Source organism: Ruditapes philippinarum, unplaced genomic scaffold, assembly GCF_026571515.1.
Source record: "Ruditapes philippinarum isolate M1 unplaced genomic scaffold, ASM2657151v2 ctg1136_1_1_1_1, whole genome shotgun sequence".
Taxonomy (NCBI): Eukaryota; Metazoa; Mollusca; class Bivalvia; order Venerida; family Veneridae; genus Ruditapes; species Ruditapes philippinarum.
The window spans coordinates 1-139,480 of record NW_026855571.1 but is presented as its reverse complement, the minus strand read 5'-3'; the positions used below and the strand labels follow the sequence as shown (position 1 = coordinate 139,480).

Sequence of the window (139,480 nt, the reverse complement as noted above, 5' to 3'; positions counted from 1 at the left end):
AATTTGTTTAATGGTTCAGTTTTCTGTATTAAGTAATGAATAAATAAATAAAAAGCTTAAAAACAAAATTATTTTTAGTTAAAAATATGTTGAGCATTAAAATGTAGGACACTTTTTACATTAAAATTGGGTATATTTCAGGTTAAAAACACACAATAGTGGCAAGTCTTTTTTAACTACATAAAATACATTAAATAATATATTCGAATTCATTTGGGGACATTCAAAATTTAAGACAAATCATGTAAAAACAGAACTGGGTGACCTAAGAACCCCCTGTATACGCAAAAAAATTATTTCTTTTGGTTACGAATATCATTTTCCTATGATCGTTATGTTATGAATGAAAGACCTAGAAAAACATGGCATCATAACTGGCTACTATTTCGGGCATTTTTTTTCAAAGGGGCTATTTAGTTGGGAGAATAAAAGGGGTTTGACAACAAAGTTTTTTTTTGTTACAATATACTAAAAATTTAAGGGGATAAATATAACAAAATGGAATAAGTTATATATAGTAAATTATGCCAAAACGTAAATTTAAAAAAACTATATTTTAAAAAATCATAAAAGCCTTTTGTATTAAAAAAAAATTTAAAACTGTTGGCAAAAAATTCTGTTCACAATACCCTTTAATGGTGTAAAAATTTAGATATCATGATACACTGTTGAATATAGTTTTGCCCTTTTTTTTTGAATGTTTTTTTAAAAGATTTTGTCCTTTTTATTAGGTTCCTCTTTACAATGACTTAAGGATTAAATACAACCTTCGTATATTATCAGATCCAAATGAACTAATTTTTTATAATTTCATGTTTTTTTTGTCAAAATGTAAAAGTATTAGAGAATTTGTATATTTTGGGTATTTTGCTACAAAAAAAAAAGAATACATTTTCTACTTAGCTAAAAATTTTAAAATTTCTTACAAACATAAAAATATTTTTAAATAATTTGGTATAATTTCTGTTTTCTTTACAACATATAAGTCATGTTATTTCCCACAGAATGTTATATATTATATGTATTGTGTTATATGTGTAGGGGTGGGGGCCCCGATTATACAATCATTTTGAATTTGAATATTTGCTGATGAAACCCAAAGTTCCAAAAAAGCTGCTTTGTACAATGTATTATGGTACAAGTTGACGTTATACAAGTGTCAAAATGTTTTATTATAATTATACGTATATGCGCTTAATTAGACGTATTGTAACAGACGGTGTGTTTTGGTTACATACACCAGGTACTTGCCAACACACTTCTTGAAGAGATTATAACAGAATTTATCATAGAGTGTTGTGTGTTATGTTGTACAACCTAAGCTAGAGAACATTGTATATAAATATAGAAAGATACCTGATGAAATACGCAACGGTTTCTTGCAGTATAAAAATGTATGATATAAAACACTTCATGAATGCATTGTGTGCTTACGCCAAAGCCAAGAGAAATGAAAAAGTAAGGAAATATTGTTTTGTGAAGATTTAAAGGAAACCATTTGCAATTAAAACTAAATGTCATTTATGGCATAATTAAAGTTCGACCAATAGCTTTGTTAATATGTGGGTTACTAAGGTGTGTGCACCAATAACATTTTAACAGGGTATATTTCTAAGTTTAACATATTTTTGCCACCTCAGTTTGTCATTTTAAGAGCAAGTAATTGACAGCTAACCTATTAATAAGTACCCCTGCATATCCATTTAAAAAGTCAAAATTTACCTGTGCGGCTGTCTCCTCTGGTCTTATTTCTGTGCTGAGTAGAGTAAGATCGAACTTTTTGTTTGACTGTTGATCTCCTGGAATACGCCTGTGACCCAATTGTTCATAGAGAGTTTCCATCTATAAAAAATGATAGATGTTATTGCAATATAACTACTGTCAATAAATAGAAATAGAAAATTTTGGTCAAGCGTTATACACCTTCTGTAGAAATGAATACATGAAACATTGAATGTTTTAGTATATCATTATCGGTATTATTCACCATCTCGTGATCAAAATTGAACCCAAAATTACCCTATTTTTTATTACATCATAAGCATGTATGTATAAAAATTAAGTGGTATACTGAACGACAGGAGTTTCTTTCATTCAAAAGCGTACTATTTTTAGTCTTGAAGTATAAATATGAAAATTATTCCGGATTCATATTTTATGGGTCACCTAATGATATAATAGCATTATTATTAAAATCAAACCCCATTTATGTTGCTTTAATATTTTTAAACATCCAGATTACACGAAACATAAATATAATGTAACTAACTGATAATGAGTGTTGAACGTTGAAATAATCAATCTTTCAATTCAATTCAATTCAATTCGTTTATTTGTATATATGGCCTCCGGCCCAAACACAATTTATACAACATCACATATATAATACATACATTGCATGTGGTTATGATCAGACTGTACAATATGATATTTAAAAAACTTATTAATTATGTGTGTACATATACACTATTCAGACATACTGATAAATTCTTCTCTCTCTTTAAAAGAATAATAAATGTACATTGATACATTTCGTATTATATCTACATTTTCACTTGACATTAAATCATAAAATTTTTGTATATTTGGATAACGAAAATAATAATCTGGCAAATATTTTGAACGAAGATTAGCATATAAAGGACATACAATCATAAAATGAAATTCGTTTTCAATAGTAGTTTCACAGTAAATGCAAACACGATATTCTTTGTCAATGTTAAAATGCCTTCCTTTTTCAATCATAAGGTTATGTGATGAACAACGGAAATTTGCTAGACATTTTCTAAATTTATCAAAATCTATAACTTTAATATATTTTTCAGCCCAAAACACTGCTTAAAATTTATATAATGACACAATTTACTTGTTTCAGCACATCTAGCAGACCAACATTGCATTGCCTGATCTTTTAATTTCTGAACATATTGAATTAAAAACATTTTGGGGTTTACAACATTTTGAGACTTCCCACACATAGCCAAAACCATTTTCATATAAATTTTGTCTTACATCACTAGCCAATTGTGGTATCCTAAATTATCAAAATATACAAGCATTCATAGCAGAGTCTAGTATATCTATGTCTAGGTAGATTTAATAATCTTATCCAAAATTTAATGCACCGTTTAGATGCATACACGCTCTGGGGAATCTCCTGTATCCAAGAAAGGGTATTCAAGCTGATTTTTTAATTTAAAAATTTTTTTAATGAATATTGCAGGTTCTTACGTTTGGTTTTTTGGCCCCCTTTTTCCGCCCCATTAAATTACGAGGGGCCTTTAAGTAAAAAATTAAAAAATTTTTTATATGGAAAATGACATGCTAAAAAAATTTAAAATATCAAAGTCCTTTTGGCTTGTTAGAAAGATTCGGCATTTTATTAAAAAGAAATTTTTTTGGAAAAATATTACCAAAAATATGAAACCCCATTAAACAATTTTAATTGAACGTTATCGTCTTTTTCTTTCTAGTATTGACCCCCAGTTTAAACAAATATTTTATTTTTTGAATTTACAGTTATTACTTTGTGTACAAAAACTGGTTTAATATATTTAATTGCTTTTGTAGCCCAACAACTGTATCTGACATTAAAGCAATATCATCAGCAAATAGCAATATAAAAAATTTCAACAATATCAGGAAATAACTGAATTCCTCTTTATATTTTCATTTTGTAAACAGTGACTGTAATCATTTATGAAATTTGCAAAATAATACCGGACTTAAACTACATCCCTGACGGAGTCCAACTGGAAAAGAAAATAGATTCAGTTACCCCCTCATTTGATCTAACACATGCTTTAACTGACGAATAAATTTGATGTACTGCCTCAAATAAGTGACCTTTTATTCCATTTATTTTTAAAAAATCTCAAACAATAAACCTCTATCTACTGAGTCAAAAGCTTTTTGGAAATCTACAAAAGCTACATATACTGATTTTCCTTTCATATTTAAATATTTATTAACAATAGAATATAAAACAAAGCATTATCAACTGTAGTGTATCCAGCTCTAAATCCAGCTTGAGCTTCTGAGAGCTTACTGTAAGCCTCAAACATAGAATGTTAATCTTTTAGTAATTATTGATATATAAACCTTACTAAACACCTCTAATAATGCTATGCCCCCTATATTATTTGGGTTATTCAAAACTTCCTTTTTTGTTTGCAAAGGTATAATGACTGATTTTGCCCAACAATCAGGGAATTCACCACGTGAATATAATCTTTGAAAAAGGTTACGAATATAAAAGGTAATAAAACATTAACGCCGTAAACTAGTTTTGGGGTATAATCTTGCCACTATGAGATTTATTAATGTCCAAAGATTTTATACCTTGTAAAATTTCCTCGTCTGTGATATTAGAATTAAAAATAAGTTCTTCAATTTCATCAAAGTTACACTTACATTACAATTATCATCCCTTATGTCATTTATATCATATTCATTCTCATTATTTGAAAATAATGAACTAAAATGTTCAAACCAAACGTCAAGTGAAATATTACATAATGGTTTCGGTTTGTTTAAAAACCTTTTTAACTTCAGACCAAAACTTTTTGGAATTATTTACAGAACTCTCTCTACTTTATGCAGATATATTTTCTATTAAACAACTGACGTTTCCGTCTACACATATTTTTTATAATTACATTTACTCTGTATATATTCAAGTTAAGTTATGATCCGATCTTTTGCATCTCAACCTTTTCAACATTTTCTAGTGGTTTGTTTTGCCTTTTTACAGTCTTTATCAACCAATTCATAATGTTAGCCTTTTTTCTTTTTACCCTTTCAAACTGTACACTACTACTACAAATAACTGATTCAAATTCTTGCATAACTAAATTTAATATCAACATCATGATCCCTTAACATTGTATCTAGAGCAGAAAAACCCCTTTAAAATATATTTTTGATAAAAAATTTAGATAAGCTTGCATTATTTTTAGTAGATAAAAAAACTTCATTTCTAACTTTAAATTTTTTTAAAATTACTGAAAAGCTTCACATCATGTTTGGGAAATGACGTTTTTCTGTATTAGTTGTATTTCAAAACTTTTTTAGCTAAAAAAATATTTTTTAAAACCAATAAAATAATCTGGTACTGCATCTTTTTGATTTAAATGTGAAGCCTCATTCAGTACATTTCCCAACCGCCTTTTAAAATAAAACCCAAAAAATATTTGAAAAAATTTAAAATTTCACCCCAAATTATTTTTTTTATATTCGAGGACTCTTTTTAAACCCCATTCTTATCAAATTTTTTAAAAATTTTTTTAGTCAGATACATTCGTATCGTTGAAAAATAAAAAGACCCCCTGTTCTCGCATTTTAAAGCCCCCTTAAACTTAGCTTAATCAAATATTTTTTTATTAAAAAATGTTCAAGTTGCTGAAAATCCTGTCAATAATGTCGTTTAGAAGGGGGAACATCTGGGGGGGGTATTTAAATGAACCATTAGTTATCTCTCTCTAACTCAAAAAATGATTTATCGATAAATTAACCAAAATTAAATTCATTCTACCGTTTAAATATTTAGAAAAAGTGTTTTTAACAAAAATGTTTTACCCCCTTGGTTTCCGCAGATATGAATTTTTAGGGGATGAAAAAACGAAAATCTAAAATTTTTTCACAAAATTTGGGTCAAGATCCAGTCTCTTTTAATAAAATAAATCATTATTTTCAAAAAAACAATAAAATATAATTGCAATTTCTTTTAAAACCCCTTTTAATTCCCCTACAAAATTTTTTAATCCCGTAAACAGTTGGGGTTTGGCCCTTTCCCTTTTTCACACCTGTCAAACAACCCCGCTTTCTTCACCCGTCGTTACAAAATCCTATTGATGCGTCTTCCTGATTTTTTTTCCCGAATCTACTGCACGCTTTAAAACCCGATGTGCATCAAAATCCGTCCTTGCTTTTACCCGGGTTTATAAGTATAAGTTTACCCTTTTAAAAGTATAAAAAGCCCCTCTGCTTCTTCTTCATTGCTTTCGTTTTAAAAAAAGGACAATATTTGTATCGAATGCCTTTTTCTGTTGTTCCCTAAAATTTAAAAATTTAAATTTTTTTTTCACAAATTTTCAATTTGGGGGTACGGGGAAATTTTTGCTCCCTTCTTTAAAATACCCCTTTTTTACTTATAAAGAATTTCATTAAAAGAAACTGGTTTCCGTAAATAAACCTTATAAAAATAACCCCACTCCCGTGAATTTTTTTCAGATCGAATTTGCCGACCAAATATTCTTAAGGATGATTTCAATCTCTCCGATTCCATAAAATTAAGTTGTAATTCTAAATTAGTAAGCGTTCCTCTTTTTGATCATCAGCTATAGATAATGAAGCAACATCATTAGCAATTACCTCTTGACCATATTCTAAACTCTCAACTTTTGACTTAATGGAAACAATTTCTTCTCTCAAACATCCTATCTCATTCTTAACACAATCAACCTGATTCTTTACATATTTAACTTCTTCTTTTGTTTTCCTCTATTGCATTAAGGATTAACCGAGTATTTTCATCAGGACGATGACCCGACTTTGTTCCAGGTCCAGGTCCAGGATTCGTTTCAATATCTGATGACAATATAAGCAGACGTTTCGGATAATATTTGAAATAACCATATGGGATACATGATGAAACATCTCCGTGCATAGATCCTTGCGTAATAGTGAATGACAAAATTGCATATATCTGCGTTTGGCGAAGAAAAATTGTTAACTATGCATGTTTTCGACGTCACAACTCCATAGAGAACTAGTACGCAAATCAAAGCGTATAAGCTACATGCAAAGGTTCTTAGGTGGATGTCTGTCCCTTTAGTGAACTTATTATATTTGCTATATTTAGGTTTTTTCTTGTGAGGTTTACAAATTAATGCAAAAGTTCCAATTCTTGCTCTGTATGTAGTTGTATCAACTCCCATTGTTTTACATATATGTATATGTTTTTCTTATTATAAGCTTATCCTATAAGCGTCTGTAATATATTTTGTTTTGTTTATGACCACTTTACGCTTCCGTAGATTTTATAAGCTATAATGTCCAGCAGGCACAGGTGACCACTGCTATTACATCATAATCCATTGACCAACAATAGAATATATACAATGTCAAGAATTAAATCAAGCGTTACGAAGACAGGTATTTACATGTATCTATCGAGAAAATTTTAAACAACTCACAGTTTTTAACATCCAAATAACTCAAATTCTGTCCAACTTACAACATGTTTTAAAGCAAATAATTATAGTTCCTTTTATACTCATTCACCACATATAAATTTTGATCCAAAAAGTGTAGTAATTCCAACAATATTAACACATTTTAACAGAGCACTAAACCTACGTCTTGACCATTACCACATACATCACATCTTTAAACACCCAATATTTCGTTATTGTATATCGACATTAATGTTGGAATACACAACAATATTTCAGATTATGTATGTTATATAGAATAAGATATCGCAGTGTTGAACAGGTCGAAACACGGTGTACAAATATCCTTAGAACTTTATGGTCATCCTTTTAAAAAATACTATAATATGCTTAGAATGAAATATTTTTAACTGACAATTCATTTTTTCTCTAATTGATCAGCAATTTGTCAAATACAACTGTTAATTTATTTTATATAATGACCAGAGAGAAACTTGAACTTTTTTCTAGATTACTAATGTTTATAGAATTAGCTAATTGAGAAAAAGAATGTTAAGAAAAAATCCGTTACTACGACAACAAGATGCTAACGGGCATTTTGCTACCAGCATCTTGAAAACATCAAAACAATGTAAGTTTAACGGAAGATTCGCGTCATCGATTACTGATCTATTGATAACGTGTTGCCTTTCATTACTGGAGTCTGATAAAACTTGAAAGCGTTAATTTCTTTAATTAAGACATTTTATGCATCTTCTAACGAAATACTTCACTTTTTAAACTTGTCAGTAGAAAACCATCTGCTATATCCAAATATATTTATAAAACATTTTTGAAAGGAAGAGGCAGGTTTAAATCGTATAGTTATAAGTTCCAAACATATTATACTCACCAAGGCCATATATTTATCGAAATCATTGCATTGAGGGCTTTGCTATCATTATTGCATTGTATAAATACATCTGCAAATAAATATATCTGCAAAGATTGTTAACATTAACCCCGCAAAATATCCTGAATGTCATTGTTAATCTTTCAATCTCGGCAAAACTAATAATAAATGTTGTAAACAATTTTAAAATAATTACTGACTGAATAGCGAACAGTGCAGTGCACTAGTCACGTTGGTATAATATGTTGCCTACAGTAGGTTATAGGTTAAAACCAATTTCAAAAACGATAGCATATCTGGAAAAAAGTGATCCCTTGGAAGCATTTAAATCAGCAGAATTACATGAAAATTGTAAATCCGGTTTGATTGAGTTTGTATACGAGGGATAATGAAAAAGTGCATCATCCCCCACGTCCCCTAGCACCGGCTTGAGCGGCAATCAATTTTTAACACTCAAAAGTGCTGGAATCAATGATCTCGAAGGACTAGAAAAATACAATAACACTGAAATGAAGTACGGAAAAGACCATTTTCCTTGGATTTCGCTAAGCAGACTTACTCATTGAAAAAAATTAATAAATTAATTTGGCATCGTAGTGTCTTTGTATCAAAAACTTCATAAATCTGTGAAGTTCGTTAAGACGTTTTATGTGAATTTGTCAGATTTGATTACATCAAGCAATTTAAACAATTTTAATTCATAAAACTCGTATTTTGAACTAAGCACTTTGCACCTTATTAGTTTCTTTTCCAAATTGATCATAGTAAGAAAGATAGTGCATTATATACATAAAATTCTACAAAACAAGATCGTGTCAGTTTATATGACTTTAAATAGGAATGAATTCATCAGTTGCTTTCTTTGTGAAGATAGAAGAAATCATTAGTGATATGTGAGGTGGTAATGGTACATTACACGAAGTGGAGACTTAAATCAGCTTCTATTATTGTGTCTTTTCTAACAAGAACGTTGGCGAAAAGCATCTAATTGTCGGAAAAACATCTTAAATATTGAACAATAGACATGAATTACGTCTAAGAGACCAGTCACTGATTGCTTGTTTCAGAGCATCGTTAAATGTTAAGTATATTGATCACCCAACGTTTGTTACAACATCCCTATCAGAAGAAGTGGCACAAATAGATCATGTTACAGGAGTGAAATAAATATCACAGGGGGATGATTGGTAATTCGGAATGACAGCGATCTATATAATCGTGGGCTATTCTTATTAGAGAGTGTTTGTTTATGTTGTAGTTAGTTTGGCATCTTGCTCGCTCTTCAAACTTTTTAAGTTTCCCCTTTATTTAAATTGTGTGGTGTAAGCGGTGCCCAACTGCATGTTTTGCGTTGTTTGGTGTTGTTGACGGCGTAAATCCGTGCATATGTATAAACGTTACTCTTTATTCTATATATTTAGTTTTCTTTATTTATTCTTTTTTTTTATTTAGGTTTCACTTTGTCTCATTTTATAACACCATTTTAATGTAGATATCCTAGTCTCTAGAAAGTATTGTAGACCAACACCGTATGTTAATTAAAACTTTAAGAACTTACGTACAATGCACTCGAAATCTTCTACCCCAATATTGCAAAATGAGTTACTTGTTATTCTAGATAAAGAACGCCCAATATAACTACAATGTTTCTTTAGAAGATAAGGGAACTAGGAACCAAGGGTGATGTTTATATCAGGTAATAATTTTTATTTCCATAATTTTATTTGTTTGGTTTTAAATAAATTAATTGCTTGGTTCGCCTAATAGCAATAATACATTTAACATTTAAAATTAATTATATTGATAATTTAATTTCATAAATAATTTAATTCATTGATATAGTCATTTAAGTCGTTCAAGCGAAATTAAGTATTAAAATTTTAAAAGCCAAACATGCCAGGAGCAACGATCGATCTCGGCAGTGAAAGATAAAATTTCCAAATACTTATAATTTTACGAATGATTTTGAAGTCAGAAGTACCGTTTTAAAACATTTACCCTCTTCTTTAAATGCATAATTAAATTTTATAACTTTTTAATGAGTTATCTGTAAAGAATGATCAAAATAATAAAATAATCGAGAGAATATTTTCAAGCTTCTGCCAATAATGTATGATTTGAGTTGGCAAACATATTAAAGGAATTAGAAGTGATTGATTATGTATATGCAAAATGTAAATATTAAGTTTACAGTAACAGTAATTAACCAAACTTAATTGCAAAAATAGTTCTGGATTTTATTTACTGTTACTTTCCACAATGACAATTACTATTTTAAACATTGTTATTATAGTGTTATTATAGTTCTCTGATACACTATATAAATATAAACCTACTAATCATAAGTGTTAATCTTATAAAAAAGGAACACCCTACATTTATTGAATGTATTTGTCAGGAATTAGCTTTTGACTGGACCATTTCTGTATAAATGATAAACAATCGTATCAGCCTAGTTAGTGCTTAGTAAGTGTAAACAAGTATACCGGCTAAATTACTTTGTGGTATGTCTTTATATAGATATCTTAATCCGATTCATTGCCCTTTGATGACGATAACAAATTAACTTAATTCAAAAGTTCAAGAAAATTGTGCCCCTTGTTGCTGAGGTGTTGCCTTTAATGGTTGAGTCATAAGAGCCGCCGTTTACCCCTGTGTGATCGTAAAAGGAAAATGGATTCGATTAATTTGAGTATATGAATTTCTTAGCTCCAGCAAGTGAGGTGGTTTTGACCCCCGGTGTTGCTTTGAAGTTTTTAACACCCGATGTTAGCAGCTAAAATCACCGTTCGTGTTTCGGCGACATATCACATTTACTGTGTTGGTGCGCCGTTAAACGAATAAAAACATTAATAAAATTGTAATCGTTTACATGAGAAAAATCACTTGAACTGGACAAAGTAATGAGAAGAACATTGTTCACGTCTAACCAATAAAAATGTAGAAAGTGAAGCTGAAAGGATTGTCCAACACAACACAAAAGACAATGTTGAATCCCAGGTACGATTGAATACTTCAAATGAACTCTTTTAGAGACGGCATCTTCATTATACATTGGTAGAAATCAATTCTGAAATTAACTAAGCTAAGCAAACTAACTTTTATTTTCTAGTATATTGAAAGTTCGTTTTAGTATTTCCTATTTATTATTAACATGTCAAAGAATCGATATCCATCGGATCATTTTAAGAATGTAACATCTGGACATAGCCGTACAATTTGGGTTATTAAACTCGGATATATGCATTATACTAGAATAAAAAAAATCTGATGTTTTATTTAAGGACTTCTGAAACATTGGTCTCTCGAATTGTTTTTATTTGACTGCATGAAAAGAGGCGAATTATAAAAATATGTTACAAAGAGCTACAACCTTGCAATGTTTAATATCAATGTTTTGACGGGTTGTTAACACTGAAATGAATTATATTCTACCGTTTATTTGGCGTTGTATTTATTGTAACAGAAAATTGTGAAGATGTGCGTTTATACGTCATACGTGCCTTGCTTTTTGCTGAGATTCGTTTTATTAGTGAATTATGAAAGGAATGTCTAGATTAGAATCCGTTACTACGACAACAAGATGCAAACAGGTATTTTGCTACTAGCATCATGAAAAGATGAAAACAATGTAACTCAAAGGTAAGCCATCATCAAAGATTATTTATCTATTGTTGCCATATGTAAGCACCTGAAAGTTTCAATACAGGAGTGTTCTTTGTTAATTAATCTTATCTATTATTAGATCATCTCTGTTTCTAAAACAATGAAATGATTAGCAATTTTTGTTTTTTAGAAAAAATTCCACAACCCCAATTTATATTAATCTGAAATTCGCTAATAATATTGTATTATGGTGACCACAAGAGCAACAAATGTAAAAGCATTAAAACATGTACATACATTATAAATAATATAGTTTCAATGAGATTATCAGTCTAATCACACTGTTTAAACTGAGTGAACTATTAACGTTGGTTTCGATTGATTCATTTAAAAGACTGCAAAATACAAAATATGAAACGTCATTAAGTGTCCTTTTAGTAATGCAAGACGAGTTTTTGATGCAAAAACTATACAAGATAAAAGATAAAATTGAAGAATGTGTATAGGATCTACACTGAAGTTATTGAACGATTTGAATAAAATTAAATTGTGCAAGCATCTAGTGAATACATTTCATAATATCCATCCAATATAAAATAGAGTGAAATAAGAATTCCTAAAGAAGGCCCAACACGACACAATTGAAAATGTTGCAGGCTCGGTACTGTCAAGTGCAAACTACCGTCCACGCCCCCTAGCACCGGCTTAAGCAGAATTCAACATTTAACATGAACTGATAAAATTTAGAATTTTGAAACATCCGCAGATGTGTTCATATGGCGGTTATCATGGAACCTTCAATGTGACACGTTAGTGCCATTCCATGAAAAGCGGCATATGGTCCCCAAGTAAAAACAATGCATAGTTGACGCGCAAATATTATGACCTAACATTAAGTGTTTACACTATATGTTTATATCACACATATTATATTATGACACAGCATAAGCACGGCCCAGTCATATCGTTGTTTTTTTCTTGCATATCAGACAGGATTGTCTTGCAAGAAAAACTGTCTTATAAGACAAGTCGCGTGCTCTAAATGACGTCATTCCCGTGCACCTTTATGAATGAATTGCGTTCTTAGGATGATGGCGTTTTGCTATTATGAAAAGAAAAAGGTGATACATGAAAATATTAGTTGTCGTAATTCCTTTCTGAGATATGATTAAGTTTATGCAAAATGCAAGAAAAAGAATCAAACACCAGCTATCGTCACAGACAGTAAAATCTATTTATATGAAACTCGGCAGAGCCACGTTACCGCGGTAAACAGTTACCCTCCAGCAGCCGGTATAAGATTCTTATAAACTTATATAGCGGCATGGGTATCTTACAATCAATAATTCGAAAATAAAAAGCATTTTTAAAAACAATTATAAAGTATTTCAATGTATAAGGTTTTTACCCTTATTAAAGGTAGCAAAATGAGCTCAGGATATCAAGAGTCATTGGTCAGCTGCCAAATGTTAGCATTTCTACCTTTTCAATGAACAAGTCTCGAAAACTATCAAACTGAATTTTCAAGCTTCAATTGTTATCTTTATAACTGTGTTATTTGATAAGAACTATAAAACTTGCTCTGCGTAGCTATCTGTGTGAATGAATGAAAAACAGGCTTACGTATAGTGCAATAGTGCAAATAGATACAACAACTTGTAAAAGAGAGAAAAAAGAAAGATCATGTAAATAAAAATATTGAATATGTCGATTCAACCAATTTACTTAAATGAAAGAAAGTTAGAAAAACGAAAGACAAATCATGACAGAAAGAATAGTATACACTATAAATAGTTTCATTAACTTGTACATAGATGGATAATCAATACTTAGATAATGTCATCTTTCTTGGAATTTCGACAATGAAAATATTGAAGTGCGTTAACGAATATAGAACATTCAATTCACGAACAAATAATTATATCGTCAAATGTCAAGGAAGCATTACAAGGTCTCAATTCATTCACAGAAGTTATATTTAGTAATGTTAATAATCAAGCAGTATGATTAAAGCCATCATAACTACTATTGGATGCACTTTTAACATTATGTTGCTTTTTGTTAATACACAGCTTAACAACTTGCATTGTTATTTTGGAGCAATAATACGTTTACTGTGTACATATCTACCGTTGAGTTGGTGTATACTTGTTATGGGTGTGGCACACATAAATGGTTCTTTATCACGTTAGGAATTACAACGATATTTGTTATGCCTTGATAGAGACACTGTGCAACCTATCTTCTGCAAATGTATTTTGCACCTTTATTTAATTGATTTAGAAGATGAATTGGAGGGGAAGGGAAGAGATGTTAAGTATTTGAAGTCTTATTATTTTTCCTTCAAAATGTTATACATAAAACATACCTGATAAATAAAGTCCTTAGTGATAATTTCTGGATTAGGAAGAACATTTCTGTCCGCCGACACTGCCATTTGTATCTGGTCCCCATAGGTAAAAAAGGATATTGCAAGCGCCATCTTTTGAACTGGAGGGAACCAGTAAAATATTGTTTTGATCTGCTTTGCGGAGATACGCAGATCTACTTCCGGTCCAGGTAAAGATGATACAACACAAGTGCACTTTTCATACAAATACATCCACAGTTTAGACCACATAGACTCTGCCAACATATGATAAGATAATTTAAATATTCTTCTTCCTATAGAGAATATAGAAGCTTCTCTCACCTCATTCATTCTATCTTTCATTTGCCATAATCTCGGGACAACGCCTTCGGTGTTCGTTGGAAGAGTAACGTTTATCAACATGACGTCATTACCTATACCGGAAACATGCTTATTAGCACCGTAGTAAACTGGAATGCTTGACTGCATATCATAAGGATTTTCAACCCCGTTTAGAATTAAATAGTTCCTAATGCTGCCAGCAGCTACCGACATGAACACTTCGTTGAGCGTGCTTCTTGTCACCTGCTTTATTTTCAGAGCAGACGACAAGCTAAATGGTTCTGACCACGTTATAACTTTCTTTCCTGAGAGATGAATATGTTCACCATGTAAGAGATTAAAATCGTTTCTTTTAGATAGAAATTTACCTACAAATTTAAATGGCCCGTCTATTATAGACTTAATGTAATCACAGCAAGTTTCCCTTCCAAAATTAGGAGGAACTGTTGTTACAGAATCTACATCAGCTAAAGATTTATAAAGTATTTTCACCATAGAAACACCATCCGTGAGGCATGGGTGCATCCGGAATAACACTACAGTATCTCGGACATCTCCAAAGTCAGTTAGGACCTGTATTTCCCAAAGAGGTCGGTCGGGTACAAATGGTCTAGACGCTAAATCCGATATATAATCCTGAAGGTCCTCGAGAGACTCTATTCCTTTTGGCATTGCAAACACGTGATTGTGAATAAAAAAGTTCCGGTCTTCTTGCCAAACATAATCTGAGCATGTGTGAACTACCTTTTGTGAAAATTTAGGATACAGTCGGCATCCATCTTCACCTTTAGCTAACACTATTCTGTTGTTAATGATATTAATCACTTGAGGGACTGATAATCCATATTCAATGATGATTAAACTCTGGACTACAAGCGGGGTGTTCAATTCAGTTCTTATCCAGAATTTCTCTGTCACTGAGAGACGCTGTCCGCAGACACAACATTCGTGACTTTGAACGCTACAACACGTGCAGCAACATTTAAACGTGGTTTTTAGGAATATACAAACCGGAAACATCACAAGTAAGAAAGCTGCTAACGGACAAAATACTATGAACGCAACAAACATGTATGCAATTAAACCTAACACTTTTATCCAAGTACTTCGTATCACAGGTGTGCTAAGCCTGAAGTAAGGCGAACTCGGGAAAGTATATTTAAGACCGTGTTTACGGTATCCTTCACCTTCAAATGTTTTATACCAGCTTTTTTCTTCGGAGTCCGAAAGATCAATAGACACACTGTCTGAATTACTTTTCTTTGCTTTCAGTTTGTGTTTTGGTTTTGGCGGTAAAATTGCAGACGTATCGTTTGGTGATATGTCAGGGGAAACAGAGTTGAGGTTAACACTATTTTTTCTTACATTTTGCCCGTTAACTGGTGGACTGGAATGTCGTTTGCTTGGAACGGGTGTTGGAAAGACGGTTTTATTATCAATTACATTGTTTGTATGCGATAATTTAAGACTGGTGGGCCTGTTACCCAGACTTCCGCTTCGTTGAGGTGGTTTTTGTGCTTCGGACTTCTTAATCGCATTTTGTACAGCACGAAGCGTCTCTTTGTCAAGTTCCTTTTGCCTCTTTTTACTCCGTTTGCTCTTTTTCTTTCTATTTAGCTCGCCGACATCAATTGAGGCACAACGGCGGATGGGAATTTTGCCCGGTTTTGCATCATTCGAGGACGAATTTTTGTTTTTGATAGATTTGTCTTCTGATTTCGTTGGTGTCGTGTTTTTAGTTTTATTTTGTTTCTCTGGCGCATGATTGCTTGCATGTTTTTGACGTGCATCATCACGGTTTGGCTGTTGCTGGATTCTTTCTTTATTTGAATCGTTAGCGTTTCTATGTCGGTAATTTGCTTGGTTCACAGTTAGCGAGGACGTGGTTGAACCAGTATTTCCGCTCCTCGGTGCAGTTTTCTGAGTCTGTGTTTTGGAGCTTGCGTCGCTTTTTACAGCAGAAATTTTGATATGCGGAACGACCTGTTTCTTGCCATTATCGTTACTTTTACTCCCTGGGTGCCGTCTGCTTTCCATTAGATTTATCTCTTATTGTTCATTCTTTGTATATCCTGTAACAGAGAAAATATAAGATAAAAATATAATGGAAAATATTACGTACATATTAGCAATTTAATATATCTCTTGAGATAGCATTATATTTAATATGAGACGGAACAGTATATTGGTAAAATCATTGCCTTTTGTCATATTTTATGGAACAAGTTATTGAATTATGACTGTTTAGCTATATAATCTCTTGGAAGTTACCAGTTGCTGCTTGATTACAGTCTTACCGTTTACCTTATACATATATATACAGGTATACACGCCGATATAAAATACCAAATGACAGTGACCATTGTGGAGAAGACAAATGAAAAGGTGACTGAGCGTTCACCAAACAATGTAGCTTAGCATTTCATATTATAACACTAGCTGCATGTATATGTTAATTTATATAAAACAAATTACACACTAAATCAGAGGTTTTTGCTTTATTCTTCTGAATTCCTAGGGGAAAAGTACAAAACAATACGCTTAAATGATTGGTATAAATTAGAACTGGTTAATAAATGTCAGTCCGATGAAGTCTATGTTGAATATTGACATTTATGTTAATGGCAACCGTATTTTCTAGATAATTATCCCTTCCATAAACATGATTTATTAATGAGCATCCAATCTTAATCATACAGAAAGCTCTTAGGCCTGATGTTGAAGGCATATAATTTAATATATAGGTGTTACACGTCAAATAAAATAGCATCAGCAAACCTTAAAGTAAAATATTAGCGTGAGAATTATAAAATATTTAATTTGTGCTGCGTTTAACGAAAATATTCGTAAAAATGTGTACGTTTGTTAACAATTGTTGCACACTCATCATTATTATCATTATAGATATGTTATAATTTGTGTAACTATTTCCTTTACATTTCTTTTTTAAAAACCAAGCGAATGCTTGTCAACAACAACAACAACAAAACATTAATTTTTTTAAGTTCGGGTGCAACGTACATGTAATCACGATATCAATGTTTCAATTAAGATTTTAGAAATATAATGCATCTAATTGCCCGCTTATAAAAAAGAAGCGCCACATGACGTCAACGATGTTTGTCAAAAAAGAGATAAAGATAAAGATGATATTTGAGCCGCGTCACGACAAAACCAACGTAATGCGTTTGCGACCAGCATGGATCCAGACCAGCCTGCGCATCCGCGCAGTCTGATCAGGATCCATGCTGTTCGCTTATAAACCCTATAACAAGTAGAGAAACGGATGCGCAGGCTGGTCTGGATTCATGCTGGTCGCAAACGCATTACGTTGGTTTTGTCGTCACGCGGCTCATTTAATTATGACATTATGTGCATTTACATAGTAAATCATTAACAATCTTTATCATATACAATCTACCGGCACCATCTTGGAGGTCAAATATTTTCCCAAGAAAAAAAAAACAGGCATCTGTCAGTTTATATTTCATTGTAGTTTGTTGTTGCCTGTTTTGCACGATTTTCACATGTTTAACGTTTGTTTTTGGCAATATTTTATACACGTTTGGAGGAATATTGTAATTATTTTAGGCAGTGGTTGGTCTTTTTACTATTATTTCGATAGTGTATATATTATTGTGCTATTTTTTTACTCAAAATTCTAACCATTAAATAGATAATTGAAAAAAAAACATATGATTAACAACATGTATTTTGATACATGTTTTTATCGTTTGCTCATTTGGTATCTTATACTATATTCATTAGCACCACGTTCGTGTTATGTCATGGAACATTTATTCAATGTATAGTCGCATACTAGTACTTCCATTCACATATATATGTGACCTTTTGCTTTTATATGATATGTACGCATTGAATTGTTTTGGTTTAAGATTAAGCAAGTGTCACTTTTCAAACACATTAACTTCATTTACAATATTTAGAAGGGCTTTGATGCAACGGGCTATTTACATAGTCTAAATTCATATACAAAACTATATAAACATTCTTTACTTTAGCATCATATTTAACAACCTTCGAACTCTCAAAACACGTGTGTAATCAATCAATTTTGTTCAACAGGTTGATAAACAGACATCTTATGTTCGTAACAGGTTTATCCAGGAAAATCTCATAGTTAAGGAAAGAAATGATGTTATTTAGGTTTGTTGTTGTTGTTGTTGCTGCTGCTGCCTCTGCTGCAGATATTGTTGTTGTTGTTGTTATTTATTCAACGGTATATGGTATATCATACAAATGCTTTTGAATTAAACTTTGATAATATACTGTTCATATAGAAACAATAAAATTTATTGCGGCAGCCATCTTGGATTTCAAAATGGCGGAAAATTTCCTATGTTTTATACACTGTATTATAATTAAAGTAAACACGCACAAGAACGTATTTTACTAGGCATGTTTTCTTTTATTAGAAGTGCAGTAATACTAATTAAGACTTCCAAAGGAAGAATTTGAAAAACATCCATTAAAACTACAAACTTAATAGTGCAATAAAGGTCACAATTTATACCCTAATACAACGTAAATGAGAGTCATATTCGCGTTCACTTTTGTCATTTAGATGTTTTTATACTTCTAAGAATACAATGCATGTTTTTTAAATTATTGCGATGTTTCTTAGAACTATCGTCCTGAGGGGGGACCTGCTCAAATATCTGTCCGTCTGTCTATCTGTCCGAGCGTCCTCCTGTGTCAGTTAGGGATATTTGCGATCACAATTTGGCTTTAAGATTAATGCCGTATACCCCCGACCTATAGGATGAATCATTGATTATGGGAGGCAAAAGGCTGCTTTTGGAGTAAGGAACTAACATGAAGATAACAGACATCTTCAGAAATCTCCCAGTAAGAGCTTGTCCCTGTCAGTCCGTTTTTAATCCCGTCCATATCTATCATTTTTGGATAGATTTTGAAATAATTGCATTAATGTGTGGCACATTGATACAATGTCATAAGAAAGACTCAGGTGTGAAGCTCAACTCCTCAAGTAAGACTTGAAAGTGCTTGAATAAAGATGTGCATTTTAGTATTCTGTCATTTAGAGATGAATTTTGAAATAGTAAAAAATTCTGGAAACAAAGTGATCCCTCGGAAGCATCAATCACAACAAAATAACATAAGAATTGCAGACTCGGTTTGATTGAGTCTGTACATGAGTGATAATGAATAAGTGCAACATCACTCACGCCCCCTAACGGGTTTGGAAATGATATACTTTATATTATTACTTAATCTTCAAACAGGGATACCATGAAAATTGTTTGTTTATTGCTTATGTCAATGTCAATTGCGCAAGAACATGTACTTGGACGTGTAATGCTTGAGAGCCAATTCAACAGTCCAAAGATCAGGGTCATGTCTATCAAGAAAGGCAATTTTGTAAAAGTTCATAAGTGGGGAACCCGGTCAACAATTTTTCATGCACGACCTGATATTTAAAAAAAGTCTTAGTATTTCCAAAAGTAATATAGGAATCGCCATCCAGGCTAGCATTAGAAAAATATTTTTTTTAATGAAATAGACTACTTTCCTGAATAATAGAGTTAAAGTTTCTTCTTGTAAGAGAAATATTCCATATGGTGTTTATCCCATAGAAGCCTCTACATACTAGTGCCGAGCTTCGTGCATGAGGATAGTATTTCATTTGCTTACATGTAACCCGACAAGAACATGGTGGTTGAGGCCCCTGTGTTAGGACTTTTTTCGTCTATTTTGTTATCATGTCATATTAAATTATCTGTTTTGATTGGCCTAGAGCAGGCGGAGTTCGGGTAAAATTATTTAAATCTTGTTAATTGTATAGGCCGCCGTCCTGGAACGACAATAACTTTGCGCAAATGTGTAATTTGAAAAAGGTCGTGTCATGCACGAGCAGCAAGCAGGGTTATGTCTACAGTTAAACTTCTATATCATGATATAAACGTAACAAGATGTTTGTGTCCGATCTATAACTTTCTCATTAATTGATGCCTTTTGAAATAATTCATAAATAATAAAAAAATGCATAAATATATGGCACATTGGGACAATGAGTCACATGTAAAACCCAGCTGATGATGTAAATCAAAGACCAAAATCATACTTTCCCTTCGAACAAAATATTTCCTTAAAGTCTCTAAAAAGTCTGGTTAACGATTTTGTCATTCATGGATGAATTAAAAATCATTTTTGGATAAATATGGCGCCTCTTTATAAGACGACATGTAGTAGACAAAAGTTCCAAGGTCACAATTGCATTTCAAAAGTCATGATATGAGAGTGCATTTGTGGCCATGTCCAGTCCATATATGTGTTATTCAGCGGGAGCTAAGAATAAATACGTGGTACTTTGAAACAATTTGTCTTGAGTGAGAAAAGAATTATCGCATAAAGTAAGATTTCAGACATTAAAGGTCATATTTCATTTCATATAAATATTTTGAAGGTCATGTCCGGTCATGAATTCTGTCATTCAATGGATGGATATTGGCGTAACTAGGCATAAATTTGTGGCAAATTAGGACTACTTGTAATGCTTAAACACTAGGTTGATAGCTAGATAGGTCAATTTAGAACATTGATGGTTGTGTCTATATCTTTGTCATTTATTCATGGATGCTTTTTAAAATAATAAGAAATACTGATGATATAAATAAAAGCTTCTTAATGTTTCTAATGTTTGTAAAACTTGTAAGACTACAGTGACCATGCCTTCAATGTAAAAAATGGAAATTAAAGAAGATTAACACAGAAAAGTGACATTTAATAAACGCAGCCCCAACACAACCCAGCAACAAAGGTAATGGATCCTTAACTGAGCCGAGCTTCGGAGACCTTTCAAGTGGCATGCCCTTGTTTATCTTTGTTTTACATAATTGTCAGGGTAGTCCAAAAATAGTTGGTACAAATTTTAGTGACTCAAATAACACTAAGAAATACCAAAGTAATTTTATGAGGTGAAAATTGAAAAAAATATGAGATAAAATGATATCAAAAATATGTTATATCATAATGAAATAAGATACTCATCAATTTCTTGAAAGATAACCAAGAACAGAATAAGTATGAAGATTTGAATATATCTTAGTCACTTGAATGATTTTAAAACATGAGATTGAATAAGGTGCAGCATCCTTGGCAAAGTGACATAATTATAATGTAGACGTTGATATAAACTAAGACAATGAATAAATACCAATGAATTAAGACAAAACGGAAAAACTCGTATTATCAGTTAAGTAAATAAAATTTAAAGACATAGGCTTCGACGGCATATATTTTACATAATTTAGTAGCAAAATAAAACAAAATGCTCTATCAAGTCATTCTGTGTTAATAAAAAAGTGTAAACAGCAGTGAATCGTCAATATATTAATTGCAGAATTGGTATCAATTAACTGTCTAATCTTTTATGCATGTACTATCATCAAATACCCGCGGTAGACCTATAATGTTTTACTCTATATTATTCATTAACCGTAAGACAGTGCAAGCTCGTAGACTGTTAATGGTTTATGTTTGCGAGACTTTTTCAAGGTGAAAGATAATAAAGATTAAAATGACTCTATTACCATTTATTTGAGTTTATTTCAATTAATAAATAGATGATCTGTTTTTAACCATGTCTAGGCATGTTGAAAGTTTGATTGATAAATACGACCCTATATAAAGTAGCTATATCAATACAACAATAAAAAGTATCGTATAAACACATCTGCGGATGTTTCTAAATTTCAAATCTCACAATTTCCCCCTTTGATATATGAATTTTGCGTAGGCCGGTGTTAGGGTGCTTGGACGGTATTTTGCAATTTCCAGTAACGTCCATGTACAGGCTCAATCAAATCGAGCCTAAATCGTTTTCAATTTTGCCGTTTTGATCGCTGTTTTGGGATTCTGTTGTTGTTGTTGTTTTTTCTATTTGAAATCGGGTCGTACAAAAGATATTGTTGCAAAGACATGCGGGCTCAAAGACATAGTCGCTGACCTGTGAAGATGACAGGCAATTTTTAAATATTTACATACTGACCTTGACTCCTTGCATTCAAATTATAAAATGATCTAGTGTACATAAAGGTTTACACAAATGCTATTCTATCAAAATACAGATTACTTAAACATGTAATGGTAAATTAAAATGTGCAGGTTTTATGTAAGACATTTTGGATCTCAGATACCTGATATAGATTAATTGTCCAAAAAGAATGACCTGTGATAGTTTGAAGTAATGATGTAAATTAAAGTGTGCAGTATATCTACACAGTGTGTACATTTCGACATGACATGTTGCTCATATCGATACTCATTCCTACAGAAGGATCCATTTGTTTAAAAGCACTTTACTTATATTTATTAAAAAGGTGTCCATTTTAAAATCAAAGATGGCCGGCATAGCAGACAATGTGTAAAGCATGTATAATTATCAGCCAATTTTTCTTTAAAGTAATTGAAACTTTATTCCATGTAGATTAACGGAAATACGATACGATATGTACCAGAAAAAAATAATTGTTTAAGTAGATTGTGAAGGACAATGGTGGCCATTTTGATTTGACCTTTTGAAGGTCAAGGACTTCAAGTACAGCCGTGGTAGAGCAAAAAATGGATTCAGCGTACCCGAATTATGTAAAAACGATTGACTACCTACTTGTACTAAAAAATGCCGTAAGACTCTTAACGGAGGGTCTTTTCTGAAAATCAAACCCGTCTATATCACTTTATAAAGAGCATTTATCCAAAATGTCTTGCAAAGTAAATGGGTTTTTATTGATAAGGAAGTTTCTGGAACACTTATATACATTACTAATCATTTACATAGATAAACGTATACTTGTTGTAAATTGATTCTTGTATAAGTTAATGAGTTCTCTGTTATCGTTATATCAAATGATGTCCCTTGTTTTTAATGTAATATAATCATAATTTACTTCAGTATATAACACACTTCAATGTATAAAATGGTCGTATTGTTTGACGGTTTCTACGAATTTATTGTTATATGCGTTTTCAGTTTTTATACTTGTAACCTGCTATATTACCTGTAATTAAACTCATTCCAGAAATGTTTAATATGCGAACTTTTAATTAATACTTAAATAGACTCGTTTAATGTAAGATTATAATTATGGCATAACAAGTGCAAGATTTTATTCAGTATACTTTATACAAAGACTCGTTAAAGTACGTTTTACATGAAATGACAACTGTTAGTTTCTATAAATGTAATACATAGACTCGTTTAAAGTACGTTTTACATAAAATGACAACTGTTAGTTTCTATACATGTAATACATAGACTCGTTTAAAGTACGTTTTACATAAAATGATAACTGTTAGTTTCTACAAATGTAATACATAGACTCATTTAAAGTGCGGTTTACATGAAATGGCAACTGTTTGGTTCTATACATGTTATACATACACTCATTTAAAGTGCATTTTATATAGAGTAATAACTGTAAGATAATGTTATACTTTATAAATAGACTTGTTTAAAGTATGATTTATAGGAAATGACAAGTGTTAGTATATTTTATACATAGACTTATGTGAAGTACGCTTTATATGAAATAACAACTGTAAGATTCTATTAATTTTATACTTTATACATATACTTGTTTTATCTGTCATAAAATAACAAATGTTTAATTTTATAAATGTTATACTTCTACATGGGTTTGTTTTAATTACCTTTAATTTGAAGTAGATTCCACACAAATTGTTCTTTATACTATTGAATAAACTATTTTCCATTTAGCCATCGAAACAAGGCATTCTATTATAAATTGTGCTTCATATAATATCAGTGTTTTTTCTGATAACATTACAATATGTTCTTTCATCTGTTATTCAATTCCTAACAATGTATCAATTATTAATGTTTTATGTGTATACATTGCAGGGTAATTACTTTATCTTTCTATTGTGATAGTGAGTTTCCACCAGCACACCTGTATCTAACAGTATAAACATTACAAAAAGAAAAAGAAGAAAAAAAGAGAAAAACAAACGAAAAATAAAAAGCAAAACAAAATAAAATGAATAATTGCGGAAGGTCTCCCACTAAACTGATTTCAAGTAGCCGAAAACATTATGACTTGATATTCGGATATTCTTTTTTGATTTAACAACAACAACAACAACAAAATGCAAAAACATTTTAAAACAAAACAAAAGTTCTTTTAAGTGATAAAATTGTATAAATTCTATATTATATATAAAATTGTAGCAGTTAGTGAAACCGCACCCTGCTGAACCCGAAAGTTTTTAGCCCTTGCCACTAGTCTGACCAGGTTTCATTCTGTTACTTTTAAAACTAAGTTTTTCATTTATAAAAGTATATATACAATCCATAATATATATAAAATGACAGCAGTTCGTTAACTCTCACCCTGCTGAACCCGAAAGTTTCTAGCCCTTGCTTCAACTCCGACCAGGCCCTATACTGATCGAAGACTAACTTTGATTTTTTTTATTTATATCTCCAAACTTGATAATTGGCAGTTTTAAAAAAGTATATTTAATGAATTCAGCAATCTGTGAGTTATTTCAATAATTATACATATATACATAGCTAGATATCTGCTCAATGGGATGATTTATGAAGATATGATACTATACATAGAATATCTGGCAAGGAGTAGCAGCTAGCAATATGAGCACCAGAAACCTACCTGTAGAATCGTGTAAACCTAATATATTCTCACATCAGAAAATAATCAGGAGGTCGGAAATGATTATCATTTTAGATAGGTTTGTAGGAACGTTTTACCTGGTTGCAACGTTTTATAATTACTTGAGTTAATAACCTCCATCTGTATATATGAGGCGGCTATAATTAGGCTAGTATTGCGAGGTATTGAGGAGAGATTGTATATAAAAATGTATGCTTATAAATAGGATAGAATGCTTCTTATGTAATGCTTACAAAAGCGGTTTACATTTAGTTTGAGTCTGTTTTGTAGTTTAAAAAATAAATGGTAAAGTATTATTGAAGTTGTTTCATCTAAAAGAACGCAGGTGTGCTATGCAACCGTCGGGTTAATGAATAAACCAGGTATATTAATCTGGTTACAAAGCTATCATATTTTTATTACTTTGACCTTTTCAGATATTTTGTTGCAATTAAAGTTTGCTATTATGAAACGCACAGAAAATATGACATTTAAAGTCATTAGATAAAACAGAAAGTGTCTATTCCATTACCTTTACGCATGCAAACCTATAAACAAATCTATGTTTGAAGGTGACTTACAAATGTAACAGCTAAGTGTTTTCACATGCACGTTATATATTACAGCTTGTTTTTATCATTAGCACATGCTACTCGTACTTACCAGTGTTTATATTTTTGTAGTCATTTAGAAATCCTGTTTTATAATTTAACTCCGAACTTTAAACCTTTATATTTTTTATCTGAATGTCATACTTGTTCACTACCACACTCGACACACTCCGGCAAAATTAGCTTTTATTTAATTTGGAATTTAGCATTGTGTAGCGATTCCCTATGCCAATTTTCAGACACTTTCGTCTCATTACATCTAATATTTCATTGAATTGTAATAAATCTTTCCAAATTATTTATCCCAGATCGATAGCACGGCACGTCTCCTAATACAAGAAAAGTATAACCATCAAAGTGACAGATCCTGCAAATCGCTCCCGCTGTATGAACAGTTATATTTCCCAATCGTATAACAAATATTTATATAATATCTCCGGCGATGATGTTAGTTGTTTCTATTGTAGAGTCGATACGAAGTTTACAACAACCGGAAAAAAAACATCTGGCGGCGCTAGAACTCTGTATAGATCTATAGACAAAAACTTCTTACTAAACAACGCCTGTTATATAAATCATGTGTTCTCGTGCGGTAGTTTTGGTCCTGTAACGGTTCCTGGTAATCGATTTTTTTTATTCAAACATTCTTTGAAAATTCACTCTAATAGACTAAATACGATGGGAATTGAACGAGACGATATACAAATGGAGCTTGTCAATAATGCTGTTATAATTTTACGGACCATTAATATTAAACTTTCATTTCAGCCAAAGTCTGCGATTTGTATGATAATAGGTTAAGTTGTTACAGTGTTATACGTATTTAGATAAGTTCTGGTGTAAATATCCTGGTTTAAAACGAATGAAATGGAAATTAACGAAACGGGGAGGGGGGGGGGGTATTTTTTGTACAAAGTTAATTCATTAATAATTGTCTGACCGTATTGTGAAAAGATATAAATGATCCAGCTCTTTACAAGTAGAAAAATAAATTTTAATGAGCAAAATTGTTTCTTAAATAGTGTTTTGCATGTGACAGATTTTTGCCTAGTTTCAATACTTTCAAAAGAATTATAAGTTATTGTTTGGTATCTCCTATTTGAATATATTCTAGCGTTGTAATTCCAACTGTCTTACTTTTTAAAGAAGTTTTTTCCCTCACATTTTACAACATTAAAAGATTTATACCATTTTTTTATTTTCACACCGCAACACGGAAAGATGCAAAGGACACCAAACAAATGCTATAGTTTTCGGTTATTGATTGATATCCTTAGCGTACGACAATTATATACCTTATAGCTGTCAGCAATTCTGTTTCACGACAATTCTAAATCATTATATAATTGTTCTATGGGTTATACCAGTTCATATGCTATCTTAACAACTTGTATATTCAAAGTATGAATGAAATATTTACACACACACGTGTATAATATCCGCTGATAGAGAAATAAACACCTGTATTATGATAAGACATTATTATCCATGCAGCAATTTTATATGAGCCATATTGTATATGAACGTGCATAATAGCTGCAGAGAAATTTAAGCCCCAGGTGGCGTTATTTTAAGCTACTCACTCGCAAAATTTCAATGAACTTTATTCTACATTTTGTTCGTTAAGCCCAACTTGGTTTTTCTTGTCATGCACCAAATCCTATAAATTCGGCGGCAAAATGGAACGTATTCTTACAACGATGAAAAATGGAGACCAATATATTTTTGTTAATAATTTTAGTATATCAAACTAAACTTTTTTTCATCTCCTTGTATGAGTCTGTTTTAACCACTCTTCACTGTGGTAGATGCATGATAGTCATAAATTGTTACAATTATTTATACCAGACGTTAAAGTATGTCAAAAATCCCTGAAAATTATACTTTATACAGAAACATGTAACTGTTAATTTACGTTTAATATAAGTAACGTCATGTTATAAACGTACATCTAAAGGTTAAAATTCTGAGTTAAACCCCGGGAACATTGTCATTTTTCACAAATGTAAGACTGTTAATTCATTTGTATACCAATTGAGTATTTTCAGCCGTACGATAAATGTCTAGATTTAGTACTAGCAAATCAGTGCAATTAATGTTGTGCATAAAAACAGACATGCCAATTAACTTATAACTTTTCCGATAGCAAGATCTACGTTGATACATCATATATGGTATTTATTTGAAATTTAAATTGTGTTACAGTGACATTTGTGTGTGCATCATTTACAGGGGTAAGCCGATATTTTAAAAGTAATTTCTCACATTTAAACAATTACGATTATTTCCCACTGTTTTACTGAAATAATTCTCTCAGCTTTTTTTTTGCGAATAACACAATGCTTCTATTCTTGTCTTATAAGTTTCCTACCAAAAAAGCCCGAACTGAATTTAATAAAAGACAATCTCATCCATGTTTCCAATATGCCCGGCTCTCTTTAGAAGTTTTAAGAATCCATTATTGATTTGCTACAGTCAGCAATAAAATATGTAAACTACAAGAATAGCTGGAAGATACAAGAGGGGAATTGGATAATTTACGGCATCTTAAGATGGTAAATTTAACTAATCTGCTTCCAAAGCCGCTATATACAAGACATGTGCAGAATTTATACCTTAAAAGATGCCGCATTTGTTCTGATGTCTTAATGCTTGAGAAAACAAATACAATGGTGTTTTAAGCAGTATAAGCGAATTGATATGCGTACATATGTGGCTAATTAAATGGACTTATAGAGGGAATGGATGGGGTACATTTTATTTACATTAATTAAGGCAAATGTTGTATTGTTTATAAAATTTTCTAATAACACATCATACTTCTTAAGTACATTTGTTGAAGAAAACCTGTACAATTTTAAGTTAAGATTCATAAAACTTACGGTTTTCATTTTACGGTACACTGCTTTTGAAGTGCCCATCTCACGACCAAACATAAGACCTCCCGCAGCCAAACGTTGACAATAAATGTATCTGATAGACCTTTATATCTTATCTTGATATACCTTCATTTCTTATCTCAGAACTTTCAAAGAATAAATAAATTAGAGGAGGAATGTAGTGGCATAAGTAACACCTTTTTTGAAGTAGACATGAAACACTTACTAACATACATTTTCTCTGAAAGATTCATCAGGAACATTTGGTATAATTTTGAAACATTGCAGGCGTTACATATTTAATTGAGACTGGCGTATTAATAATAGTTGATTACCTGGGCTTCATTAAGAGCTTGTTGTGTTTTTTTCCCCTTCTATCTATGTATCCAGGACGAATGTTTGGCGTGTGAACAAGTAACTATAGCAACCAGACGCCATTATTCGGATAACGTTAATCAAGAAATATTGCAAAGTTGTCGGTGCACAGCGGTTTAGTTACATTGTGTTTTCTTGAGTTATTACAGAGCATTTCAAAATCGGTTAATACATCAATCTATTTTTATGATATTTATGCGCTAAAAATATTACCTTGATATTTCCTTAAGAGCTTTCTAAATTCTCACAGTATCATATATTTTAATGCCAAAATACTTTAGATAAAACCAAACACTCTGTGATAAGAAACCATCCTAAAATATATGAGAATATACTCGATGCAGCCTTCAACTGATTTATACACACAAACCATTCTATGCCAAATGCACGCAACAATATTCAAGGTTGTATCATTTCAATTATTAATTTATTCATATGTTATTGTATTGTTTATATTCAGTCAAAACAAATAAAATCCTGCATCATGTATCATTTTATTTATTAGTTTATTACATGTAATTATATTGATTGATATTTCTTCAAATCTTCGTTAATTTAGATTTAGTGATTTTTATTGTTTTTCTTATTGTATTTGTTGTTGTTGTTGTTGTTCTTGTTGTAATATTCGTTAGACCTAAAACATATCACATTGAAACAAGCCCGATACATACGTTACATGAGCATACAATGCAAAAACGGACGGACTGATATTGCAACTTTTATATAATAAAAAGCAATGATTTGCTTACACATCACCTTTGACATTTTTATAAGAAAACTGCTAATAGCCAAGTCAATAAATGTGTTTTTGCCACTTTTTCGTTACTTTCCAAATCATACAGAAACTACAATGGATAAATAAATATCACCCTTATAGAGAATATACGCTAAGCCTATGTCATTTTCACCTTTGAATAAATTAATATCACCGACATCGGGAATATTCCGCCGGAGACATTTCTATTTATCCCCCATATGTATTTTTGGCGTAACAAGATATTAACACATGGTTGGCGGGCTGTCGAATATTGCCTTGACCTTCCATATATACCAGTTGCCAATGCTAATATAAACCATGCAAATCTTTTCCATGTGAAATAAATCTAAACTGTTGTGTATTTTTTATCGTACTGCAAATCTAAAGGAAAGGATTTCTATATTAAAACATCATATGGTAGTCGCCGATATTTGTTACAAGTGGCGAAGATAGATGTATTGATAAACACCAATACAAATAATTGATAAAGTATTGTTTGCCTTTGATTAAACGATAATAAAGTTTATTTTGTATTATACTAATTCTAAACATGTTGCTGCAGCACACCTGCTTCTGAATGGAAATCTCAGACCTCAAGTACTTTGAATAGCTGTTATTTCTAGCCGGAAATGCACTTAAAGTGCAAATACTAGTAAAAAGGAAGCGTACAGCTTAGACGAACATTTTCTCCTAATGATAGCGTCTTAAGTAGATCTACGTAAGGTTTCACCTCCCGTACGAAGTTGGGCCTGAAGAGTTGGCATTAGATTTCTTTCGATGAGCTTGTCTTCCCCGTAGAATATTTCTATTTTAAAAATAGAAAAACAGGTATAAGGGATATAAAGTCCTTTTAAGTTAAGTTTATGTCACTATAACGAAATACATTTAAATCTCTGTCCGAGATTAAATTATTTTCATTTGACTTGAAACATCTTACATCCTTTTTGTCACCATTGAAATATACAAGCATCTACATTACAATCTGCATTTCTTTGAAGCAAGGGACGCAAATCTTACATTATGTCGATTGAAAAAATATACACTTACTTTCCCACGGGGTCAACTAAAAACGTTATGTGCTGGACTTTTGATACAATATAGAAGTTATAAAATAATGACAATATGATAAAATGTAATATGTAATTGTCATAAAATCTTTGCGAATGAATTAGAATTATCTTTCTGCTGTACATGATAATTGGGAAAATACAGGGAAAGTACCGCTTCTCTATTTGCGCAATTCGTATAATTTATATATGGTACACGTCATATGCTTTGTTATTTATCATATTCACTGATGAAGCTAGGTAAAGGATAACATTTCTTGATAAATTGGGCTGGTTCATGATTTTTGTTTAATCATTTAATTTATAAGAATTCATAATAAATCAATTCTAATAAACAGCAATGTACATGTATGTTTTACCTTACATGAATGTGTTCTTTCTTTATTATTTTTTAAATTAATTAATTAATTTATTTATTTATTTATAAATCAAATTTTGGCGGGCCTTAAAATATTATAATTTTTGCGATGACGACAGTGGCCCAAAGAAAAAATGATAGTGACCGCATGTGCAAGCACTATTAGGTTTTTGCCGGACCCCTAATATTAAGCGACGTATAACCGCTAGAAATATTTTAAAAAACGCGCAATATGCGAGTACATGCTGACTAAAAGCAATATTCAATACATTTTACTAGAAATTTTGTAATTCAAACAATATGATTTCCTTCCTCGTTGAACCGTTACATTCTAGTAAAGCGCGGTATGATACATGTATAAGAAATAGTACACATTATTTCGGACATCATGTCATTACAGTGACTCCCAAGTCAGCTTTAAATGTTTGTGGGATAACTTTTTTTAATGTAAGCAATGAAGCCCTCAAGTTTGTGTACTATTTCTTAATTGGTAAATCTTCAGGAAGATAGATATTTTAACTCAATCAATTACATGAAAAAAGATATACTGCATATTTCTCGGCATAACTTCCAATAAATCAATTTAGTTGTGAACGTCTGCTTCATTTCACAATTTAATGTCATAAAAGTATTTCAAATATGTATTTAAAATGATTAAGAATTGTAGATAAAGATGATTAATTGGGTGATTAACGAAATGCCAAAATATGATTGATTCTAAAATCAAATGACAATAGCGGTGTTGAACTTTTACATATCATTACTTTTTATCGACGTTAAGTATTGATAAGTCTGAATTGTACATACCGAAATCACATTTAAGTCAATTCAATTCAGTCTGAAAAAATACCATTAATATATAAATACTGGCTATTGTTTCATTTCTATCTATCAAAACACATTCTATCAAACTAGAGGTAAAATATTTTAAATCTAAATTTCAGGCAGATAGTTCTCAAATCAATCACTTGTTCGCAATAACACGTTCTTTCGTAAATACAGTTTTGTAAATAATGAACAACATCGAAGAGATCACTGCAAAATGACAATTGTTTAATCCGCTAAATTTTTTTTTGCAGACATTTTATTTTGAGATTAGTCTGATGCGCGTATGCTTTTAGTCATTAATGAATAAACACATGTACCTCATCAAATAGCGGACAACTATGATTTTAAAAACAACCATGAAATGTAAATGCATGTACCTTCTGCATATTTACTGCACAAAATTATGCAACATAGTTTTGTGTATTAAATCTTTAAATGGAACATGCAACTGTAAATATTTAAACAGTATTTACAGAAAACATATTTTGTCCTGTTTAATGAATTTCAAAAACTTATAGACTTGAATAAATGAGTTGTCAAATCTCAAAATATGAACATGACCAGTTTATAACATATGATATTCCATAATGTCATCAAATCAGAAACTACGAAGCTAAAATTCATTTCAAAATAACATACAACCTCAATTACATGACCAAAATTCGAGTTTCATGACGTCATGCTGTCAAGTATGCAACCTGCCATTTGTTTTCATCAACCGATCATTGTGCTGCAACGAAACTATTCCAAACAATCAGGTACCCACTTCTACCCGAGTGAGGTAAAGAAATGGTTGATAAAAAAAATACTTTGTTGTTTATAAGTTTCTTTGAACATTTCCATATCTAAACGACTTGACGGTGCTTTTATAACCACTGCTCCTGTACCATAGCAATTTGCATTTGGTAGCAGCTAAAATATGATTGCTATGTAACACCGCACTTTGGGGTCCTACGCACTTTGGGGTCCGACTCCAAAGTGCGTTACACTTTGCATCGCACTTTGGGGTCCAACGCAATTTGGGGTCAGAATGGAGAAATTGACCCCAAAGTGCGTAAATATGCTACATATCAACGCACTTTGGGTTCCAGAGTTCTGAAGGGGTCAACTGAGTTTTGCTTAAATACTGAGTACTGACTTATTAATGTGCGACATTGAAATATTTGAGGTGGAGTTCCAGATGACGGTCGATGCTTTGTTTGATGATTAAGTGATAAAAGTTTCATTATTTTACCACTTGAGATATCTGAAAATTGTGTCCATGTCACAAAGTACTCTAGTACATAAATTTTGAATGTATTCCTAAAATTAAAAGATGCTGCGAAAAATATCATATTCTGTCAGTCATTTACTTGACAACTTTTTGTGCCATATTGAGCCCCATTTTAAATATGAAAGTTCTTCACTAACTGATCAAGATAATTTAATATCCATATTGATTCTATTATCATTCAGGGCACATGTTTTGCGTCTATTTAATACCTTGATATTATTTAAATATGATGCATTTAAATAAAATGCAATGACGCATTTAAATAAAATGCAGTTAATATTTTTCCAAGGAACTAAAAATATACTCTATTGCAATGTTCTGGTGAAATATCAAGTTTCTCGACCGATATTTACCAATATATTTTATTAAGCTTATCAACAAACTTAAGTTTTTTTTGTAAGCTCCGTAACAACCGTTCGCCAGAGGTTTTTTTTAGTTGGAAATCTTACATACTTCTTTAGAAAGGGCAAGCATGAATTTAATAATGTTTAAATAATGATATCAGAGAAATGTAAGATGCTTGTTACCTGAATAAAAAAGCGATAACTGTGAAATAATTTGTCATAAAAGAAGCAAAATGTAAACAATGTAGTATTGTACTTCCATATAAAATACTAATTCACTATAACTGTACTCATTGCCAAAAAGCAACAAATAAAATGAATTGGCCAATGAGTAAGTTTTTGGATACTGTAGAAGTACACCAAAATTAAAAAGCTTTTATGAAATAATAATAATAAAGCATAATGGGCCTTTAAAACGTTGTTTTTTCATCTCGGGGCGATCGACACCCCACCATCCCCTCTAGACCCCTCAATGAGAACTTAACACCATGAAGTTCCGCTCTTAATGTGTGACTATATACTAAAATAGTGTTACTGCCTGTACGGACTACTACTTCTTAAGGCCGCATCTACACCTAGTCAAGTTTCTTAAATGTCACATTTAGATAAGCTTTCAACATTTTATCAGGCACATTTTTTTTACTGAAATGTCTTATTTAGATTTCCAGTGTAACGCACTTTGGGGTCGAACCCCAAAGTGTTTTGGACCCCAAAGTGCGATGTTACATTGCTATAAACGTCATCATTGTCTTTGTAGGGTTTTTAGATGTTATGTTAATAAAATGAGCCCCATTAATAATTTATCTAGTTTTTGCTATGACAAATGCTTAATTTCATCTATTCGAATGCTTTTGATAAATAATACTATTTATACAGGAATACATTTTAGTGTGCGTTGTTTTTATTTTCTTTGAAGTTGGTAAACAAAACTGTTCATTGGTGGGAACATGTTTAACTAATCTGACAGTTAGTTGTAGCATTGCATAATTAAATGGTGAAGCCAAACTATCTATTCATTTTTCAGGTCACGATGTTTTCCTTGTTTTATTGCAGGCGTTTCTATAGATAACAACACAAAATGAAAGTTCCAAACGGATGGTTTAATTAGTAAGAATACATTTAAAGTTATAAATCATGTTTATGGATAGAAAGTACATATACTCGTATATGATGTAATACGTTACGTATGATTTGACTGGTAACATACTATAGTCACACGAATTTGTGTAGAACGGTTGATGCATTCATTGAACTTGGCTGGCTTTGCTTATCAGACTTCATTACAAAGTATTAGACTGATATTTATCACTTTATTAACTACAAATCAATATAAGTTTTAGTGAAAAGAAATATCATATTGACCTTGTACCTTTATAAAGATTTCATCAACAATTAACTCAACTAATCTACGCTAATTAAACTCTTTTCGTAAAGGAAATGTATATTTGGTATTTTCGATTTCATTTATTGTTTCGTGTATTCCATGCTGTGTTTCACATCTACGTGGTTATGTATATAGTTGTTTAGGTTTTTTTTTTCTTTTTAAAGTGCTTTGATTGAAAACGTACTAAAATGTAACCAAGATCTGCTGATATTATGATGAAAATATTATTAGCTTAGTATAATTTTTACCAAGACATGCGTGGAGACCTTTTTATCATAAATAATGACTTTTTTGTATCGAACATATTCTCATTTCTGGCTGGAATTTTAGCATAAGGGTTGAAAGTGAGTAATTTTAAGCGTTATTTTTTTCAAATATGAATTATATTTTATAACTACAAAGGAAAACTTCATGAGACTTATATGTGGACCCGTGACATAACGTTAAATATAATGTAAAGAGTCCGTAAATATTATAGATTAACGTCATCGTAAATTTTCTCCATTTGAATCAAGAACATGAATAAAGATATGTCAATGAGAAACTTTTGTATGATTTACCTCCCTTATCCCAAAAAATGCATTTTTTCTCTCCTTGCCATGCTGTATTTTTGTTCCGCAGGGCGCCAGACGAAAACACGAAAATACGTAAAAGTGACCAATTTATCGTACTTCCTGCGTTCCGCGGCACAAGAAAAAACACTTTATCGTATTTCGTGTTTTCTCCTGGCGCCCCGCGGAGCGAAAATATAACAAGGGATAAATAAAACACCATAGAATTATTGCATCTTTTGTAGTTTCAGTTAAGTTGAGATACTTTAGAACAGTTAAAACTGTAAGCACTAATAATCAAAACTTGAAGTACAAAAGAGAGTCAGTGCTGTTCAACTCGGAGATTCTGAAAATCATACTACACGTCTTAATTAAGCAATATGTAGTGACACATCTTCAAAATATAGAATATCTTAAAGTAAGAAAACTTTGAAATGGTGAGGAATTCTTGAATTAATATTTGTCAAACATTTAATAGTTGAAAATCGCACAATTTTATCGCAAGATATATATATTCAATGTAATGACAAACCGTGTTACTTTACATTATGTTTCATGTCTTCAGGTAAAATACCTTACATGTGCATGGCCATGCATTGAAAATTATTCAAGTGATATTTGAAAGTAGAAATAAGCATTCATAATTAAAAAGAATAAAGCTGAGTGTTTATTCAAGTAAATCATATTGAAAATGTCGCATATTTCTTGATGAATCTTTATTCCATTAATGTAATATAATTACTTTTCACTTCAAACGATTGTGCAAAAGTAATGTCAAGTGTAAAATTGTTATTATGAAAATATCGTCGTTTAATATTACCTAATATATTTTCAAAGCCAAATTACTTTGAAAGTTTTCAAATAAAATAATCATTTAACACCAGATTATTATCTATATATAACGATACTTGCACCATATTATTTCATATTGTAAGTAAAGATGACTTTATGTAAAGCTGAATGAACGGGTACTGGTCGGAATGACTTTTTAGGGGTCTTTAATTTATTCAAGTGGATGTTCGATTATTGAAGTATATGTTGTTGATAAAGATTGCGTTTACGCGGGACATAAAGAAACAGAAACAATGAAATAATTGAGTTTCCTTACCCACTGAAATAATTGAGTTTCCTTACCCACTGAAATAATTGAGTTTCCTTACCCAATGAAATAATGGAGTTTCCTTACCCACTGAAATAATTGAGTTTCCTTACCCACTGAAATAATTGAGTTTCCTTACCCACTGAAATAATTGAGTTTCCTTACCCACTGATATAATTGATTTTCCTTACCCACTGAAATAATCGATTTTCCTTACCCACTGAAATAATTGAGTTTCCTTACCCACTGATATAATTGAGTTTCCTTACCCACTGAAATAATTGAGTTTCCTTACCCACTGAAATAATTGATTTACCTTACCCACTGAAATAATTGAGTTTCCTTACCCACTGAAATAATTGAGTTTCCTTACCCATTGAAATAAATGATTTACCTTACCCACTGAAATAATTGAGTTCCCTTACCCACTGAAATAATTGAGTTTCCTTACCCACTGAAATAAATGATTTACCTTACCCACTGAAATAATTGAGTTTCCTTACCCACTGAAATAAATGATTTACCTTACCCACTGAAATAATTTAGTTTCCTTTAACTCTTACCCCGAAAGCTTTGTTATAACTTTTATCAAGGATCACTATTTTGCTCGTGTATATATACAGAATTTTCAAGTAACCTTCAGCAAACGTTCTTACACAACTGAGTATATTACTTTACATTGTAGTTTGTTTATATTTGTAATATATAAATAGAAAGCCATAAGATGTTCTTTATTTACTATTACAATAGCAATATTTTTAATTGAAAGTAAGTTATTTGATTGAAAAGTTTAAATCTCGATCGAAGTAGTACTTGTACCATAGAGATGACAACGCTATAGAACTTACGACCTTGGCTTGAATCATCCGCGTTCTTTAAGCAGGGTGTAATGTTAGAAGTTGACCAGCAGACAAGCGGGAATTTGCATGAATTTACGTTGTGCTTAAATATTTGTATACGTACTTAAACAGAGCCATAACAACCAAATAGTCAGACGATATTCCGGATGTTTTCACAAATCGATCTCGGGCTGACAAAAAGTGTTTATTTGATTTTTATTTAATTATTTTAAAAAATACCGCAGTAAATATTGCAAAACCCAGTTGAATTTTATGCCAATTTTGATTTGATGTAGTGTTGCACTTTGATGTTGATTTTTTATTTACGTTTTTACTAATGAAGTACGTTGCATGTCTTGAATATTTAGTTCCGCTTTCAACAAATATTTCAACATCAACATGTTGCGTGAGAAACTATCATAAAACATGTTGTTTTTACAAGTTCTGGCGCTTTGCATCTTATCTGACAACAAAATGGCGAGAGCTGAGCCTTTCTATGCGTTAAAAATGTAACACTATTAACCTTAAGTATGCAGATTTTGAAAATGATATACGGGCCCACATTGTTAAAAATACATCTGAAGCAAACACGTATCCATCTAATCTTGTATGTAACGTGAATACGATACGAGTTTGCATGCTGGAGATATTTTATACATTTTTCTAACATATTTTCATTATCCTATATGACATTGGGACCTTAGTTCCCGAGACATTGCTACTTATTTAAAGTTCTTTTAAACATCCAGCGATCTTTAGACAATACAAAAATAAGCAAGGTTATTCACAATTTTCTTTGCTAAATCGCAAAACCTAGATGGCCTTCTGTTTTTGTTAGGGTTTTATTCTCGCAAGCCTATAGATTACCACTTAAAAATTAATTCAAATTGCGCTGTCATTCTTAATGTACCGAATTACAACTCCATTTATAAGCTTGCGTGTATATACTGTATAAAAATACCTCATTATAATACAGCTACGTATCATATCAAAACTTAATCTGTATTTCAACCATGAATAGACAAGGCCGAAAAAGAACACTGTATCATTTCTTTCAATATTTGTCAATGCGTTTGTGTTCAATGTCGATAATTCGGATTCGCAACAGCGACCCCCTAGAGGGTATCTATTCCTTTATTTTGATTTTATTCATTTACCATACGGTACCCAGATTAGTTTTCAAGGATTTTGAATAGCTTCTTTACTATTATTGAATAGTTTACAAACAATTATTGTTGTTATAAAGAATTTACCTTATTGAAAATATTTTAAATGATACTTTAATGGAATTAATATACTCCATTAAAATACATGTTTAGTCAATGTATAAAGGTTAGAATGTTCATTGTTAGGACTGAATGCGATTTTATAAAATAAGCCACAATTTTACCGTCTCATCCGTAATTTTATCATTTTTATTTTTATGTTCAATAGGCTTATATCCTTCGTTCACGTTATTTGATCCGGCAGGTTTTGACATTTAATGTATAAAATGACAGTAAAATGACATCTGCCTCGACCCATATTAGGTAACTTTATACCAAATTTTATATCAGAAGTATATCAAATGAAACCATGCTGTGTAAGAATTTAAAATATAATTTCAAAATAGATTTACAGCTTTATAATACAACGTTGAAAGAATGTCGTGTTCTATGTATGTAAGCTAGATTTTTCCTCAATGTCAATGATTCAACCAAACGTAGTTTGTTTAATTTTTTATTTAATAGAAGCCGAATAACGTAGCCAGAAAAATATCCGTAAATATTATGACTGTTCATTCAAATGTTCAAGATGGCCTTCTTTATTGCAACACCTCAGTGTTACAACATCCGTTGTCAACCGCCTCCTTAATCACCGAATGTACACAAATCAGTTTCCGGCGAGAACAACCCTGTTACTCGTGTTCAGATCCGCTGTTCTACATCGACTAAAGGTTCAAGTTACAAATAACAGCGATACATTCAGCAGCTCTAAAGATACAGTAGATTAACATGCCATCCATTGTGATTATACATGTTTTGGCCAAATATATCCAACCTCCAGTCAGACATTGAATGCTGTTGGAGTTTTTGACAGACCTGCCACTGTCCATGTAAACTTTTGTACTGTATTCGGCAGCAAACTTGTATTTTCAATGTTGAGCAACAGCTTTGTATAGATGGAAAATGAAAACAAATGATGAAATGACTGGTCGGCACATCTTCGAAGGACCGATGGTGACATTTCAACCTCTTGAATTCTCGGGTTCATCTTTGCGAATTCACAATTTCAACTTCATAGTTTCGCGATTTCAATAAACAGAATTCACGATTTCAACTTCATGAATAGATTTCAACTTAATGAATTCACGATTTCAACTTCACGAGTTCATCCTCGCGAAGTTGAAATCGCGAATTCTCAAAATTGAAATCCCAAAGTCCAAACTTGAATTCATTAAGATAAATTCGTGAAGTTGAAATCGTGAATTCATGAAGGTGAAATCGTGAATTCACAAAATTGAAATTTGAATGAAATTGAAATCGTGAATTCACAATGTTGCAATTTTGAATTCATGAAGTTGAAATCGTGAATTCTGTATATTAAAACCGTGAATCTACGAAGTCAAAATTGTGAATTCACGAAGATGAAATCGGGAATTCATGAAGTTGAAAAGTCCCCATCGGTCTTTCGTACACATCTGACTATTTTGATTTTCTTGCTCGACTCTAAATTTGCTTTTCATTCAATGCTTTACTCGGCCTGCTTGCGATTAGTGAATTACATGTACCTCATGATCAGCCGACACGGTTAATGATCTGCACAGTTCGTTATTCAGCCAGCACTTATTTTGAAATGTCAATGGTTTTGTCAAAATTGAAAGATGGACGAGTGGACTGAAGATATTTAGCATGGTCAAGGTCAAGATAAAGGGAGTCCTTGTAAACTGTATTCATGCGGAAACAATATATACATAGTAACAACCAGGTATTTAAGCACTTTCATACTACCTACTTCATATTGCTCTATGATATTTGCATATTAAATAACATATATAAACAGGTCTTTTAAGTGTAAAACATACAACTCTTTAAGAGCCGATTAGCGGAACACTTTGTTTAGGGAAAGATCACAGCTTTGCAGCTTTAACATGACAAGACAGGTAATAATCCCATAAAGATTTGCACCTATGGCTAACACATATCTCTGTTAAATTCAATTAACACTGACCGGTAAGAGGTGGAACAATCTCACTATTACATCGAGTACAGATAACAGTTTGGTTCATTTGGCAACAAACCATTATTAAGTGATGTTCTCCAGTTGTATGCCCCTCTAGTGACTACACAATGTCGATATAGTCAATGAAACCTTCAGCCATCGACCTTATAAATTTTAACTTCAAGTCTTACCACGCCGAATACCTTAAATGAACTCGTCCATCATTCAATATGCACTAAACAATTCCTCGTTTTAGGAATAATTTCAAACCATGAGGATGTGTCTGCTGTTCTTTATATGCACTGGTTGCATGGTTAGATCTAGTTGACGCCAGCAGGCTAAAGATTAAGGACCTAGGGTTACCAACAAACCGACAAACATGAGCAAGTGCCATATCTCACAAAATTTTCCAATAGTTATCATTTGTTCAGAATTCCGATTTAGAACATGAAAATGTCCTATAACTGACATGCCACACAGAGGCACTGTTTATCAGGCCCGGATAATATATATGGTCCTACTTATATAATACAAAGATAGTTTCTAATGAAAAATTGACTGGTTGTTTTGTCTCACCATCCCTTTTTCTCTGCTACAACTTCTAAAGAAGCAGCTTGCAATGCGGTCACATTAAACTGCGTCTTACTTTGTAACTTTGTGATACAATTGTACCTCATATCATGGAAAATACTTGCACGAAATTCACGCACACGCTGTATAATCTATTACAGGTCGTGGTGCTTTTTTTGACCACGCAAACTGCAGGGTTTGGATTTCTGCGACTTTGGTACCCTAATCTAATTGAGCGACGACTGGCCATTGGCAATGGAAATGTGAAGATTTTCGTGTATAATGAGATTCTATGTATGGAATGTGCTAAATGATATCATTTGAATAATTTTGTTAGCATCAATTAATATATTTGAGATAAAAACCTACAGGGAAATATTCATGTATTGCTTAAGCCAGTAGCCAAGAGGCTGTCTTGGGAATTGGGGTGTTGTAAAATGGGACAATATTTTTAATATCTTTGACACTTTCACGCCTTTTCAAGATGAATTAAGAAACCATTGGGACAAGGGTTAAAAATAGAAAACTATCTTATGCTGAATAGTTCACAATTTTTCACATTTAAATGAACACTGTATATAATACAAAAAAGTCTTCAGTGTAAATGAATTTACAAATACGAGATTCTTAAATAATCTCAACTCAACAAAATTAAATGCAATACAAAAACTTAGCAAACATTTTTTCATGACCACATTACACTTCCATGAACAAAATTAAATCAAAACTGTAAAGTTTAACAAAAGCTTAATTGCTTTTTAACTTATTAATATTCAAATTTATATGAAAATTTTAAATTTATTTCAACAAGGAAATTTTAAAATAATGCTTTAATTTTATTAATTTGATGACTTGATCATAAAATTTAAATATTTCTTATCTAACTACAAAATAATTTGGGCTTTATTTTTCCATAAATCTTGATTTTTTTAAAAGCAGCACAGAGGGTTTTGTGGTCAACTTAAATACAAGAATGTCTGCAAATTAAATGCAATTTTTATATATATACAAAATGCGAATTTCATGATCACAGTTCAAACGCAACAATGTCAACTTTAATATGACATTTATGTCGACATAATTTCAATAAACGTGTCCAACCTCTACACGTTGACATAATAAAATGAGCACTTACACGTATGTATGATTTTATGGACAAAATATCAATAAATGCAAAAAAAAATTAATAAAGTATAAAACGAAAAAAATTGTGTCATGGGGCTTTAAATTTTGGCAAACAGAGAATAGAAAACAATGTGTTTTAAACAAAAATAAAGAAAGATATTTGAGCAAGATTGAGCAAAGAGTGTACTTAGAAGGTGTATTAAGAGTAAACTATTAAAAAAAATAGTTCCCTACTTTTTCTAAAAAGTCAATTACTAATTTGTGTTAACATGCTTTAGTTACTAGAAATTCTACGAAGGTTTAATATCATTCCATTAAATGAATAAAATTTCAAATAATCAACTGCCATTTAATCTCTTTCTTAAAAAAAAGTTTTTAAAAAATGTATAAATATAAAATAATAACAAGAAATTAAAGAAAAATTAAATTGTTATTGACAATTTCATTATTAAAGCATTAGTATTAATTGTGCAACGTTATTATATGTTAGATTGTCAATGACTTCATAAATGTGAACAAATGGATGAAGAGGGGCAATAAGTGCAAAAAAAGGTCAGGGTGAAAAGTGTAACATGCTCCCAGCTTTATAATTCTGCTGCACTATTTCATATCATGATGCAAGTCTATTTTTAGCATCTATCAAGTCACAGGCTTACCCTAACTACCATATTTCAAGTCCCTTCACTGGCCATGTAGGATTGGATACGACTGTATCAACCAAGTCCGGTATTATAACATATATATTTGTGTCACTATCCCCCTCAATTACTCCACTATATACGTAATAACTATATGATATGAATACAAATTCTAAGCAATTATACAAATCAATTTGATTTGATGCTATTTATATCTATGAATCTGATTGGTTAATAAGGCTAATGTTAGGGGTCAAAGGTGCAATGATGAGAATGAATGATTGTGTTGCTGGTGGGAATGATTGCTCCTAAAACTGATGCCAATCAAGTTAGACAAAAGTTCGGCAAGCTGCAATTTCTACTGTTAGAAAAGACGTGCAAGGTGATGGGGTTATTTGGCTTTTTGTTATTATATCTACACCATATAGTGAAGATCTCACAGTTAATTAGTTAAAATAAATATAAACACCGCTGGAACCTGTCAACTTGGGTCCTCGTATACATGGATTAAGGGCGCTAGGTTTATAATCTCATTGTTATAATAAAACATGCAATTTTAAAAGACTGAATATAAAAACTGCAAATCGAGTACAATAGATCTACATTCCTTCCTTCACTAACTGTATAGGTAGCTAATTTCTAGCAACCCTTTTATAAGGATTTCAGAGTAGAATACTGTTAGAAATAGACCCAATTTGTTTGACAGGTTTTCTTTGTTGTCGTTGTTTTGTCTCTCTACTCGGTGTTAATTGTTACACAAGATGGGGTTAATCAAATCCAAAATGTTAGTACAACAAGGAAACTAAATGTTAGCAATTCAAACTTTATTGCTTGCTTTTATTTATTTAATATATGAAAAGAAAAAAAGATATCTATATCTGTACAACAAGAAAAAAATTTCCCCAAAAAATTCTGAATAACATTTTTGTAATACTTGTATAAAATGTAATAGAACAGTTTAAACAATATATCTTTTAAATAATTATCTTCTTTTGTGAGAATAAAATACTCTGTATGATGTCCATATACCTAAATTACATAATGTAAAATATAAAAAAAAACAATAATCAGTTTTCCAACACAGCCACTGAAAATTTCAACGAAACAAATACAAAATAACTTTTCCCATCCCACCCGATGCAACCTACACAGATATGGTAAAAAATGCAAAATCAAAGCTGGTTGTATTAAATAACTTGAGATTCAGGTAGTAAATAAAACCCCATTACAAGCATTAGTTTTATAATCTATCTACTGTGGCATCAGCATGAACTCTGAATTTAACCACCTTGACCATTGGTCAACAGATGAGTGATACACCTTAACCATTGGTCAGAAGATGAGTTTTACACCATTATGTTCCCTTGGTCAGTTGATCAAACTAAAGTTAGGATAAATACTCTACCACTCTGTATGCCAAAAAAAATCTTTTTTTTCAAAGAACGATCCGGGCACAAATATTAACACCATGATCCATCCCAAAATATGTTCCTAATTTCGTGATGTTTTCTACATGTACTTTCTTAAGATTTTTCTATTTCTTTTTCAATAATTAACTTTCCTGAATCATGACATGGTTATTTCTCTTACAACTCTTTGTTAAAAATGAATCTTTTACACTTGGAACCCGGCAATATCAGATCTTTTATATATAATAATGGAATTACAGATGTTCAATGCTGAGCCACTAAAATTTCATATTATTATATAGCAATGTTAAAATATCTCACAAAACATGTTAGTTAGTATGACCTGATCATATCACACATGAAAGCCATGAATACACTTCATCATGCAAGAAAAAAGCAGGTTAAGGCACTTTGTTTCTAACTCCTTTCTACAAAGTATTATTTACAAGTGTAGGAAATATAATTAATAATTTTCACAAAAAAAATCGTGAAAAAAAAATTCACATTTAAAGTACTGTACTTGACATAAAAAACGCCACTGAAACAAAATGTAGATATCAGCTAAAGTACCGTAATATGTCTAATACAATAGTTGAACCTACTACCCGTTCATTTTGTTCAATATTTAACATTCACATCTCTTCTTAATGAAACATTTAATGATCTTGTTTTTGTTTGTTTTGTTTTGTTATTATTTTTTTTTTTTCATTCACAAAATATGCATTAGAGGTATTTTGTACAAATATAGCAAGAATTTACAGAGTGCATGAAAGCCCATGTCCTACTGTTACATGTCAATGTAATAACTGTTATTTCATGTTAATATTTACAAAACATAGGTGGGAAATAATTCAAGGTTCCTCTCCACAAATCAATCTTAAACTACCTGTAAGTTGTTCATTGTCATAATCAATGCCATTCTTGAAAAAGAATAACACATCAAAATGATTGTAACGAAGATTTTAAAAAAATAACTATGTGTCTTAAAGTACAAAAAGTCACTATTTAGTCACTGTTTCAAATTGTTTTCATTTAACAATTGAGTTATTGTTGATAAAATGTGCGTCTTATTTACAAATATCATTTAAACATTTAAATTTATAAAAAGAAAAATACCCTTGCTAGAGCATAGATATAACAATGCTTTAACAATCATTGTATCTGTCAAGAATACAAAATTGTCCTATGAAATCATAAATTATATCATATTACAGAAAGTGTGAAAAAAAGGAACCTTGATGCATATATTTTAAGCAATTGTACAAAAAGCACATCAATTTTCTATGAGTATATTCACAGGTACTTACATCATAAATTAGGACATCTTTTGCATGGTCTATTTCATACATCATCATATCTAACTGCAGTATGGTGTAATTTTTTCGAAAACTTTCCAGGACAAAATATTTAACATAATATTGAGTATTCATTGAATCAATATATACAGATGGGGCAGAATAAATGAAATATTTGTTGAAATAAAAAGACCATGCCAAAAATATCCCCATGTATGATTATTATAAAAATTATGTAAACAAAAACGGTGGAAGAAGTTAGCAATGGAAGACTGTTTATCTCCTTGGTTGTACATGTTATAACAATATAATTATGTAAAATCTATCATTGCATAGATGCAGGGTTAATTTCTAGTACATGAAAATAGTGAGAGAAAAAAATATGTGAATTCCGAACAATACCACACAATGTAAATGACAAAAAAAAAATGTAAAGATAATCCTATCACAACTCCTTCAGGTCTATAAAAACTGATAAAATTGTATCTATGTAAACCTAATGCATGGATCAACCAAGCATTTTGCATATTAAGCAGCAAAGAAAAAATAATGGTGATATGTTTAAACAACAACTGGACGGTACAAAAGTTCACTTCCTTAGATATTGAAACGAAAAAAAAAAAGTTCTTAAAAAATAAATTTGTTCACAATGCAGCCATACAACCAGTGTACATATAGTACTAGTATTTAAATACAGTGACATGTGACACAGCCGACTGTAAAATGAACTCTCTTGTTCTAATGATATGCAAACATTTCCGACAGATAAAAAATGAGAAACCGACTGATGATGTAATTAACAAGTGCACTATTTACAAAAAAGGAAATCTCACTTACAAAATACTTGTGATCAGCTATATTGCAACATAATGGTGAGTAATTAAGTAAAATCGCTGAACTATCCTTCTCAATTATGCTTCCTATCCTTTATTTCTTTAAACCTTATTGAAAAAAAAAATCTGACCACAGTCTACTTATGTGTACAGACTAGTTCTCAAACTTCTAACAGAAATATTAACTGTAATACGCCCAGTCAAGACTGGTATGCAAGTGACTAATAAAATATTTTTTGTGACAAAGGTATGAGTATTATGCAATAAAGTAGAAAAGTCCAGTGAGTTAAGTTTTCTATATCATTAACAACAACAACAACATCAAAGAGTAGCTACATTTGAATATGTAAGCTAGCACTACGAGTTAATGTGACCCATACAAAACTAGCTCCACATGAGATTCATATATCTATACCCCTTTCCAACATAAATCAACAAAGTTATATGCCAATGTGCCCTCTTTCCAATTATATATCTTTTTTAAAATAGTGTTTTCACTTTTTGTGCAAACATCATCATTTTATAAAACCAAAGAACTTTAATTCTAATCATAATTTATAAATATCTTTCCTTTTCTGTTTTTTTTGTTTAATTTTGTTTTTGGCTTTTTCTTTCCATTTCATTTTTGTTCAAAATTATAAAAATATAAATGTTTTCACACAGATGTTGACTGATTTTCTTCTTCTTCTTTTTTATAATGAACACTGAATAAAGAATGTCATGACTTTCACAAATGTTTAAGACTCAGCATTATTAGAGTTATCAAATGACAAGCATGTTAACTTTGTATACATTTAACATCTTTGGTGTGTACTGTATCAGGAAAAGTCAACTTGTACATAAATTAATAACAAGAATGAATGTTTTTTTTTACTAATAGATTTTGTTTTTATTTCAACAGTTTTTTTTCACCCTCTTTTCAAAAAAGCATTAAAGAAATCTGTAATGACATAGCATTATTTTGTGATTCAAATGTCTTGACTTTGTAATATATATTGCTTTAAAAGTAAACCACTTTTGTGCTTTTTTACCAACATAAGTTTGGCGTTTAAATTTGATTTTTTTTATAATTTCTATATATGTAAAAGTTATCTTATCTTTACATCCAAATATTTCAGAGTTGTCTTTTCCTGATACAGCACATTAAATATCAAGGTGCACATTGAAAATTTACCTGGTTACAAACAAATACAAGTTAATACAAAAAAATCTTTGTTCATAAAACAGTAAAATGTTAACAAAGGCAATAATTCTTTAAATGTAGAAAATATATATAGAGTTTATATCTGAGTATTACAATGAAGTATCTACATGAAATCTCTTTAAATGAACATCTAATTACCTCCCTTTAAAATATAAATTTTGATATTTTGCAGCATATAAAACAGTTATTTTTTAGAGTATAAACTTTATGGAAATAAAATTATTATTATAGGATTCTGATATGGTACTACCTTTAACTTTTTATGCAAATAAACCATTAGGCAAAAATTACTGACTTGAAAAATAATCCATTCAGTCGTTTACCATTTAGTCATGAAATATGAAAAATAATATATATCGTTATTTCATTCACTACAGAGTTACATAATTTTAACTATAAACCAAATAACACTGGGCAAAATAATGTTAAAATGATAAACAATACATATTTTTTGTTATATGTCCCCTAATTTTTCCACAATTCCATAGGGGATATACTCATTCTTTACTCACAACCAAACGACACTTAAATGTGGGCATAAAATTCTGAGTTATGAATAAAAATTGTGGGCCACTTTGCCTAATGGTTAATCAATGACTCGAACATAATAAATGCAGTGCCCCCAACAATAAATCTCTCTAACAGGTATAATGTTAGTATATACAATATTAGTGACCAAGGCACAATAACAATGTAAATATATCTATTGGCACTTGTTTAAAATTGAATAATATAAAGTGTTATGAAAAAAAATCTCAATTAAGTACAAAATGTTTCTAACAAATAACAGCAGAGTTAATATAAGCCGGGCATGTAATAAACGTGCCCGGGGATACACAAATTTTAATACTCTTTAGGAAGACGGTTAGTGAGCAAAAGGCCAATCAGCTAACTGTGCACATGTTAATGTAGAAACTGACGACCCGTTGATGAGATTCCTACGCCTCGTCTCTCGGCAACACATTTCAAGGTCACTCTTTCTTAAGAAAGGATAACGGACTGTTCATATCAACAAGTTGTGGGCACATCATTTGCATAGCTTTGCTATACACTGGGACGTTGGGTTGAGTTGAAGTCTGCGCCCACGAGATGTTAGAAGGCAGCTGAAGATTAGTGAAATAAAGAGAAACGTTAGTCCAAATATTGGCTACAGTAAAGATTAAATTCATTATTCATAAATGCATTCTGGATTGGTCAAAAAGTAGCTAGGTCTTGTTATTTTTGGTCTGTTATACCCCAAAGACATCACTAAGTGTACTTGATTAAAGTGTGCAGAGTTTAAAAAGGTGTCAACCATGCTTCAGCAAAAAGAGACATGCTAAATGTAATTGTTAAATAATGACATTTTACCAAAACCTTTTGATTTTTTTCAGGTTTTTTTTTTTTTTTTTTTTTTGTCTTAGTAAATCAGACAAGTCCAAACTGTCGGTCCAAAACATATTGTCCCAAATTATATCATATGAATTCAGACAGCAATTTCATCGGTCTTTAGATCACTCTTGGCCTTTGATTTTCACTGTAACAATAATTTAATGTCCTTGCATAATGGAATGATATGTAGATTTTATTTTTTTAATAAATCTATAAAGCAGACATCCAATATTAGACAAAGAGCAAGACAAATCTATTTCTAATTGTACTTGCAAAAAATTTCTCAAACAGCAACCATTAGCTATCATCAAATATGTTTTAAATATATTAGAGGACGATAAAGCAGAATGAGGGGTCAAGGTGATAAAAAGGGGGCCAATGACTTGTCACATCTTTCCCTGCAAAATCTTATTCAAATCCTATATTAAGACTTGAAAATGTGAAGATGTTTTAAAAAGTTTTGAATTTTTACAATTTTAGAAAACAAATCTTATTATAGTCTTGTATCAAAGTCAAAGAGAAATGCATTTACGTTTCGACAAAAGCAAGTTCTAGACAGTCTTTCAAGTATAACACATTGTTGCAATCATAAAATTATGTTAGAAGGATTTTCTAAAGAAATAGTATAAGCCATTCTATGCAAAAAAAGTATATATTCTAAATATACACATATATATATATAAGTATTATAAACATGAACAAGATTGTTAGCAATATAATTATATTAGCTGTTAAAAAATCGTTTTGTCATTGTTGTTGTTGTTGTATAAAGTGGCTGGGAAAGATGGATGGTCATTGCCCACTGCACAAAGGATATATTTAGATCATTAGCAGCTTGGAAAATCCAACCTGTACTCAACTACAAGAATAATGGAAGATAGTTCTCAGCACAACTTTAATCCAAACACAGTTAGTAATGCCTCATTAGTAATATACATATATATAAATCCTAGTGAAATTATGTTTACTCAATACAGTGAGTAATTTTTTTTTTTTTGGTGATTCTTATTTTAAAATAAAAAGGAGATTAAAGAATGTTTTAGATAATCACTAACGATTAACTAGTGCATAACAAGATAGCAACGGTATAGATCGCTCTCAACACCTTTTTCAAAAACCGTGATATTAGGTAATAACAATGCAACATTCACTATAAACACCGCTTGACACACTAAGTAATGTGTGCTCAAACTTAGATAAAGCAGTTAACAAAAGGACAATTTGCTAAAAGGAGCTCGCTTCTTTTTAAAAAAAAAAATTTCAGACAAACTCGAATTACTTTTAACAAAGCTCCTTTACGCCAATGACCTTTTTCGAGTAGAAATACGTTAAGTCTGGTTGTATCTATTATTAGCACTATAGCTGCCATGACGAGATACATGGAAAGGCATATTCTATATATAGTAACAGAAATCACCCTTCACCCATTCTCGCATTATTAATCAAATTAATAAAACTATCTTAGCTACATAAGCCACCCATGACACAGGTGTATGATCTAATGTTTGTTAAAATTCTGTATTCTTGTTTCATTTTTGTGCAATTTAATTTATTACCTACATATTTGCCCTACTACTTCTTGAAATCATTCAACCAAAATATCAAATAAAGAAGGAAATTACGAAATTTTACTGCATCATTCTACATTATAAAGATTTTAATAACTCAATTATTATTCAAACGTTTTAACATTGAACAAATAAAAACTTTTAACTTTAGCTATGAGCTTCCTCATCAGAAAATGAAAATTACGACCTACTACGTAAAAACTTTGATTTGTCATCAAAATTCAAGCATATTTTTTCTTTTTCAGTTTCGTGTTTTTTTTTCAGTTTCGACATTTTTTTTACTACATTATATTTATCATAAAGATATAAATTGCATGTAAACTCGTTTAAATGAAGACTTTTATTATACACAGATTCATTCTTTTACCTGCATCTATTTACAATCACAGGGTAAAATAATCAAGTCTCCAACAGTTCTATGTGTGTTTTCTTTGATTTTATTTCTCTACTACCAGGACATAAAACAATCATTGCACAGTAACAAATAGTAAAATAACATGAAGAAAAAAATGTGTTTGCATGATTGAAATGAATTCTCCCGTTTCTCTTGTTTACTGTTGATTGTCACTTGATTAAATGTCGAATTTTTTTTTGAACACTTGTATAATGTATAAATGAATTACAATCTTTTCACTGAAAAATATTTTGGAAGACTCGGTTTTTTTGGTGTTTTTTTTTACTTTTCTACACTGATAAGATGAATATGTACACATTAAAATTCCTGCGACCAAATATCAACATATTTCACACTCTCAGTCTTACTCACTATATATAAACATAACAGATTCAAGCACTTTCATACTCAATAATACAAATGGGGTAAATTATTAAAAGGGAGATAATTTCCCAGAACTAAATCATAAAGGGAGAGAATCTTAAATTGTTCATATGTATATTACACAGGTATAACAAGACACTAAAATAATCAAAATGTAATCAAAGACAAATATCACATGTATCCCTTGAAAAAGGGACTTCAAATACACAATCTTTGTATAAAAATAAAATAATATTTGAAATATATTGTAAAAATGTTTGATATAAAAATATATAAAAAAAATTGCTGCAAAAAAAACTGAAAACAAAATCTGCTCTTTAAAATAAATGATTATATATTATGTCATCTGAACAACAAGAAAGTGAAAAGCAAATCTAAGATAAAAGAAAAGACTGTCATTAAGTATAAAAAAGATCTGTTACCATAGAAACAAAACTTTTTGTCTCTATGCTAACAGATCAGTTGTCAATGCTACATAATGAATTATGTACATGAAGATTTTTTGGCACTTACAAGAATATCTAGGTATTAAGGTCAGGTTATTATTGACTAGCATTGACTAGCATTTTTCATGAATAGTGCAAACTAATATTTTTCAAATAATAATTATTTTGATTATATTTTTTTTTATTTATTCAAACTATAAAATGTTCTTATTCTTCACCTTTGTCACAACGTTGTAACACTCTGCTCTAAGTAAACATACTGATCTTGAAGAAAAAAAAATGTTTTGGTTTTTTTCAAAAATTATTTACATATCTTATTTCTTACATGTTTCAATATTTGTTTCCCTTTTCATTAAGAGAAGCAAATATTCAGAAATCAACTTCAATTCACTTAACATTACTTAACACAACATTTAAATTATACTCCATGCATCAATGATGTGTAGTGCACTTTTCACTAGTATGACAAGTAAGTCAAGTATTTTAAGTGATCATGGTTACAATTAAGTGCATCTTGAATTAATACCTTATAAGAAGAAACATAAATATATTAAGACTGATTTACATTAGTGCACAACTGTGGGTAAAACATTTAGGATTACTTTTTTTCCAGTTAAAGGCACATTTTTAATGTACTCTACAAGAGTATAATCTTTAAATAGAGATTTTGTCCATTTTTAAACTTTACAATTACTTCATCTCAGGCAATTTGCAGATAATAATTTTTCAAAACAGTTTAGGTCTAAGCCATTCAACAAAAGACTTTTTAGAAAGTTAGTTGTAAATATTTTATAAATGTTGGTTACACATAAATGCACAGACTTAGGTCAATGTATTCTTTTGTAGTAATGTGTTGACATTGAAGATTTTGTATCAAGAAAGGATTAAACATGTACAAATACTGTACAAATTGATTATTTAGACAACTTTTACAACCAGGTCATTGTCCAGTTTGAAGGAAAAAAATAAACTTACATAAAACTTTTAACTTTTCATACACTATTTTAAAACTTATAATTTCAAACTTTCCTTGGCGACAAATTTGTTAACTGTTGGGGTTTATATTTTAACAATTAATATCCCTGGACTTAACAGTGAGTCAATTAAATTTAAATGTAAGACAAGATTATTTATCATTGCATGAATTTTACAAGAATAATTATGGGCTCCATAGCACACACTGACCAAACTTTAAATTAGTGTAACATGCTTGCTTGCAATACACATTACTTTACTATCCCCTATTTTTTTAACAGTTATTTTATTCTAAATATACATTGAAGGAATTATCTATTTTCTATGTTAGATTATCTATAAATACTGGAGACACAGTCTTTCTCCTATAATAGATTTGCAATTTTCACAATGTGTGACTGTCACAGTTAGTTTCCTATTGTCCAAAGCAGTCCCATCATATCAATTATTTAACACTTTAACTTGCTAATTGAAACACACTATAAAATAAAATGATTTTCCAAGAACAGGATATCTCACACAGTCATGAAACTACAGTAAAATATTGAACACATAATTATTTAAATAAGATTTTCTTTGATTAATCTAACTTGAAATGGAATATATTCCATTCACACATCCTCAATTTAATCAAAATTATTCTTTAATTGCATTTTACTTTCAGTATACTATTAATGTGTCAATTATGTCAACTATAAAACAGACTGGTCTACAGTATTTTCACTTTGTGTACCAGTCCGCTTCACTAATCTGTGGCAGTCACACTCCTTCAAGTTGGAACTCGGAACCAGTCCAACTTGAGGCCATCAATATAAAAACTAACCTTCCAAATTATGGAAGTGAAACCCTTACCCCGGCGTAAGGGTGCTCCCGCACTCCTGCAAGTGTTCTTCGGATTTTTGGGACTGCACCTAAAAATCGTCACAGCCAAGATATTAATAAGGCCTGTTACTATGGTAATAAAACAGCTAATTGTAAACATCAGTGCAAGAATAGTTAATCTGTACAAGAATCATATGAAAAGTGACCACAAACAGTCTGTAAACAGGGGAGAGCCATTTATTATAATTACATTATAATATAATTCGTCTTTTTTAATATCCACAACTTAGTGGTGACTTTTTTCTTCAACCTCCTTTTTCAAAACTAGGTCATCAATACATACAAATCACTCAAAATTTAACAATTTGCACATATTTTTCAACAGCTCTCGTTTGTTCACAGACTAAGTTTGCCATCACTTTAACCGAACACAGCTCCTTGAAAGGCCTATAGAGCCTTTTTATTCTTTAAAAAAAGGCCAAACTTCACTTGCTTTTCAATTTCTACATAATCACTACAGACTTTACAGACCATTAAAATATATATAAATAAACAATTAACAAAGACTTAACAAGTTTTTCAAATTGTCAACAACAGTTATTTATAGTCCTCGCCAAAAAAAAGGACTTTAATTGTTTTAAATAAATAAAGTTAACCCACCCTTAAAGGGTATAGGCTGGATGGTGTTAATTTGGGTTACATCAGACTAAACAGTGTTAACGAGTTATTATAACATATTTTTTTTTAATTTTTGCAATTTCGAATACAGTTTGTAGGGTGCTTAATTAAAGATAGTCAAGTATTAGGACAGCTGTTATAAGAAACATCGGTTCCTGAAACAATTTCAACAAGCTTGGAAAGTTTCTTGATAGAAAATTTTAAAATTTTGGACCAAAATATAATAAACCTTTTTAATAATTTCATTTGTATGGACAAATTCCTTTTATATAAAAATTTTGTTTCATTTGGAACAGCTACTTTCAATGTACTCGTATCTCGGAGCTTTGCAAACTTAATTAAGCTTCCAAAATAAAAGAAGACCAATGCATTCTTGGACTGTCAAAGCCATCAATATCAATTGAACAAGCAAGTATAGTATTAGTTTAGAAAGGCTCCTCGATACAGGGGGAGAAAAGTAGACAAAAACTTTATATTAAAATAATCACAACAAGCGGTCAGTATCATAGAAAATGTGACTGTACATAACATGAAAGGCCATTCAATCAATACAACCATATCATCTACCGTATTTCCAATAAAGTTTTTTTCAAATGTAATTTTGGCTTCTTGCACAATATATTCCGTACACGGGCTTCCAGAGCAATAGACAGCCAAAATGACCTAGAAAAAACTGAACGCCATGGAAGTTACCAATGATGGTAATGGATTGAATGCCTTAAGTGACGTGACAGTTCAGTTTTTTTTTTTTTTTTTTTTTTTTTTTTTAAATATTTTAATTTGTGACGTTAAAGAGATATTTAGATAAATATATTCAAGGTTGCTGCGCTGTGAAGTATAACTGCAAAATAAGCAACAAATTATTCACTACATACACAACATCATAAGAGGCCATTCTGAATTAACAACTCTTGTTTTTTTTTTCTTTTATCAATAATTTTTTTGTGTACACGCTTCCTGCCATTTGTCTTCAGACGAGTTTTTTCTTTAATGGAATATAACAAATTGTTTCAGACCATAAATGTAGCGATATCTTTTTTTTTATTTTTTTGTGACTATCAAAGCAATGCCTTGTTCAATTACATTGTACAAGAACCTAACTTTAATGGGTAAATTTAAAGAGCTCATAGAGTATATTGTTTAAAACCAACAGAATATTAATTCATTTGGCCTGGAAGCAGAAATATACGGTCAATAACATGTTAAACAATATATTCTAAGTAATAGAACGCCACCACCCATTGAAACATCGTTTTAATCCTAGTTATTTTATTAATCGGGAAAAAAAAAATATGTGAAAGTGTTAAACAGTATTCTGGGGGGTTACATGTAATTATTAATTATTATTATTTATTAATGTAAAGATACTGCATTTCCAAACTTTTAGTGAGCCACTGAGCCCCCCAGCATAAAAGGTTCTAGGGGGGAATGTTGCTACCTTAACGCAGATTTTTGACTGGGGAGAATTCTCATCTTTAGAGATAAAAGGCAACAATCTTCTCATATTTTACCTGCATAAATAAACAAAAGAAATCTTTACGTCACAATTTTCCTGACAGAGTATAAATTAATTGGGTGTATAAAATGGAACTCTTTTTATGTCACTGTCAATGAATAATCTATTTAGGAATAAAATGTCAAATGAAGGAAAATTTTAAACGGTATAAACAAAAAGAAATGCAGTTACGAAGAATGACTAACACTACTTTATAGACCATCACCGATAACTTAAAAAATAAAAATAAGTTTCAAAAATGTTGCAAAGGAAGACGAAAGCAGTTTTGTGTAGTTGAAATTTACCGGCATTGTAAAACAATTCTGATGGTATAAAGGAAAATACGTAAAAACAAAATACTGATAAAAAAAATACATCAACGTAAAATTACTGTTGGTATGTCAAAATATGGAATGTTTTAATGTAAATATATATATAAAAACAAAAACCTATTTACATTATAGTACAAAATAACCGAAAATAAAAATGCTGATTGTCAAAGAATAGGAATAAATGGGTAAAAAAATAATAATGGAATTGTCGAAATTTTCATGAAAAATCAAAGTAAATAATATAATAAACAAGTTTTTTTTTCCATAAATGGAGGGACAAAATATGAAAATAACAAAAAAAATATAAACAGTGAAGTTGGTTATAAAATAATGGCTATCTATGTTAGAATTTTATACAGTTTCAAACTATGCTTAAATTTATAACTTGAGCAATGTTTCGGTGTCTTTAATTATATCAGAAAAGATTATTACTATATCTAAGTTTATAGTTAATACATTAATATCATCATCAGATTAACAGATTTTTTATTGTAAGCTTATAAATAACTTCTTTGATGTAAATCTTGGCACATAACTTAATCTGAAATCAATATCTGCTCTATTTAAGTTAAACATAACAAAACGTAATTTTTTTAAACAAGTCATTTTAAGATTTTGTTTCTTTGTGTCATTGAAATTATCAGTTTTAATACTTCTGCGTAACCGATTTTAAAAGTACTGCCAAGTTTGAAAACAAAACATGTCCTTACAGATTTTCTACAGCAAAACTTAAAGAACAAACTTAATTGACAAAACATTTTATAAATGCAATGTTTTTTTCCCTAAATGCTTCATTTACTTTTAACATTAATTGTCATATGGCATGCAAGAATAGTTACAACTTTTGTCTCGGGGACTTATTATTAAAATTACATTTTTATTTTTGTTTGGTCATTATTGCATGTTACCGCGGCTTTTACATTGGTGGTCACCTAACAAATGACAGGGACATACCGGCGGTACTCTGGTCTAAAGACGGGTATTCCAGTATTGCTGTACCTGGCGCTAAGGAGAACGGGTACTCGTATGGATTATATACCAATCCCTGGTTCCCGGCTTCTGTCGGTGATACAAGTGGGGGTGGTCCACCGTTCAGGTAGGATGTTGCCTGGGCCTGTGATGTCTGCATACCTACTGGCATTCTAGGAGCTAGGATAATTGGGGCACCTGCTGGCGTTGGAGATCTCAACTGTGGGATGGCTGTCATTCCAGCTAATGGAGATGTGATGAATCTAGCGGCTTCTGTAATGTACAGTAATAATACATCAATTTCAAACATCTAATTTCATTTGGAAAATGATCATATAATTCTTAACAATAGCAAAATCCGTGATAACTTCTAGTAAAATAATATATTCAAGAACACATCAGTTTCACAATCTTCTATTGTAACTATTACATTGATAAATCATTTTAAAGCAACTTGTTCACATAAATACTCATTAATGTTATGGATAAATGTTCATAAACAAAATCTATAAGACAGTTAGTATTTCTCAAAATGCCAAATGATTCTAAACTTGTCTATACCAATTCTTTGCATTTTATGTCTTAACGTCTTAATATTTTTTATCTTTTAGCAATTTTAAACATTTATAAACATTTGTATACAAAACATCCTTATTTTCAAGATCTCTTTTCCTACACAATGTGGGCACAAGTTGCTTTAAAATTCCATCAGTAATTTAAAAAAAATCTATTTACTTATTGTATTATCTGAAATAAACTCTCATATACAGAATTGTTCATGCAAAGAAACTGTAACTATCAACTCTAACAAGTAACACAACTTCTATTAAAGCTGCAAACGAAAGGAATTTAACCAACAGGTTTCTAATCAGAAGGCTCTCAAAATTGCCGTGTCATTAAATTAACCCCAAATCAAGGTTATATGTTCATGGTAACCTAATCAAGAGTTTAACAAAAGCTGAAAATACTCTTAATTATTAGCACAACAGTAACTGGAAAAAGTGGATTTCAAATATGCACTATACCAAATTAGAGATATTTAATGATGTACAGAAATTACCCATAGGAAGTAGATAAATCAAGTGATCCGTCTTACTTTGAAATTTGGAAGTGTAGATAATAAATATGAAGTTTTTATTATGGAAACAGTATTAAAATTTGTCTGGACGCTGGAATTATCCAATCACCGTCACCAGAATTCAATCAGATTTAGAATATTCATCAAGTTTCCAAAATTATAGGAAATTTTGTTTTCTGAATATGCTTAAAAGATTCAGTATACATTTTTAAATACTGAAATATTACAAACTCAAAAGAATGCTCAAGTTACATTATATATCTCTTGACTGAATTAAGTGCATATTTATATATATTTAAAGCAGGAAAATTTCATAGAAACTTTTGATTATATTAATATAAGATTTAGATTTTAAATATTTGATGACAGTAAGGCAAATATTCATCATAAGTTTATTGTTAAATATATATTGTAATTTTTCCTTTTTCTTGCATAATCTTTAGAAATTTTCCTGCCCTTGTTTACTTTACATCACTTATACATCCTATACAATATAACAGGGTATAAAAGACCATCAACTCAATCAAATTACATGCTGTTTTAAACCATGCATATCAATTTCTCCATCTGTGTTTTAATATCTCATTACCCCATACCAGTTAATTATTTAATAATGCATTTTTGATATATACTTTATACCTAGCCAATAATCTTGCTAAAAGCATCCCTTTTACCCTCATGAGTTACTGCCAGACTTTATATAATAAATCTGACTTCATTTTTTTCCCCATTCACTTAATGTATTTCTCAATGGAGTCTCTACAAAACATCACTGCTTTTATGAAAATAGGGCTTGGGACAAAGAAGTTATTTTATGCTGTCAGACCATTTCCAGTATAAGAATACAAAAAATCACTTGCTGAATTTTAATGGAGGAAAAAAAAACATTAAGAATGTCTACAAGTTACATTGAAATGTCCTTTTTCTAATACAGTGGTTCAATTTTGGAAATAATTTGACCCAGTTAACGGATTCAGGCAGTTTTTCCCCCGACTGTAATTCAAAATCAAACAAACGCATGACTTTGCATTATGTTATCCATATTCAATTTTACTATGAAAAATATTTCATAATGTTGAATCCGGTTTTTATTCGAAATTTGCCATGTTAAACAACAAATAACAGGTTTATAAATCACATTGCATACTACAGTGCAATATAAATGCATGAAAATCACAAAATAGAAAGAAACAAGTCTACATTTAATGATTGTTGCCAATACTTTAAAAAATTTGTTCTTTTGATGTTTTCTTACAGAAATCTATTCATAGCTCAAGGAGGTAAAATATATATTTTATTTATAGATAGAAAAAGCTTAGAAGAGAAGGAATATTTGTACGAGACAGTTTTTGATTCTGTGAAAAGTGCCAGAAATTGTGTGCCACAGAAGTGAAGTGGGAAAACTAAGTTTGTTCGGAGCCATCTACTCACACCATTATACTCGGTATCACCGACAGTTGAATCTAAGCCTCGCTAGCAAAAAACAAGAAAAAGAAATATCCCATCAAGTTAATTAGACAATTATTCATTTTTTTAAACAAAACCTCACTTCTAACAACATTGTCACGTAGTGTTTAATGCATTTCCTGCATAAACTATTATGAACCATGTAAAAGATTTCTAGCAGCTTCTTTCATCATACGAAACTGATTAGTCGCAGTTTCAGTTAATTAAATTGCATAATTATATGTAAAGAAAAGAACTAAATTGGTAGAAATAATTTCTTGTAATGAAATATTTTTATAACCGCCCCAAACTGCAATGCAACTTAAAACTTAGATTCAACTGTGTATAATATATTACCAAATCATATTACCAATTCATACTCCTATGTGAAGGCATGGTAAATAGAGAAATTGTCTTTACTAAAGTAACATTATAACAAGTTATAAAATGCCAGAGCGTGAAATTATCATGTGTACATTTCAATTTATATATGACTGGTATAATTTTATCATTTTATATATTCTTAAAATAAACATAGACATTTCGACTACAAAAGCAGCGGAAAACTAAAGAAAGACAGGAAAAGAATTTATCTATAAACTATCTATGGAGAAAAAAATAACAATATTAAACGGAATAGAGGAATAAATAAATAATGTTACACTATAAAGTCCTATTGGAAAATACAAAGAATTACAATAGAATGGTATTTTACTTCAGGGTTATATGGAAGAATGAATACATATTAAAAATGTAGTTCTCTACAAAAATAGTATGTTTCTAATAAAAAATAAATAAAACTGATCACCCAGCAAATACAGAGATACAACTAATATCTAGACTATTGTAGTTTCAATCTATTATTCTTTACGTCTGCATCGAGAAAGTGCATCTTCAATATTTCCGCAAACAGCTGTTTTGTACGTTTACAGGTCCAATGTTGTTATTATCGACTAGAGATTATTAAGTTACCTGCATTAAACAATCTACCTTATATCTAACTCGTAAATTTTAAGCTATCCTCCAGTCAACATAACTGATGTCAATCTGTTTATTCAACCCCTTTTCCTGGGATCATTATTATCTCATTTCTTCATTAATTTCTCATTTTTATAATGCAAAAAAAAAATTTCACAGCAGTTGCACTTCTTAATGCAGACGCAAAATAACTGGAACCAGCAATAAAAAACAGGAATATAGTAAATCCATGCAGGGCGCCATCCAGCTATCAGCCAATAGAATAATGACAGGCTATAAATAGAACAGGGTGAAAAGCTCAACACTCCAAAACAGTTGCGTGCCGATATGTCAGCTTTGAGAGACTGACGATTACCGACACCGACTTACGAGTCGCCGATGCAGTCGTTGTTTGTGTGGAGGTGGGTTTCGATGTATCACGATATGTGCCATTTATAATAGCTAATTCCATGAGCTGACGTTTCTTTAAATCATCTTCCCCGTCCGGCTGAAAAACGTGAAGGTTATAACATTTTAAAACACACAAAAATGTTAATACAAACAAATATCAAAGTATTGGGTACGAGCACTTACGAGCAGCGGCCATTGTCATTGGGACTAAGAATTTATTATCACGGTAAGTTCCGTTTAGTATGGCAAGTTCCATAAGCTGCATCTTCTTCAACTCATCCTCACCTTCCGGCTGAAATATACACATTCTATTTATAGGTCGAGTCTAAAAATAAAACGTAATTCTGGACGAGTCTATAAATAAATCACGATTCTGTAATATTGTAGTATAATTTTCAAATCATTTCTTAATTGCTTATAGCAGTGTTTTAATCCCACAGTATGTTTCTCCAAAAATCATTAGGTGTGCTCTTTTTCCTCTATACCAAACCGAAATAAATCCAATTACATCTTGAAAGCAGAACAAAAAGCATTACCCCACCCATATAGTCCTGCTAATTAGATACATAACATGATTAATCTTCAAACAACTGAACCACTGCTACAATTTACTTATGAACTTTATAAAATGTACTTGCTTAATTTAATATATGGCTACATTAAAAATAAAACAGAAAATTTAAAGAAATAATCGTTCAGTCTTATCTTGAGTAAATGACCATCATTTTGTACCATATTAAAATTAAACCAAAATATTGGGATATTATAACACTTTTTTACCACACATATATGTATTTCATGGCATTTGGTTTTTTTGCAATCTGTCAAGCTGTGGCATATTTTGGAGAGAAAAAAAATCTCTTCACAAATTATTGTTATAATACACATTAATAAAGAAAAGCATGGTTTATTTATCACCTTGTCAGGCCTAGTAATGATGGACAACCTTGTCTTCATTGTTGACTGATTTCATTACTCATTTACATATATGGTAACTTAACTTATAAATACATTCTTCTTTTAACATCATAATATCAGCCAAGATATACATGATCTTACATTCTCTAAAAACATTCTTAATAATTTCAATTTACTAAATGTCAAAAAAAAAAAAAAAAAAAAAAAATCCTTCCATCTTTACATAACTCTAATAAAAGCTTGTTGTAACCACCACCTCAATTTACTAAATTCAGGTTTAAGCCTACATATCTAAGCTCAAAACAGCTCATGTGGTAAATTAAGTCAACAACCCACTGGCGTTACAATTAAATCTATAAATAGCAATCACCGATTCCATGATAGTCATGTGACTCAAATGTTCCAATCTGACCAATGAGAAAACTGGTGCTGATAAGCCATAATCTCCATACTAAATCATTTTACATGGCAAGACCCACATTTTTATAACCTTGTGTATGACGTTTTTTATAATATAAATTATATATTTAGTAACATATCTCAGATACAGTATTAAAATTATACTTGAGAATTTCATGCAATGTCGCTGCAGGGTAAACTGAATCTTTATTACTTAAATATAATCTATCGCAGCAGCTAGATGTAATACTGAAAGTTTAATCATGTTTTCCTAACAATTTGATCGTTATATTTTAAGAGAGACTTATTTTTGTGCAACATTATGGAGTATAAATTCAGCGTATATATTAAATATTATTCCTCTGAATCATCCTTTAATCATCAAACTGACTTCTAAAAATCGCAAATTTATTTAAAAACCTTCCAAACTCACAAAAATTATCAGTTCACAAAACCTAGTGATTTTACAGTCTACCTCTCATTTTCACAGACCATTAACTACTGTAGATTTATCATGCAAACTCACCTGATGTAAGTTTTTAATTATTCTAAAGAAATCTGTTATTTAAATTTCAGGCAACATTTATCAAAGGATTTTATTTTTATTACATTATTTAAGCATTATATTACAGTATATAAAGGTAACAGACAAGGAAGTTCTAAGGGAATTGAAGTGATTTCAGTGATGTCATAATTTAATGTTTAGACAGAACTAAGTTATCCCCCTTGAAATGGTAAAATTAATTGTAATAAATATATAGAACAACTTAATTAACTTAATGCATATAGCCATCAAAATGAAAATTAATTTCAGAATTTAAGTAGCAATTCTTTAAAGAGTCTTTAATATCGTGTATAGTAGGTAACTGGTATAAAAACAAGAGAACATGCCAAAAATTGATTCAAATAAAGTCAGTTAAGCTAAATATTTGATTTCTAATTGATTATCAATGATATAAACATGACAATAAGTCATTTAAGGTACTTCATAATGGCAATCAAAATTAGCGCTCAATTCATGTAAAAAACGAAGCCAAATTTGATGAAAATTCAAAAACTGCATTTTACAAGAAAAGAGTGAGTGCCTATCAACAGTTTGCCTTGTAATCTACATGTAATCAGTGGTGCTATCTACAATTTGATTGTGGTTGCCACATGGTTTCTAACATCATTTATCTTCCTGTTACTAGGGGGCGCTACATAATTTCATTAACTTTCTAGGAAAAAAACTACTCAAACAAAGTTCACAATATAACCAATAAGATTAATGACCCAAGGTTTCTCTTCTGTCAAATCGGAATTTTATCCAGAACAGAATAAAATAATCATGTTTTTGCTTTTTTCAACATCAACAGAAATGTATGCTCCTGACATCTATAAACAAAGAAATGACAGTTTCAATTTACAAGAGATCTGAGAGTTCTGTAAATAAGCAAATATGGGACGGAAAATATTCTCATTTTATTCCACTGAGCCATTGTGGTAAAAAGATCTGATGTGAATATACCACCAAATGTCAGCTCATCCATGCAGTCCAACCAGGCTTATGTTACGCTATTTAGCAATTTAATATTGAAATCTCTTTTGTTATTTAACAAAATAAAAGAAGACCAAATATATTGCACAAAATAAGGAAGGAACAACACCAAGAGCCTTCAATAACAGGGCTCTTGACTATTTTCAGCATTAATTTTGGCACAAAGAAAAGAGGTTCAACTCTGTAGAAAAGTAACTTACGATGTAAGAGTATCACAAAATTTTCAACCATGACTCCCTTCAACCAAAAGCAAGCAAAAACTTAACCAAAGTTTGACCCCTACACCCGGGTGAGTACATTATAGCTCAATCTATGCTTTAAATAATCAAGCCAATAAAAAAGCTTCCACAAACAAAATAAAAAATATTTGCATTGAAAACATCATTCTTCATATGTTTGTATCATAGAAACTCCCAAATCTCAAAAGTAAGATATTCTTTTTATTTTTGTGTAAAACATTGTAATTAATTCAAATAAAGTTGCCAGAGAAGTATTATTACTCAAATTAAATGTCATTGGCGTCCGCGCCGAAGCGCGGCGCTCTTATGGAATGAGATCAGATTTTGTGAAAGGGCGACAGCAACTTCTCGAGCCTTTTAGTCGGTCATAATAAAAGCCGAAAATTCCGATCGGTATGAGGGTGCTTGATTATTAAATAAGAATGAAATGTCGCGATATGTTACAATGAATTTTCGCAATGCAAACATTTACAAATGAAATAACCTTTTCCGTCAATAAATCGCGCTCTTCGGGGTTTTTTATTTATCATTTTGTCATGGTATGTTATTGTTGTACATGTATCCTAGAATGATCAGTTGATGACCTAAATATTCCAAAAACCTATTTATAGATATATCTTTTTATCACTCCTATCGGTAAATGCCGGTCTCTCCCGGTCTATTTTGACCAGGATTTACTAGTGACCGGCGAATAGTACCACACGTTATATTGTCCGGTCTCTCCCGGTTTTGGAGTAGATGTTTGATATCGTTACAATTAGAAAAAAACAACAATAGCATGTTTCATTTTATCTATATGAGATAAAAACAATAAATATGTACACGGATTTATATGTAATATAAATCCGTGATATGTACAATAATTGAGAAAAAGGTACATTTTTTATGGTATTAAAATGACATTATCAACTTTGAAACATTTTATTTAATTATTCAATTTGTTATCCGTGTTTAGTAAAGATGCCGAGGAATTATTCAAAGTTACAAATTAGATTTTATGAATTATTCAATTGATCGATAATTTAAAAAATGATAAAGAAAAATACAATGTACATGTACATGGTTTAAGAATAAACAATATTATGTATTGAAAGATAAACCATAATTTACTGACTTTTTCCAGTTAAGCTTTGACTTATAATCGTCGGTCAATATGACAATTGAATTCTTAAAATTTATTTTACAATTTTAATAAAAAAGAGTAGTAAAAAACTCAGTATTAAAATAGCACATAAACACAAAAAGAAATAAAAGAAAACAATATTCATAAAATTTGTATTTTTTTTAAATTTAAAATTCAAATAATTAAATATATTTATAATAAACAATTAGAGACTCCACGTAATGGATTCAAAAAAATTGGAACATTAGCCCAGATTTCAATATTTCTACAAGTACTTTAAAGTGATGAACAGGAAAACCTAATTTTTCCTAAATAGCGGAAATCATGTACATAATAAAGGACATTTGGTTGTGGACAGTGTTTGATATATTGGTTTGGCGACACATAGGTTAATAAATGAATGATACAAATTGTATATCCGTTGTATTAATTAACACAGTCCGAGGAAAATGAAAACCACGAATATTCAATACCCTCTTATCATTCAATCAATATTCATATATGAAACAATGTCCTTTTTCGTTCCGGTCACATAAATTATAACAAATTTCTATTATTCAAGAGAATTTATTATTGAGTCCAATTCATATGTCGTACTAGTTCATCTTCACTTGCTGCATTTCTTGCTTGGACGCCCTTTGATGCTTTGCATCAATGCTTTTCTTGTATCAAGATGGTAGGAGACGTTGGTGCCAGTTTTCGTAATGGATTAATGGAAAATTTGCAGGCAACATTGACAGAATTTAAATGAGGTTCTCACAAAGCTATCCTTGTCAAATAGATTTACGAAAACTAGAAGAAAAACACCAATTATTTCCTAAATGAATCCAGTCGGCAAAATCATACCCTTCAAGAATAATAAAGAGACTTTTGCGCTTTTGACAAAAGTAGATTAATGCAGTGTTAAAGTAATTCCCTGAGGAACCATCCTTGCAGACACCAGACAACAATTAGTAAAGAAACTGAAAGAGAACTGAATTTATAATAGTTGTAATACTAATTAACTAGTTGCTATTTTGTTTTTTATCAATATTCTAGGAATAACATATTTTTAGAGGGATGCAAAATGCCTGCAATGTCAGCATGGCTTTCCATGTCAGCCGCCTGAAACAATGCTATGTTATCATCAAATAACATGTTTATTCTTTTGTAATATGATGATGATACACTGTATCTTTGGCAACTGTTACCTGTCAAATTGCTTGACCAGATATAAAGAACTTTATACCTGTTGATTGAGGTCCAAGAATAAAACTTTGTCAGAGATACACATACTATGAATACAACCGGTTATTACTTAATTATGCAAGACCTATCTATGGAAAGAAAACCAAAACTACCTGAAACAAGTCTTCAAAACAATTCTAATGACTAGTAATTATCTCTTAAAATTCCTTTAACAGGATTGAATCACAAAAAATCTGTGTATCTATTGATATATTGATGGGCAAAAAGTCAATTCTTCTCTTATACGCCTTAAAGTACAGTATCCTAGGAAGTTCTTATTTTTCTTCCTGGCTATTTTCTCCAATTACTTATGTGCAGCATCTTTTTTAGAGAAGAAAATTGAATGATTAGAGGTTCTTCTCCCCTCTAGTTATATCAATTTCTGTATGATAATAATTCAGACTGACAGGCCAGTAACAAGCTGTACAGAACTGCTATTGTACTCCCTGTAATATAGTCAGCCATCAAATCAAAGCCTTAGGAGGGCACTATGTTTTTACTCTCCAGCAATCTTTCAGCCATTGATACATATCTCCCAGTGTATCTCAGACAGCAAGTGTAATCACTTCCAGGGAGGACATTCTCCTGCCAATGTTATGTCACAACTTTTCAGCTAAATTATGGTTGAAAGGGGAGATAATTGTACTTCTTGTAGTGTAACTATTGGTACAACTTATCTTGTAAAATAATCCTGTAGATAGTGTAAGGTATTTTGTAATAATATTCATAATATTCCGCATAACTCCTCCCCTACAAATAGTAAGAATACTTAGATAATTATATAATTACATCCCTTCCCATTCCATTCTGCTAATTGTGTGTAATGTCCAATTAACTTTGCACTTTTAATATGTAGGGGTCAAGTTTCAGGGCAGGTGACAGATTGATAGAACTGCCATTATGACTTCAGATTATATTATCCTCTAAAACAACTAAACTATCAAATAAGAAAATATGCAAAGCTAATGTTCCCCATTATATAATAGATGCAATGGCAATAAACCAATTTGTTTTAATTAGGACTGGCAATTACATTATTTTGAAACAATATATCAGAAGAAACTCAGGTACACTTCTTGAAACAGCTTACATTTGCAGCACTCGCATAAAGTAACATATTAACAAAAAAAAGTATGTAGATGGAACAAAATCAGAGATGAAAAACAAAACAAAGGCAAAAAATGTAAGAAAATTGAGGAAAAAAGTTGGCAGAAGGTATATTCTTGATAATCAGCTGATGTTGGCCTGGATTGGTCCATCAAAGGTTACAGGGGATCTTTGATATTAGACTGGTTTGTTAACCAGACATTACACTAAGGTGTAAATAAATAACTTTTGTAAGACATCACAAAGAAATGTTTTTTTTAAGAACACAGGTGCTAAACAAAACCCAGATTGATACATATACATTAACAACTTAATGCTTGCTCCCCTTCCTTACACCCCTCGTCAATTTTTTAAATTATTAAGTAGAAATATATCTAGTTCAAATGTGTTAAAAAGACTGTCACTTCATAAATTTTCTTCTTGTTGGGATGATATTATGATAATACAAATTCAGAAATCTTTTTTTCATGGTAAAACTGTCTTCCCACAGCTAATCAATTGATGCTTTTTTCTATAAAATATAAATAATTTGTTATCATGACTGAGCTTTCTACAAGGATATCTTATAGGCTTATCACATATTTTCAGATTTTTCTCCCGCTTTTCTTTACAGGCTCCTACAAAACTGTTTTTCATTATGAGAGTTGGATGGAGGGATATAGTTGCTTGCAGTGCGAGGGAAATCAGATATGCTCTAAGTATCAACAGCCAGCAGGGTTATACCAAATGAAATCTTGATAAGAGACTTACACAACACAGTTCTTTCACTTGTTAACCATGGTGAGATAAGAATTAACTTAGTTTCAAGCATCATTAACTTTGCATCTAAAATTGCTAAAAGATATACTAAACAAGTGTTTTCTTTAAAAAAAATATCACATCACATAATTACAGTAGAAAATTGCTTAAGTAACTAATTACAGTTACTACTCTGCAAGTTTGCAAGCATATTTAACTTGTATATAATAAATATCTACTGCAGTCAATTAACAAAGAATGTTTAATATGAAGAATAAATATAGACACATTCCCGACAAGACTGTTCCTTAGGACTTCCAGTTCCCATTTATATAATTGCCATTAATGTAACAACCTCAGCAATTAAAGATAATTCTTATATCTTACTAAAAAATAAGTTTACAATAGATGGCATTAAGTCTTTCTTTCCTGTAGTAAATAATATAGAAATCGGGGTATGTAAGGTCAAATTTTAACATACGCCAGATGTTTTTTATTACTAGCAATTTTTTCCCTATTTCATTGAAAAGTTATTAACATCATTGTAATATATGGTAATTTTTTCAAAGAAAATTAAATGTCTGTAATACGAAAACTTAGTAACGCTTCTTGCAAAAAGATTAATACAGCTTCAATAAATAAACTACAATGAAACATGAAGTCTTTTTTCCTATTTTTCACAATTTTAACACTACAGGTTTTATTACCAGAATTATTCATTTCTAAAAGAAAAATTAGAATTACAGTGAATTCATAAACGAAGCCTAACACATACATTTGTTTGAAATTATTCTTTATTTACCTTCATATGTATCATATAAACTATTTTATATACAATCAAATGCCAGGGCTGAAAAACCAACAAAAATTTGTATGTAATTTTTTTGAATAAAACTTCTTCAGTGCATATAAAAGAAAACTATACAAGGTTAAAGCAATAAAATTATACAATTAGATAAAATATTTTCATAATAACGCACCACAGCATTGCTACCCTTGAAATATTCATCGCCTGTCGGTAAAAACCCCAATCCTTATAATAAAGATTGCTACTTTGGAAGGCACACATGACTGGTTTTCATTGTATAATTTATATATGTATTTTTTTTTCTACATCTTAAGGGTCTCTCGACATCATCTCAGGTTACACAGATATCCTTGTAATACTGTAGAACGTACAAAGTTAATTTACCTGAAAGTAATGGGACTACCTCAATAATATCTCTCGACAGATTATATACAGACTTAATTACAATAAATAACACTAAATAGACGTTAAACATGCAACCTTTATGTCTCCGTGTGCAAAAAAATATAACCATTCAAAAATATTTTGTTAATTTCATTCCTTCTCTAGTCGCTTTTAAATATATTCATAATGTTTGAAGTTTGTACAAAAAAAAAAAATCTTCAGGAATTTCATCATTCACGGCTGAATTCAATGCATGGTGATTAAATATAATAACTCAAATTGTGCACTATTTAAATTCAAACTTATTGATAGTATATTAATTTTTCACCTTTTTGAATATTTCAGTTGTATATATCTCAGCAGTTATGATCTAGACAAGTTATTATATAATATTAATATGTACAGGGATTATAGGGTTTGTAAGCTACTGCTATTTCAAGTAAGTAACAGTATGTATGTATCAGGTGTGAACAGGTATGTCCCATTAAAAATAAAATGTTGTCAAAATATGTAGGACAGAACAATTCAAGATAATAAATGTGGGGTTTGTTTTGTAATATTCTTTCATCTAGAACAATAATTTGTTTTTTGCCAATTGCCTTACTGATATATTTATTTCCTGATAGCAAAACTTATCAAAAAATGTTTTGAAACCCCAAAAAATTCTTTCTTTCGTCTGGAAAAACATTGACTCTAAAATATTTTTATTTTAATGACTGTTTCTCACAGTAAACTAGGCTTATTATGGCCTTAGATCACCATCGTATGATGTGAAAGTTAATACTTAAAGTCTGAAACCACAAAAAAAAAATCATCAATTTTTCTAAGGTTTTGACATGATAACCCAACATTTTCCTAGGCCTTAGTTACTGTTTAATGTTCTATAATAGATGTCAATCTTGATCAATAACCCTTGTAAGATTCCTCATTGAGAGTCCCGGGAAGTAGGCTCTCCACTATAAGTGTCAAATCATGCTGAATGATTTATTCAACATCTACATCATCTTACATTTCAAAACTTGATTAATATATTGATTAGCTAAGCTTACTCACTGCAGCATTTCCCCCCCCCCCCCACAGTTCAAGACACAACTTTCTTTACCAATCATACAGAAAATTGCAATGTCTGATATAAAGACTCAGATATCTTGACTGAAGAAATTGATCGACCAAAGATTTTATATTTTCCTTAAGAGAGTAATCTCTAGATTTTCCTCACATTTTCTTATTTCTTTAAATGTTAGAACAATAGATTTAAATTCTCTAAATTCAATCAAGAAACATGTTTTATATTGAATTGATGCAGTAGCAATTTATGCTTGGAATTTTTTTCACATCAATTTTCCATTGTGAACTTTGTTATCTCAATAATGTATGCTTTAATAACATGGTTCAAACTTCCGTCACAAAAGACAAATTTGATTACGAGCATCAAATTCGCACAATTTGCCGTGTCCAATATTGGGCTATTTATAGAATCTTATTGGACAGTTATTGGACTTTTAAAGACAGTTCATTGCAAGATTGACATTATTTTCTGCACTGAAGAGAAATGCTACCTTAATCAAATACCATCTCTTACCAATGGATGAGCTTTATAACTTTATTCCCTGTCATTAAATAGAAAATTGAATTCACCCATAATATCCAATTTTCATTCATTTATTTTACAATGGAGAAAATTACAGAATTCATGGTTGGTACATGCCCCTGAGGATGTTTTGTTTGTTATTGTTTTTTGTGTCCTTTGACAAACTATATAACTGATTTAAACTACCCTAAAATCGAATTTACATTCAATTTAGTAAAACAAATATATTTAAACTTAATTTTCAAATATTTCCAGTGCTGCATACTAAGGATAACAAGAAACTTGAAATTTTAAGATTTTTGAAAATGTTTCAGCAACTATTAACTATATTTGTTATTTTACAAGAGCTGACATTTCATTCTTTAATTGAAAGAAAAACGAAATGAACAGTACTAAATATACTAGATCTGATTATACATTACCATACAGAAACCCTAATGTATGTTTTGACAGTTCATAATACTTTATTATGTACTAAACCATGTCACGGCATGTCCACAATTGACACATAAAGTATCAGTAGTGCAATTAAAGTAACATCATTCTTCTACTGTATATAATGAACATGCACTTTTGTTCTAAATGTTACACTGGAGCAAACAAAATTACTTTTTTCTCTCCTCCAAAAACAAAATTTGATTTTCATATTAACTGACGGCATACAACGTTTAAAGTTTCACAGCAGAGAAATTGTAACAAATTTGATATAACCACTGTTTTGAATCTACAAGCTCAGTGCAGAAATAGAGGGTATGTTATGAATACAAAGTACTAATGCAATTTTGCTATGCTTGTCAACAGTAAATTCAATTTTCACTATTTCAGTATAGCTCGAATAAAATCTTTTATTTAACTGTAAAACATGGGAAATATCATTAGAAGAAATGATTGTTAGGTTTTAAGTCTCTTTGAAATAACTGAGGAAATCTGTTGATTCCACGTTAATTTGACATATCGAAACACAATGAAACTTGTGTTTTTCCAATCCAATGCTAACTTAATTAAACTTTTCATTTTGCCTGAAAATAATTAAAATTGATAAAAATTGGATAAAAAAAAACCAAGATCAATTCAGCTTTAGGATTTCTTATTTTTACTGGCAAAACCTTTGACCTTTGCATTAAAAAGGGGGAAAAATCAGTTTTAAGGAAATGCTTTGAAAACTAATGGTTTTAAACCCTTAATATTTAATTTAAATTAAAGATTTCAGATATCTTTTATTTATAAAATTTGCCTCTAATTAAAGCATTATGGGATCAGGTTCTAATTGGGTTGAAATCTTTGTGCATCACATGGAGTTATTACTTTGATACCCAACAGCTGATAGTTACCATCAGATACACTGATAAATTGATTTGAACTTGATGCTGGTTCCAAACTTTAGTGAAATATTGGTTCCCAACGCAATAAAAACAACTGTTTTGTGCCAACTAATGAATTATCTACTGAAATTTGAGGTATAAATAAAATATTTCTTGTACATTGGAATACTGAGACTAAATAGCTCCTGATTTCAAAGTCACAGACTAATCTATTCAGCATTTTAAGTGCTATCTTTAAATTAATAGCAGAATTTTATACTTGATTTATATACCCACTTTAATTCAAAAAATCTTATAAAATCTCTACATGTGCAATCTATGGATTGAATCAATTAATAACTAGTAATATATACAGTTACCAGCAAGTCTAGTAACTTCACCTTGACTGTATTGAATTGACTATTCAAAGAGTAAATAATTGCCGACCTTCAAAAAATCTTCAACACTTTTTCATAAAAATCGTTCAATATCAAACATGCATCAACTGGTATTAAGAAGTTTTTAGAGTTCCAATTGTATAAAAGTTTTGATAAATTTGGTCTTCTTTGCTAAACTTAAACTGAACATTAAAAGGTAATATATATACCTTGGTTCTTAAAACGGTCTTGATATCATAGGAGCAACAAAGAAGGCAATTTCTATTGTAATTTCCCACTCTTTGGTATGAAATAAATATACCCACATGTAAATCATACAAAAAAAGAATGTAAATAACTATATAAATATTCCAGAAAATTTATTTTAACCATCCCCACTCCTCCCCTTACATTAAACTCTTTTTTAAACAAGTTTTAAACATCTCGGTCACCTAATATCAAACTATATTGATAATTCAAGTCAATTTTATCTTTAATATATTGATAATTTATCCAAAAAAAAAGCCTACACCATAACTTATATCTTAAACTGACTGATTGAAGATAATGCCCGGAATCTCGTGCAGTCTCAATTTTTGTCCTCTGAAAGAAAATATTCATCATAACATTAACTTGCAATACAATCAGTGAAATACAGGTTTTATCCTCTTCCACACAGCATGCCACTGTGATATAATGATTTTACTACATAAATATATATACTTACTGAAGGCACCAATAATTTTTTTACTTCTTCCACGGCTTTTATTAATTTTAATTCAGATCTGCTCCTTGTATCTTCAACTGTGATCAACACATGTAATTCTTCATTTAAATGCTCCCAATTTGGCTTGCCTTTGTTCTGTTCTTCCTGTTATAATTAAACAGAAATACAATTAATATCAATCATTACCCCGCCGTATCTGTGGAATATACACATGTCCTATTTTATATTCAGAACTGTCCATTGCAAGAGGAAGAGATTTCCATGTTGTTCAGCCAACAGTATAGACCCCTACCCCAGAAATACTTTCCGGATAAACTTGTTGATTAAAGTCTATACAACTGTTATGGACAATTCATTATTGACAAGTGTATTAAAAGGGATCTGACTTGAACAAGCAATTATATGATTAACCAAATCTTTTGTAAACTTAATGCAAGACTTAGTTTTTCTTTAAATGGCAATTGGCAGGTTTCTTACCTGCCAGGAACAAGACTTCTTGTATTGTTTTTTTTCCTTATCTAAAATAGTTTAAGAAATTTAATTTTATACTCTCTAGTTCAAAAACAACTAGCCCTTGAGATACAGTCTTGCTTATATAAAATAGGAGTCGCCTAGTTTAACTTCGCACAATACAAGGTTTTCCCCCTGCTATTTCAGGAAGTTAAAAAGTATCAAATAAATGAAAGCTATTTGCTTTCTAACCTACTTTTCCATTTGGTAGTTTACTATTTCAGCCATCAAATAATTCTTATTACAACAATGACATCAACAACAACTTTTTACACCTATTTCCTTCTATTACAAAATAACATGGTGAATTAATTTATCAATGTAAACACAGGGATTAAAATGCCTCATAAATTCATAAGTGTATTTTCTTAAAAAACACTTGCATGGTAAATTAATTAATATCAATTAATTAATGTCTCTTTGTTTCAGGAGGAAAAAAACTTGTCAAATATTCATTACAAAGTTCACAGACATCACAAACTAAACTTTGATTTTTATTTATCCCCAGTTAAATGTTAATGCAATCATTTTCTTAAAACACTAACATCCCTAATGTTACATAATGGATAAGTCCTATTTTGAATTTATAATTATCACGTTTTATATGGGATGGGATTTTTTAAAGGTAAATATGGTAAAATTAAACCAGTCTATTTAGACAGCCGGGATGTGCGGTAAGTCGACTTGGCATTATACTTATGGCATAGGAGTCATCACCAATGCCTGCGCTTGATGACTTAATTCATTCAGCAGATGTTTTGAAATTACATAATGCAAATCTTGTTTTCATTTCTTAAATTAATGTAGTGTCATAATGTCTGTGTCATATTCCTGTGCCATAAATCATCTTATAATATAACGAAAATAACAAAACTGCCAACAGTTTAGAATGCTAAATTATCTATAGTCTTACATATAGCTTTACCATCAATTTTCAAAAAGCACTTGAAATAACATTTTAACTTTAGTCCAAACTAAAAGCATTTACTTATAGATAAAGAATCGGGAAGAGAATGCCCTATATATAGGACATGTTGAATGGTAAGATCATTATTTAACATTTACCCGCCTAAATTCGTATAATGAGCCTGCATTGCTTTTCATTATGATACAGTCTCTACTAAAACTGGGTCGCCAACAGCAGAGTCTGGTCAGAACGTGCAAGGCTTTGCACCATGGCCTAGCTCTATACTGGTGACAAAGACTGTTCAAGCATCACAGGATTAACATAGGACTAACAATTGTTCAAGAGTTATATTTTAATATTAATAATTATTGTAACATACCTTTGCTTTGTCTCTCATTGAGCCTTTCCCTCGTACCATTATTTTGCACCCTGTGTATTGTTCTAATTCTTTTGCCGTCATACCTCGCGGCCCCAATATTCGACCCACAAAATTGAACTGAAAAGCACAATTCAAAAATTGATTAAAACAATCTTCATCATTTTAATATAACAACCAATGGTTTTCTTTAGTATTCAAAGCAACAAATTGTTGCAACATAAAACTGAAGCAACAATGTTGTGCTTGTCCAAAAACCAAAAATTTAAAACAGCTTGAAATGCTTATCAAAATCAAAACACTACTGCACCAGTTTTCGTATTCAAAACTGTACAGCACACATGCATTTTTTGTAAATCATACAGCTCTGGTACAAGTTTTGACAGATTATCACGTTTTAAGAGTTTGTTCTACAAGTTCTTAGCCAGGTACATTGTACAAGTAATTTTCTTTCAGTTTGTATCATGTACAAAGACTGGGAAATTTTTTTTTGTTACTACTACTTCCTGATTGATATGCCAGTTCTTTGCTACTCAGATCATTTGTTCTGCCATTTCAAACTTGTTCTAGAATAATTATCATGGAGTTCTGCGAATACAAGTGTTCTTTCTGTATTAAATCTGCCAAAATTTTCTTTTGTTTATATCCCTATATTCTCTCCGCACTGGTCTTTGGCTCTAACTGCCTGTACAATGTTTTTTTGGCTACCTACTTGTTTTTTTGTACATATAATGCAAGTTAATGCTTTGTTTTCATTAGGATAAGACATGTATCCACTTACACAATGTTATAGCTTTGTATTTCTTAAAAATGCCGCACATATGTGGCATTAATATAATACACAGTCATATTACAACAAAAATTTGAAGAATTATCATTCAGTTTACAGAAAGTTTTTCTTCATATCAAACAGTTTTAAATTTCTTTGAGATCAACTGTCTTCCAGTATTTTATACACATGTACATGTATGGTGTACAAAAAAGCAACAGGTGCACATCCTGATATAATTTGATATTTTAATTACACGCTTTTTTTGGTAATGATATTTGAGGCAATATCAGTATTGTTAGAGTTTTGGAAAGGAAAGCCTCAGTTATAAAACTTGATCGTGGGTACATGAATAATAAAACTTGATATTATTAGGTAAATGTTAAAAGTTAACATGATATGATATACTAGGTATGGAAATTGAGACCAGTAAAAAGTTTCAAATTGCTAACCAGTTTCAAATTGCTTATCATCCATATCCTGCAATTTTGAAACTGAAAATAGGTCCCTTTTCCCAAATGAAAGTCTAACAAAAAATGTTTTGACTAACAATTACCTTAGGCCTTATTTAATTATATTCAATCTTATATATGATACACATTAGTGGCACTTCCCCTGTTCTTAGCTTTAAATCTTGAGTCTTGTTTTTTCTTATCAAATAAATCTTGGTAAAAAGGCTTCAGTTCCCTTCCACAAGCCTTAAGCAGAAACTTGAAAGTCTCCAATCTTTTGTCTCTATATTTAACTTGACCCAAAATGATCAATTTCCTATCTTGAAAACTTAGGTCAAAACCTAATGTTTAAAGGTTTATTACTGCAATTATCTTTTAGTTTACTTTGACTTTATTTCAATATTTATGGACAGGTCTGAACCAATCAGAAGCTTACAAAACACCAATTTCCCCTCACCAAAACTTTCTAATGTATATGAAACTTTATGTAATATATAAGCAGGAAGACATTGATATGCAGGAGACGTTTTAACATTTCCTCTGTATGTATTAACATTTTCTATAAAACAATGCCCTGTCTTAGTTTTTCACCGGCACATTTTGTCAAAACATCATCTGAAATGATGCCCACCCAAGAAGCTGTCATGGTTATGTGCTATTTACATTCTGCAAATCATACAGGCTGTCTGTTCATCTACCATGAATGGCAATATCTCTTCAGATATTTCTTGATTTTAAATGTCCATGATAACATTGACAACTTACTTCTGGATGTTCTTTGACTGGTACAAATAATTTTTCGGATAATGTGACTATAGGACCCTGGGGTTCTGGCAGATTTAACGGCTCTCGCGCGGTGGATTTGTTGTGAAACAAGCATAATCTTACTCTGTTTATTTCTGAAAAGATACAAAAATAGAACCAAATTAAGCAATTTATATTAAAACTTGTATTTAGTATTGAATTTAATTCAATTTATTGTCCCAGCCAGATGGTACCTGTTTATCTGTTCTCCCTGTGAAAAGACAAGTCTAGATTTAAACAAATCATAATTTGCTTCCTGAAATTCTCATCTAGATATAATGAAATACATATTTTATATAATGTAATACATAATTTTATAATATGACAATTAACCCTTTTTCATGTATATTTTGTTAAGATCATGTACAGTAAAAGATATGATATTTAAATAATGGCTTGGTTTTTGGTTGTTGTTTTTATGATTTTCAAACACTTCTTGGTCATATCAGTGGTTAGTCCAACGAAACAGCCTTCCTGTAAAACTTAGCGATATCTTCCCAAGTGACCAACTAATAATCTGACACATTTCCTGAATCAGTGGTTAGAGACATATGACCATTAGACATTATGTATGCCATTAATTGACACACAAATATTTAGTCCAGCCTTGGATTATACCAGTAACCCTGGAATACAAATCAAAACCTCTCCCTAATGAGCTAAACGGCCGGTATCTGTACATTTCACTGCTTTCTTATACTCCAGAAGCTAGAGTATTATAAATAATATTAACTAAAATCATGCTCAATTTAGGTTCAAGCAAGTGTTTTTTTTCTATTCAATTAAACATCTATAGCCCCATCAAAGTTCATCAAGATTTATCAAATTTATTTCAATATTTTCAATTACTCACTGATGCATTTAATATGAATCTGATAAATATATTTGTATTTATATATTTATATATTATATTAAGCAGGCTCACAAGTTCATAAACAGTTCATCGTCTTCACATCATAACTAATTGTGTTCAATGAGACAGAACAAAACTTTGAAAAATTTAATACATATCATTTCATTTACTATAGATTATATCAAACATGTAAAGATTTTGTCTTACATTTACAAAAATCTGTACGATTTTGAGAAATCTCTAAATCAAACAATAGTAAGTTACAACTGTTTTACACAAATCCTTCAGTTTCCAGAGACCTTGAACATTCTTAATTATTGGCAGTAACTATAAAATTTCAAATTGTAAATTCTTTAAAAACAATGTACTTTGAAAACAGTATATTTTAAAAATAATATGCTTTAAAGTTGTTGAAGTATATTTTTTTCCCCAAATTCTTTAAACTATTCTTCCTTGATCAACTAACAAAAATAATGTCTTAAGATTTGACAGATTAGAAACATAATCTGTAGGAGACTGAAAGAGCAAACATAGATTATCATCTCTTTTAACATCCTGCACTAAAAACAAACACATTATACCAGCATCAACATTTGGATCTTAAGAGTAAAATAAAACCTTCTTCTATACAGAAACTTAAAGAAAGACAATATACAAAGATAGAAATATCAATACACAGACGATGAGTTACAAAAACATCAGTTGTTTCTTTGACCCCTCCTGACCAGTCTTTTGATTGTTTTGAAAAATTATTTTGTCTTTGCATTCCAGACTGCTGGCCTCCTGGACATCAGAATGCTTGTTTCTCATTACTTTAGGAATGTCATGATAATTGGGGCTCCTGATAAACTAATTTCAGATTTGGACTTCTGTTTACAAAAGTCGACTTTCTAGAATTTCACTCCAGTGGGTATTGATAATAGTATTTGTCTATTAAATTAGGACTTCAGCTAAAGCAGTTACCACTTAAAGCTGGAATCTGCTCTGCATATTTCCTAACAATGCATATTTTGTGAACAGGAAAATTAAAGATTTTAACATGGTGGTAAAATTCAAACAGATTTCAGGAACATAATTGAGCCGCGTCGTGACAAAACCAACATAGTGCATTTGCGACCAGCATGGATCCAGACCAGCCTGCGCATCCGTGCAGTCTGATCAGGATCCATGCTGTTCGCTTACAAACTCAATTACAAGTAGAGAAACTGATAGTGAACAGCATGGATCCTGATCAGACTGCGCGAATGCGCAGGCTGGTCTGGATCCATGTTGGTCCAAAACCCACTATGTTGGTTTTGTCCGGACGCGGCTCATATAGATTTCAGTTCTTCAGAAATGTTTTAATGAGATTTTAGAAACATGTTAACATCTAAAACATTATTATTAATCTGTATCATTTATTGCAATACATTGACACCATCATTTCACAAACAACTTACCAAACTTGGCAGTAACCTTTATTAAAAGCTGATACGGGTAGAGATTCGAATTTGCCACCAGGATAAAGCCATACCAGCAGGCACATCCTGCCACCAAAATTAATGAACGGCAGTTTCAAAAAAGGGAGCTGGACAAGTCTATTTAAGAAATATACCTGTAAAGGATTTAAGATAATCAATTTGGTACTAATTGAAAGATTATAGTAGTCACTGGGTGTAGGTGTAAATAATTACAATCCTGTTATAATTCACTTTAAATTATTTGTATCAAAACAAACAACATCACTGCTTTTGATGGAAAGTTCTCCGACAGGTTATTATTTTTAGATCAGACTTATCACAGATACAAATGTACAGCTTTGAAATCAACATTTTTTTATCTGTAATTTCTACTTGTTTATACAGTTCTCCCTTAGCAAAAGTGAAGACATGCCAGCATTTTGAACAAATACTGAGAAAAACTCGTCCAAAAAACAATTTATTTACCAAGTTTTTAGCATACAAGCTTCGCACATAAAGCAAGTACAGGAAGGGTAAGTCAAACTAGCTGCCAAAAATATTATTTACCCCAGTTTTTTTACACATGTAAAAATGAATGAATCTTTCAGCAGTTCCTTGATTGACTACTACGGAAACATAGGAACATCATGTTAATAGCAAGAACATGTACATTCCTAAATTATCTTCCCTTAATAGCATTACCAGACCTCAATCAGTCAAGAAACAGTTAAAATATGTACATAATGTCAGCCTCATTCACCAATATACATCATGAAAACTGATTCTTCTTGTAAATAAAAAACAAAAACATATTTCTCCCACCAAACACAATATTTCAAAACCGGTCATAAAAATTTGTGTATAAAGCTATTCATATTTTCTTGCTGAAAGAAAAGCAAGGTAATTTTGGAAGTATGTTAATTAGGGTGCTAATTGGAAATGTGTGCGGCCAAAACGGGATTAACAACTGTTATAATGTTTAGAACTTAATTATTCACAAAGGGCCTGATAACTTTCACTGAAAAGAGTTTATATCTTAAAGTTGAAAGAATTTACTTTCATGTTAGTAGTTACCTGTTTGAGGTTTCAAATAGAATGAAGTGTTCATTTGTTTTGATCTAAAGTTTAGGGAATACACCACATGGTTAATTAATCTAGATTTTGGCACTTTCTTACCAAACATTTAGAGAAACATGAAATAATTGATGGAGGTTGTATGATCAAAAAATATACTTCTCAATTCATTTGTTTAACCTTAAAGACAAAGGTTTGAGACCCAATGAGCAATTACCTAGGCCTTATTCACAGTTAAATTTGTTAAATGAACTTCTGTGGAACAGGTCCATTCTGATGATTGTCAGTGTTTGCAGTAAAGAAAATCGAACATATGCCAGATATTGGTGGAATTGGTAGTTTTTCACTGCAGATCACGGCAGTAAGCCACATTGAATTTACCAAAGCACAGGTCAGCCCCCGCAACTATCAAGCAGTTTGCCAGTTCTAGTTGCCTTCACTTTCTCAAGGAACTGAAACTTATGTTCATGCCAGAGCAGAGGTACCGTGCCAATGACCCTGAAAGGACATACCAGATATGCAGACTGGTCTGGCATATAGACAAGTCATTATCAGTGCAAGAAGACCATTTCAACCCTTAGAGTAAATTTTATGCTAACTAGGGACATTTAACAGCCAGTATCTGAAAATCACTAATAATTATTAGAAAAGAACACATTTTTTTGTTTATGATACATTTTTATAAGGAGAACTTGTCAAAACTTTGATTTATTTATGCATTCCCACCAACAATTTATTGACACAACCTTGTAGTCTGATGGCAAGATATTATGTTTGATGTTCAGTGGTTTTGACATTTATGTCAGACAAAAGGACTTTTGATGTGCACTCCTGTTTTCCCAGAACATTTGGCCATATCTTCAGGAGCTTGGCTTCATCAATAAATCTGTATAGAAGAATCATAAAACCTTTCAGGAAGATTTGTTAGTATCCCAGCAACATATCAATCAAAGGACTAATAAACATACTTCCTTCATTACTGATGTGATTAACTTACCTAGAACTGCAAAAGCTTAATAGGATTTCCTTTTTCAATTACAGGTAGGGGACACTTAATATTTCAGTTTCCACAAAATATAACAGAAATTATTAATACAACACTGTAATTTGTATACAAGTATTTCACTTAGCCTAATTCCTTACATCTTTGAAATCTTTGCTAATCAAGAAGATTAATCAAGATTACCAAGATATTCAAAATTTTAATATTAGTCTTATCATGTTTTTTGTTTTTTGTAAACTCAAAGCAAAATCAAAGAGAAAGACAGACAAAAATTAAAGCAAATATGACACCTGGTAAATCTCAAGGATGTCGTACACTACAATTTGGGCTATCAATGTGTCAGCGTTTGTCATATATGTGAAATACATTCATGAAATACAGAGTGTGTTTGTCACCTCAGACGAAAATTTCATCTTGATGACCAAACTAATACGAATATTTCAACACATACCTTCATAAAACTATCCATCAAAAATCTACCAATTATCAATTAGGAGATGTCACGGCCCCTAAGGGTCAAAGTACAAATTACCTTAATAATACAGGTATGTACAAATTCATTAAGTAATCAAGATAGACAGCTATGTACCTAAATAACCATACAGATCTGAATTCATCTTGAAGATTTGTTAATTAAAGTATCATTAATTGCCAAATGACATTTTGTCTTTTTTATTTATGATGCTTGAAAATGCAATAAAAGATGCCATGTTAGCATGACTTTTGATCTTTGATAATTCAGAAGCATTGTTCAATTCTGTAACACCAGACAAAGTACAAGATCAGATAAATTTGAAAATGAGTGACCTTAGAACAAACTGATTGCTAATTAAACAACTAATGAGGAAAATGGAATTATTAATGGACCATTATTATCATGTTTTATCAAAATATAAACAGTTCTAAAAACACATGGTTGTTGAGCCAGTTTATGTTTATACATCGTGATGGCAAAACAGCAAATCTGACAGCTGTATTTAATGCACTGCATGCATTCATTGCTCATAAATATGTTGTTTTTTCATCAGTGCAAAGCAAGAAACATTAAAAACAATATGAATTTCAAGAACTGAAAACAACAATTTTCTTATCTGTTTAGATTTCAAACATAAGTAGTCAATGAAGTTAAATTGGTGCAATAATTATACCTGGCATAATACCTTATAACTGCAAATCGGCTCTTACTCGGCAGTAATTAGTGTAGCCGCTATTTCATGAAGAAACCAGTGCTGATATTGAAAATTGTGATTGGCATATTTTAATTCGCCAGGTCAGGTGTTTCTAAAAAGGCTGATAACACTGTAGCAATGTGAGGATACATTCAAATTTATTACATAGATAATGCACGTGGAGCTCAGCTCGCAGAGACAAATGTGAACACAGTAACATTTTGATATCCTTTAAACTCTATGAAAAATGTCAATTATTAATTACTGACTGTTTTATATTTTCTAAAAAAAGTAAGCAAAACATTATTTTGTTTCATATGACAGGAATGAATTGCATTAACAATCCTAGATATTGTTGAAAACTCATTGTTTTACATGCCAGATTAAGTAATTGGACCCCATCCTTGTTTGTTCGTGACTGCTGGGGAAAAATAATGTTATGCTTAATTAAAGAGGTGACACTTTCTATATTTTTATCTGATATCGAGTTGTAAGAGCCGATTTGCAGTTATATGGGTAAGAGTTCGATAAGACTCCCTACGGTCGTCTTAATACGAACTCTTACCCATACATAACCCTCCTTAAAACTGAACTATCAGAGGGAGGGACTATCTTACACTATGTATTAAATCTTTTATATCAATTTGTGGCATAGAAATACTCTAGGCAAGTGTTTCGATTAAAGCACAATTTTTCTGTTGTTGCATAAAATACATGCAACTTTTTCCTTCATTATAATTCAATTAAACCACAATTAGGATGTTGACAGATGCCCTAGGGGCAGTTTATTCATGTCATAACTAAATGGCAGAATGTTGACAATGTTAACTGTTTTATTGTGAGAAGAAATAACCTCACACCTTTAACTGAATAATTACCTAAACTTATCACACTGTCAACAGCCAATCACATTACTGCACTTATTTTGAGAGAGCCAAGGTAAAATATATATCAAATCATTTTGCTCCTCTACACAAAAACAGATTTTAACTTGAAATGTATCTTGCAAAAATATAATATTTAATGTAGAAGTGGAGAAAGTTGTGGTGATAGGGGTAATGAAGGAGGACTGAATCAATTTCAAGAACATGTTCTTCAATATAACGAACACCTTAACACTCCAGTGGGCCATGCTCTTGTATAATTAGAAAGTTATTAAGTTTACAAAGATGTCAAATCTGTCAAGATATCTGTTAATCTGCAATAATGATCATATAACATTTCACTTACATTTTATTAAACAGACAGATCAGTACTGACTTACATAAAAATACCAAATGGGGATTACCAGGACAATGATTACAAGACGTCATGAAAAAATATTCATCAGATAAAAAATGCTGCTTATAATTGCGGAATTAATGCATTGTGCTTTTGTTGTATAGTCGAGATACCAGAAATGCATTCAATTAACAATATTCATTCCATTATATGTAGACTGGATCACCAGATTATCATTATATATCACTCTTCATTTGATGCAATCAATCTAAATAAAAGACACCAGTCTACAATAACATTACAACAGGACACCACTCATAAAAAAGCATACCAGTCTGCAAATACAACAGTAAGAAAAACGTTCAGTACACAGTCTGCTATTTTTCTTACGAGGCTAATCTATATCCTGCCTGCACCTGATTATGACATGACAAACAATCTTTCCTACAAAAGCCATTATCTCTCCTTCTTGTTTTTTTTTCTGCTAGGCTTGCAGAACAATACACAGGCAATCAAAAAATTACAGGAAGCATTTGACATGATTCTCATTCCATTTTTTGACAGTAAGACTACAAGAAGATACATCATTTAAAAGAGGAATTAAACTTTATTAAAAACACATGGTAAAAACAATATTTCCACAGGTGGTACCATAATATACTTCATAATAGCTGGTCAAGAAGGATTCACACTTGACTACATAGTAAATAACATATTTGCCTAAAAAAAAACAAATGCAAATCTGGTAAAAAAAGAATCTTATTTCAGTGTTCAGACACTTAGAAGGCAAGTACAAAATTTAATAATTTGCAAACTCTTTTAAAAGTATTTCATACCTAAATGTTTAAATGTATGTTCTTCCAATAAGGTACTCAACTCATGTTTCAGTGACAAAACAAGCAGTATATTATCTGACAACAAACTGGCATGTTTAAAAGTTTGAGTCCTAAATCAAGGTAAATTCTGTCCTTACTAAAACATGCTACCTTTTAACTAAAAGAATTTCACCCATAATTTAACACAACAATGTAAAGAATTTTGATGAAAAATGTCTACAGATATTTCTGCAATGAAGTGAATTAAAACCCTCATCTGGCAGATGAAATGAATATAAAATATTGCACATAAACTGCTCATTCCTCAATCAAGGTATGTGTATGGATAGCACAAAAGCAATAACTCAGCCTTACAATAATCCAATTAATAAGCAATCTGTATCAGATTTTCTGCAAAGGAATATTGCTGCTAATTAATTTCGCTATTTGTTTAGGAAACAATAATGAAACTCATCCTCAATATCATAATTAATGCATATTATACAGTGCTATGTATTACCTCAAATATTCACACCAGTAGTCAACTAACAAGGGGATACTGTAACACCTCATCAAAGGCAAACAAAAAACATTGAATGATCTTATTATTCATTGAAACGAAATTAATAACAATGTATTTGCAATGTTGTATCTTTAAACTCTACAATTGTTTTCATCTAGTTGGTCCCCATTCATTCACAGAGGTAGTTTTTTTACAGCAATCTGCCAGTTCATGGCAGAACTTAATCTAGAAATTACAAGAAAAGAGATATTTTTCTCAGTAGTATAAGCTTTGTATCTTATGCAAAGGCAGATATTTGAGTATTGGTTAACAGTTGAAAATTGCTCAACTCCAGATGATTTGACAGACTCTAGATTATTTTGAAGCACATCTAGTTCCTGAAATAATTACAGACACCTTATCTGTAAAGAAAAGAGAGAACATAAGTGATTCATAAAGCATTTTTATACCTGAAAATACCAACTGGGGGGAAAGCAACAAGTTTATTTGTAACTGTTTTCATGGCTTTGAGGAACACTTAATTACATACAGATCTATGGAACATCAACCAATCACTCTGGTAACTATTTTTGTCTTGAAAAGACACTTGAATAATTATCTTATCTTGTAAAGCCATTGACTTCTCCAACAATGTCATAAGGGCAACATAGGAGGTCAATGTAGAAGCAACCTCAATGGCATTCCATTATCATTTCAGGGAAAAGCAAATGCCTCAAAATCTATAAATGCCAAGCAATCAACATGGTCAAATAACCTGAAAACGATCTGACCATGGCAAACAGTCAAAAACAAATCAATGAGGTACAACAGATACCTCAAAACTTCCCAATCAAGTCTGTAAACTAATCTGTTCAGACAAAGACACTCTTGGAGGAAGTTCACTAGAATTATATAAACCCTTTATGTCCCCACTTAAAAATGCAAAAAAAAAATGTAAATAACATCAATCTCAAACTAACAAAACCCAGTCTTTATTAGCAGAGTGGCATTTTATCAATTTCTACAATCCATTTCCAGTATTTCCAAGTCTTCAAAATTATAAGAAGCATGAGTAAAGAGATGGTCAAGGCTACTTTTTTATCTTTATTAATCAAAACTCTAAAACATTAAGAAGGAAATAAAGTGATCAATGCCCGGTCAGTGTTTGGTCAACACCATGAGGAAAAAAAAGATGATAATATGCAGAACATGTATTACAGTATTTCTCATGGGTACATATAACATGGTGTTTTCTGAGAGGATGAACATAGCATGATCACAGCCAAATACCAGATGTAGACCATCTATCTGTCAATAAATGAATCTCTAAAATCAGGAAGCTTTTAAATATGGCAGGCTTTGGCAGCAAACTCTTCTCAAAAGAAATCTTCGCTTGTCTTAATAGTACAAACTTGAACTTACAATTTTCTCCACTTAAAACACTTTCCCTACAGAATACGAGTGAACTATTCATAAAAGTTACTTCAGAGAGATTATAAAGTTTAGATAATGAGCCAAAGTAGTTCTTACCAATAAGTAACAAAGAAATATTTAAAGTTAAATAACAGTTTTAAATATAAGTTATAAGCAGAATGAAGATAAATCCACATATAATTTGTGTGATGATGATTTGAAAAAGAACCCTTTAAGAAATGAGAAATAAATTAGTTATATAGTAAAACATATTACAACAAAAACATTTTATTCAGGAAAATTGGATCATGGGGACGCCAATTTTTTGTCAAGCGAGAAGGAAGTCTCTCCATATACCTTGCTTAATCAAGTTAAAAAACCAAAATATCATAATCATATGAATGAATGCCATATTAAGGACAAGGGCCGACTTCAGCAAAATAACTTTTAAAATGTTGGAATACCCTGAAAGGATTTGTCCTATTGTCATGCTATTTCAAATTTGAAACAGTGTCCTGATTATCAGTTTTAGGGAAATTATAATCTAAATTTGAAAGTTGGTCAGCAAACAGTTCAGAAATTAACAGAGACCTGGGCAGACAGGGGTTTGGCTTTATATTGGTGGCATAGGATATACAGGGTAGGATTGTTAAGGCTGATTAAAATTGTTCGTTTGTTTGATTGGGTTTTACGTCACACCGACACAGTATAGGTCATATTGGCGACATTCCAGCTTTACTGGTGGAGGAAGACCTCAAGTGCCCTTCTGTGCATTATTTCAGGCACCTGAGTAGAACCACTGACGTTCGGTAAGCTAGCTGGATAGCTGCCTGGCATGAAAGAATCCAAAGTCCCTGTCGGGATTCGAACGGACAACGGTGAGGGGCAAACGTTTGAAGTAAACGACCTTAAAACCACTCGGCCACGGATGCCACTTGTTAAGGCTGAAAAAGTAGACATGTCAAGACAGTAATTAAACATCCATAAAATAAACAGTTAATCTCAAGACACCTAAAACCAAAGCACCCAGTTATCCAGCAAAAAACAGTGTTTCTGAAATGACTTGATTGGCAAAAGGAGATTTGTGTAAATCAAAACAAGTTTACTATTTACCTCATACATAATACAAACATTCTGCTTATCAAAATTAAACAGGTAAGAAATGTTGTATTTTATATGAGATGGCAGAATTATATAGATGGTATCAATTAATTACAGACTTTTGTATTTAATTTAGTTGTGCTCCCCATTAATTGTGCCTCTTATTTCTTTGATAAATAATTACAGATGTAAAAGATTTCTTCTATAATTTATATGAAAAAAAATGTTAATAAACATGATTTTTATAAAGCAATTTATTTCTTTATCATTAATTACAGGATTTAATACCAAGGGAATAAAATACATAAAAATACTGTAATAAAACACTGTTGTATATTTCATTCTTTATACAGTTTGCTTTTACATGACAAGTGTTTTTAATTTTCAGTAAAATAGTTTCCATGTTCCCTTTCAAAAAGTTCCCACGGTAGCTCCAGAAACCAAAATTACTGAATTTAAGCTCCATAATGAGTGTATATGAGTCATAAAACATGCTTTTACACAAGCATATGGAAAACTTAAAACACGTGTAACAGCGAGTAATACACACAAAAGAAACACTGTTACAAAAGACTGCAATATCTTAACCTAAATCAAAAATCGATGCTTAAAGGTGGAAAAATCATCATAAATAAAAATGAAACCAAAGACTTGAAAACAGTGCCAAAGAAACAACCAAAAGACTTAAGTTATTGAAAAAACACCTGTTGTACAAATTAGAAACAAAGATCAGTCTATGCACTCAGATTGTCAAGTTGGTGACCGAGTTGATCAAAATTTTGTTAATTTTTGGGTATTTATGGATTAGTTGACAATAATAATACCATCCAGTTTATCAATCTGTTTGATCAGAAATCAATGTTCCGATTTGAATAGCAGTATAATGAATGCATATCGTATGACCAATAAAGTGTGTGAATGACGGGATATTTAGTGCCTCCTATTTCCATCTTTTGTCATCTCTGTAAACTTAACTTGAATTTTGAAACAACAAACTCAAATTTCAACATACAACAATGTCTATTTTACTTACATAGAAAGGTAACATTACATCAAAGGGGATCAATACTTAACAAACTTTAGACAGGTGGATGACCCTCTTTTACATGATAATTATAATCCTCATTTTTCAAAATTAAGCTATATTTTGAAAAATTCTCCCTCTTTCATCCTTAATGTTATTATCAAAACAAAAACAATCGGATTTCTTTGGATAATGGATGTGAAAGCAACTGTTTTAAAGAAAAATAAATCTTAAAAGATAATTATAATCTTACAAATTTTGGCATACGGGAATCATTCTATCTATGCCTCGTTTCTACAAAAAAATACTTTATCATCCTTTTTATAATAATAAGAAAAGAATCACCTAAAAAACAAAAACAAAAACCACAAGAACAAACATTGTTTTAGAGGCCTGTTGTACTATACAGTACAAATATTTTAAGGTTTGGATAAGCATCTTAGATAAGAAATATACTGTTCTCCAATGTTTTCTGTAACAAAGACTTTGTAACATTTTCGTATGCAAAAACGTAATTAAAATTGTCTTCAGCGTAACCAAATATCGGGGTATTGTTTGAAACCTATACAAAAGATACGGGTAAGTTATCGTAAAGGAAGTATTGTGTCATATTCAAGATGCAAATCATGGGACATGTTGAATAGATACAATGGCAAATTGTGACCAACGAAGCATTCCACATAAAAATAACCTGATCATAATAACATTATACAGTCATGTACAAAAAAATCCTCGTAAAGAATATTATAAGGACCCATTTTTTTTCGTAAAAAAAATGAGATGCATAACTGCCAAATTTAGTTTAAATTTCATTTGTACAGTGGCTATTTTCCACACAATACTTTTGTTTGCTTTAACATCTGACAACTGTTTGTTTTTTCGTGTCTTCTATTTAACTTCACAAAAATACTTCCCTCTGTAAAATGCAGCAGTACATTAAATGGCTAATATGAAAATGATGTTCAGGAAAACAGTTTTATCACAGAAGAAATTCGCCACAGGCCTTTTTAGAGATTTAAAATACAGTGGAGAAAATTTGATATTCTGCTGTTTTTATGTGTTAACGTTAAAACAGATAAATTTGCATTTATGCTTCAGCTCCAGGAATTAAAAGTCCCCTTTAATTCAAAAGCAGTTTGATTCAAAACTTGTATAAAAACTACAAAACAAGAAAACCAGCAATGAAATTCACACTACGTGTTGGTTTTTTATCCAAGACATTTTTTAAGAGCTATAAATACTGTGTACAGAAATCAGTGTTTAGTGCAATTTTCTTATGATACATATACACTTGAAAGATAGGATCTTTTATATATCAGTTTAGCTGCAATGTGTGAATAAAGAGAAAATTCCCCCATTCATTCTGAAGATTTTACAGATGCTTACATGTCAAAACTTGTTTTTAGTTTTGACTTACAGCCTTTCTAATCAGATTAAAATATTGAATATATCTATACAGTGTCCATAAACAACTTGACAGGGGCAGAAAAAAATCTTCTGATAGGGGATTAGCAGCTATGTAAAGCCGTCCATTGTATCAAATCTTAATCCTAAATTGTGCTATACACAAGACCTATTTTGACTAAACTTTAATGTATTAACTGTGACTTATTTTTTTTAAAAACCTGAAAAAAGATTAGCTTGACATTTTCCTTTATGCTTTCCCACAAGACAGAAAAAATGAAATTAGCCTAGTTTGATTGACTAACTAAGAGTATTAATAACCTCTTTATTTATAAGTATAAAATGTCCCAAATTAAGCATCTGACATATATATTTTGACTTTGTGAACAAAGTGGCCCCTATGGTCTCACACATGTGTTAATGATCCCTTGTATCAACACTCCTTACACTGATAAGTTACAACACACTAATTGAAATTTCCTGTGTATAGGGTGGCAAAACTAACACAGCTCTAGAGGGAATGACCTCAGGAAATCTAAGTGAGGTGCACTGATGTAGGCCTGATAAGCATGCAATTTTATCAAAGAAACATTATCTTAGAATAATGCGATTCAGTTCAAGATCAGAAATAAATATTACTATAGCCTATGTGATTATCTCTCTGTTTATCTACAATAATCAATATATAACAAAGATAATATCATATCTTCAAGTAAGTTCTAACCATTGACAAATGGCATTAAAACAAATGATATTTAACCATATATGTTTCTTATGGTCAAACAGATCTGTAAAACAAATACCTATAAATAACTCTGAATTTTAAGCCTTAAATCTATACTTGAGGTTACTATAGATGACTTTATATTTATCAATTCATTATGATATTTATATATATAAACATATTCCAAGTCATAACAAAGGGTGTTGTGTATATGCAGATTAAATGTGTAAATTTAGATATATTATATAACCGGAGATGACTCATTAACTTTGTATGCCACTATAATATGACTATTTCAACCAAAAACATGACGGACACACTTGTATAATGCTTACTGTTAAAATGTTTTAAAAAAAGAATACGAAAAAAAGAACATATTTATTTAATAACCGTCGCAATAGACTTGTGTAATCACCACTTATTATCATACGACCAATTAAAATCAATAAGGCCAACATTTTTTTATAAAATGTTTTACGGGACCGCCGACCGTATTTTTAGAGAAAATCAAATAAAAATAAAAGTAAATTTAAGAACTTTTATTTTCATTTTGCCCGCCGACCTCTCTTACCAACTTCTGTCAAAATTAAAAGTTACTTGGTATGGAACACATTTTTCACTTTAGTTGTTAACGGTAGAACCTCGGAACTTGCTTAAAACAACTGACAAAAGTTAGGCCCTTTGATGTTTACATGAATGTTACAAAAGGCGTAACAAAAGGGAAGGGCAATAACTTTACAAGCTTGTAATAAATTTACACGTGTGAATATCACGCGACACACCGGGTCACGGAAGTTCGCTTTTTTCGAAACCCGTTTTCAATACAACTATGGCAATTTGAGTAATAAATATTAGAGCATTTAATCAAACATGATAGCCTGTAAAGCTGTTAGAAAGCACGACTGGTAATTAACATCCATTGCATAAGTTGAATTACCTTCACTGTCAGAACAGTTGTAAAAAACTAAATGGGCACGGGATCAAAGCCGTTGATCGACTTTGGTGTCAAAATGAAATATTACTCGATTTACCACGGACCATGAGAATACTTCCACACATTAAGATTTAGACTCATGTATAGGTTTTATAAAGAAATATAAGTTGAATTTACTTAGACAGATTGAGAAAAACGAGTAACAAATGAGGTCTACTTACATGGTAGATTTATTGTAAGCAAATTGATAGTGAAAACTTTTTATTATGAATCTTTGAAAACAATTGATTAATTTATTATACGAAAATAAATTCCTGAAAGTTGTTTGGTAAACAGATTATTGTTGTTGTCTTGTTGAAATACAAGGCTTGTTTATAATTGAACACAGTCATCTATAACATTTATTAAGTTAATATTAGTATCATGACAGCAGACAGGTACAGTTGTTTAGACAGTAGCGGATAGCTAAGGAGATCGGCGCTGCTTATGTCTTTAGTAATAATATTCAGAAAATCAAATTGATACCATTCAGTAGTCAAACTACTTCCCTTTTTAAAATAAAATATTTTTAGCAGTATCTTTGACATTACATGTAGTACTCTCTGTTTATGTTCGGCATATAGTTCAGTTAGTAGCGGATAGCTTTGGGGAGTATGGGATAGGTAGGTGAAGGTCAATGAGGGTGAGTCTCAAAACGTTCTAAATTTAGTATTTACAAAGTACATGTCACAGAAACATGTTTTGGGGTTACTGGAATGAAAAATGTTACATTAATTTTGATAGTAATCTTTCAAATTTTTCTACAAGTAAATAAATATATAAATACATATCTGGTCAACAACTTATGATGCAACTGTGACATGTAATAGTTTGAACATAGCTATAGTTTACCATAGTTATTTCTTTAAAAAATCTATAATTATATCAACCATAGTAAATAGCTTTATTTATTTAAAAATTGTTTATTTATTTATTTATTTTGTAACATCACAGTATACAAGCAATGATAACTATATAATATGTTGCAATTTAACAAATAAAAACAATATTTCCTAAGATCTGTATAGATGAATTAAAAAGTAAACTATATATTCTGAATACATAAATTACAAAAATTTTGCAATAAACTTGAGCTGAGCATGTGTATTAAGTATGTAAAATGAAACAACACATTTCAATGAAAAAGAGGTCTGTTTTACATTAAAGCCATTATATTAATCTTATAGTCTAGTTGAAAGAAGAGTTAATAATGATGGTATATTCAAAGTATCAATACAACTGAGTTAAAATTATAAAAAAGATAGAATAAATAATATTATGACATTAAAACTGGGATATTTTTTTGTTAAAGTCTACTTTTAATCCACTTTTGACGGCGTTTTGACAGATAAAATAAATTTTGAGACCACCCCCAAATGTAAAATCCGTTACTGACAGAAGCACTTGCTATTCATTTTCAATAATTTTTAGTGTCAGTAGGTGTTATATCTGTAAAAGCTTTTGCAAAATTATAAACAAATGATTTTTACACCGAATCATGTCAATATTTCATTACTTTACTTGGTGTTGATCAATAGTTTTCTGTTTATTTCTTTTGGAAGCGCTTATAAACAGTCTGACGGTGACAACATCCGGTTACCTCGTTCTGATTTATGTAAGAAAAACTGGCTGTGCAATTTGAAATAAATAAAACAAAATTAGCCACGGATGGCAAATATATCACTCTTTTTGATGGTATAATTGTATTATTTTGAAAAAGGCATATTTGATGGAAAGGAGCATTGTTACTGCCATGTTATCCGCTATACCCTAAAATCCGCTACTGCCTAAACAACTGTAGTTATGTGTGTTTTTAGAAGTTTTTTACTAGATCAATATTGAGAAAATTGGTCTTTTTTCAATGTAAGATTATGAGCATAAGTCCTCTTTGACATTTCTGTAAAAACTGCCTATAATAAATTCTCAACAGAAAACTCTGATTTTTTAACAATGTATGCCATTTGATTTTCTATTTTAACTGTCAATTGCTTTCATTTTACTAATCATTTGAAATACGAATAATTTTCAGAAATTGCAAAATTTTTGCACATACAGAACTTACTCTCTTAAAAATAATTTGAAGTTGTTGATTCAATTTACCTTGTGAAACTGACATTGTACATTATTATGTTTGTACCTCTGTGAATGAATCACTCTCCTTGTGTGCTGTTGTGGATTAGAATCCTGTCAGGAAGTTAATTTGGATCCCGTGAGGAAACTATCAGTAAGCTTATAATAGGTTGGTGGTTCTACCTGGTTGCAAGCTTGTGTCAGTAAAGCTTGAGAGTGGTAATACGACCTTGTTTAGATACTCTTTAAATGAAGGGACTAAACAATGAATTTGGAGTTTTGTGGCATGTTTGCCCTAAATGTGAAAAGACAAAACTAATAGAAACTAGATCAGCAGCTACTAAAAACAAAAGCAAAAGTGACTTTAAGCATTTTTTTTCAATTATTTTGTTTAAAATTATGTCAAAAATACTTCAAAACTATAAAATCATTGATTTTATGAACAAAAAATCTGTTTTTGGAGTCATAAAAAAATGTTTGAAAATAAAAATTTTTAACCTCTTTTATCATTTTATTTTTATTTTGTGGTCGACTGATAAAAAAATTGAATTTTATTTTTATTTTTATTTATCCCCCCCGACCCAATTTTTTTTTTAAATGTCCCGTAAAACATTTAATAAAAAAATGTTGGCCTAATTTGGGAAAAAACTTCAATATTTACAAAAAGTAAACATTCTTTTCAAAACATGAAAGTTGTATCAATTCAATCTGATTTCCACAGGTATAGAATGTATAAATCTCGCCATTTGTAAAAAATGTTATACTAAAGGCAAACAGACTATTCAATAACAGTTTGCTTTATAAAGACCACTTATTTGTCATTATATAAATTATACGAACCAGGGTATATGTACGGGTAAAATAAACAGACTTGACATCAGACAAGGAAATACAATTTTCTTTACAATTTCATCACATGCAATTGTATTATATTCTACTGTACACACATGTTCATATAAAATAGTAATGACCTACATTGGAGTAATTGCTGAGCGTCGCAAGTGCTGTCTCAAATTTTACGCGGCGAGCCGAGTCAAATCCAAAATATAAATTTCAAAACAGCACATCAATTATTGTACAAAAGCAAACTTTTGCTTTTGTCAAAATGAACCTAGATAATCAAACCAGGTCTTATTAGTTTTCAGAATGTATCTATGACAAGAAAATTTTTTTGTAAAACCTGCTTCTGTAATTATCTTACTGTTATTTATAATGCAATGATATTGATACTGTTTCTACGAACTTTCCGTAGGGAAACATTACAAAAACAAAGTTATTCATCCTAACATTATTGATATAGTATTTATATATAAGAATTGCTCACCTAGTTATTATCTATGAAGTGCTATGCTTTCTGGAGTTGCTGAACTTAAAATGGGGTTAATACTATTTTGATATGACAGATTATAATTAAATATGCTTTAGTTTTATATTTAGAAAAAAAAACATAAAATATAACAAATGTAACAAAGGTTACTCACAAAATATTCACTCATTATATACTCAGGCCATTTCTTAACCCTTAACCTATTGAATTGCATAAATATATAAATTAAATATGTCCAGAATCATTTTTTGAAACAGTCAATTATTAATTTTAGGTATGCAAATGAAAATTTAATGGAAAATATACAATTTAGGCTACACAGATGTACAGACTGGATGGGCTCTGTTAACTCTGGCTTAAAACCACTTTCTGTTTCAGCTGGGGTAAGGGCTATCAAATGTACATGGTATCTCAAAAATTGTATACAATGTCTACATAAATCAATGCTAATATATTCCCTGAAACTGAAGTAAAATTACTACATAAACTATTAAACATGTATAATTAAAGGGACAAGTTTTCTGCTATCAAAACTGTATAATTCTTTATTTTTAAAATAAATCTATAATATTAACAATCACTTTCTTACTTTAAAAGATACTGTTTCATAATTTTGTCTGTATTTGCCAAAACTCTTAAAATTGATTAGTTTAAACAATATCAATGATTTGAGGGGGGTTGTGTCCCTTTAATATAAACATTACAATTATCACTGACAACTATACTGGCACAAAACAGTAACTGATTTTACCTTGTACTCCAAAGAAAGCCGATGCACATGTAATCCTTTCGACACTCTTGCCAATTTTATGTTCATTTTTCTGTTGTCTTGACGACCCTTTATTTTCTTATCAACTTTTTTTTGCACATTTTTTTCCGATAGGATCACTGTTTTAATCGTGAAATTTAGTACAAAAAAATCACGCAAAAAATACAACAGGCATAGAGATACATAGGCATTTTAGTGTGAATACCCCACTGTATTAGTATAAAATAAGGTACTTCAGTGTTGAAAACTGTCAATTCTATGTAACTTTAGGAAACATCAATTCCAAAATTGCAATCTTGCATCTTTACTAAAAGCAAAAAATTTTTACCAAAGACTTGCAAAGAATATAATTGCAGATTGTAAAATATGATTTTAGAATGATATATATCCAAAATGTCCAAAGTTTTTATAAAAGAGAACAAAATCCTTTAACAGTTTTCAATTTTAAGTAAAGTATTCAATTAATTTCAATCAATACTGTTTATGTGCTTACAAACATCTATTTCTGCACATTCAAAGTGAAATAGGGATTTTTTTACAATTATTATCACCCCTTTCACAATTTATGCACAGAGAACGAAAGAATGCCTGCAAAGTTTTGGTACAATTAATTAACAGTTAGTCAATATCTCTTCATTATATTTTTCTTTTCAGCCATTATAATTTATCCATATATTTAATTATGAAAGACCTTACCAAGAATTTTATTTCACAAATTTAGAATTTAAAATAGTGAAGTCAAAGCTAATGCAATCTGTTGTTGCCAGAAAAATGCAACTATACAGCATACAAGAAATCTTAACAAATTGTACCAATACTTTGACAAATGACAGAAGTTTGTATGTAAGTAAAAAGACATGTATAAATATATATATATCTAAGAAAATGTCTGAATTAAAAGCTAAAAAAATTATTTCTGCTCATGAGAGCATAATAATTATATATGATATTATTTCTTCCATCAATTTAAAAATATAAAAAAAAACCATAATATCTTTTATCAAAAATATATGTCATCTATTTCTGAAAAAATCTTTTCTTGAAAAAAAAAGAAAAAAAACATGTCATTTTATGAATTTCTAGCTTAATAACAAATCTGGAAGAAAGCAAACTAAAATATTGATCTTTGAAAGTTTGAATTTTTATTTTGAATCTATGAGGGCAGAGGTAAATTTCTGTGCTCATAATGAACCATATAAATAAGATATTCTTATAATAATGCATGCGCAAACAGTGCAACTGAAAGTTATCACAGTGACTCCTTCACTCCTTTTTCCTGTGCAGTATTTATTTATTATCTGAAATACATTGTTAAGTACAAGATGGTGATACGCTAGTAATGTAATAGGTTGAAATACTCTTTAATTGGTTAAAAGTTTCAGTTTATAACAAAGCGTTTTTGTTCTACAACCACTTTTCGTGCAATGTCACTACATACAATAGATATACATGTACATGATACTGCAGAACTAAGCAAATGCTATGGTAACACAACCACATCTTTTTAATACAAAGATAATACACTACTGTTACTTTTAGATTAAAGAATTATTCGTAAAAAGGTAGGTTACTTTTTCAGGGATATGTTAGCAAAATATAGTGTAGATCTGATCTTTAAAAGCAGGTCATGTCAAGCAATGAAAAAAAATCAATTCAGGGTAGAAATAGACACATCAAACATTATATCTATGTGAGACCTCCAAACTTTGACAGGTTATCAAAAAGTAAACACCAATGTTTACAAAATAAGTATTTAACAGTAATTTATCAGTGCAATGTATCCAATCACAAAATTTGGTGGTAAATTTAACTTTCTTGCATGAAACATCTCTTACACTTGACAAGAAACAACGGTAGCGGAACTTACTCTTTATTTTTAAGTAGCAGTTACTGCCAAAATTACAACTTCCAAAATGGCTGCCAGAAATAGCACAACTTTTAACAAACTCGCAACGTAATTTGTCCCATTTAAAATGTGACATTAATCCAATTTTGTTATCAACACAACTACTTTATTACAGTGCATAACTAAATTCGAGTAAGTAACCAAATTAACAAACCAATTAATTAGCAGGTGCCCGCTTATTCCGCGTCTGACCCGAAAACGAAAGTTTTGACGGACAAAGTATTTTCACTTCAAAAAGTTTCTTTTTGACATTATTACAAAATATATCTGACATTAAAGATTTCAAAAAACATTTAATTTACATCTGAACCTACGTCCAATAAGACACACTTAGTGAATTTCGAAGAATTGTCCGCTCAAAACTTACCTTCATCTAAAAGTTTTTCCAAATGAACAAAAACATTAGGAAATGCTTGAATTTGTTTCTTGTCTTTAAGTAACTGTGCAAGATATTCCGGATTGTTACGTTCATCTTTGTTAGTTTCTGTCCCCATTTTGTTAAGAAGCGTTGAGCTCTGTGGCACACTACCTGAGTTAAAAAGGTTAGAATCCAAACTACAAACCAACTAATCTAAATAACTGATCCTCTTTCCGAAATATTGTTTACGAACACGTGCTAGTAATGCGCATGTGCGAAGACGGATCATTTGATTTGAAGCGAGACGAGGGGAGGCAGTCTGCTATACAGTTACGCGGCAAGTTAGAAAGTTAAATATTTGATGGCAACGTGCGGCGTCTTTTGATTACATCCTTTCATTCATCACAATTTTATATTGTATATTATAGTGATAATTCAACTTAAGAAAAAGCCAATGTTCACCAACTGATCAAATGCTCTTTTCACGTGACTTTACCTACACATAAAAGTAGTACCGCTCTGACTACCGAAATATGATTAGTCATCCGTAACGGTATGGTTAATTGACATACTATAACACATTCCTAAAGAGATCAAATACTGTACATGGTACATGCTAAAACATAACATCATCTTAAATTATATTATATATTAGTCCTAATTCTTAATTGGACAAATAATAAACATATCGTCTTTTCCTGCGTTCTTGAATGACATGGAAATAAATTCTCGAAACATAAGAAAATATGTACGAAGACGCAAGTAAACCATTAAAATATTTTACAGAGCTGATTCAGGTTTTTTTGTTATTGATGTTGTTGTTTTTTTACAATATATAAGTTTAAGTTTAATAAGTTTTATTTTTTCAAATTCCATAAGGCCACATGGCCCGTGAGGATACACAATACAATATATATATGGCAAGACAGTGTAGAAAAATAAATTTCAAACAAGTTTAAAACAACAACGAAGAAGGTTTACATTCAATTGCATGTTGAAATTTCTTAGTATATTAATAATCCATTTCTAATAATATCTAAATGTTTACAAAATTATGTATGTGGTGTATTCTAAAAACTACCCCTGCTCTTCCTTGTCACAAAATAACTATGTGTGTTAGATATATGAGTCCTTACATTCTAGTCATATCCTGATCTTGTCAAAACGAAACACAAGACCAACATAAATTATGAGTCTTTAATATTTTAGATAGGAATTTGCATACTGTAAGTATCCTGATCTTATCGAAAACAAAACACAAGATCAACATATTACCATATATATATTTTTCTTAAAGTCACAAATATAAGCCTGTGAACTATATGAGCCAGATTTGACCAGGGCCCATTTATTTCTTAAATATTCGTCCCCTTTTCATCAGTGTTTTCTAATGCATTTAATGTTAACCCTTATGTAATATATTCTGACTGACTTTAATATTTTTAATGGCAGAGTCGTATTTAAAGGGAGATAAATGCGATTTACAAATTTGCGCTTCTTCAATGAATTACTTCTGAATACAACAAAAATAACATTCATATGTAAAACAACGACTTTAATTAATAATGTGATTAAAGCCGTAGTAAATCATAGAAGTTAATGCTGTTTTTCATATTAGTTAATAAATTTGTTAGTTCAGAATCCATTAGTGGGAAAAAGGAAAAGGAAAAAAACTGCTGATTTATTCATATACGGTTTGCTTATCTCTAGGCATGAAAAAATGAAGTAATGACCGGTGTCTGCAGTGAAAAAACATTAAATCTATATTTCGATTTATTAGTTTGAATTTATCTAATTGGGAGAAAATAAATATATGCATGTATTTTTACACATTTCGTTGACTACAGAGGAAATCTCTATTCCTAACGTGACAATATCGATTCGTTCGTTGAACTTTAACAATTTAGAACAAATAATAGATTAAGACACTGCATTAATTCTCCATACGTTTGGTGACAATAATCTGCAGCATACTCCAAAACACCCATCTCCCTGTCCTTTCCACATCTTTCTAAGGGAGAATCCCAAGTCACTGAATTGAGAGGGGTACATATTAGACGAAAAACTAGGTATTTAAAGGAACTCCAATCCTAAAATTTGAATTTCTTACATAGATCAGAAATATACTCAAATAAATTGAAAATCGTATTTTGTGCTGTTATGTGCCCGATTAAAGGGAAAAGCATTGCATAGCTATTCAATTTTGGGTCATTTTTCACAAGTAGAAAAATTATTGTGAGCAAACGATCTGAAATTTTGAACAAAAGACATTAGTCTAGACCCACATCAAATAGAACATTAATATAGAAAAAAAAATCCAGTACGGTCATGTCATGTCAAAAAACCTCAGCGGAGTCACTTTAAGATAAGTAAAAAATAATAAGGCATATTAATAAACCAAACGTTTTTTATTAGGGTACCCTTTTTAGATGTATATAATGATTATATTTAATAGCATCAGGAAAAGCGATTTTACAAACTTAAGTAAGAGATAATTGCTTTTTGAAAGATAGCATCTAAAAGGAAGTAGGAAAGGTTACTGTTCACTTAGCATGTTAAACACCTACATTTGTCTACATCTAGATGATGTGTCCCACTCACTGATCTAGTTGACAAATGATCTAAACAGTCTAGGAAAATCTTGATGAGGATGATATTGCATTACAAAAATCTAACCAACATTCGATTTTTTTTTAAAAGGAACCCCCAAAACTTTTAATTCTCATAATTATTTTTTTATGTGGTTTTTTGAAAATCCAAAAAGTTTCGAACCATCTATTTCGGCCTGGGCAATAAGTACGCGAGGAATTTTTAATTTTTTTTTACTTTTTATTTAATTTTTTTCACTTTGATCATATTTTTGCGGGTAAAAGCATCTAACATTTCTAACATTTTTTTAAGAAAAAAATTTTCTGTCGCCTTTCGAAAGAAGAAAAAATGTGTTTTTTTTCTGAGGCATAAGGTGCGATTTGTGTCGTTAAGAAAATATTGCGTGGTATTGAACATTGTTTAAAACATTTTTGACTTGCAAATATTTGTGTAATTGAGCTATACAAGAACGATTGACCAAGAAGATAAAACTGACTACAGGCAATACTTATTAGTTATAAGTTAATAGTTACTGACTTACTGTGAATGTGGCGTGTGAGTTTTATCCTTAATATTTTAGTTTGATCCCCCCGCCCTTAAAAAAAAGAAAAACAAACAAAAACAAAAAAAAACAAACAAACAAAAAAGGACTTTGAAATGAAATACCTTTCATCTTTTTAATGTAACTCAAATCAGGTCAAAATTGCACACACACAAAAACTTTATTTTCAATATTTCTTCATTATCTTTTGCATATTTTTACATTTTTAGTCACTCAATTTATTCATTAAAGAATTTATAACATTATGTTTTTAGACCTCAGTAATGCATTATGATTAACAAAAAGTTCATTTTTCAAAGTACAAATGTAGGTCTTTACAGGTACTTATATTTTTTTCTTCAGTTAAACTGCAAAATGAATAGGGATTTAGCTTTAAAGCTGCACGCCTCCAGATGAGCCAAAATATTTAAAGAAAATCAATATTGAGAAAAATGTACTAAACTTTTGAGAAAAGTTAAAACATTCAAGATCCAAGTTATGTTTTACATGTTATGCACGGTTTAAGACTGATTTAGCAGTATTTTATCACCATATTTCTACTGCGTTACTAACGCAGTAAGGGCCGTTTTTGCATATGTTGACCACTTTTTGGTAATTTTCTTGGATTGTAAGTGCCAATTGCATTATGTAAATTACTATTTTTGTCCAATGACAATATTTTACTTTCAAATACATTTCTAAAATTTTTATGAAAATTAACATGAATCTGGAGGCGTGCTGCTTAAAAAAACGAAAACAAACAAACAACAACAACAACACACTATTAAATGTTGAGAAAAATGGAATATTTTCACGATCTTTTAGGGTAACCGATATCGCGGTGCCTATCCATATCGGTTCCCTCCTGGCGAAATCTTCTTCTTCTTTACAAGACATACCACATTTTATTAGTAGATTGAACATTCGCTGCATTGCTGTCTCTTCAGCAGAGACTGACCTATGTATGTGAAAAGAGCGTACCGTTTAAGTTGATGTTTGAAGGAGGGTACCGTTTAAGTTGATGTTTCAAGGAGGGTACCGTTTAAGTTGATGTTTCAAGGAGGGTACCGTTTAAGTTGATGTTTTAAGGGTACCGTTTAAGTTGATGTTTCAAGGAGGGTACCGTTTAAGTTGATGTTTCAAGGAGCGTACCGTTTAAGTTGATGTTTCAAAGAGCGTACCGTTTAAATAGAGAGAAATAAGAATCCAACACAGCAAAATTGAAAATGTTGCAGGCTCGGTTTGATTGAGCGTACTGTCAAGTGCAAACTACCGTCCACGCCCCCTAGCACCGGCTTAAGAAGAATTCAACATTTAACATGAACTGGTAAAATTTAGAATTTTGAAACATCCGCAGATGTGTTCATATGGCGATTATCATGGAATCTTCAATGTGACACGTTAGTACCATTCCATGAAAAGCGGCATATGGTCCCCAAGTAAAAAATGCATGTGCACTAAACGAGAAAACAATGGGCGGAACTAAATAAAATGGAATTTTGAAAGGGGATCTGAGGTTATGAAGCCTGCATATCACAGATATGACGTCAAAAGACAAATTTAAAAAGCAGGCCACATATCCTAAGTGTGATTCACCCAACAAGAAAGATTTAAGTTGATGTTTCAAAGATGTTTCTTAAGCGTACCGTTTAAGTTGATGTTTCAAAGAGGGTACAATTTAAGTTGATGTTTCAAAGAGGGTACCGTTTAAGTTGATGTTTCAAAGAGGGTACCGTTTAAGTTGGTGTTCCAAAGAGCGTACCGTTTAAGTTGATATTTCAAAGAGGGTACCGTTTAAGTTGATGTTTCAAAGAGCGTACCGTTTAAGTTTGTGTTTCAAAGAGCGTTCATTTTAAGTTGATGTTTCTAAGAGCGTACCGTTTAAGTTGATGTTTCAAAGAGGGTACAGTTTAAGTTGATGTTTCAAAGAGGATACCATTTAAGTTGTTGTTTCAAAGAGGGTACCGTTTAAGTTGATGTTTCAAAGAGCGTACCGTTTAAGTCGATGTTTCAAAGAGGATACCGTTTAAGTTGATGTTTCAAAGAGCGTACCGTTTAAGTTGATGTTTAAAAAAGGGAACCGGTTAAGTTGATGTTTCAAAAGGGGTACCGTTTAAGTTGATGTTTCAAAGAGGGTAGCGTTTAAGTTGGTGTTTCAAAGAGGGTAGCAAGGGAAAGACAAGGTTAGAATAGAAACTTGATTTCATGTTTCAAAGAGGGTACCGTTTCAGTTGGTGTTTCAAAGAGGGTACCGACATGGATGCGCACAGTGTATATAAAATGATTATAAATCTTCCCATAAACAATAAAATATTTTTTCCCAACAATGCCATTTTATAACATTCATGCGAAGTAAATTATAAAATTGAAAGGAATTATGGGAAAATATAAACTAATTTTGACTTTCACATGTCCATTCACTATAAACCATTGGAGGGATATAAATTATTGTTTTATTGTTTCTTGTCATTATATACAATATTGTACGGTTCATAATTAGATGCTCTCGGTCCCTCAGTATCAATGGCGAAGACAATGAAAAACATCTGTTATTATTGCAAAAACATTACAATAAAAATTTCAAAATCTGCTCCAAATTAGACTCTTTGTTTCACTAATGGACTATACACAGTCAGATAACTCCCCGACCTTCAAAGAAATAGACATGTTCATGTTTTTATATTGAAATGTGTATCATGTTTACCGGAAAAAAATGGTTTAAAACATGTACATAAAATATATACTTTGTTATTAATTATGCTAAATGCTTTCACGTTTCTGGTAGTTAATTTTGCATGTATTAAAGGCCCATCATGCCTCATTAATGCTATCATTTTTATTTCTCTTTTTTATTTTAGGAATCTTGTTACAGTTTCCAAAAGAAAAATACTCATTTGCAGTACACATAAAACTAGAAATGTGTCCATAGGACACGGATGCCCCCACACGCCACTGTTCTGTCAATCTTATGACTCTAGGTCAAATAATTTTTTGGACTACATGTGCAACAAGTTGAAAACTAAAAATCAACAAAGGGCCATAATTCTGTTAAATTTGGTCAAAGCAAAAATTCCTTCCTTTACTACCATCTACACATTAAGGTTGTTAATCCCTGAAAGTTTAAGCAAAATCTGCCATCCGGTTTAAGGAGTTGCGTTCACAAAATTTCTACATAGTATATAATGAAAAAATCAACAAAGGGCCATAATTCTGTTAAATTTGGTTGCAGCAAAAATTCCTTCCTTTACTGCCATCTACACATTAAGGTTGTTCATCCCTGGAAGTTTAAGCAAAATCTGCCATCCGGTTTAAGAGGAGTTGCATTCACAAAATTTCTACATAGTATATAGTGAAAAAATCAACAAAGGGCCATAATTCTGTAAAATTTGGTCGCAGCGAAAATTCCTTCCTTTACTGCCATCTACACATTAAGGTTGTTCATCCCTGTAAGTTTAAGCAAAATCTGCCATCCGGTTTAAGAGGAGTTGCGTTCACAAAATTTCTACATAGTATATAGTGAAAAAATCAACAAAGGGCCATAATTCTGTTAAATTTGGTCGCAGCAAAAATTCCTTCCTTTACTACCATCTACACATTAAGGTTGTTCATCCCTGTAAGTTTAAGCAAAATCTGCCATCCGGTTTAAGAGGAGTTGCGTTCACAAAATTTCTACATAGTATCTAGTGAAAAAATCAACAAAGGGCCATAATTCTGTTAAATTTGGTCGCAGCGAAAATTCCTTCCTTTACTACCATCTACACATTAAGGTTGTTCATCCCTGTAAGTTTAAGCAAAATCTGCCATCCGGTTTAAGAGGAGTTGCGTTCACAAGATTTCGGGACGTACGGACGGACTGACGGACTGACGGACGGACGGACGGACAAGTGCAACGCTATATGCTCCCACATTGTGGGGGCATAAAAAAATTCATTAGTATTTTTCAAAAACCTTTTAGTTTTGGTATCTTGTTACAGTTTCCAAAAAGAATGCTCATTTTTGCAGTACCCATGAAATGAGCCGCGTCACGACAAAACCAACATAGTGCGTTTGCGACCAGCATGGATCCAGACCAACCTGCGCATCCGCGCAGTCTGATCAGGATCCATGCTTTTCGCTTACCAACTCTATTACAAGTAGAGAAACTGATAGCGAACAGCATGGATCCTGATCAGACTGCGCGGATGCGCAGGCTGGTCTGGATCCATGCTGGTCGCAAACGCACTATGTTGGTTTTGTCGTGACACGGCTCAAATATCTTTTGCTTCTTTTGCTCTGTTGGCAGTAAGTATAATCATAGTGAATTAGTATTTTGTATGGAAGTCAAAATACTACTTTGTTTACATTTTGCTGCCTTTACGATACATTACTGCTTGTTTACCATTTTCCCCAGTTATTAAACATCAAGCGTGCTCTTTATCCATTAATATATCGTTATTAAAGACATGGTAGGCATTTCTAAACAATTAAAAAAATATGTTTTTGAGCATAATGTGCATTTAAAGCGTATTTAAAGCGTGATACATTAACTAGCATAATGTTGCCATTAACACTAAAATAGAACAAATGCATTTGCAAAAAAAACCAACACGAAATCTCTTAAATTCTGTTACGAAATGCTGATATACTTATTTTTGTAAGTTTGAATGTGTTTCTTATGCTGTAAATTTTCATGATTGATACTTTCTAAATATTAAAACTAGAAAATATTAAACATGATCATGAATTAGAAACAAAGAGCAATTAATTTATTTAGCCACTGTCTTGTCATACTTATTTTGATGATTTTAAGTCACACATGACGGTCATTTGGCGACTTTCCAGGTTTACTGGCAGAGAAAGATCTCAGGAATCTTTATGTGCATTATTTTCGTCGTGCACAGACACTTGGGAATAAGACTTTATCTCCAGGGTTGAACTGCCCCATATAGTCTAAACAGTCAATTAACAACTTTTAACAAATGGGGGCATCTGTCTTAATCATTAAACTTGTTTTAAACCATTTCCACAAAATATTTTTGAAAAATCCTTTCACCACAAAGTCTCAAAGACTCATTAGCACATAAGGATAAATAACCTTAACAGAAATTCATCGGCTATGATGAATTTTGTTTAACTATGAGCAAAAAAAAAACTAAGCAGAATTTTTTTGGAACAGACACGGAAAATCTTTTAGGAGCCTAGGAATGACTAGCATGTTTCGAGTACGCGGTACATAGACAAGCAGACCGAAAATTACCAATAGGTCATGCAACAACCCTTAATTTCATTGTTTACGATACTCAAAAGCATATTGTTTACCTTTTTGTAAAATGCATGCTGTAAACCGTTTTGTATAATGCATGTTGTTAACATTATAATGTACATGTATGTTGTTTACCGTTTTGTTAAATGCTTGTTGCAAACAGTTTTGTAAAATGCATGTTGTTTACCGTATAATGTATGTTGTTTAACGTTTTGTAAAATGCATGTTGCAAACAGTTTTGTATAATGCACATCGTTACCTTAAAATGTATGTTGTTTACCGTTTTGAATAATGTATGTTGTTTACCGTTTTGTATAATGCATGTTGTTTACCGTACCGTATAATGCATGTTGTTTACCGTACCGTATAATGCATTTTGTAAACCGTTTATATAATGTATGTTGTTTACCGTTGTGTAAAATGCATGTTGTTTACCGTTTTGTATAGTACATGTTGTTTACCGTTTTGTATAATGCATATTGTTTACCGATTTGTATAAAGCATGTTGTTTACCCTTTTGTATGATGCATGTTGTTTTCCATTTTGTATAGTACACGTTGTTTACCATTTTGTATAATGCATGTTGTTTAGCATCTATATAATGCATGTTAGTTACCGTTTTGTATAATTCACGTTCTTTACCGTTTGGTATAATGCATGTTCTTTATTGTTTTGTTTAATGCATGTTGTTTATCGTTTTGTATAATGCATATTGTTTACCGTTATGTATAATGCATGTTGTTTACCGTTTGTATAATGCATGTTGTTTACCGTTTTGAATAATGCATATTTTTTATCGTTTTGTATAATGCATATTGTTAAACGTTTTGTATAAAGCATGTTGTTTACCGTTTTGTATAATGCATGTTATTGCATATGTTACTATAATTAGTGATAAAAATGCGTTTCTTTTTTCTGAATATGACATGCGAAAATCCCGTATTTGAGCAAGTGTGCCAATAAGCCATATTGGCGCACTTGCCAAGTATGCTTAAATCCCATATTGAGGCTATTTCCGGTTATCACGCACCTGTTGTACAGTAACGACAGAACGTACGCGCGTATACACGTTACGTAATTGACAACCGCATCGCAAAAAAAAAAATGGCCGTCGAAAGTACGTTGAAATCTTTAGTGAATTGCTTAATGGATTTAGATAATATAATCGAACAACACGGACAGCCAATTAATAAATGTATTGCATATGTTACTATAATTAGTAATAAAAATGCGTTTCTTTTTTATGAATATGACATGCGAAAATCCCGTATTTGAGCAAGTATGCCAATAAGCCATATTGGCACACTTGCCAAGTGTGCCAAAATCCCATATTGAGGCTATTTCCGGTAATCACGCACCTGTTGTACAGTAACGACAGAACGTCCGCGCGTATACACGTTGCGTAATTGACAACCGCATCGCAAAAAATGGCCGCGAAAGTACGTTGAAATCTTTAGCGAGTCGCTTGATGGATTAAAATAATAATATGAAAAAGGCAAAGCTTCAAAGCGAGCTCGATTTTCTTTTACCGTAAGATAGTTAAAAATAATCGTTCATTTTTATTTTACATTTTCCGTTTTAAAATTGTCATTCGGTATTTTATACACTGCTTCCGTTTATTCTGGTTCCCCTTTCTATTATTGTTCCTATATTAGTTCCCAGGACACCAGTCTTCTATCCGTTTTCAATCAGAGTACATCGGCTTTTATTGTTATCTTGTAATTCGAAAAGTTGCGATGTGTCCAATTCGGTACTTCGGACGAAAGTTTTCAAAACCATCACTTAGCAGGTACTCGCGTTAACGTAAAGCTCGCTTTGCGAGCAGGCCCTTTGGGCCAGCTCGTCGAGCTCGCTATAATCGAACAACACGGACAGCCAATTTATAAATATATTAGAACAATTACGTTTTGCTTGATTTCATTCCAGTCTGAAAAATTGCTGCGGAACATTTCCATTAAAAGGTCATTACATGGGGCAAGTGTGCATTTAGTCCATATTGGCACACTTTGTTCAAATAAAGCCCTCGGGCAAATAAGTCACCAAGTGTGCCAATATGGACTTATGGCATACTTGCCCCATGTAATAAGCTCTACTTATTAATATGAAAAAGGCAAAGCCTCAAAGCGAGCTCGATGTACTTTTAACGTGAAATAGTATGAAATAATCGCTCATTTTTATTTCAAATGCAGTGACGAGTGCGTGTGACGTCACATGTACTGTGTTAAATATGGCTAACGAGTTTTGAAAACGTTGATAAAACTTATTTTTATTTAGTTTGTTTATTTTATTTCACTCTATAATTTTTCAAGCGAAATAAAGATTATTAAAAGTGAAATAAATGTAAAACTTAAAACGTTTACGACATTAAAATAGCGTACTTGATTTGATTGTTTGCACGTGCTGTGCGCTACATTGTGACGTCACGTAAACAATACTTTAAACGTCTGTACAGCGTTAACGACTGAATAAAAGATATTGGTGTTCGGATTCATTTTCTTAGTTAGACCATTTTCTTTCATTCTAGATAGTTTTCACAATGTGTCCAATTCGGTACTTCGGACGAAAGTTTTCAAAACCATCACTTAGCAGGTACTCGCGTTACCGTAAAGCTCGCTTTGCGAGCAGGCCCTTCGGGCCAGCTTGTCGAGCTCGCTATTACATTAAGTGATCGATGGCGACTTAATATAATATTGTATTGCCATCATGGGCGAATAGCCTTATGGAATAAATGAAATAAACTCTATCATATCATTTTTCATAATATCATGTCAACAATATATCTTATGTACTTTAAAGGAAATATATTTTCTATGGCTAGATCCCAATTTTAAGAGTTGGCCGTAAGATAGCCTACTTGTATATCTTCTCTGTTTGGAACAATAATGACAACAAAGTTCAGTCGAATATTCAATGACAGTTTTAGAAGTTTCATTTAAATGTGTGCTCCTGAATTCCCTCCAGTAAAAACTATATAAATGAGAACTTATTTAAGCTAGGTTTTCCTTTATTGGAATCAAAGGGAAAGGCAATATAAAAATTATGTTTGTGGGCCCTGCGGTATATTTGTACCCAATTCACAATTGAAAATGAGCGACCATTTGTGAACATATTTTTAATTACAAACGGTAGAAATATTTGTCTATCATTTCTCCACCGATTTCTTCCTGTCAAGTTATCAATTTCTGGAACATTAACTGAAAAATAATTATTTTCCCCTCATAATTTCTATGAATGGAGGGTACTGGAGGAACGTGTGTGTTTTAAACAATGAAAACACTCTGGTTAATCATAACAAAGAGAGCTATAAATATACCACCTTCTTCGACGATTATGCCCTCGTTTAGTCAATGTAGCTAATTATATACAGTTTGTGGATAAATTTCAGTAGAAAATATCAAACTCCATGGAAAACTTGCCATCACTTTTGCTGATGAACAGTCTCAATCAAACCGAGTCTGCAATTTTCACCTTTTACTATTGTTTTCATTGCTTTCTATGCATCTCCATTTCACCAGACTTAATTTAACTTTTCAAATGAGCCGCGTCACGACAAAACCAACATAATGGGTTTGCGACCAGCATGGATCCAGACCAGCCTGCGCATCCGCGCAGTCTGATCAGGATCCATGCTGTTCGCTATCAGTTTCTCTACTTGATATAGAGTTTGTAAGCGAACAGCATGGATCCTGATCAGACTGCGCGGATGCGCAGGCTGGTCTGGATCCATGCTGGTCGCAAACCCATTATGTTGGTTTTGTCGTGACACGGCTCAAATAGTTAGAGTTAATACGATTTTGTTATTATTTCATTTGACTATTTCTGAGGCCATTTGAACCAAGAAGTACTAGTATTTGAAAAAGTGCCTTAATAAATATGCGTGTCGAAACTGACAAATGTATTTATTAAGTAGCAAGCTAGTTTTCAAGGTTTTGTAAGAAAGAGTTTAAGAATTACAAGTACACCATTTGTGAAGAGAATCCACTTGAGCATGAAGATATTCTTATTCTGGTGCAAACATGGATCCAGGACCGTATTGACTGTTATAGGTTAAGGATATCCGTTTTTCTCTATTCTGTTATTTGTGCCGCGTGGAGGCCGTATTAAGTCGCCCTGTACATGTAATCAAATACGTTATATTTTCGTTCTTTGAAGATCGTTCAGAACAACATAATTGTAGTGTATATATGTTTATGGTATCTAAAGCTTCTTCTTTGCGACCTTTTCCAATTTGGGTGGTTCCAGTATTCCTACTTGATTTATGATATAGACTGTTAATTTAGCTTTTTTGACACCTCCAACAACAATAATTTTGGTTTCAAACCGATAGATGTGCCTTCTTTCTGTATTTGTTAAATGAAAGAGAATATAATGTTTTCCTTATTTTTATCTGGAAGGATTTATTAGGATTAAGTAATTCAAAAGTGCATACTTTTTTACCAATGCGGTATTTGAGTTCTTTACTACATAAGCATGATAAAACTAAGCTCTACCTCCCTGGGCCAGATTGAGGAACGTCAGACCTTTGATTCAATATCTTTTTGGACATAAGTCGACATAAGCATTGTAAATTTACAGTTTTCGGTAAAAAGAGGTTCATTACGTCCATTATATTTCTTGGTAAAATATCTGGATTGATCAAACGAGACACACCATACCGAAATTAGTGTTGAATTGAACTTACTGGGGTTCATTGAATGTCACCCTTCCTTGATGATTTCGTTTTTCATATTTTGTTATTTCTACTAGTGTCCTAGCGACAGACTATATATACAAGCTGAGATGTAATTTTGTCAATTAAAGTATATACATGTATCAAAAATGTTTCAGATAAAAATGAAAGTGATAGATAAAGATAAAAATAAACAAGCACTCATTTCTTTCATGTGAACACTTTTCAGCTGTTTGTACTCACAAATTACTCGCGATTGGTTCCCTTTTTTAAAAGCTAATTCGTTCTCCTCAATAAGAATAATTGTATTTGCGCCAGGGAGTGCTCTATACAGACAAAAATTGTAGCTCACTAAACTGTATCTGGCAGATTTTCCATCACATCATGAATATCAAACAAACATTTATTTTCTTCTATCAACAGTAAAAATCCTCCTGGGCAACTTTCTATATATAAATGACACGGGAAATAGATTGCATTATGTTTGCGTAAATATTAGAGCCAATTTTCCTAATATATTAGAGCTCTTCAGAATATGAAAGTATATATTGATATATTGTTTTTCTATCATTTGCTCTTCTAGAAATTGAATATTAAATGTATTATGTCTGTTATAAAAGTCAAATTGCCCATACGTGAAATTGCCGCTCAATCGGCTTTTCGGATTAGATTTTTTGTGACAAAGAATACGCCCTAAACAATAGAGTTAATGTTTCTTCTTATATAGAGGATATTGAATGAGTGTAGTTAAATACTAAATTTATTGAACGAGTTGAATAAAATCATATTATGCGAGCCTCTGGCGAGCATAATATTGTTTTATTCAACGAGTTCAATAAATTTTGTATTGAATCTACACAAATATAATATTCTTTTTATCACATATATAAAACAGTAAACTGTTAAAATGAGTAATTTTTCAATGAAGTTTTATAGTGTAACGCTAACATGAGCCGCTTTAACGCTATGTTTCTATATAGCGCAAATGACGTCACGTCAAAGTGTTATTACACTAGTGTAATATCGTTTTTATTAAATGGCTTTATTACACTCCTGCGCCGCGGTTTATGTGATAAAAGAAGAATATTGTTTACCCCGCAGAAAGCATACACACTGGATTCGAGTTTCTTACATGAAGGAAGTTATACTAAATATAGGCAGCCCGACAAAAACATGGCGGATGGCGTGCCCTATAGGCGCCCCTTTTTGGAGATTTTTGTCGTTCATTTTATTATAATCGTTACGGTGTCATAGATTCCAAAACAATTAATGTTGAAATTTGCTAGATCTTGCACTTTTCATTGTCCGTTTTAAAAATACTGAACATGAGAATACAATCATCAAAAGGGGTCTCCCCGACTCAGAAACTTTTCAGAACATTTCAAAGAAATGATACGTCAACCATTCTACTGATCCCGAGAAACATCGGTGAATTACACTAAACCAATACTGACAGGTCTTCCACAAATCATTTTGGACGAAAATCAAACAAACATTTATCATACATTTGTTGACATTGCAGGAACAAGATGTAATTTTCCGGGTCTGTATAAAATGACATGCCGATAAAATCAGTGGATACGTAGACGCTAACATAGCTAGTTACAACTCTATACATATGGATATATGAAATTTATAATCATGAGTTTCTGATACAAAATGTATATTTATGGATATATGAAATTTATTATCATAAGTTTAACTATATTTGAATATTGAATGTAAAGAAAAAACTATTTAACTCTTTTTCAAACACAGGTACAAAAATGCCAAACAAGCTTTTATATTGTGAGTTTTCTATTAATTTAAATATGTAAATACCCAGAAAAGAGTGCAAGTCAACCTAGTTCCAATCGCTTGTGCTTACAGGCCCCGGATCGCTAAATTGGGAAGGGCATTAGTTCTTCTGTTTGTATCACACATTTTAACCTTGAACATAACACTTGAGTCCTTCCAACCCTGATGAGCTCTACCCATCAAATCCACATAGGGGCCACGGGGTGAAAAGGTCGATGTCACCAGGGCCTAGGCGCCACGTTGGTTGGAGGGCATGGCGTTCATTTGGATATACCACTTGTTTAATACACAGTCCCAGTCTGAGAATGACGCAAGTTTAACTTTTCTTCACTTAAAATGATCTGATTGTTTTGAGACGTTTTTTTTTTAATTTTTCGTTTCTTTTTCCCCCGTCACCATTGAATAAGATTTTATTCTATAATGAATCAGAAATGTCTTAATACGAATAACGTCTTCAAAAGCATTGCAGTTGAATAAAACATTACTAATGTGTTCAAATATTTCACTCTAATCTAAAAGGTCATTTTGCTGCTCGAGCATTTAATTTCTGCTGTGTTGCTAGGGGTAACGAGAGTTGTACAATTCTTCATTAATGCTGGGATGAATGTGAAGTGTTTTAAATGCCATTGTTGTTTTTAAATGATTTTCCCTCGGCCATAAAGCAAAAACAGTTTTTGTAGAAGCATGATTTAATGTTTATTTTTCGTTCTTTTAAAAGAAAAGCACATTTTCTCTCTTATAATCGATTTGATAAAATGGTTTTAGATTAGCTGAGATTTAGGAACGGTAGAACTGCCAGACATGTTCAGTTCTAATCACTCTAAGAGGGCAGTAGTTTTAGCAAACAATTTCGTCCCCAATTCTCTACTTAAGAACACACAAACAAGCACACAATTATCCTATTTGAGAAGCATGCAGTAGCGTATTTCATTAATGTTCGATTTTCCCTATTCTGTATTTACTTAACGTATCAGACACTCAGATGAATCGAGATTTATTTTACCTATTCATTTTACACTGTATATCTAAACTATTTACAAATTGTTTACCCTTTTACTTGATGTCACAGCTTTATTTATCAATTGTCCTTTCAAACATTTGATTCTCAACACATGGATATACATGTACTATAAAAATCAAAGTTCTTCATTCCTTAACTTTTATCTAATTCTATTTTTAATTTCTACTATCAAAATATATTGTCCAATAAATCAATAAATTCATTGAACAAATATAGGATGATGTTAATAACACACCCACACAAATTCACTTTATTGTTTGAGTATTTTGACTTCAAAATAAACAGAAGCAGAAAGACATTACTATAATACTGTGTCATAAATGATTACGTCGTTATGTCAGTCATATTAGACGATATTTACCTTCTGGGGGTAAATAATTTTCCATCCGCGCATATAACTTTCAATTCTGATAAATATAAATATATTTTAACCTCCCGCTAGACCGAACGTCGCAATATTTCCATTTACGACGGAGATTTTACTGATATTTATCAATCAGTTTTAGTTTATCAACGAATATCAATAACAGTTTATATATTTCTGAGACGATTATTCAAATCTACATACTGGTAAAAATGTATTTTGTCTTTTATTTTTGTCTCCCGTTGAAATAGAATAATCATATCTTACATAATTGTAAATTTCTTTTCTTTACCTGTTCTAATGATTAACGCATTTCAGCACTTCTGCCCATGGGGTGATTTTATTTTAATTCGTAGACCATTTCTATATGAATAGCTCTCATTAGACAATATGTATTTTAGAACTAATTATAAAACAGAGACACATTAAGAATTGTGCCTCTCCTTCACAAACTTGAGATATCCTGATTTAACACAAAGCATTTCACCCGAAAGAGCTCGTTAAGTAGCAATTTATTTAGCATGTCAACCAAGACAGCAAGTCAAATCAATATCTGAAAAGGACTATTTATTTCAGCCAAAACATTTTCCTTAAAGAATGGGAAACTGGACAAGGTTTGCACTTTTATGTAATGTCTTATATATTTATAGTTCAAGCTTGAATAGAATATCAATTTGTTAAAAGCCAAAATTTCTACTTCACAAAGTAATCATGAACCTCTTCCCAAAGAATGACAAAATACTAGTAGTTATTGATGACATAAAGGAATGCAGTGTACAATTAATTATCGGACGATCAACTTTATCCAATTATGGATGACTGGTCACAATGCGCTTCATTTCACCCGCTAAGTAACAATTTAGCATGTCAGCAAAGACGACTGTTCTAATCTATGTCTTCCAGGATTTGTTACTTTCGATCAGTCAATTTTTCAAAATGGAAAACTCATTACAAAATAACTGAATAATATGATAAGCAAGAGCGCTCTCGAGTTTGCACCATATTTCTTTTGCCATTTCTTTTTCTATCTATATATGTGAATAATATCAAAATAATACAGATATTTAATAGTTTCATTGACACAAGGGGATATATATAAAAAAAGCTTTTGAGAAAGGAAAATAATTGCGTTTCTAAGGAATAAAGGGCCTTTAAAGAAGCACGCCTTTAGATTCATTCTAATTCTGCACGTAAAGTTTGAAAAATGTATTAAAAAATAAAATATTGTCAAGTGAACAAAGAAAGTAGTTTACACATTGCAAACGGCATGTTCAGTCGAAGAAAATTACCAAATAAAAGTCAAAATATGCAAAAATATAGCCCTTTCTGTGAAGAAATATGGTGATAAATACTGCAAAGTCAGTCATTCTTATAACATGGAAATCAATACTTGAATTATGAATAGTTTTCTTTATCTTAGTTAATTTATCTTAAAGTTGATTTTCTTTGCTCATCTGGAGACACACAGGTATTTAGAATGATTGCATTGTATGGAACTAAACGAAAGTTCCATTACAGAGTGTGACAGAAAATGTTAGTTCAGCGCAGCAAAATTAAACAACACAGGGATATGTTGGTAAACCAAGTAGGGCAACGAACAAAAACAGGAGGACACAAGGGCGAAGGAAGGACGGGGGTTATTGTAAACAGTTTAATAAAAGATAAGAACAAAGATCGGCGCTCTAGGAACACAAAATTGATAGTAGAATCCAATCTATTGCACTGAACCTAGCCATTATATAGAAGAGTACCTATCAAATAACACGTGCTCAATACATTTTCATTAATAATTATTAGTCAACTTTATGAAAATACCAAGTTATACGTTAACTGGAATAACCATAAGACTAACTGCAATTGTAACGGCATTTGTTTCAATTTTATGTATTGAAACCATTTCTTTCTTGTACATGTATTTTTGCACATGCTAATTCTCTGTTGCTTTTATGATAGATGTATGCTATGTAGTTCAATTGGCTCTTAATTTTAGGGAACAAATTATATCTGCGATTATTTAAGTAAAACTTCTTAATGAAAATCGAAAACTGTATGATAGTTTTATCTTTTTTTATCATTCCCTTAATACCAGGAAGCACGGTGAGTAAAACCAAACCAAAAACTGTCAGGTCTTCCACAAATAAAGGTTTTCCAACAATAATTTCTTGAGGAAAATGAAACTAATATTTACCAAACATTGGCCGACAATTTAGGAACCAGATCTAATTTTTCAGGACTGTATAAATTACATGGTAATAAATGTTATTGGATTCTTTGAATACACGAGACATCTATATAAATAGATAAATAGAATGATTGCTTTGTACAAAGATCTGCAAGGCAAGGCGACTCTCTAGGAACGCAAAAATATTGCCCTGAACCTAGCCATTATATAGAAAAGTACATATCAAATAACACGTGCTCAATACATTTTCATTAATAATCATAAATACGTGAGCTATTGATATATTTATATATAAGGAAGGACTTAACAATTTTCCATTCTTCTTTGTTTATAACAACGAAATGGTGAACGAGAAGAAGAAGAACAACGAAATGAAATTTAGTAAAGCGTTTCAATATTTTCAGCCGTTTTGAGTTGTGTGCTATTCAGCTATAAGATATATTGATTCATTACATTGAAAAATCTAGACAAAAACGCACGGTTATGTTTAACATACACTGTCGTTGTATATGTTTAATATATGGTCATCATTTATAATTCACTACTTTCAAAAGATTGATTGGCAATTACAAATCATAATTCACAATAAGGTAAAATAGTTATATATGAAATTGCGAATAATTCTTAACATTACGGTACGTTCTGTAATACTGATTTTCTTTGTTTGTTAAACTGAAGCACATTTGACGAAGTTTGATTTGTTCTAAAATTGATCATCATGTATTATCCCACCTTCTTTAAATTGTTTATGATATACAAAATGTATGAGGTTATTTACTAAACCGAAGACTATACTATCTCATTATAAGACAGTTATCAGATGAGCTAAACGAATGTGGTTATATTCTAAGATGTTTCTGCCCCCTATTCCATTTTTGATCATTTGATGCCAAAATATTCAACTTTGATGACAAACATATTCTACGTTATATACTGTTGACAAGGAAAATAAATAACATGACATCTGTATAGAGTATCTGGGACTTCTAATAGTATTTGTGATAAAAATAAAAAAAAAAACAAACAAACAGTGCTTCATTTCATTTTGTTCATTTGCCTTTCAAGACATTATTTATTTCACTCCTTCAAAATGGTAAATTGGATTAAAACTGCTCTTACTCAACATTTCATCGTGTGATTGAATAAATCTTTTTTCTCGAAATAACGCTAAAATCACCTGCAAGTTGTAAACATATTGTTTTTTTACTTTCAAGATTAATATTGGTAAAATATTATTTCAAATAGATGTTTTACAGCTGATAGTAATTGGTTTTGTTTGTGTAACAACTGATAAATATACATGTATATATAAAGCAAGAAATCGTAAACGGTGTCCCATCTATTTATAAATATTTTACACAGCAGAATAATGTGCCATTGGTTATAATGGGGATATGTGGGAATGTTTCACTAGCTTTTGATTTTATGCTGTAAAACATGTTGTTTTTTTTAACTTCAACCACATGTTATGTATTCGCTAGGAGTATCTTCAATCAGCTCATTTCCACTAATAAAACAAATTTCATGGTTACTTAAGAATCTACAATGTTAATAAGATTATGTTTAACAATCTAATTGGCAATCTTCGTAAGACTGTTGGATTGTTATCACATCATACTGTGTCAAGCTGAAACGTCGCCATATGACCTATACTGTATAGGTGTGACCTGAAAACCAAACAAACGAACATTTCAAACATATAAATATAGCACAAATAAAAAACAGTTTTCGTGCTTGTGAGGCAAGATAGATCTGAACACTCACTTAGTTTAAAAGAATGAATGATACTTTGGAATACTTTAAATTGTTACCTTTCAAAATGTGTATGTGTGACGACTGGCCGAGTTGTAAACGCATCTGACTAGACTCTGTACAGAATCTCTTACGACATAAAATGGAATTATCAAGTTGTAACGTTCGGTCTTCTCATAACTGAAATAGCATACTATTTTTGCTTTTATTGACAGGTGAAATGAAACAATATTGATTATTGTTGTAGTGAATGTTGTCATGGAAATATAAAATGTTCAAAGAAAGAATCGAAAATACAGTCAGAGTTACATGGATTAATTCCAACAGAACATTATGGAACAAGAACACGTGCTGATCCAACATATGCTGATAAACTCCATAATCAGCTTTTAGTAATGGAATACTATATATTTTAAAAACACACTTTTTATATGCTATACTGATGCAAAATTGTTGAATTTAATTCCTGTATGTGTTCTCTAGCATCTTTTATTATACATAAAATATAACAAATATGAAAGATAAATATATACAAACTAATCAATAAAATTCTTAACTTACATCAACTGTATGTATCTATAGCATAACACATTTATACATGTATAAATAAATTCTTATTGATTATGTTTTGAATATATGAATGCATTAAATGATGCTTGATTAAATAGACTTTACATATTGAATATCTATCATGCTGGTAACATACAGACACAGTGTAAAGGATATTGACAATAAACCATATCAGATTTATGGTCAACATCTTAAAAGGGTGTCTGACATAATGTTAAAGTATCTGCAGACAATGAATTACCACACACAGTTGAATTGAAAATTCAAAAAACAAAAAATACGGTACTGCATAAATAGAATAAAAGAATGGAGATAAGATTAAAACAACAATCGCACAACTTTGCTTTCTTTTTATGTTTATGTCATTAACAAAAGTTCTTGAGAAATGATCTGTACTAACTTAATTTACATCTTAAAATGTTGCAGGTGCTTTTGTAAAATGTAGCGAAGAACAGACTCTTGGATAATGATGTTTTGTAGGTTTAAACGAGAAAAACAAAAATAAAAGTAATTAGACTCCTGTATTGTTTGTTTGAAACGCTCCTTATTTATAGGTCTATTACGAAAAGCAAACCCCTTTTCAGGCAATCGCTTATTTGATTATAGGAAATGAATACGGCGATGTTTGTGATAGATGGTGCTGTTTGATTAAGACACTTTTATCTTCTTCAAATTTATTTCTACCCTCATATCACTTGCTCATGTGTAAACTAAAAAACAAATATCGACATACAAGTACAATATACAATGCCTTGACTATTAATGACAGAAAATATAATTAATGTTCCTACATCATCTTCGGGTATAATTATTTTCCGTTTATTGGCTTAAAGAATCATCTTTTTAATTATCACAGTAATAACATGAGGTGTTTGTACCTAATTCTATCATTTTACATTGTGCTCAAAACTCCTTTTAATACTGAAATAAAACAGTAACTTTGCAGATTATATGTAACACACAAGTTCGTCAATTGTTGATTCAGTAATCAAAGTACTGTTTAATGTTTTACAAAGGAAAACATTTCCACATATTTCCCGTAATTGAATTGCCTGGACTGGAGTTGTTTTAACTTTCTGTCAACTTATATTAATCTGAATTTAAATCAGTTGATCAAATGATTTATTGTCTTTAATAACCATTTAAGTATCCATGTTACCGAATTACAAATGGAGGTGAAATTTGGATTTCAAAAAATTTAAAAATATATGAAATCAAAAGTTTGAAAAAAATCGTATTATTCAACTTATTTGATTTGATACAAAATCTGAGTTTTGAAATGATCATTGAACAATTCAAGATATTGCATTATGTAAACAATATAAATTGTGAAAAGAAGTATTGAATCATTTATGTACAGAAGCGTATCAGGGCCTACAGTTGGTGAGATGTTTTGCGCTAAGTCGACTTATTTCTATTCACATTGATAAGATGTTTTTGTATTTCTAAATAGAATTTACTGACAAAGATGTGAAGCTTTTAGGCATTGCAACTGAATTTTTCTCGATATGTTTGAAGCTTTTGTCTCTTCGACAAAAATCCTGTCGAAACTTCTTGATTTCACGACTTTGCTGAAATATTTAGTAAGACGCAAAGACGTTACTCGCATTGACAAATAGCTCACGTAATTCAACAAAGTTTTTTTGCAATGATTAGAAACTTCTACGTATTACGTATTAATCATAACGTCTTCATGGAATGTTTTATGTATTACGTATTAATCATAACGTCTTCATGGAATGTTTTTGGTCAAAACGAGAAGAAACAAGTTGACATGACGTGAATCTTTTAGATAAGAGGAGGCCCTGATAAGCTTCCGTATCTAAGTGTATAAAACATATAAGAATAGTTCAGGTTTATGTTTATTGTTATGAAAATTTTAAAAATGCATTGGAAAAATAAAATATTGTCAAGTGAACAAAGAAGGTAATTTACACATTGCAAATGGCACGTTCAATCTAAGTGAATTACCAAATAAAGGTCACAATATGCAAAATAGTCCTTATTGCATAAGTCACGCCTCGCGCAGTAGTATTATTGTGATAAATACTGCAAAAAAAAATTAGTTCATTTTTAAAGTCGATTGCTCATCTGGATGTATCAAGCTTCAATACACGATATTTTCATTAAGTATGTTTCAGAAAATGTTAGTTCAGAGCAGCAAAATCAAACAGCACAGGAATGTGTTGCAAATCAAGCAGGGCAATCAACAAAAACAGGAGTACACACGGGCGAAGAAAAGAAGGGGCGTTATTGTTGATAGTTCAATAAAAATAAGAACAAAGATCAACAAGGCAAGGCGACGCTCACATAAAACAAAATTCATATAAGAATCTATTGCCCTGAACCTAGCTCTTAAATAGAATATGACCTATCAAATAACACGTGCTCAATACATTTTTCATTAATAATTATTAGTCAACTTTATGAAAATACCATGTTATACGTTAACTGGAACAACCACAAGACAAACTGATATTGCAACGGCATTGGTTTCAATTCTATGTATTGAAACAATATCTTTTTTGTATTTTTATAGTTTTGGACTGTGTTGGTTGTATATTATAGCTGTTTTGTACATGCTAATTCTCTGTTGCTTTTATGATAGATGTATGCTATGTAGTTCAATTGGCTCTTAATTTTAGGGGAAAAATTATATCTGCGATTATTTCAGTAAAACTGCTTAATGAAAATCGAACATAGTATAGTTTTATGTTTTGTCATACCTTTAATATAGACAGAATTTCATTATGGGCAGATACATGGCTTGTTTTATTTAACCCTTCTAAATCTGAGTCTTTATTAGTCTCTAGAAAGAGATATCCAAATCAACACCCAGAACAACAAATGAATAATCAGACTATTACTATTTTCTGACCACAAACATCTTGGAGGTTTAATTTCGAATAACTGCACATGGCACTCACATATAGATTATATAACAAATAAAGCATGGAATAAATATTATGAGAAAACTTAAATTTCGCCTAGATAGAAAATCACTAGAGACAATCTACACTTCTTTCATTCGTCCATTACTTGAATATGCTGATGTTATATGGGGAAATGCTACAAACTTAAACAAAACTTAACAAAATCCAAAACGACTGTGCTCGTATTGCTTCCGGATGTACAAGACTTGTTTCACTCGAAAATCTTTCAAATGAAATAAACTGGGAATCTCTCGAAGAAAGAAGATATATTCATAGAATGATCTTACTTTTTAAAATCCAAAACGGACTAGCTCCAGATTATCTTTTCTTAATTCTCCCAACATCAACTAATGATAGGTACAACCTAAGAAATATTGACAATATTCCGGGAATATATGCAAGAACTACACTTTATTTTAACTCTTTTTTTCCGACTGCAATAAGGGAATGGAATAATCTTCCACACGACGTCCGTAACCTTCCAACTATCACATCATTTAAACAAAATTTTAAGAAAAACATACGGCACACGCCTAAGTATTACTTGTCTGGTGAAAGAAAACTTCAAATTCTTCATACAAGACTTCGAACAAAGTGTAGTTCTCTAAACTACCATTTGGTTTTGTAAAACATAACTGCATCATTATGTCTTTGCGGCCAAATAGAAAATAACTTTCATTTCTTCTTCGAATGTACACAATTTGACACAGCTCGACAAAAGTTACTTCGAAATTTGAATAACTTTGACATTGATTTTAATGTTCTACTTTTAGGCAACCCAGACCTTTCTGACCAAACTAATGACATAATTTTTTCACACGTACACACTTACATCCAAGAGACAAAAAGATTCATGTAACACCCAAACACTTAATCATTATATTCCTATACTTTATACCTCATTATGTTTCTTAAAGCATTTAAATACATATCAATTTCTGTGTTTTCTTTTTTTCTAATATATATATTTTTTCAAGATTTTTTTTTATATTATTTTCGTCTCAGATTATAAAATATGTCAATTACTCACTTGGGAGAAGAATTTCATAAGACATGTTGTCTTTCATTCTAATCCTGTTTTTTAAGAATATTTGAATTGCTCTCTGTATATTGTGAATTATAACATGTATATATATATTGTGAGAAATAAAATATGTTTAAACTAATACCAGGTAAGCACGGTGAATAAAACCATACCAAAAACTGACAGGTCGTACGCAAATATTTCTTGACGAAAATGAAACAAACATTTATCAAACATTGGTCGACAATATAGGAACCAGATCTAATTTTCAGGGACTGTATAAATTACGTGGTAATCAATGTTATTGGATTCTTTGGAGACAACTAGATACAGCTCAAATACGTGATCTATTGATATATTTATACATAAGGCGAGATGTAACTATTTTCCATTCTTCGTTGTTTATATCAACGAAATGAAATACATTGTATAAACCGATTGACAGCCTGCGATGTGGTCTCTGAGCTGTGAATTCAGTGGCGTTCTGCACTGAACCGGGGGGTTAACTAAAAAACCTACCTCTATTACTCTCATGACCGCTAGTCGTATGGGTTCAAACCCCGTCAGAGGCAAGTCGTTGTTTCCTTGAGCAAGAAACGTTACACCCATTACTCCGTACTGGTTTGTTCCAGTAACGGATGCGAAATTGTGTCTATAAGCTTATAGCTTCTTACACAGTCGAACTAAAATAATTTCTGTATGAAATAAAACCCACCACAGAAATGTGCGAGGGTATATGCATTACGAAGTGTCAACTTATCTAATATTATTTTCCATTTAAAGGTCAATTATATTAATGATGTTTAATACTTAGCAAATGTTACAATACTGTGCTTTACTTTAAATATACAATAAAATCAATAATTGCTTACATTTAAAAACACATTCAAATTTCAAACAAAATATAATGGAAACAATGCAGTGTTTGAATTTAGAGGTAAATATATTTTCCTAATGCATTCAGTAATTGATTATATGGAAGGCAATTACGGTTCTAAACGACATTTAGCTGTCTGATTAATTTTATCAATTCTGAAAGGTGGAGGTACTTCGAAAATCATTTCTAAAGGCGTTTGGAAGTTTTGTTTCAATATATTTAACAGCTTTTGAATTAATTTACTCGCAAAACATAATTTTTTACAAATTTCAATAAAAATACACCCGAAAACACTTTATAACAATGCACTTCTTATCAATTTCAATCTTCTATCCATCTTCTGGGCCAATATCATTTCAGTCGTCTCAAATATCTGCTATTTTTGATAATGCAAACAGAATGTTACAAAGTCGCTTCATACCAAGAGAAAAATAGATATACATTGATCATCTGATGTCAAAATATACAACTTTGATGACAAACGTATTCTGCGTTATATACTGTTGACACTTATAATAGATAACATTAGATCTATATAGAGTATGTGGGACTGCTAATAGTGTTTGTAATAAAAAAACCCAACAAAACAACAAACAAACACATCATTCAGCGGTCCATATTTAAACATTTTCATTTTTTAACATCAGTTTTAATTAAAGCACAAAACACATATATCATTTCTCTATGAAGTTATATAAGAGTCATTGATACGTGTGATACATTCCTGCTACCATAAGATTGGCCAGCGTGGTCATGATAGCGATCCGATGATCTTTTAACCTTTTATTCATTGTGATAGACATAATGGTAATTGATGGTCAAATCGAATGCAATGTTCAATATATTCAAACGTTCTTCATTGACAAACTTTAGGTATCAGATGACTTAAACGCATGTGGTTATATTCTAAGACGTTTCTGCTTCATATTCCATTTTTGAATTAACAGGCAGCTCACTGTTCTTACGTATACACCAGACTTTAAAAAAGAAAACTTGCAGTGTCCGTCATGAACGAAATGTTAAATTATGTTTAATCTGTATCGTATTAATATTAGTAAAAAGGGTTATATATCAACTTGAAATACTAAGATTCTTTCGAAAAAAGGTTCTAAGAAAAAATTCTAGGGGACTAAGAAGGCATTGCACTATTCATTGCCGTTCATGAATAGCTTCAATCAAAACCATTTTGCGATTTTCACACATTTTTTCTTTGTTAGTCGAGAAATCTCGCTTTTTTCAGAAATTCTATAAAATCTCGAATACACAAAGTGCATGACATATCGAACTCAGCTCTGATTTTCATAATAATTTTATGTGAAAAAACTAATATTGTTTTAGCTTTTTTTATATATTACTCGTATTTTTGAAATTATAAACTGTTTGACAGCCTGCGACGTGGTCTCTGAGCTGTGAATTCAGTGGCGTTTTGCCCTGAATCGGGGGTTAACTACAAAAAAAAACACCTCTATTACTCTCATGATCGCTAGTCGTATTGATTCAAACCCCGTCAGAGTCAAAAGCAAGAAAATTTTCACTCATTGCTCAGTAATTGTTGATTCCAGTAACGGATTCAAAAGTGTGTCTATAAGCTTATATCTTTCTAACAAATCGAACTAAAACAAATTCTGTATCATCCAAAACCCACCGAGGTTATATGAATTACATACTGTCAACATTTTAATATTACTTTCCATTTAATGGTCAAAACATTAATGATGTTTAAAACTTAGCAATTGTTACAATAATGTGCTTTACATCAAATATGCAATGAAATTATTTAACACTTTATAGCATTGCACTTCTTATCAATTTCAATCTTCGCATCCAACTTCTTGGCCGATATCATTTCAGTTGTCTCAAATATCTGCCATTTATGAAAATGCAAACTGAATGTTACACAGTCGCTTCATACCAAGAGAAAAATAGGTAAACATTGATTATTTGATGTCTAAATCATATTCTACGTTACATACTGTTGAAAGGAATAATAAATAATATTAGATCTTATATCTGTATAGAGTATCTGGGACTTTTAATAGTATTTGTAATAAAAAAATATAAAAACGCACACAAAAATAAAACAAAACAAAAAAACCCAACACACAACAACAGCGTGCCCGTGTAGTTAACGCGTCGGACTAGTAATCTAAGGATTGCTGACCACGTGGGTTCAAACCCTGTCAGGGGCAAGCCGTTGTTTCCTTGAGCAAGAAACTTTACATTCATTGCTTAGTACTGGTTGGTTCAAGGAATGGATTCGAGAGTGCTTCCAACACAATCAAACTAAAATAAATTTGCATAAACTAAACAACAACAAACAAACACTGCATTCAGTGGTCCAGTTCTTTTTTTTCAAACAGATTGTTTTCAGGCTGTAATTATTCCTTGTCATTATCCTTGACATTTTCAGACTAAATTAGGCAAACCTCGTTTTTCAACATTACATTAAATTACAATACCGATACATTACATTAATTTACATTAAAATGTAACGTTTTTAAAAATCAGACTGTACCTATAAAACTTTAGCGGTTACATTTTTCATTTTTTTTACATCCATTTTAATTAAAGCACAAAACACACATATATCATTTCTCGATGAAGTGATATAAGAGTCATTTATACATGTGATACATTTCGGCTACTTAAAGTTTGACCAACGTGGTCATGATAGCGATCCGATGATCGTTTAACCGTTTATTCATTGTGATAGACATAATGGTAATTGATGGTCAAAACGAATGCAATGTTCAATTCATTCAAACGTTCTCCTTTGACAAAATTTAGCAACTTATGGACATTTGCCTCTTTACGCTACGATCGATTAGTAATGATGATTTAGCATGCCGGGAAGGAAGGCTATTCATATGTGTGTCTTCAAGAAATTATTTATTTCACTCCTTCAGAATGGACAATTGGACTGAAACTGCTCTTATTCTACATTTTATCGTGTGATTAAATAAATCTTTTTTCTAGAAAATACGCTAAAATTATCTGCAAGTTGTAATACATTTTGTATTAGACTATTTTAAATAGATGTTTTTCAGCTGACTGTAATTGGTTTTGTTTGTGTAACAACTGACAACTATACATAAAACAAGAAAACATAACTTTTGATTTTATCCGGTAAAATGTTTGTTTTCTTTCAGTTTTTAACCACATGCTATGCATTCACTAGGAAAATCTTTAATCAGCTCTTTTCCACTTAAACAAATTTCATGGTTACTTAAGAATCTACAATGTTAATATGATTATGCTAAACAATCTAATTGGCAATCTCTATAGGACTGTGAGAAATGTTATCATATCATACTGTGAATACAACATGTAAAAAAGTTCTAATTATTGTTAAATAGATATGGTATATATGTTTTTCTAAATATAGCACAACCTAAAGGACAGTTTTCATCCTTGTGAGGCAGGATAGTTTAGGACAATCACTTAGTTTTAAAAAATTAATAATACTTTATTATACTGAAAACTGTTATTTATCACAAAGGGTATGGGTAACGTCAAAGCCTAATGGTTAACGCATCTGACCAGTAATATGCCGATCACTAGCCGCATGTGTCAAACCCAGTCAGGCAAGTTGTTGTTTCCTTAAGCATCGTTGCCGAGTAATGGTTGGTTCCAGGAACGGATTCGAAATTGTGTCTATAAGCTTATAGGATCCTACACAAATTGAGCTACATGTAAATTAACTTCTTTATAAACCAAAACAAAAAGTTTATGAACAAATTTCTAAACAAATGATACAGAATCTCTCTCGATGTAAAATGTAATTGCCAAGTTGTAACGTTCGTTCTTGTCATAACTGAAATAGCGTACTATTTTCGTTTTTATGTAGGTAAAAATTGAAGCAATTTTGATTTTTGTTGTAGTGAATGTAGCAACGAAAGAATCGAAAATACAGTCATAGCATATTTATACCTACATTAAATTCTTATTGATTATATGTTTTGAATATATGAATGTATTGACGAATGCTAAACGGTATCTATCATTCTGGCAACATATAGACATCAACAACGCAGACACAGTGTTAAGATCTTGACAATAAACTATATCAGATTTACGGTCAACATCTCAAAGGGGTGTCTGACATAATGTATCTGCAGACAAAGAATTACCACACACAGTTGAATTGGAAATACGAGAAACAAAGAATACGGTATTGTAAAAATAGAACAAAATAATGGAGATAAGATATAAACAACAATCGCACAACTTTGCTTTCTTTTTAAGTTGATGTTATTGACAAAAATTTTTGGGAAATGATCTGTACTAACCTAATTTACGTTTCAAATGTTGCAGGTGCTTTTGTAATTTGTAGCGAAGAACAGACATTTAGGTAATGATGTTTTGTAGATCTAAACGAGAAAAACTAAGATCAAGATAATTAGACTCCTGTATTGTTTGTTTGAAACGCTCTTAATTTATAGGGCTATTACGAAAAGCAAAACCCCCTTTTCAGGCAATCACTAATTTGATTACGGGAAATGAATACGGTGATGTTTGTGATAGATGGTGCTGTTTGTGTACTTTCTTCACAGTTATTTCTACCATCATATCACTTTCACAGGTGTTAACTAAAACAAAAACATTGAATCGACATAAGAGTACAATATACAATGCTTAACTGTTAATGAAAGAAAATATAACTAATGTTCCTACGTCATCATCGATCTTGTACACGTACTTCCCGTTTCAATGGCGTTAAAGAATCAGCTTATTATCACAATAGTAAGATTAGTTCTTCTTTGAAGTCAATTCATCATTCTAAATATATATAGTAAAAACTTTATATATAATTATATAATAACTAACTGGAATACTAACTTTGTTATTCAAGTAATTTAATGACACATGCAATCATAAGTTTTATTCTTATTATTCAAGTTATGTGATTTCATACAAAATCTAAGTTTTAATGGGGGCAAAAAGAGTACAATGCATGTAATTGAGGAATGTTTAAAGGAAATCTGAACAATACAAAAATACTATGTTCTTGATATTTAAATTATAATATGTTTTTTGGAAAGACTCAATTATACAAAAAGTTACACTTACGTACTTGGTAAAATATCTATACATCAATACAAGCTGTTTTTCAATGCTGGTTGTTTAATTAATGATGGACCTCAAAATATACTAGAACATTAACACATTTGAATTCCTTTACGAGTATATATATTATGTCATTATAAGCCCTTCTTAGTTTAAATGGGGGCGTGTATAACGAAAATTAAAACGTTAATCAATCAACCCCTTATGTATTTTATTGATACCTAGGTGATTAAAGATATGTGAATGCACATTTTTTAAAAATGGTAAATCTCCTGATATTTATATCTTTGTTCTACATTCTATCGTTTTATTGGCATCTTACACAACCTAATTTTGGCTTTCATGACTGTGGTAGTAAGCTTATGTTTTTGTTAAGCAAGGCAGGAATGAGTTACAAAACTGCAATAATTTTAATATAATATTATAAATTACATGTCTTTTTTGAAAATAATAAACCCATTTTATGTTAACATTATTTTAAGAGCCGATTGTAAGCATGGATTTTTATTCTACCACCTCCCAATTGTACGAGTATAGTAAGCTCTTACTGCTTTGATCCTTTTTAAATTATCCGTCGTATGTTTGATAGAGTTAACATTTTGTATTAATAATATTTTTTTCATTTGTTGAACGGGTTCAGACGTAATTAATAAATAGTTCAGGCCTGTATTTATTACATTGATTTATTTCTCTATAACGAGCCTTCTTTCTATTCCATTTATGTAACAAATCGTCTTAAAAAAAGCAAAAACACATTTACTTCAGGGCAGTGTTGTGTGTTGAACTTGTATCAGAAAATAAACTTTATTTCTTGTATATATCAAAGGAAGGTATATACTAATATGTTTTAATTGAGTGTGTACATAGGCTGTGACCTAAATGCACTTAATCTTCTACGTAAGAGAAACATCGCAATTCGTCTTGCATTGCATTATTTTATCTGAAACAACAATCTTATTATCTAGGTTAATTATATTGCATATTTTGACATAATAAATTATACTACCATGAAATGTGTTAATTCATTGAACACGCGTATGCTCAAATTATTGTTACTTTCCCATTCTGTATTCTCGTTTATAGCAATATTATTAGATTGTATGTGTTTTGTTAATTTATTTTATGTAATAAGTATACGCGTTATATTTTCCTACAAAACCTTTAATAATTGTAAAGAGGCAGACAATTTCAATACTGTTGCTAGACAACCTGGTTTTATTCTGTTGTTTGTTTATTTATTTAAGTCTAGAAGGGGCAACATTTACTGTTACCATTATCATAAATTTGTATACGCATCATATGTGCATTCACCTTTGTGTCTTTATTCTTATTTTTTGTATTTTCAAAATGTCAAGTGGTTATTTGCTTTGAGATTACAATAAAACAATTAACATGCATATCATTAAACGTCATAAAATCAATCTAAAAATGAAACCATACGGATAACATTATCACGTTCAAATTATTACAAATGATTTTATTAGCATATTTTTTTTTCAGTGTTCACTTCAGTGTTGTTATATTTTTCTGGTACTTCTGGATCATGGATGACTGCACTATTAAGTGGTGAGAATTGAGAACCGTTTAAGCCGGTGCTAGGGGGCGTGAGGGATGTTGCACGTATTCATTATCCCTTATGTACAGACTCAATCAAACCGAGTCTGCAATTCTCTTGTAATTTTGTAATTTTATTGTGATTAATGCTTCCGAAGGATCACTTTGTTTGCCGATTTTCTTTACTATATGAACATGCAATTCCTTTGTAAGGTAATTAAAATCGGTGATCATAGGAACAGTTCCCTTTGTTTCTTTTATTTTTCCACGTGAATATTTGACATGTTCTGACTTCAACGTTCTATTTGTTGCACTGTTCTACTAATTTTGTAATTTGTTTTATCAACATTTACCAAAATTTGGTCGTTGATTAAAGAAACTTCACAAATATTCAAAAGCCTAAAGCATAAAATTTCTTATATAGATCAGCTTGGGTACTTAAAACAGGAGGATATTCAAAAGATAATGAAGAAACATAACGATAACAAATTGAAAATCGTATTTTGTGCTTTTATATTCCCGATTTCTTTTACAATAAGAAAAAGTAGAGTTTTTGATGCTAAAGCATCAAGTCCCCGGATAGAAATATGATTGTATTACCATAAATAAAGGAAAATATCAGTTTAATGGTTCGAGTATAAAGAAGAGAGGAACAATAAGTTGAGTAATGTTTATTCATAAACAAGTTTTAATGTACTTGCCACATTATCTTTCTTGCTATAAACTTTGTAAAAGAGTTTTATACATTAAATTTATGTTATAATTAAACATCATATTTGAGGCAAATTTTGTCAAGAAACTGTTATCATTATTAAATAAGCAAGTATTGTTTGGCAATATTTACCCGAGACTCATTAATTTTCGGGAGGTGTTTCGTTAGTTTTATAACTTTTTATGATTAATGTTAACGATTTTATTGTAAGTATGATTACATGTATATATCAATTAATATTATTACCCCTCACTTTTTTCGTAATGTTAATTTCCCATAGGCCTCTGGGAGTTATTCTTACTGTTAATGCAAGTGTACCACGTGACTACGAATTTTGTACTGTTACATAGGTAACAGTATTTTTTAACAGTATAAAATCTGGTCACGTGGTCTACTTTCTAAATAAAATGAAATAAAATGGCCGCCATTTTTTTCTCGATTCATTCTTATTTTCGACGATAGGGCATCCCCGAAGTAACTATTACTCTGATAAAATTTAGTTCTTTGCACCCTTGAGTCCCTTTCGCGTATTAAATATCTTTTTGTTGAATAGTCAACAGGAAACATACGTTTTCAACGGAAGTAACTGTAATGTAAATAATTTTGTCAAACTGGAACATGCAGACAATTAAAGCATGCAACAAAGGATAATTTAACAATTTTAACCAGTGAAACGTTACAGATAGAGTTGGTGGACAGACATCTGTAGGATATCATATGCACTTTGTCAAAAACCATGCAAAGAATATTCTGGATGCAGAAGGATCAGATTTCACAGATCATAACCTTATAAATGGGTTAGTGTTTTGTTATCTGAATAAAACACAGCTTATTTTATGTTTATGACTGGTAGATATCATCACTTGCCTAAGGAATAAAAGAAAAACAGCTTCTCAAGTAGGCCTACAGTGCACTTAAAACTTGCAAGGTAAGGACAGTTTAGTTATTGCTTCTCTTGGCTTATTTTTGTTACAGTTAGATTTAGCTGACAAATTCAGATCATCACATTATTTGTTCGGGATAATAAAATAAATAACACATGGGTTTGTGGGTAACAATAAAAATATCATCCCTCGTAAAATACTGTTACCCTCGGCTACGCCTCGGGTAACAGTATTTTCCTCGGGATGATATTTTTACTGTTACCCACAAACCCATGTGTTATTTATATACTGTTCGATGACCTAGTGGTAAGTATGACGAAGTTGTAACCTAGTAGGCGCAAGTTCGAATCTTGGACAAATCCTGTTTGTAGTTTTCATAAATTGATTTTTATTATATCTTTTAACTATGTAACACATAATTTGATAAATCGTGTGTTTCATTTCTAGCACTATTTATTTATAATTTTGATAAATGTTCAAGTTTTGCAAAATACAAAAATATCATAAAAGAAAACATAAAAAAAATCACTTATCGAACATACAGTCTTCAATTTGAAACTAACTGAAACATCGAGGCTTGTAAAGCAAGTGATATGCTTGTAATTCTACTTGTAATTCTACTTTATACATATACCGTTGTACCATACATTGAAATCCGAATGGTTTACTTCAGAATCCGATATATACCGACAAAATATTACCGATCATCGAATATTTGCATATTACTTTGAATATATATATGCTTAATTATTGCATAAAACAATGCAATTCTACTGTAAAAGTGGTGTCTGCATAAAAAAATATTCTTATCGAAAAAATATATAAATTAGTTGAAATTAACATTCCCGTCGTTACATACGATATAGTTAACGTTTAATTGTCTTTCGGTGCGATAATCTATCAACACAAAGATAGTTTATAAGTTTTCTCTTAGTATCCAATACGATTCCGCCCCCCTACCGTCATACCGAGATTTTGTAATTATTCATACAAAATTACTTTGATTTGCCCTTTATCAGCTTCTATACCTTGTGCCAACCATTCACAAGTTACCTGTATGTCTGTCTTATCAGCCATTTGTTACTATTAATAGATTTTATAACAATAACATACAACGTGTAGTCACGTGATTCTTACAAAGAAACAGGGAGAAATAGTTTATAACTAAATAAAATAATAAAATAGAATAGGTCTCATAAGATATAAACAACCAGATAATTTAAAGTGTCATTTCAAATATCATGCATGATTTATTTATCATAAAATAGCAACGATTGACACTTTGAAATAAGCAAAAGTATCCCTAAATTCAATGACTTATCCATAGGGATACATCATTAATTTATTTTATAAAATTGGAATGTTGCTTTTTAAGATGTCAATATTTGAATATTTCATTTCATTGAGCAACGTTATTGTATGTTTGAATTTTTGAGATTACTGAAAACAATTGTAGTCTTTAATTGTTCAGTAATTAATATGCTTTTATTTACAGATTTTAAGGTCTTCTCCTACCATAGGTATAATATTAAACTGTTACACATATAGTCGCCGGTTTCTACCGGCGACTAATGATTATTCCGGAAAAACAGAGTGAGCGAATGATACAAAAGTTTGCAAAGAGTTATTGATCTAAACCTACATCAAATGCAATATTAACCTCCAGTCCAACATGTCAAAAAAACCTAGATGGAGAACTTTAAAAAAAATGTTTCTGTTAAGTAAATGTGAATTTAACTGACCAAGAAGTGAGATATTTCAGCGATAATCAACGTAAATATACATTTAATGTTGTAAAGAATTAAATCCAAAATTTGCTCTTAGTTTGTTGAGGAAAAAAACCCAACTTTTAAATAATATTGCTCATTCAACAAAGCATAGGTATCTACAATAAATAGAATAAAATAAAAACACATAATATTCGGTCCTTTTTATTTTGCTAGCGTAATACAAATGATTTAACAATTAATTATTCCTTGTTGTTATCCTTGACATTTTGATAACTTGCATTGCAGACTAAATCAGACACGATGCATTTCATATAAAACGACTTTCAACATAACATTAAAATATCACATTCAGTTTATAATGTTCTTATTACATCAATAAAACCTTAGCGGTTGCATTTTAAACGAATTGCCAGTTCCAATTACAGCATAAAACATATATATCATCATTAATTTTTCGAAGATATAAATACATATGGAAATTCTTACCACTAGAGATTGGCCGAAGTTAATAAGATTATGTTAAAATTCTAACTGGCAATCTTCGTAGGACTGTGTGGAATTTTTTCATATTATTAGTGGCCGGTTGCGGCCATTTTAAAGCCGCGAGAAATTTTATCGTTTTATAAAAAAATATCTCGGAAAACTTACAAATTCGCGGGATTTACTGTCGAAATCGTACAAAATGTCGTGGGGAACGTATAAACCTCGATGTTTATAGCAATTGTTGGAAACAGCAAGGAACATTTTGACTTCAGTGGCAAGTAGAGCCCCTCGTTTGTCTATAAAAATCGAGGAACAGAAAGATTTTTTTTGCATTTTTTTAGAAATTCTTTTACAAGTAGAAGTACGGCAAAAAGTAATGGAAAGGGTTTTCTGATAATATAGAAAAAAAAAGAAAAACAAAGTTATAAATTCCAATAAGAATCAATAGCCAAATGACATAAAACGATTGGGATGTCGCTGCATTTTATTAACGTTGCTATGCAAACTACGAAGTTGGCAAATAGCTTTCAATAAAGGTAAAAACAATACATGCGTTTTTTTTTCTTCTGCTGATAGCTTTCAATACAGATGCAATGCAATATTTCCATTGTTTCACAAATATCACGAAAACATTTATTATACTGTCAACATGGCCAACCACAACACAGAGACAATGTATAGGATATAGACAATAAATCATACCATGTTTATGGACAATATCTGAAAAGAGTGTCTGACATGATGTTAATGTATCCACAGACAATGAATTACAAATGTACTACACACAGATTAATTAGAAACACGATAAAGAATAAATAGAATGAAAGAAAGCAGATTAATATATCAACAACTATTGTAGTATCAGCCTTATACTAATTATAGGATTTCTAATTGCTAACATTAATCGATTGAATTTTATTCCTAATTCAAAAGTACTTGTTTATTTAACTAACTGTTCTAACAGAGACATCATAATGATAAGATTCCTGTGCGAAAATAATCTTTTGGTTTATTTTAAAGTTTATGTTTTTGACAAAAGTTTCAGAGAAATGATCTGTACTAACTTAATTTTGTCTTAAAATGTTGCAGGTGCTTTCGTAATTTAATTGAGGCGTAGAACATACATTGGGAAATGATGTTTTGTAGATGTAAACGAGAAAAGCAAAGATCAAGACAATTAGACTCGTGAATTGTTTGTTTGAAACGCTCTTAATTTATAGGGCTATTAAGAACAGCAAAAACTCTTATCAGTTAATCCCTAATTAAATTTAGAGTAGTGAATACGGTGATGTTTATGAAAGACATTGCTGTTATATTAAGGCGCTTTTTTATTTTCTTCACATTTGCTCCTACCTTTATACCACTTTCATAGGTGTTTACTAATAGCGTATCGATATACAAGTATGATATATAACACCTTTACCATCAACGTAAGACAATATAACTGATGTTCCTACGTAATCTTCAATTTTGTAAACTGACTTTAAATATCACAATTATAGGATGAGTTCTTTGAATGTTATTTATCCCTCCATATTTTTTCATCAAAACTTCATTTGAATAAAACAATAAATTCATCTTTAAAAACATGTACATTGCAGATTTGATATGTTAAACATAGGTACAGATGTTGTTTCAGTATAATCAGATTATTGTTTCCATGTGTTTCGCCCTGGACTGGAGCATTTTTAACATAGGACAAGTGTGTCTATCTGTTGGGTAAACTAACATCAATTTGAATTTAAGTCAGTTAATTTAATGATTTATTGTAAATGATATGAAATAGTAATGAAAAATAATCATTGTTTTAAGTGATTGAATTACAAATGGGGATGGGGAAGAGATTTGAAATAATAAGATTATTATTCAAGAAATTTATAAAATTAGACATACAAAATCAGTTATATTATTTAAGTTTTTTTTATTTGATACAACATCAGAGTTTTAAATGATCATTGAAACATTCAAGGAACTGCTTTACATAAACATTTAGAGTTTTGAAAAATCATTGAACCATGTACGCTTATAATAAAAAAAGAAAAAAGAAGACTTTAGAAATGATCATTTTTATTTCTCAGACATTGGAATTATACACATAAAATAAGATAAAGCTGGATAGATAGTAATTATTTGAACATCAGATATATGATAAAATAAAAAAGTTATGATGTAATTGAGGATTTTTTAAAGGAAAACTAATATATACGATACTTGATATTTGAAGTACCCCAAAAAATTGAACTTTTTTTAAAGACGCATTTTAGAAGACTTAATTAAACTTACCGTTTCATTAAGCTACAAGGTAAAGTATCTATAAATCAATACATGTTATTTTAATGCTGCTTGTGTTGTTTAATGAATGACCTTTTACTATACTAAAACATAATCAAATCTAAAGCTCATCTATTTAAATACGAAAATATGAAATATATACTTCGTCTCAGTTTTGATGAACATGTATAATGGAAATTAAAAAATTCATTAATCAATGTAAATTTTTAGAAAGTGGAGCATCTAAGAATAGAATACACCTGTAAATATCAGTTGTACCTTTGCTCTACATTTTGTTGTTTTATTTGAAACCTGACTTTGGCTTTCTCTTGAATTTTGTAATTAGATTTTAACGTAATTATATTCTTTTGTTAAGCAGGGAAACGAATAACAAAAATGCAATTATTCTCTAAAAATATTGTATATGAAACACTGTAAATGTAACATTTTATTCTAAGAACCGATTGTTAGCATGGATTTTAATTATATCATTCGTTTATCTTATAGAAAGCGCTTCTTGAATTATCCGTTATACGTTTCATTTAATTTTAATAACTTTATGATATCTAGAGTAAATATTGCAAGAAAAAAGTAAGAATAAGTAATAAAAAGAGCATCGAAACACGAGGCTATCTGATTTGTACGAGGGGGCGTAGAGTGCTCTTTCTCTTTTGTATCATAGTCAAACATAAAAACACGTTCCCTGTTGTCACTATATGAAACCCCAGAAAAAAGGAACCAATGAACGAGCATCTAAATATGATATTTCTGTTGCTTTCCCTTTCTCTGCCGTCACAATACGTAGACCCCAGCAAAAATGAGCCAATCAATGGACATGCTCTGGAGTGCGGGTAACTAATACCTGCACTCCAGTTAACGCACGGTGCATGTATATGTATACGATTTAACTCGGACACATTTTCAACAGAAAGGTCCCCAAACTATGATACAAATAGTTAAGATACATTATTTATGATATGACAGGAACAACATTAAATGATTTATAAATTTTATATAAAACATTTAGATAATTTAAGTTTATAAGAGTACGCTTGTATTAGGGACACTTTGTATTTTTGATTAGGTTCCAAATGTTAAGGATTGCATGCATTTCATCGCTCGCTTAAATAGCCCTTTTACAAGCATTTTCCAAAATACTCTTAAAAAGCAACAACAAATTACTGTCACGACAGTACTGTGTGTTAATATTTTAACAGGAAATTAAATACTGAACTTTAAAACTTAACTTTAGTGTAATGAGTACTAAATCATAGACTGTGACAAAAATGTATGTGATCTATTTTGCATGAGAAACATGGTTATTTGTCTTGTATTACATTATTTATTTTCAGAAGCAACAATCTTATTATATCATATAAGTTAATTATGTTGCATATTTTGACATCATAAATTATACCACAATATTTAATGAGATCTGTTAATTCATTAAACACGCATATGCACATATTATTTTTACTTTCCCATTCAACAATATTATTAGATTTGTGAGTTTTGTGAATTTATTATCTGCAATGTATATTTCAATACAATAAAGAAACTCATTAATAATTTTAATCAATGTAAAGTTGTCACAATAGGGACTACGATGGGATACCAGGCCGACCACAATTGCTATCTAAAACAATCAACAACTCAGAACAGAAAATATATACAAATTTATTTACAAGAAACGAATATTTATAAATGAAAAATGATTATATATGAAAAATCACTGCGCAAAACAAAAACACTATCAACGTATCTCAGTCTATTTCTCCCGTAAAGTTTCTGTCATGATGTTTTCATTAAAGTGGTGGCGTTGTTGAACAAAATTCGTCACAATAGCGGGCGTCTTGTATAAAATCTTATTTCAAGCGTAACTGTACTTCCTACAGTGTTGGCACAGTTGATAGGATCCTGAACAAAGGGCATGCGTCCACCTTTAGCCATGGACATACGTGTGGAGGGCCCGTGTCATCTTCCGGGTGTGTCCTCAAATAAGAAGCTACAAAGTATAAAACATGGTAAGTTCCATGATAAATCAAACATTAGGGTATAATAAAGTCCCTTGGAAAAGACTCGACCTTTTTGTCGGTTTTCCAATAAAAATAACGTGCTTTCTTTGAATAAACAAAATGTCCACTATAGTACACCATACATTCCGTGGGAACAAAAATTCAATCACACCCGCATAATACTGCGTTTGCCAAATATATTCAAAATATACGCCACATAATAACCACCAATAAATAAAACGTCTTCCAAAATCATGCCACTGAAGATCCTTCTCTAGAGATTACGTTAGTTTGATACGTTGTATTTACTTATAACAAAAAACTGATGATAAATGAAATGAAGTAAAGATGATAACGTAAATTAATATTGATTGAAACAAATCATTTACGATACTGCAGGCATTTTTACATAAAGTTACACAAATACGTAGAACCATAAATAAATTATTTATTGAATAGATATAATATTATCTATAAAAATATTCATGGCTCCTATACAATTACAATATAATTAAACTTCAATTAACATACATCCACTTAACATGTCTCGGGTATTTAAAATTTGCAATAGCGAAACACTAGAATAAAAAAAAGCTTTTAAAATTTAATCTGCAAAAATTTAGCAAAAATTTAGAAAACAATAAATTACTGCCCAAATAACTAAACCTGAATCAAATAAACTATAATTCTAATAGAAAATAGTATTTTTCGAAATAGCAAAAATTTATGCCAAACGAAAATCACTAGAAAATTAAAT

The 139,480-nt window shown here is 30.9% G+C and overlaps 2 protein-coding genes across 13 annotated transcripts; both read right to left on the bottom strand.

The window, feature by feature from the left end:
- Positions 1-1,722: 1,722 nt before the first annotated feature.
- Positions 1,723-26,383, bottom strand: LOC132743734 (uncharacterized; the record flags this gene model as incomplete). The annotated part of the gene is given in 3 exon segments (XM_060732296.1): positions 1,723-1,842; positions 14,042-16,437; positions 25,705-26,383. Coding segments are annotated over 2 exon segments (2,481 nt in total), but the record flags the coding sequence as incomplete, so codon positions are not given.
- A 15,325-nt stretch (positions 26,384-41,708) lies between these two features.
- Positions 41,709-98,711, bottom strand: LOC132743733 (KH domain-containing RNA-binding protein QKI-like). 12 transcript variants are annotated; one of them, XM_060732284.1, is made up of 9 exons: positions 98,456-98,711; positions 77,263-77,396; positions 75,280-75,396; positions 73,484-73,627; positions 61,191-61,299; positions 57,101-57,388; positions 56,120-56,137; positions 53,672-53,730; positions 41,709-48,784 (listed from the first exon to the last, which is right to left on the bottom strand). In XM_060732284.1, exons 1-9 carry the CDS (start codon positions 98,580-98,582, stop codon positions 48,653-48,655), a joined length of 1,128 nt encoding a protein of 375 aa, XP_060588267.1. In that variant the 5' UTR covers positions 98,583-98,711; the 3' UTR covers positions 41,709-48,652. The 12 variants fall into 12 exon arrangements, with proteins under 12 accessions (XP_060588267.1, XP_060588266.1, XP_060588270.1 ...); XM_060732283.1 differs by lacking the exon at positions 61,191-61,299 and adding an exon at positions 60,987-61,104; XM_060732287.1 differs by lacking the exon at positions 61,191-61,299 and adding an exon at positions 60,987-61,104 and having other exon boundaries at positions 57,146-57,388.
- Between the last annotated feature and the right edge of the window lie 40,769 nt (positions 98,712-139,480).

Coding starts and splice junctions, on each gene's coding strand:
- LOC132743733 (XM_060732283.1), bottom strand. CDS start 98,582: ATGGGGACAGAAACTAACAAAGATGAACGTAACAATCCGGAATATCTT. Junction 73,628..75,279: donor CAATGAGAGACAAAGCAAAG/GTATGTTACAAT, acceptor TAATTATAACAG/GAAGAACAGAACAAAGGCAA. Junction 48,785..53,671: donor GGGAGCACCCTTACGCCGGG/GTAAGGGTTTCA, acceptor ACTAATCTTCAG/CTGCCTTCTAACATCTCGTG.